This window comes from Myodes glareolus, chromosome 17 (assembly GCF_982192425.1).
Source record: "Myodes glareolus chromosome 17, mMyoGla1.1, whole genome shotgun sequence".
NCBI lineage: Eukaryota > Metazoa > Chordata > Mammalia > Rodentia > Cricetidae > Myodes > Myodes glareolus.
In genome coordinates this window covers 55,013,154-55,157,332 of record NC_142042.1, presented here as the reverse complement: position 1 = coordinate 55,157,332, position 144,179 = coordinate 55,013,154, and the positions used below count along the sequence as shown (strand labels likewise).

The window sequence follows — 144,179 nt, the reverse complement described above, 5'->3', positions numbered from 1 at the left end:
CAGTCGAGGCCAGTTTTCTCCCTCGACCACATGGTCTAAGGATTGTACTCAAGGAGTCAGTGCAGCGGCAACTGCTTTTATCTCCTGAGGCATCTTACTGGCCCTAGAGATTAATTTTTTGAAATTAATTTTCATGTGTATCATTTCTAGATTGTTGTATATACAAGCCTTACTATACCATAAAACATGAAAAGCCCGGGGTTTTGATTGTTTCATTCTGAATTTCCTTCTTTTATAAGTATGAAATCTTCAGCACAAAGACAAAACAAAACAAGAAAAACCTAGAACTTCTTCCTCCATCCGTGTAGAAATATGATCCAGAAACACAGACACTCTCGTGGTAAACAAGCCAAAAGCCAGATGAAATGCAGGACGCAAGTGTTTTCCGTTTCAGTAAGAAGACAGACCAGGAGAAGAGGGAGAGGGTGAGGCGAGCCCTGCCGTGCCACATTTTCTGCCTGGAGACAGTTCCAGGCTTGCAGCACTCCAATGGGGAATATGTACATGAGAGCACCAACTCTGCTCTGCTGCAAAGAGTTCAGGGAAAGCCACGCTGGCCAGAACAGGACAGAGCTAAAAGGCCAAACTTGACACCAAGAAAAAACCTTGGAGGTTTGCACAAGAACTGAGTGACTGTCTGTAGTAAGGAGGGAGAATCCTACATGGAGAAGCAAGAGTAACATCAGAGAGAAGGCCATTATGAACTGTAAGCTCCAGCAGGTCCTGCAAAACCAGGAACTGGTCAGGTCACCTCTGGACAAACTGAAGAAAGTTCTATGTATGATACACAGGACAGAAAATGCATACCCCAAAGGGTCAAACCTTAAAATTCGGGTTTAAAATATACAATAAAGGCAACCCCTAAATTATTGTAGAAATCAATCAAATTTGAGGTGTTTTAAAAGTAAGACAACACAATGCAGCATTTGACAACAAAGATGGCAACCTCTGTAATGCCATTATACAAGCAAGCAAACTGAGATAAAAGCCAGACAATAGTTACACAACCAGGGGAAAACACAGCATTGATTAAGCAAGAAGAATTTCAAATAGCTGCTGTATGTCCCTTGTAGTGGAACATAGGAATAAAGACTTCATCATTTCAAAACTAATACATGATTTAAAGCAAACTAGTAATTTGTTGCTTGGACAATACTAAAGTAAAAGTCCAAGAGTAGTGTAAAAGAAAGAGATGGGAAGAAACTATATAATGGTAAGATTTTGATAATATACACAAAAGAGAAAGAAACACATATGTATTAGTTACTTTCCTGAAGCTATGACAAAATTCCCTAGTGAAAAGCAGCTTCAGGGTAAAAGGATATGGTCCATCATGTTGGGGAGGGCAGCAGCATGAGGCTGGCAGATTGTACTTTATCCACAGGCAGGGAGCAGACAGAGAAAGGGAGCAGGAAGTGAGGCAAGGCTATACTCTCTCAAAGCCCACCTCCAGGAACATACTTCCTCCAGCAAAGCTCCACCTCCTAAAGGTTCCATAAGCTCCCAAATAACACCATCAACTGGGACCAAGTGTTCAGATGCATGAACCTATGGGGAACACTTCTTATTGAAACCACCACCGTTCAGACAATAAACCAACAATGAAGAGAAACTTGAACTATAAATATGTGAGGAGTGGAAAAATAAAATGGGAGAGAAAAAACAAAATGGGAAGACAGAAAACAGAGAGCAAGATGGTGCACATAGCCAACCACTTAGGTCAGGTCCTGAGCACTAAAACAGGCTTTCGGTAAATGCTGGAGAGGATTTGAAATCACACAAGCATATCCTTCCACTGGATCAGACACGAAATTTAAAAAAAAAAAAAAGACAGAGGACCGGCTGGGAAATCCCCAAATATTAGAAAACTAAACAATGTAAGTAGAAATCAACCACGGGTCAAAAGAGAACTCACAAGGGAAGTTCGAGAATATTTTGAATGGAATGCAAACGTGGGAATCTGCAGAAACAGTGCTGATTCATATCGATGGATTTGGGGGCTGTACCTAGGGCCTCATGAGGAGCAGAAAAACACCTACTCTATCACTGAACTGTGTCTCCAGCTCCAAAATAGTACTTAGAGAGAAATCTACAATACTTCATGATGATACAAAAAGAGAATGGATTTTAAATCAATTATCAAAGCTTTCATGTTTAAAAAAATAAGAAAAATAAAAGCCAACTCAGCTTAAAATAAGCTTCCAGAACATAGGAAGAAAGATATGTGTGGAAACCAATAAGATTTAAAATGGGCATGAAATACGGAAAAAAAACAAAAGATAATTATTTGAGCATGTCAATAAAGTTGATAGGCCTTTGTTTGGGTTATTCCGCTTATCCTGGTACATTTAGACTTCCTCAGAGTCAGTATTAAATGCTTCACACGTCAAGATCCCCCTCCCCCCCCACAACACCTAGCTACTGAGCCGATCACTCAGACTTTTGAAGTCCGATTTTATTTACGTGTATGTACGGTACATGCACACACTAGAGAGAGAGAGAGAGAGAGAGAGAGAGAGAGAGAGAGAGAGAGAGAGAGAGGTGGGTGCCTGCAGAAGGCAGAAGAGGGTGTTAGATCCCTTGGAGCTGGAGTTCCAGGTAGGTGTGAGCTACCCGATGTGGGTGCTGGAAACTGAACTGATCCACTGGTCCTCTGGAAGAGCGGTAAGTGCTCTTAACTGCTCAGCCTTCTCTCCAGCTCCACCCACCCCAGGCCATCAGGCATTTACCATAGAAAACTTGAGAGCAAATAGGAAGAGAAGGCAAAAATTACCAATGCCTAGAAGGAAAGAAATGATAAATTCTAAAGCTATAAAGAGGATAATAAAAGAATATTATATACAACTTTACATAATTTGAGAACTTACATGAGACATACATTCAAATTTATTCAAAGAGCCCTTCCCCCAAACATTGGGAAGATTTCAGTGGGAAAATCTGCCAAACATCTCATTCTATAGACGAGACTCTAGAAAATAGAAAAAGAGGAAAAATTTCTTCCGTCTCTGATAAGATCGGTATTGTCTTGATACCAAGAGCAACCAAGATATTAGAAAAGAATAAAATTATAGATAAGTACATTTGAATATAGGAGAAGTTTTTCTTTTCTTGAGATTATTAATTATTATTATTGCTGTTTTAAGCCCGGGTTAAAAAAAAACAGTTTGATTTATCATCTAGGAGTTTGGGTTTTTTTTGTTTTTTTTTTTTTTCCGAGATAGGGTTTCTCTGTGTAGCGGACCTGGAACTCTGGAACTAGCTCTTGTAGATCAGGCTCCAGGCTGGCCTTGAACTCATGGAGATCTGCCTGCCTCTGCCTCCTGAGTGCTGGGATTAAAGGCCTGCACCACCACCGCCTTTTAACATCATGCTCTCTATAAACAGACCAAAGCAGAGAAGCATATGATTGAAAAAATATTGAAGGAGAATCTGATGAAGTGTGTCATCATTTTTTAATTCTTAGCAAATACCTATCAGAGTAAGAGTAAAAGAGGCCTTCCTCTGGCTCATAAGTGATACGCCAGGAATGTCTAGAACTGACAACTGACAACAATGAGAGCGGCAAACACCATATGCTTCTCTACTATCATTGGTAAGTCATAATGAATCCGTTTTCCCACCCCAGTGCTTCTGTTTAATTGTGCACTTGAGGTCCTTGCTCTGCATTACAGAAGGGGAAAAGGCCTGTTCATAAGAACAGAGGCTGTAAAGCTGTATACTCGAAGGCTACGTGATTATTTGTGGAGAATGATCTAAGGGAGCTATAGAAAGAACAGCAGAACCAAAAAAGAGTTTAGGAACAACATAAGATACAAAGTCAATATTTAAAAAAATCACTTGTGTTTCTATTACTAGTCACAATTAGAAGGTGCAAATAAAGCAATAGCATGAAAATCACAAAATACTTAGAGACAAAGCTGGTATAGGAGTAGATTCACACAGCAAAAATTGCAAAATATTCTTGAAAGAGATTTTTAAAAACTAATTAATCTATTTTTATGTGCATTGGTGCTTTGCCATTGGTGCCAGGTCCCCTGAAGCTGGAGCTGCAGACTGTAGCAAGCTGCCATGTGGGTGCCGGGAATTAAACCCAGGTCCTCAGGAAGAGCAGTGGAGTTCTTAACTGCTGAGCCATCTCTCCAGCCAGAGACTCAAAATTGTAAGTAAAGGTCACAATATAATTTGTGTATTAGAAGATTTGAAAGCTTTAAGGAATCTAATTCTTCTCACACTTTTTCTCAGCCTACTGTGACAAAATGCCACAGACTGATTGGCTTCAACCACAGCAAGTTCTTGTCTCCAAGCACTGGAAACTAGGGGTTGAAGGAGCAAGGCACTGGCGGCTCGCTGGCCCTCTTCTTGCTGTGGCAAAGGTCTGATTGGAGCGATTTGGGAGGAGTTTATCTTCACTGTGCTCTCAGAGGCTTGGACCCATCCTGGTGGGAAAGACATGCAATTCAATGGGGAGGATAGATCTGCTTCAATAAACACTTCTGGCATAGTTGGATGTCCTGATGAGAAATGAACTTCCCACTGTACTAAAATTCCAACTTTAAATGGGGCACTTACCTTAACACAAAAGCTTTTTATTTAATCTAGAAAAAAATGCAAGGTGTGTGTGGTGTGGGGGGGACCCTTCGATCTTAAAATTAAAGAGAAGTACTCCTAGGTAAAATTGGGAACATAAAGACTGTAGAAAAACAGCAAACTGGGCATCATCAAAATGGGGCCTTTGCTCTTCAAAAATGCTGTTAAGAAAATTAAAAGTAAAAATTCTTGTAAAAATATGTATCCAATAAACAACATGTCTAAAATATATAAAGAATTTTTATAATGCAATAAAATTCAAATAATCCAATAGTCAAATACACAAATGTCAAATAAAACCCATTAATAAAAGTTTTCAACTTCCTCAGTTATGGGGAAAATTCAAATTAAGGTACTGTTGTATGTTCATTATAAAACTTGAAAGGCTGTTTGATTTCCTTTTTAAAAAAAATCTGAAAATACTAAATTTTAGCAACAGTGTAGAGCAGGTGAACCTCTTGTAGTTACTGGTTGACACACAGGAGCCATTTGGAAAACACTGGGAAGTTTCCAGCAAATTTAAATATGATTGGCCACACAACCAGGCAATCCCAGGTAGATATCACCCTAGTTTTTCCCTCCAAAAGAAATGGAAATGTATTAATACAGATATTTAAAAGGAACTATTAGTAGTAGCTTTATCCACGGTCACTAAATAATTAACCAAACTAAATGCTGACCAACTGGCAAATGAATAAACTTTATATAACATTTGTAGAAGTAAATCCTATGCAGCGATCTAAAGAGATAGTTACTGATACATATGATAGCACAGATGACTCTCAAATGCACCGTATGGAACCTAACAAGGACTGAGCACTTTGGTCTCTTGTGTGAATTCACTGTAGAGACCTAAGTCAGGTCAGTGACTGCAAAGGATTATGGGTGAGGGAAGACTGATTATGAAGGGGAATGAAGGATCTTCAGGGAGATAACACTGCTCTTTAAATGTAACTATTGCAAGTTAGACAGTTCTCAAAGTGACTGAAGTGATGAAGGTTCTAGAGATTAGAGGGGGTAAAGCTGATGGTGATGGGGCCGTGGTAGCAGCAACATCATTAACATCATCAACATCAACATCACCAACATCATCATCATCAGTTAGCAGAGCTGCAGAAGGCAGCATCACCAACAGCAGCCCAGTAGCATCACCACCAGCAGCATCACCAACATCAGCATCATCATAAGCATTATCATAAGCAGCAGTAGCAGCAGCAATAGCAGCACCACTACCAGCAGTAGCAGACCAACATCAGCATCATTATCAGCAGCATCAGTAGCAATCCCAGCAGCAGCAGTGGCAATGTCATCAGCATCAGCATCACCAATATCATTAGCCCCACCAACATCAGTATCATCATCATCATCATCAGCAGCAGCAGCAGCAGCAGCAGCAGCAGCAGCAGCAGCAGCAGCAGCAGGCAGCAGTCATTCCTTGCATCTCTCTGTACTGCGGCTTTCACATGCAGTATTTCAGCAAGTCTTCAAAATAAGCATGGGGGAGTGACTACCGCTGCTTCTGCTTGTCAAGAATGAAGGAACAGAGCCCCACAGAGTTCAAGCCACAGGACCCAGTATCCCTACTGTTCAGCAGGTGTGTCAAGTCCCCAAGTCTCTGCTCTAGTTTACAGTTTTATCCTGTACCCTGCACAGACATGTTTCTGGTTGGGCAACACAGCAACCTAACACCAAATTTCTGGTTAATGATTTGAAAAAAAACCAATATTATACAGGGTAATGCAAGAATATTTGCATGTGCGCATATAATGTACTTTCTGCATATACCCCTATACCCCACTCACCTCACCTTTCCCCTCCCATTAGTGCTCTTTGTTCCCCCAAACCATTTCACTCCTACTTCTAGATCATCAGTATAGACACAATTTTATGTATCTATAAAGTCAAAAACTCACAAGTGAGAGAAAATGTGAGATAGACGTCTTTCTGAAACCGACTTGACGAAATGCTTGTTTTCCTCCACACAACGAAATGCTTGTTTTCCTCCACACAACATAGCATCATCCTTCTCATGGCTGAAAACAGTTCACTGTGCACAGAAACCAGAGTCTTTTCTTACCTTCTGTTACTGGACTCCAGGATTCAACACCACATTCTCCACCATACTCAGCCCTTTGCAATAGCCTTACCATGACACTCGGAACACAACAGATTAGGACGCTTCTTCCCAGATGGAGACTCTTAGAATGTGGCCTCCCATGACTAACAAGGAAAAGATGCTTGACTTCCTGTGAGCGGCAGGTTGCTTTCTACAAGTAGCTTCTGAGACAGAATAGAAGTCATGGGCAGAGGGAAAGGTTGGTTTGTCCTGGCTGGGTCTTGGTCAACCCAACAGGGAATAGCTGAACAGCCCAGGCTAGGCCAAAATGACAGAGCCTTTATATTCCGGTCTCACTCTGTCACTGGACCACAAAGCAGGTGACCTTGAGCAAAGCAACTCTGGAGCCTAAGCAACTCTGAGCTACTGGCAGCTAGGGGCCACTTGTCACCACAGCAAGGTGCTGGGCAGTCAGACCTCCTGAAATTGAGGCTCTCCTTTGAAGTGGGACTCCTCACCATTCCCCAGAGCAGGGTGCTGCCCTTTTAGCTGCTTCCCAAACCACCAAAATAGTACTATACTTTCCCAGATCTTCCCAAGAAGTTCAAAAAGTCTTCTAATGAATCATTTTAATAGACATACTGATATTTGAAAAGGTCAAGCCCAGAGCATGTTGTTTGAAGGCATTTGCTTTATCGAGTTGAGACAAAAGCCCTTCATACAAATCCCACTGTTTGTTTTCCTTCTAAGTGAACTTGGGATTACAAACTCGCTTCTTTGACCTCTCATTTAGTTTTTCCTCTAAAGTGATGATGTATATCAGACACTCTGATGACCATTTAAGATAGGAAACCAAGTACAAAAGAGCAAGAATAGATGAACTATCCTTTAACAATGCTTCATGCCCTCTAGAACACAGAATGTACCACAAGAGAACAAGAAGGTAGCTGTGATAGCAAACTGCCTGCTGCCTGACCTTGGAGCCAATGGAGGACATAGCTTTGTGACATCTCAGAGCACCCACAACAAGGAGCTGTTGAATAGGAAAGCGTAGGCTGTCATTGTCCAGAAAAGGCAACATAAACAAATCAGGGTGAGTAGTTGAGAGGTGAAGCCTGCAGAGCTGAGATCAGTAGACTCAGGGGAAGAAAGGGGGCCTCAGAGGCCCTTTGAGATATCATGTGAGTGTCATGAAACATGAAGGGGGCCGATGAACCAAATGACCAAGGCAAGCTGGTGCCTGCCTAAACAATGTGATTCATGTAGCCATCTGGATTTTTCCCCCCTCCCTCCCTTCCTTCCTTCCTTCCTTCCTTCCTTCCTTCCTTCCTTCCTTCCTTCCTTCCTTCTTTCTTTTCTTACTGCCTGCCTGTCCGCCTGCCTAAAATAAAGATTTCTTTAGTCCTAACCTCAAGCCTTGTCCTCATGTTTTTTTGCAGGACCATAGATTTGTTTCTCTTTAAATATATTTTGAATTTATGTTTTAGAATTTTATACATCTGTTCAATGTATTTTCATCATACTCATCCCCAACTCCTTCCAGTCTCTCTTACCCCGACTCCTTCCCAACTTTATATCCTTTTCTAACCTGGAGTCCAGTTAGAGCAGCTTGTATGTACATGGTGTCGGGACCACCCACTGGGGCATGGCAGCCTTCCAGGGGCCACATCACTGAAGATAACAGAATTCTTGCCAGGAGTCTTAAACGGCCAGTAGCTCCACTGCTATGGATTAGGCTTTGTGACATCCTAGCCGCCAGCCCACCCCCACCCATGCTGGACCTGTGATTGGCTTCAAATCCATCCAGCTTGTTCATATTTTTTCTCGTTACTTCTACCTGAGGCTTCCATTCTTTGTTGAGGAAGATGGCTTTCAGGCCATACCAGAGACAACAAAGCAGTGACCAGATGAGAAGTTGCTGTGAGGCCTCCAATAGAAGAGCCCTGACCAATGGGACAGAGACAGACTGCCTTGGTCTCAGGTATGTCCTCCCATCCCGACCCTGGTCCTTAGCATGTCCTCCCATCCCGACCCTGGTCCTTAGCATGTCCTTTCATCCTGACCCTGGGCCTTAGCACGTCCTCCCATCCTGAGTCCCAGTCTTGGGAATGCTACGCTCTTCCCATCCTGACCCCCAGCCTTGGGCATGTCCTCCCATCCTCACCTCCAACCTTGGGCATGTCCTCCCATCTTGACTCCTAGCCTTGGGCATGTCCTCCCTCCTGACCCCCAGCCTTGGGCATGTCCTCCCTCCTGACCCCCAGCCTTGGGCACGTCCTCCCCTCCTGACCCCCAGCCTTGGGCACATCCTCCTCTCCTGACCCCCAACCTTGGACACACCCTCCCCTTCTAATTTATACTGAGAAGAAACTACAGTCCCCCCCCCAGTACTTTCTGCTCCTTTGAGTTCTTGTTTTCCCTTGCAGCCTTCTGTTCCCTTGATATGGTGGCTTTTAGCAAGACTGGAAGCAAATATTTAATTCAACATGATCCCCTGGAATCAAGAATAAATTGGACAGATCCTCTTAACTCAATTAATATCTAGAAAATGTGCTTCTACATAGCACAGATGATTTACATATGGTAAGTCAAGCAAGAGTTAGCAAATAGTTTCTGGCTTTGGAAAATGGTTTTTGAAGATACCCTGATGAGTCAGTGTTTAATCCCTTCTCCCATAAATAGGATAAAAGATCTTTGCAGTGCTTTCTCTTAAGTAAATAGATTTTAGCTCTGTGCCTACAGTGTCCCTGTGTTCCTTTCAGCTGTCTGCGAATGGTCACAGCAGCTGGGATGAAGGACAGCATATCACACCTCAACTCATACTTCCTGCCTTTTGTTTTCTTGAATCATGGCCTGGATGTTGTTTAAATAGTGCTCTGTATGTTTAACTACCTCCTTTTCTCCACAAAGAAAAGAGCCAACAGGTTTTTTCTTTTTTTAAATCACACGATCTTCCACAGTGAGCCAAAAAAGTGCCCTTAAGCTGAAATTGAACTCAGGTCTTTATTTATACAAGCAAACATGTACTCACTCATAGATGGTTTTTAAACATAAAGCAAAGAAAGCCAGTCTACAAACCACAATCCCAGAGAATTTAGACAACAATACGGACACTAAGAGAAACTTACATAGATCTAATCTACATGGGAAGTAGAAAGTATAAAAAGACAAGATCTTCTGAGTAAATTGGGAGCATGGGGACCTTGGGGGAGGGTTGAAGGGGAGAGGGGAGAGGCAGGGAGGGGAGCAGAGAAAAATGTAGAGCTCAATAAATATCATGGAAAAAACCAAGTAAATATGTATTTAGACACTTTAAAGCATGGTCATTTATTTCATCAGTTGACTACTTGGGCAGAAGCGTATTTGTGTACATTTCACCTGCGCCGTGGGCTTGGCCTTTAAAGACCACCCCACTGATAGGGATTGCTCATTGTGTGCACAGTGTGTACAGATGGCTCACTAGAGAGCATGTGTCTTCCAAGGTGTGTGGAGTTGAGTCTGTTCTTTTCATCTTGCAGATTTCGCTGTTGGTGATGCTCTCTCCTTGTCTTAGATTCCTGTTCAAGAATCAAAGACACAGAACATCAGAAGGGACCGCATCAGATGCCATTTGGTCTGAAGAGCCAAAGTTGGGAAGCTCCCCACATTCTCCAAGACGTTGACCTCTTTGAAGCACAGAGGGATGTTTCATTGTATTTCATTTCTACTAGGAATTTTTCTCTTATATCAAACTAAAGATTCTGTATCTAACTTCCACCTACTTGTCCTACCCTTTGGAACCCACACAGGAGATGCATAGACTAGTCTCTGGAAGACAGTTCTGGTGTCTTCTCCAAACAGAATCTCCAATTCCCTCAATCCTTCTTCACTGTCCTAACACTGTATCTGAGCTGTAGCAACTTTTCATTTAGCTTTTGAAACCCTCTATGTGGTCTGGATAGGGCACTAACATAGGGGAGACCCTCCCATACACACACACTCCTTTTCTTCTTTCTGTCTCTAATGTAGGCTTATTAGTGATTGTCAGTTTTGTCAAACAGGCTGCACTCTTAATATAACTAATGGTGACACACACACACATGAACAGAAAATATTGAATTAAAATGTAAAACTTTACATTTAAATTCTGCCTCGCTTCTTTCTTCATATTCATTGGCCCAGAACTGGCTTCTGAAGGTGTGATCAGCAAGCATCTTAGCCCTCTTCCTTCAAGCGTGATTTCAACTGCAAAGCTGAAAACTATATTCTTCCTGTCACCATGTAATTCATGAATAAAAACACAGCACATAATGAGGCTCCATGGGGAACTTCCTGACATACCATTGGTGACTCTTTGCCAGATTTATGTGGCTTGATTAATTGACAACACCCAGTTTCTATGTCAAATGCCCCTATCCAAAGCCTCTATATTAAGAACAGCTTCCAAGTGCATTTGTTGATAGTATTTGGAGGAGGGGTCTATAGGAGACAGTGTTGGACAAGGCTATGAATGTGGAATGAGTCCCTGGGGGACAGGAAAGGCTGACGGTTGTATACCCTGCCCTCTTGTGCTTCGCTGTGCTGTGACCCAGCAAGACTGTCGCCTGACACTATTGAGGGAGTCTTTCTGGAATATGCACTCTGACACCCGTGAGTGGAAGAGAGAAGATGTCACAGGGGAGATGGAGCCAGGATAACTCCTAGACTTCAATGCTGGGTACTGTTCCTATTCTCATTTCATACTCTAAAACCACAAGGTGGGGCGGGCAAGCAAGCGAGATTTTACAGAAGTTTATGCGGCGGTCAGGAGGTTGTTAAGGGACACGACCCATTGTTTCAACTATTTTTCCAGGTCATTCTGTTCCAGATAGCAAGTGAAGTCATGCTTGGTAAATGGCAGCACAAAGAGTTCTTTAAGTAACTCACTAATAAATCAGTATCTGAGAGTTGGCCTTTTCTGCCTTACCTGATCGCTAGAGCCATAAGATGAAGAAACTTCCACTGTTCATCATTCACTCAGTCTCAGATATTCTGTTGTGGCAACAAGAAATGGATAAGTTAATAATAATAATAATAATAATAATAATAATAAATGAGTTAATAACCCTTTACCTGCCTATCTCTGGACGGATTTCTACTTTATTCCAAAAGATACAATATGCAAGTTTATTGCATGCCTTATTCAAATTATGCTATGTCAAAAGAGAACTTTGTTGACTTGAAATTTAATAAATCAATTAAAAGTGAATTAGATGTCCCTCCTACATGTTCCAATAACAAAGTACTCTTATGCTTGCTATAGCAAATAGTATGTTGCATTATAATGACTTACATCTCTGACCCAGCTAGGCTGTGGGCTCTTTGATGATGGGAACTAACTCGCTTACTCAAAACCGTCCACTATAATGCGCACGGTGAAGCCTAACAGTTAAGAGGTACTCAGTAGATAGGCATTTAGTTCACAGTCAGAGTGCACTGATAAAAGACTTCAGAACAAGAGTTTTGAAAGAACATAGAGCCTGAGTTGTGTGTGTGGGAGCCACAAGTAGGGTTGACCTTTCTAGGTTCACCCGCAACTCTCCTTTTTAAAGAAGAGGTCCTCATTGACTGTGCAAGCCTCCGAGTATATTGAGAGTCAATCTGCCGCTCCCCGCTTACCAACAGGGCTTCGCACCCTGTTTTCTTCTAATCCATCCCACCCTTGAAAATGATCTCAACACCTGAGAAACACTGATGTACAAAGATCAGTACCAGACACCCCCCCCCTTTAACCACTGGGCAATGATACCAGGCTCTCCTTTAACCACACTGGTAATGGGCCTTCCAGGGTTGAAGTTTAGAAGAAAGAGTTTGCATGACAACAAGGATTTTAGAATAGTCAGAGCAATGAAGAAAATTAAAAACAAGATGATGAATGAGATTTTTTTTAGGGAGACTGTGTTGAGCAAGAAAAAGGAAGCAATATGGCATATGAAATAAAAACACAGAATGTTTCAGTCAAACTGAATATAGTAACTTCCGTCACTTTCTTAGGCGAGAAAGAACTATATGAGCTTTACATGGAAAGGCGCTTTTGTCAAGATGGTAACCAACCACCTTCTGATTGGATTTAAGTCCAAGTTCATGAGATGAAATCTATTCCTGTCATCATTACTTGTGTCTGGACAGGTAATAGGCCCCAGGGGAGAACCTACAACCATCTCTCTGCTAAATGAACATATAGTAAACACGCTCCTAATGACATCATCATAGTAATATCTCAATCCATGTTTCAATCCCTATCAGGGAAACTTCTATTTGCAGTAGATTTCTATTAACATGGAGACTCACACCTGGCCAAGGGACAGAGGATAGGAGACTTAGAACTGCTCAGTCTTAAATGGGAGGCATCTTTCCCACATTCCCTCCTCCCAAAATTCAAGGATCATTGCAGAAGAGAAGAGCAGAAAGAACCAAAGGTGACAGATGACCAAAACGAAGCAGTGCCCTCCAGATACCACAGAGCAGCTGCAAATATGATCTCACAGCAACTGCAATGGCACACATAAGTCCCACGCAAACTCGAGCCACACCAAATCTCAGCATGGAGTGAGGAGGTAGACTTGGAGTCCAACCCCTAGCTGAGGAGCTGCGGTAATTGAAGGGTGATGGAAAATAAAAAGTCAATTTTCTTTAAGAATGCTTCCCCTAGTAAGCCGACCATCCACCCATAGAAGGCTGCACATTCAAGAGTAGATAGTCAGCACACGTTAGACTTGATGGGTGAAGAGGGGAGAGAAGATAGAAAGTTGGGTAGGTAAGAAACTAGGGGTGGAGGAATTCTCAAAGAGATAATAAAACAAAGAGATGGAGCCAGTGCCAAGGAGAGAGGCCATTCTTAGAGGTCATTACAATCAAGACCCTTGACTAGCAGGAAACAACTCAGCTAAACGTACCGTGCTTTAGAGACTAAACCAGTGAAAATCCCAGACCCATTGACCACACAGAGAAGTGAAGCTGACTTGGGTTCAGATCTGGGAATGCTAATGCTAATGGAAGTGAAGGTTGTGGCCTCTGGACCGTGCAGAGAAGAGCAGTGGACAGAAATCTCCAGTAGAGCACCAACCTGAACTCTGAAGAACTCATCAACACAAGAGAAGACTGCCCACTAAGAAGACCTATGTAAAACAAACAGAAGCAGGTAAGAACACACAATCCCAGATGTCAAAGAGTATACCATCATGCCAACAAAGACAGACAGACAGCAAAACCTCCACCAAGAAAAACTAAGACAATACAACCCCTCCAAAATCTCAAAGTTAATGAAATGTTTTATGCCAGCCATTCAAAATGTATATTTTAAAAAAATGATTTCAAAGAGGATTTAAGCAATTCTCTTTGCTTTAATGGAGTAAAAAGTTACTCCAATGGATGAAAAAAAAGTTCATAATCTGCATACAAGAATCTATAACATGAATGAGAAATTTGATAATATGAAAGGGAAATACAGCAAAAAAGTGTCAAAGTTCTGAAAATAAAAACAGACAAAAATACTGGAAATTATTTACTAAATCAAATATGATATACAGTGAAAAGCATCACCAATAAATTTGACCACACCAAAGAAATAATATCAGTACACAAGGACAATTTCAAGAAAATAATACATTCAGATGCCAGTAAAGAAAGAAAAAAACTGACCAAGCATACTGGGTCATGATCAAGAGAACATACCTCAGAAGTAGCAGTTGAGACACAGTCTAAAGCTATAGAAATAGTTAATGATATTATATCAGAAAAATCCCCAGATCTAGGGAAAGATGGAAACAGGAAAATAGAGGAGGTGTTTAATTTCAATTAGGCAACATCACAGGACTTCTCCAAGATATTTTGTAGCTGAAATGCCAATACCAAAGGACCAAGAAACAATATTAATTGTCACAAGAAAAGAAGGTTTCAATTTGTATCCAAAGATAATCACATCAGGATAACATCAGATCTCTAAGCAGAAACCCAAAAGTCTCAGGAAGAAAATAAGTAGTTTAAGCCCTGAAATTATCTATTGGAAAAATTTATCATGTGTGACAAAACACTCTTTTTAAGTAAATGAAGGTAAAGCATTCTGAGATGAGTACAAGCAGAAGCAGGTCATGACTACCAAGTCAATACTGTAGAAGATAATAAAGGAATCTTACATACAAAGGAAGAAGACAGAAGCTCAACAAACACAAGAGTTCCAGGAAGAATGAATTTAATGAGAGGAGCAAATGAGCAAATGAACACTCACACAGAATCAAAATCTGTAAATTGGCAAAACCCCAAAATGGATAAGGAAGAAAAGATTCAAACATTATTGAATCAACCATGAAAACAAACAAAATTGTAAAAATAAGCAAATAACTGTTTTGTTGAGTGTGTCACTGTGTAGCTCTGGTTGACCTAAAACTTGTTGTGTTGACTATTCTGGCCTTGAACTCACAGAGATCTACTTGCCTCTGCCTCCTGAGTGCTGAGACTAAAGTGTATGCCACCATGATCAGCAAAATAAACAAGTATCTCTTAGTAATAGCCTTAAATGACAGCTGTTTCATCTCTGCAATTCAAGGAAAATTCTCAGAGTCAAGTTTAGAAATATGATGTACATCAAACAATCAGTGATATCCCTAACAAGTGACCTAGTAAGGAACCTTTCTCAAGGGCTTAGAAACACAAGTGCAGAACAATTCAAACATAAATCAGAGAGGAAAGGGGTACTATCAGATTTAGTCTATGAAGCCAGAATAGCTGTGGTGTCACTACTGGGTATATGCATAACAAAAACAGAAAATACAGCCAATTGCCTCAAAAGACACAGACCTGCAATTCTGAATGAAAATGTTTGCAAACAAAATCCAACAATACAACACATTAAAAATGTTAATATGAAAAAGTTAGCTTCACCCTAGAGGTACAAGGGTAATGTTCAACACACATAAAGTAAAATAATAAAATAAAATAATGCAATATTGCAAAAAATAGAGCCAAGAACAAAAATTATATCACCATCTCAAAAAATGCAAAAATGACATTCACAGAGCTGGTGAGATGGGTTAACAGACAAAAGTACTTGTTTGTTGGCCTCATAACCTGAGTTCAATAACCAAATTCTGCAAAATGACAGAAGAGAGAACTGATTTCTGGGAGTTGTCCTCTGACCGTCACATGTACACTGTGGAAGTTTCTACATACACACACACACACACACACACACACACACACACACACACACACACACACGATACAAGGAGAGTGGGAGTCCTTTGTCCCAGCCACCCGGCTAGCTTACACTCAAAATAATCACACAGAAATTGTATTCATTTAAACACTGCCTGGCCCATTATCTCTAGCTTCTTATTTGCTAACTCTCACATCTTGATTTAACCCATGTCTACTAATCTGTGTTCACCATGAGGTCGTGGCTTACTAAGAAAGATTTTAGCATGTCTGACCAGGCGACTCCATGACAGTTTTCTGACTCTGCTTTCTTCCTCCCAGAATTCAGCTCTGTCTTCTCTGCCTACCTAAGTTCTGCCCTGTTAGGCCAAGCAGTTTCTTTATTGATTAACAATGAAAGCAACACATAAACAGAAGAACCTCCTACACCACACACACTGGAAGTAAATGAAGAAAAAAAACTGTGTTCAATAAAGTTCAATATTCTTTTATGATAAGTCCTGAGAAACTAGGAATAATACGAACATATCACAGTAATAGTAGGCTATATTGCTAAATAAAAAAATTGAAAGTATTTCTTCTAAAATCAGGAATAAGACAAAGATATTCACACTCTCCTCTTGTATTCAATATTTGAAGTCATAGACAAAGTAATAAGACAAGGAAAGAAAATAAGAACACAAATAGAAAAGGAAGAGGTCAAGTAAGTCATCCTTATTTGCAAACAAAACATTCCTACACTCAAAATACTATCATAAAGACTCCACTAGAAAGCTTGTAGATTTCAGAAACACCATAAACAAGGCCTCCGAATATAAATCAACAGAAAAGTGAGTATTGTTCATATACACAGTAATGTTTGTGCTAAGAATTCAGGAAAACAGCCCCCATTAGAAATAGTTTATAAAAGTAGCCTTTGAACAAAAGTAACTGACAAGTGAAGGGCCCCTACAAAGAAAAATTTAGAACCTAAGAAGCCAAAGAAGACACTAGAAGGTAGATCTCATGTGTTTGCTGATTGGCAGTGCATTCTAGAAAAGATTACATTACTAAAGCTGATCTACAGTTTTAATGCAATTTTTATCATTTTTTAAACTTTTATCAAAATTTTAACAGCATTATCAGAAATAGAAAAAAGACAATCATGAAATCCACATGGAATCACAAAACATCCTGCACATCCAAAGTGATCTTGAGCTAAAAGAGACATTGGGTAGTACATTATGTCAAATTACACTATAGATCCAAGTAATAGAAACAGCATTGTTTTGATTCCAAACCCGACACAAACATTATTGAAATAGAGAAGAGGATCCAGAAATAAACCTAATCATTACAACCATCTGATTTTTGGCAAAGGTACTGTAAACACTATATAGTGGACAGCCTTTTCAACAAAAGACACTGGGGAACTGGGTATCTAAAGTGAAAACCACAGCAAGCTCTCTGTGTTTCACCCTATAAAAACAATTCAAAATGTATCAAAGGCCTCAAAGGAAACTTTGAACAAGCTAGAGGGAAACACTTAGAGATACAAAAATAGACCATCACTTTCTGCAAAGAACCCCAATAGCTTAAGGGACAGTAGCAAGAATTGAAAAGTGAGATTTCATGGGGACAGGCAGAGGTTAATACGATCAATCTCCATGATACATCCACATAAAAATCTCAAGTGATGCTTATTTTATACAATTAGTACAGTCCAATAAAAAAAATAAGTATCAGAAAAGTTGAGACAGGAGAAATGAAGACAGTACCCGTGGATGGAGCTGCTCAGTGACTGACTGTGGAGAAGATGGGGAAGAATCTATATGGTAAGGGATTGCTTGGCTTGTTTTCGAGTCAAGGCTCCACATATACATGTTCTGGCCTGGGGAGATAGAAGCCATTTGGAAAGAAAATATTACAGTATCACAGAAAAAAAAGCAGTTAATTAGGTAAGAACAAAATCTAAGAATAAATAAGAAGTGAAAGTGGGCTCAAAAGAAACCAAGAGAGAAGCTCGAGTTCTCAATGGTCTGTCAATTTCTCTGATGGAAAAAGGCAATATGGTACTAATCCATGTCCTAATCTTTGTACAAGTTGACAAATGTTTTGGCCTTTTTCTAAGTTGGAGAGTTAAGTATGGCATTGTAGTCAGAGGCTGTATTTGTTTCCTGGCTGCCCAGACCCAAAATAAACACACAGAAACTGTATTATTATAACACTGTTATAGCCTATTAGCTGTGTTATTATAACACTATTATAACCTATTAGCTTATGCTTCTTATTGGTTAGCTCTTATATCTTAAATTATCCCATTTCTATTGATCAATGTATTGCCACATGGTTGTGACCTACTGGCAAGGTTCCATCTGGTGTCCAGTGGCGTCTAGCGTCTGTCTCCTGCAGCAGCTATATGGCTTCTCCTTTGGCTCCACCTACTTTCTCCTCCTCTATCTGCTTGGAATTCCTGCCTTTCCCTATTCTGCATGGCTATAGGTCCAAAACAACTTGTTTATTAACCAATGGTATTCACAGCATACAAAGAGAAATCCCATATCATCTCCCCTTTTCTATTTAAATAAAAAAGAAGGTTTTAACTTTGACATAGCAAGACTACATACAACAAAACAATTATCAAGCAAGAATTATAATTACAACATTTGTATCTACTTTATCTTTTATCATAACTAGAGAAAACTATAAATATAACTATCTTTACTTCAACTCCATCAAAGATTCCAGAAGGATATAATATTACCTAGATAAATGGGAAGTGCATAGTAAGCAACTTCCAAAACTCTAGAATTGACAGACATCTAGCTACCTGGACAGTCACCCAAAGTTCTGCAAAGTTGAAGGCACCCATCTTTAGCCTACAGGCCCATAGCATCAGGCAAACTTTTCCATGAAGCAGGAAATTTCAAAGACAGTTCCACCAATATTGGCAGTATATCAGTTACTTTCTTCTGTGTCATACAGAATGACTGGCAGACTCTTTCATGAATCAAGAACCCCGATGGACAGTATTACCTTTAGGCAAGTTCAACAGTCATTTTTCTGTGGGTCCTACATGCCAGTTCATACAATATACCATCAAGCAGTCCAGGCAAGAGCAGTTTCTGGCCTAAATGGCTAGCAAACTCCATAAGGAGCCTCTTCGATGCCCATCTCCCTTTTGAAGTATTTTGGTGCTGCCAATAGCAGATGTGTCTCATTGTCATGAAAAGTCCTAAGTTCTTAAAAAATTTTAAATACCATATTCTGTTAGTCTTTGAATGGTTTGAAGAATAACTATCCATCTGAAATATATCTCTGTACATCTGAAAAACCTAACTAACATGACTACAAGCTTGACTATTAGAGATTACTATCTATTAACCTGTATTTCCTAATTATACATTACATTTTTAAATGAACCTCATAAGCACAATACCTTAATCAAAAGCAGAAATACAATGTAATAAAATTGGCCTAAATTTGTATCATTAAACCAAGATCCACACCAATGCAAAGTATTCATCTCTATAACATATTCCCTTTAAATGTGAACAAACATTTATAAACAACCATTTAGGGAATTTGGGCATAGTTCTCTCCAAACTGTTTCCTGTTTTTTGTTGGATGAAGTATTTTCTTTTTGAGGGTTCACAGAGACCTTTTGGGTCTTGGCCCATCAAACCGCATTAGTCTGGAAGGAAACCATAGGTTGTCATCCTCTGTGGAAACAAAAACAGAACCTCTTTTCCAAAACAACATATCCAAATTCTGAAGTCAAGATACCTTTAAAGTATATATGTTGGTTTAGCTTAGCAGCCTGTTCAATGAAATGTCTCTCTGTACTTAGTTCATTCACAGTCAAAAATTCAAACACAACAATATACATAATCCAGACTCTTTTTACATGGCTTATTTTTCTTACTCTATTTCTTTTTCTACAAATTTAATATTTATTTTGTTATCTTACTCCTTTAATCTACGAGTATCTGTACTATTTTATATGACTTGTTGTTTCTTTACTCTTTCTTCTCGACCCAAGTCTATGGACATTTAGTTAATACTGTAACCCATTTAGAGGTCTATTCCATCTGGATTTGTCTTTATTGCATGTGTATCTGTAATTATTTTTGCTCGGGAACTCTTTTTCTTTTAAATGTTAAGTGGGCATGGCTAGGACCAACTCCATCATCCTGCCTGTTGGCTCTACCCAGTCCAATATGGCAGCGATATGTTTGCTGCCTCTGAGAGCCATGCATGCTGCCCCAGCTCCAGGATTGTAGCAGGTCTATGGCATCATTAAGTGTCTAGTAGATGTCTGCTCACAAACACCAGTTAAGTGCTCAGCCTCCTGAAAGAGTCAGAGTTCATTCTGCCAGTATGAACCAGGAAGCCACTGTTTCTCATGATGAGTCAGTAAGCCTTTTTTTCTTTTTTTCTTCCTTTTTTTTGCGGGGGGGGTTCAAGACAGGGTTTTTCTGTAGTGTTAGATCCTGTGCTAGAACTAGCTCTTGTAGACCAGGCTGGCCTCAAGCACACAGAGATTCACCTTTGCCTCCCCAGTGCTGGGATTAAAGGCATGCATCACCACTGCCTGGCTCCAGTAAGCCTTTTCTTAAAGGAGCTGAAAAGCTCCTACTCACTGCCAGCAAACAGAGCCCATCTGGAAAAAAAATGCTGGCTTCCAGGAAGCCATGTTTAACTTTGGTTTTGTGTCTAGAATTCCTTTCCAAGCTCTCTCAGGTTTTACATGGATGCAGTTGACCACGTGGATGCCAATTTGTTGTCGGAGGCTGCTTGTTCGTTTCCCGGCCACCTAGACCCAAATAAGCACACAGAAATCATATTGTTACAACACTCCTTGGCCTATTAGCTCACATTTCTTATTGGCTAGCTCTTATATCTTAAATCAACCCATTTCTATTAATCTGTGTGATGTCTCATGGTTGTGGCTTACTGGTAAGTTTCCGTCAGGCATCTAGTGTCCAGAGTCTATCTCTTGTGGCAGTTTTGTGGCTTCTCTTTCAGTCTGCCTATTCTCACCTCCTCTATCTTTTTGGAATTCATACCTTGCCCTATTCTGCACTGCAATAGGCCCAAATAAGCTTGTTTATTAACCAATGGTATTCACAGCATACAGAGGGGAATCCCACATCATGTCACGATCAGATATAAGTAGTAAGGATAGCAGGCTCATAAATTTTACTTTCCTGTGGTGTAGGAAATGCTGGCATATTACCAGAAAGAAGACCTGAGTTTGAGCAAGGAAATTGAAAGGAAAAATTTACAACAAATTCAGAGGGATCAACCCAGTGTACGGATGACTGGTAGAAATGAGACAGTTGATTATTCAAAACTCAACCTGCTCTCATCAGCATCTTCTTTGAACCAGATCATGTTCTGAGAGCTGAAGATGTCTCAGTGAATGAGTCAGACACCTTCCCCCCTTTCTGAAGTCACCACTGCAATGCAAAGGCAGTCACCTGAGGCACTACAAGTCTTTGCAGTAACATAACTATTGAAAAGGATGGCGAGTTAGTATGGTATGCAAGGACAAAGGGTAGAGTAGGGGACTGAGGAGGTCATTTTTATTTAGAGTGGTCATAAAAAAAAGTTACTGAAAAAGTGGCATTTGAATTCTATCCTGGAGCTGAAAGAAAGGCACACACTAGCTCTGTAGGGTCTATAGGGATTGTTTGCCATACACACTGAGAGAATGTTCCAGACTACAGGAAAGCAGATGAACAAGCACTATAGCAAGGAAACTCAGTGCCTAAAAACAGGAAGAAGGCTGTGAGGCAGAGGCTTTGGAGAGCCAAAGAGGGGAACAAGTTTTCCATGTGAAGACTTGGATCTTACTTTACAAGATACAGGGTGAGATCTGGTTCATATTGTGAGATGCTTCTTGTTGTGAGGAGAATGAACTTGGCTAGGGCAAGAATAGAAGCAGGCAGGCAGTGAAGGGTCAGAAAGTTGCCCATGTAAGGATTACAGTGATAGACGTGAAGATGAAAAGAGGTGGATACATTTGGGAACTTATTTTGGAAGCAGAAAATAAGACTTACGGGTGGATGGGATGTGCTGGCTCGGGGAGGGGGGCACTGACCAATGATTTCAAGGTTTTATCTAGACTGACTAGGGAGTCAATGATGTCATTTACTGAGATACTCAGGAGTGGGAGAAAAATAAAGTAAAATAAATAAAATAAAGTAAATAATAAAGTAAAATAAAGTTAAAATCCAAGTAAAAATGTCAAGTAAGCCTTTGGATATATGAATTGGGAACTGAGAACAAAATGTAAATCTGCATATCATTTACATAAATGATGGCAGCTGAATGGTAGAACCCTTTGGAATTCCTTAGAGGATATTGACTGAGAAGAACTAAAGCATTCACTAGTGTGCAGAAAGGGAGCCATCCGGAGAGGAGAACAGGTAGAGTGACCATGGGAAAGGTGTGCACAGGTCATAGTACTGTTCAGAAGACTGGAAAAGTATGTCCCGAAGGAGGAAGTAGTTGCTGGGGGTTGCTGCTCAAAGGCCAAGTGCCAGACAGGTGGAAAAGGCCCACAGGTGAAGCAATTCAGGGGGATCTTAAGAAGAGACATCTGAGACCCTGGTGATGTAGAGTAGTTTGAATAAGAATGACCTGCAGCCTTATGTATCTGAATGTTTAGTCATCAGAGAATAAAACTCTTTGGTAAGATTAGAAGGATTAGAAGGTATGAACTTGTTGGAGGAAGTGCATCCCTGGGGGGGTGGGTACTGAGATTTCAAAAGCCCACACTAGGCCCAGTCTTTCTGCCTCTCTGTCCACAGATCAGGATGTAGCTCTCAGCTACTGCTCCAGTATCGTGAGTGGTACCCTGCCCCTGCCATGATGAATGGCAGAATGGACTAACCCTCTGAAACTGTAAGCAAGGCCCCCGTTAAGTGCTGTCTTTATGAGAGTGTCCTTGGTCACAGTGTCTCTTCACAGCAATGGGGCAGTGACTGAGACAGAGTGACACTACACAGGGACAGTTGGTGTCATCCCAAAGCTGAGTCTCCTCAGGGGAAGCTGGGCCAATGCATGAGGAAAGACAGCAGGAGTCTGTTGGGCTTCTCTGTCCGCCCACTCAATAGCTGTGCAATTCTAACCACCACGTAACCTACCCAGACTTCCTTCTTAACCTTGGAGAGGTGGGAGCCTCCCAAGTTCTGTTTATTTATTTGCTAATTCAACAAATAAGCATCAGATTACTATGCTATACCAGATCCTGAGTCAGAAAAATAAAGACCACTACCCTGCCTCTGAATCCCTGCCTCTGATTTACTGAGCCCTTTATGAGTACCTGAAAGGATGCTCTTGATGAGATAGGGTAGTAGGGCTTCTGATAGTCTCTCCTCCCCAGTGCAGTGCTAGGCACAAGATTTATCTTATAGTGGGGCGATGAGTACAAAGGTGTGCTATCAAAATCAGTATTGATTGTGCTCTGGTTTATGTACAACTCCTGATTCTGCTACTCAGTAATTGGGCAAGTTAACTAACTTTTCCGCGCCTTACTTTCCTTAGCTGGAAAGTGGGCAGGATGACAGCATTCACACCATAATGTACTGGGAGAAATGAAATGTATGCCTGGCATGTGGAGGGCTGTTATTCTTAATCATGCATGCTGGTGGTAAAATATTCAGGAAAACATCTGGATTTATGAGGATGTAATTGAGTGCTTTTCTTATTCCACAGCTAGAGGTAATGATTGCCAACATGTTGATGAATATTCTTCTTCATTCCACATGATGAAAAAGAAAATCATACCTGAAGTCAAGGTGTTGAAGTGGCAGTAGTAAAGTTGCCTCTCATGGGAACTACGGTGTGGAGCCCCTTAGATTATGCCTTTCCCCTTGTGCAAAATGCTATGGAGTTGGATCACTGCATGCTAATTAAATATAATGTTACAGGTAATAAAACCCACTTGCTCATTGGGTGTCTTGTTTTTAATTCTAGATATTCTGTAGACAGTATTGTGTTGGCTTATCTCAACATCCTTTGCGGTAGATATTCTCTCCTTCTTGTTCTTGAAAAAAAATGAGGGTCAGAGAAGGTGACATTGCCACTATCGATTAGTAGTCAGCTCTTTATTTCTGTCTCTCTTCACATAGAAGCACTTACTCTCTATCATATTTATATTAGTTGTGATGATACAAACTGAGGCCAAGGAAATGTGAATCAAAGTAACACAAGTCAAGTCAGGTGTGGCCCCATTGTTCCTAATGCTAAATTCTCCCAGCTCTGCCCTGCCTTTCCACCCCTTCCCCACCCCCCCCCCCCTTGACATAATGACCCTGGGAAACAAGGCAGATATGGAGATCTGGACTGAGCCCTCTTGAGCAGAACTGCTGAGCTGGCAAGTCCCCCGATCAGTATCAGTCAATGTGTGAATGGACGGGTTGAAATCATTGAAGTGTTGGGATTGCCTTTGTTCCAGCATAGCCTTGCCTATGTGGACTGGAGCAGCACACTTACAAAGACCACGCCAAGGCACAGGCTCAGGAGTGTCATCATAGCCAAATTTGGAGCCAGAGTTGTAGGACCCGCAGTGCATGGTCAGTAGCTTATGTAAGAAAGGTCAGGGGAAGATTCTGTGAGAAGCAGAGACTTTGTTGACCATGACAGCTACCACTGTGTTATCAGTTTTCTTAGCCCACCTTGAGTGTGGCCCCAGTCACATGATCTCTGATGTCATGTGGTGTTTCTCCAGATCTGAACAGGTTGGTGGAAAGATAATCAAAACAGGATCATCTTACTCCTCAGTGTGTGTGCTAGACACATGAGAATTAAAGGAGATCACAACAAACTCAGGAGGCACAAGAATGACGAGCAGAAAAGCTTGAAGTAAGGAAGCATTTAATAGAATGAGTTCAAACATCTAGAAAAGACTGTTAGTAATAAATACTTCAGAGTAATCTCTGGGAGGCAAACCTAGGATCGATGGGACACATGGGGTGAAAGGCATAAGGCAACTGGCTGAACGAACGGCTTTAAGCACCTGATTGTGGACACCCAGGCATGCTGAGCAGTTAGGGGGCAACAAACAGGACACAGGAAACACAGTTTGCAGAGTACAATGGACAGAGCTGCATGAAGCCCTGAACGTCAGGAAGAGAAACAAGACTGTAAAACTACTCCAGTAGCGTAAACCAGTACTGTAGCAAAGTCTGAACCACCTGCATCTCTGTGTGTGTGTGTATGTGTGCCTGCACATGTTGTACATATGCAAGTTTGTGTGGGTACATGTGGGTACATGCCCAAGTGGATATGTAAGCACCTGCATGCATGTGTATGTGGAGGTCAGAGGTCACCATTATGCATCTTCCACAAGCACTCACAACCTTGATTTCTTAAGGTAGGTCCTCTTGCTGAACCTGAAGTTGCCAATTTGGCAAGACAGGCTGGGCAGCAAGCTCCAGAGACCCGTATTGCCCACCTTACATTCCTGGGAGTACAAATGCACTCTGCTGCCCTAATATATTCATGTAGGTGTGGCGGGGTGGGTGGAGTCTATCCTAGTTTGCTTTCTATCACTGTGATAAGGACAATTACCGATAGAAAGCTGGGGAGGACTTATTTCATTTTATAGCTTAAGGCTCATTCTGAAGGGAAGTCAGGGCAGGAACTCAAGGCAGAAACCTGAAGGAGAGACCACAAAGGAACACTTACTCCCCATGGCTTACTCAGTATGGACCCAGGACTATCTGATTAAGGTGGTACCACCCACAGAAAGTTGGGCCCTTCTACATCAACCATTAATCAACAAAATACCCCACAGACTTGCCTACAGACCAGTCTGGTGGGGATATATTCTCAGTTGAGGTTCCTTCTGCCCAGATGACTTAAGCTTGTGTCATGTTGACAAAAAACTAGCCAGCATGGATCCAAACATCATATCCTCAGACCCACACTTCCACACTGTACTGATCGAGCTATTCCATAACCCTCTTTTGGGTGGATATTTTCAAAAATAGAAAACCCTGCAATAGATGCTATGGCTATTTCTACTGATTTTTTCCTTCATGACAGAGGATCTGTTGACATTGAATATGACTCCCAAATTACTCAGAGAAGTCAAAGACAGTATCTTCTAAACCACTGCCAAACCATCACCATAATCTCATGAGCTTGGGCATTCTTAAAACCAAAATATGAGTAAGAAAGAAAGGCCTCTCTTTTAGGTCACAAAGACAGAAATGGCCACAATGGCCTACTTCCTCCATCCCAGGCTCTCTCCCCTTAGGGACAGATGTGGTGGATGACAAATGAGGTGTTAATGGGTCCCACTAGACCAGAGTTCATATGCATGTAGGACTTAGCCAAGGCTCTTGTCTAGGGAGAACTGTAGGGAGCGGCCTGGGCCTTGGAGCATTATCTAAACAGAGTTATGGAGCAGCATCCACTGTAACCATGGGCCTTGGCCAGGCTCCAGCATCTTCTAGGGTTCTCTCCAGACTCCATTCCTGAGAACTAGGCTCCTCCTCACAGGGTCACCCTCGCCATGACTTCTTCTACCCTGCCTTAACTGTTTCATCTAAGATATTTGTAATTAAGAAACCATTCACATGGTTAAGTTATACAGAGCGGTGTATTTTTTTCTCTTATTTCTTGATATCCCAAATCAATTCTCAAATGCTATATGTTAGCACACTTGAAATAATGTCCACTGTACTTTTCCCTGTGGAAAAGAATCATATTAGATAAGGTATTTGTCTTAGTTAGGGTTTTTAGTGCTGGGAAGAGACATCATGTGACCTCGACAACTCCTACAAAAGAAAACATCTAATTGGGGCTGGCTTACAGTTCAGAGGTTGAGTCCATTGTCACCAGGGTGGAAAGCATGGTGGTGGCATGTGGGCAGACATGATTCACAAATGGCAGAAGGAAACTCCACACTAAGCCTAGCTTGAGCATGTAAGATCTCAAAGCCAGCACATACAGTTACACACTTCCTCCAACAAGGCCACACCTATTTCAACAAGGCCACACCTTCTAATAGCGCTACTCCCTATGGGCCAAGCATTCAAACACATGAGTCTACAGGGGCCATTCCTATTTAAACCACCACAGCATTCTTGACAGTAAGGACGTGTTTTGGTATTTTGTTGGTGATGCTTAAAAAGTATTCTTCCTTTTTCACCCTCACTCAGGGATGGTAAAGAGAGGCTTGTGTATACATAAATCTGGTTATAATTCTGTCCTGGTGACAAGCTTAGTTTCTAGAGACATGATGTAGGCCACTAAGCAGAAACTGAATGACATCAGGAATCCCCAGTTAAAAGTCAAGATTGGTCTTCCATAAATGTTCTCATGTTTCTCATTCAGATTCCAGAACTTCTCTGACTTTTTTACAAAAGGAAAACACACACACATCTGTGCTGGAAGGAAGTATGTAGAGAGTTCATGTTCACCCCTCTAACATCGTCAAATGCTGCCTGTTGGTCTTGTGCCAAAAAGCAAGGCCTCCAATTCAAGTCACACTTCCTTCCAAAGAGGAAGATGAACTTGGGCTTGGACAGAGTATGCTTATAATTTTGACTCAAATAAACTTAACTTTCCTAAACTTGTATTCGCTTATCTCTAAAATGTGGACAAGGGCACCCACCTATGAGGTGCACGTAAATACTTAATGAGTTAACAGGATGAGTTAGAACAGTGATTGGCAGTCGCTAAGATCAAAACACGTGCTCACTCATCACTGTGGGGAAAGCGAGGATGAGACAAATAAACTAAGAGCTAGAACGCAGACTAAGTCCACATAAAATAGTCTTGTATTCGCTTTTTCCTGAGAAGCATCGTCTTGAAAGGTCCACCTGTTTTTGTCTGGCAATTTCACTATCCACAATGACTATTTCCTCCTAAATCAGACTTTAGCAAGGCTGCAGAATGGTTTCTGCGGAAGCCAAGATCTCGTGTTTCGTGGTTCTTGTCTACTTGGAGAAAGAGGTCAACCCATTTAAAAGAAGAAATTTTCTCAGGAAACCTCTGTGTTCCTTTTGATCAAAGCTGGTCACATGGTCATTGAGCTAGTTAGCCATCTGTATGGGAAATGGAAATATTCTTGGAGTTGCTGGCTGTAGTGATATTTTATTTGTGTTTTAATAAATAAAGATCGCCTGTTGATCAGAGTGCAAAGCTAGCCACACTAGTGAGCCACACAGATCAGGCACACACCTTTAATTCCGGCAGACACACTAGTTAGCTATAGAGACTGGGCAGTGGTGATGCACGCCTTTAATAACAGTAAGAGAGAGAAATATAAGGCAGGATGAAATGGGAACTTGTTCTCTTTTCAATCTGAAGATTTTATTGAGGTAAAAACTCTCTAGTGGCTTGGCTGCGTTGCTTCTCTGATCTTTCAGCTTAAACTCCAAAATCTGTCTCAAGAGTTTTTATTATTCATTCTACAGGGACCACTGAAAATTTTCAGCTGCCCCTCTTCCCTATGGCCTCCCTCGAGCCCACTGTGCCTCCCTTCCTCCCTCTGTGGCTCCCTCCCTCCCTTCCTTCCTTGCTTCTTGTTCAATAAAATCTTTAAGATGGAAGAGAATCAAATCTTTTTAACATTATATGTCTCCAAGTGATTAGTGATTACAAGAGAAGGATGAAAGATGATAGAGGTGGATGTCTAAAGATCTTTCAAGAAGAAGGAGCTAGGAACCAGAGCCCAGGTAAGGAGTGCTGGCCTCATGGAAGGGACACAAGAAGGAGCAAGCAGGTTCCAGTGTCCTTTCAGAAGCCAGCGTAGGAAGACAATTGCTAGCAACATCTACCTTCTATGTGCATACATGCATATGTGTTCTGTGACGCTATTTCTGGGGTGACATGAACAAATGTCTACTCACTCCAAGATAGGGAACGAGCACAGATCAAAGTAAGGAAACCACCCTAGTCCTATTTGGTGAACTGACAAGTTTTATTGGGGTTACTTACAGGAATATGACTAAGGGGTTACTTAGAGGAGTGTGGATGAAGGATTACTTACAGGAGCCAAAATGACACAGGAGCTGCATCACCAAAGCCCTCCCTAGCATGAGTGACAGCTCACAAAACTGGGACCCTGGAGCACACTGCACAGCCTGCAGACAGCTCAGCAGGTTAGAGAGTGTCCCTTCCAGGTGCCCCTGTTATTCTGGGCCTCTTCCAGGCAGCTTAGCTGGTCTTCACTTCTTCCAGGAGACCGGGCTTACCTGAGAGTCTTTTCTCAGCAGTCTTTACTGTGTATATATTCTTGGAAAGGAACGGACCTAATGAATCTGGTTAGTTTCAGGGACTTCCTGAAGCCATTTTGAATCGTTTATTTCCTATCTTAATGAGCTTTCCTGAAATATTTTAATCCCCCACCTCCAACTTAGAACATCCCATTGTTTAACCTCCCTGAAAACATCTGTTTTAAGAACTTTTCCTCCAAGATGAATTATTTTAATTTCAGAGGGAACTGTTACACAACTATACACATGCATGCGCACTACATGAACACATATGTACACCACATGTACACAGAGACACACACAGAGACACACACAGAGAGACACAAACACACACTGAACTACGTATATGTTGAAGCTGTAAAAGTCAATTAGGGACAATTCCACACTGAGAGAGACTAAGGTGCGACAATAACTCGGTGTCACTTGGAACCCTGGACATCAGTGGGATGGGGTCTGTAGTTTGTTTCCTAGTCTTGCACCCATATTCATTTCTTGGCTTTGATTAAATGCGTTGTTATTGCTGTGGTCCTGCAGAGAAATGTGCCCCAAGGCCCATGTGTTTGAACACCTGGTCCCCAGCTGGAAGTGCTTTGGGAAGGTTGTGGAAGGTTGTGAATCATTGGGCGTGGACCTCGGGTTTTACAGGCCTCTTCCATTTCCTGCCTGCTCTCTGCTTTCTAAGCAGCGGTGCTGTGTGACCATCTACCTCACGATACCGCCTGCCATGCCTTCCCAAATGTGGATGGACTAAATCCCTTTTTAAACGCTGAGCCCAAATACACCCTTCCATCCTGAAGTCACTTCTGGTCAGGTGTTTTCTCACAGTGACTAGATACGTAACTGACACAATTGTGTTAGAGGAAAGAAGGCCAAGGAAAGATGGGACTCTCAATACTATTTCTGTCATGTTTTCTGTAGTCAAAACAAAAAAAATCTAAAAGAAATCCTTGTAAACTAAGTTTTCCTTTATTCTAATTACTTAGAAATAGACTTCTTTGTTTGTTTGTTTTTTGTTGTTGTTGTTTTGTTTTGTTTTTTGTTTTTTGAGTTTTTTTTTTGATTTTTCGAGACAAGGTTTCTTAGTGTAGCCCTGGCTGTACTGGAACTTGCTCTGTAGACCAGTCTGGCCTCAAGCTCACAGATCTGCCTGCCTCTGTCTCCTGAGTGTTGAGATATAAAGCATGCACCACCACCACCTGACTAGAAACAGCTTGCATGCTTGCTTGCTTGCTTGCTTTTCTTTTCCTTTCTTTTCTTTTCTTTTCTTTTCTTTTTTTTTTTTTTTTGAGACAGGATTTCTCTATAGCTTTGGAGCCTATTCTGGAACCAGCACTTGTAGACCAGACTGATCTCGAACTCACAGAGAGTCACCTGCCTCTGCCTCCAGAGTGCTGGGATTAAAGGCGTGCGCCACCACCGCCAGACTAGAAATAGTTTTAAACATCAACTGAAAAGGTAGAATATCAGCCAGCAACACTTAAAACTGAGGCAAATAAAGGCCGCACACAGTCTCTCACTATTCCTTTCTATCCGGGTCTTCAAGTTCAGGAGCCTCCCCTCAGCTGGAAGACAAATCCCCAAGTTTAAAAGTCTAGTCAGTACTCTTCCTTACAGGAGCCTTTCCATGTCACTCTCTGAATTTCCCCAGTCTGGTGCTGTTTTTTGCAGCAACTCCCTTTCCCCCAACCGTGCTGCGAGCAAGCCATCTCCTGGCCTGGCCTGGCCTGCCCTCAAGAGAGGAAACCGACTGGGTGTGGTGGTGCAGGTCTGCAGTCCCCACATTCATGAGGCTGAGGCAGGAGGATCACGATTTCATGGCCAATGCAGGCTATGTAGTGAGTCTGATGTGTGGATGATGTAGTGAGAACCAGTCTCAAAAGACAAACAAAATATGTAAGTTTGATTTTTTTTTTTCTTTTTTGAAAGAAAGACAAAAAACCCGAGTTGGCATGTAGACTCTTGGGCCAGTCTCAGTGAACAAACACAACTTGGTTCTACCTTGTAGCTGAGAGGGATGGGTAGGTATGACTCTCAAAATATCTTTCAAATATTGGCTGGAATCTTGTTAATATGATTCTCCTTGCGTCATGCTTATGAAATAGATTTCTTCACACACATGGGTGTTAGTGTCACGCACAAGCCCAGGAAGCTCAGAGGTAGCAATGGCCTCCCCCCTGGTAGCGTCTATTCTGCAAGCATGTTCTTGGGCTCTGCTTCTGCCATGTTCGTAGGCCAGGTTCTTCTGAAGAAGCCAGATTTTGGTATGTAGACTTTCCTCTCTTTCCTTTAAGCATTTTTTCCAAGCATGGAATTCAGAGGAGAGGTCACTTTTCTGCCTGGGAATCTGTCTGCTTTCTTTTTAAGGCCATTTCTATATTGAGACGGTCCTAGGTCCAGGCGGCCATGAAGTGTCCTGGTCCCGCTTCCCTGAGCAAGTGTCCCCATCGTCCCTTGCTGTTTGTCACCTCAACTGTCCTTCAGAGGACACGACCTTCTAACTCTCCTCCATCCCTGATAGTTCTGCTGGGGTGGAAAAAACTATCTAATGATAAACTAGTTGTTTTTTTCTTTGAGTTCTTATCTATGCAACTCTGGTCCAAGGCTGGATCGATCTGGTTTTCATCCATCTAATTGGAGAGGTTACAGCAGGATGGACAGAAGTTTGGACATAACAGTCTGGGAAAACGTCTCCCATAAACCTGACTTGATACATCTGTCCTGCTGGCAGCCGGAGGCCACCAAGAATCCAGCTGGCTCTTTGCCTCTTCTAAGAGACTCCGTCAGACAAGGAGCTCCCTAAAGCCCTTCACTCAGACTGAAGAAGGCATCCTGCCCAAGACAGTCACAGAGAAGTGGGCATGCAGTAGGTTCACGTGTGATAGTCCAGGTGCACAAGGAAGACTCGCACATCCGGCAATGAGAACAAGATGGGAGAGAGAGCAGTTCACCCTCGCCCTTGCTCTTCAGAACACCATTCTCCTACAGCCACGTGCAACCCAGCCTTCACTTTCATCCTGGTCCGGTTCTGCTCGCTAAGATGATACAACATAAATCTAGGTTGCTGATGTCCAGTTTCCAGAGTAAATACGGTCATTTTTTTTACATGGATGATCCAGCCTAGAACATCCTGTACTTCGCTTTCAGGCCGACACACTCTAGCATCGCCGGCTTTAAAGGAAGTCCACCAGTGTGAGTAGTGTGAGCCCTTTGCTCACCTCCTGCTTCGCAGTTCACACTGCTGACCGTGTGAAAGGAGGTCACACCACCCCTGGGTAAGAGTCTGGGCTTTTTCGGGGGTCTTCGTCATGTTGGTGATGCTGCTGTACTGAAGAGGTTTCCAGGGCTCACAGGTGAAGCAAATTCTCTTGGTGGACTTCTGGCCCTCAACGGAGATTGCGTAATGACTATTGCATGGTTTTAACTTCAGTTTTCCTGGTCCTGCAGCTCACAACACATACCAACCACTGGTGGGGGCGTGTGTGTGCACAACAGCCCCAGAAAGGGCTGTGAGCCTTAACTTGCCTCTCTCTATAACTTGTCTAGGAGGTTCTGGAAGATACTGGAAGGAGGGGCTGCAGAACCCTGGCTGCCATAGCACTGGCCTCTGTTTGATGAGGGGAATAATCCGTGGAACTCGGTGACATTTTCTTTCTATTTATTCTTTATATTTTAATGGAATTCTGTGGTCCAGACTGGGTTTCAGGCTCCCGGCTCTCAGAGTCAGCTGAAGTACAAGGGGGAAAGAAAGTAGTGGGGGGAATTAGATTCTTGATTTGTGTCCAGATGGTCCCAGCCGAAAATAGACTCCGAGATTCTCACTGCAGACTTGCCTCTGGTATGAAACTCCCCACCCCCTTCACTTGAGGTCTTCTTGGTAAGAGCGGGAATGGGAGACACACTGGGAACATTCATTTCTCTTTTTCCCAGCCGTGTATTAAAAGGCCTGTGCAGGTTCCAGGCCAGGGCTTCTGAGGAACACCAGAGCTGCACCACACACACACAACAGGCTGGGGTGATGTGATTTTAACCATCCTGGCTCGAAGGCTATCCTGAGTGTGTGTGGCAGCAGGGAAGCATGCTGGGATGCACAGCAGCAGTTGGCCCAGAGGGGTCCATTCAAGCCTGCCACCAGCAGAGTGGCCTGCTCGCACTTACCTGGCACCATGTTCAGGAAGCTTAAACAAGGAGACAGAGAGGGCCTAGCCCGTGCTCTCCAGGTACAGCCATCTTTCACAGAGACACTCGCTACCTGCTTCCCTTAGGGAGAGGTGGACAGGCTTCCTTGTGCCCTGCTCAAAGGTCAGCTGAGAGATGAGGGGATGGGGGTCATCTGTGAGGGCAGCCCAAAGAGCCTTGAAGATGCTCATCCATTGGAAATAGGAAAAAAAATGAGATTTCAGGGCTCACCTCAGATTCTATAAGCTACGATTTGATAACAAAACCCAACCTGACCTAGAGTCTAGTATCAGCCAGTCACACCCCATTTGGACAGCCACCCCAAGTATTATCACAGAGTTCCTGTCATTTCTTGATGTTTGTTCACTGGGAGCCGTAGCCACTCTAGACACTACACACAGTTGCTGTCTGTCCTAAAGTCTGATACACTCTCTTCTGCCAGGCAACATAGTGATTGTCCTTTGGATACCAGTAAAATGAATTGTGATCAGGTAGAAGGTGAAGGAAAGAAAGAAAGAAAGAAAGAAAGAAAGAAAGAAAGAAAGAAAGAAAGAAAGAAGAAAGAAAGAAAGAAATCACATGAGTCTTTCTCAATTGGATTTCCTTTCTAACTAACGTGTGAACAGCCTCAGATGATGTCTTCGTCACTGTTCCATTGCTGTGAAAAGTCACCTTGACTATGGCGGCTCTTATAGAAGAACGCATCTGACTGGGGCTCATTGACAGTTGCAGAGGTTTAGTCCACTACCATCATGGAGGTAGGTGACCTCCATGACAACACACGGGCAGACATGGTGCTGAAGAAGTAGCTGTGAGTTCTACATCTGAATCTGAAGGCAGCAGGAAGAGAGAGACACTGGGCCTGGCTTAGGCTTTTGAAACCTCAAAGCCCACCCCCAGTGACACACTTCTTCCAACAAGGCCACACCTACACACCTACTCCAACAAAGCCACACCCACTCCAATAAGGCCACACCTACTCCAACAAGGCCACACCTACTCCAACAAGGTCACACCTCTTAATTCTTCTCAAGTAGTTACACTCCCTGATGACTAAGGAGGATAGTCATCCTCCTATTTGACATAGGCTCAAATATAGGAGCCTATGGAGACCATTCTCATTCAAACCACCACAGATGGCTAGGGCTGGGAAGACAAGACCCAGGATAGTGTCTGAACACTGAACTAGCAAAAATTCTCAAGAAAGTAACCCCATGAAGGACAGACTGAGAACAGCAGGACTGTGAGCATCTCTAAGACATATTGCAGCACAAACCCAGCCCAAACATCTCAGCCTGGAGACTTAGGGTTTGCCTGTGGCCACATTTAGGTTCTGACACTGGTGACTTCTTTTAGAACTTGAGGATTAAAACTGAAGCCTTTCATATCCTCTTATTTGGTGTTTGCTCGGTTTCAAAACACTGTGTGAGTGAAGCTGTCAATATGTTTAAATATTAATAATAATAGAATAATAATAATAATCTGCTGCATTTTATAATCATCCAAGCACTCCATATTTCTTATTTCTTCCTTTCAATCTGGGACAGACCTCTGAGGGATCAAGGAGATGGCAGGATTTTACAGGCCATTAAGCTCCCTGAGGGTAGGGACCATTCTGTTTGTCACTGGAACCTAAGCAGTAGTACCTTGTCACGGAGAGCCTAGATATTTACGTAAATACCTGACGAAGAAAGGGATGGATGACTAGGTGGGAGGAGGAGTGGGTACGTGGGTGGATGAACAGATGGGTACACGGGTGGAGGAATAGATGGGTACATGTGTGGAAGAATAGATGGGTACATGGGTGGATGAATAGTTGGGCACATGGGTGGATGAATAGATGGGTACAAGGGTGGATGAATAGTTGGGTACATGGGTGGATGAATAGATGGGTGACTAGAATTCGCCTTGATTTTTAAAATTGATTCAATGGTTAGGAAAATGACTCAATGGGCAAAGTGCTTGTTGAGGGAGCAGAAAAAGCTGAGTTTGGGTTCCCAGCATCTCACACAGCTGGATGCAGTGATGCATCTGGAACTAACCCCAGCACTATGAGGTGGGACGGGTTTGATGACAGTCACTAGCTGAAACAGTATGCTCCAGGCTTAAAGAGAGTCCCTGTCTCAAAATAACAGAGGGAAGCATTAGAGAGTTTGCTGTGGGATTGTGTCTCCTAGCAACATCAGAAACTACACCTGCAACTCTCACAAACCTGACGACCAAATGTGAGCTAAACAATGATGGCACCAACAAACACACCAAACTGCGTGGGGAAAAGTCCCATGAGGTCTCGACTTATACCACAGGCAGTTAAGTAAATCTGGGTGCATGAGAGGTGGTCCTCCCAGAGACGAACACACCAACTGTGTGCCCAGTGACAAATCATCAGTCCTGAAAACACACGGAGGTGCAAGTAATATTATATGGATTAAACATGTTATATTCAGGAATATACATACATATACACATACATACAAATAATAACAACTAATGAAAAAGGGGGCCATGAATCTGAAGGAGTGGGAACATATATGGTAGGGTTTGGAGGGAGGAACTTTGTAATTAAATTTGAAAGGGTCATCTAATGCTGACCTCTGACCTCCATAAGTACATATACAGATGAGTATACCACATACACATGTGTACACACACATACAACATATATACTTACAAAAATAGACTGAGAGACAGGGAAAGAGAGAATAAGCAAAAATGTGTTCTTTAGAGAAAACAAATGTGTTTCTGAATTCTGCCTACTAATGAGTGGTTTTGTCCAAGTTTCTGAACTTTATTTTTGTCACATACAAAACAAGGATAATGATGTTGTTTCTGCTTCATGTTGGGAAAAAACAACAGCCCAGATTTGTTCAGCATCATAGCTGTGAGGAAAAGAGCCATGGTTGGAATTGGCACTACCGATTTCCAGGCCTTCGATTGTCCTAACATTGTAATAGAGAAGACAACAGCGAACTCTTTCCAAGTGTCCTTGTAGGGTACTGCTTAGAAGTGGCAAACACATTAGGACATTGCTACTGAAGTATCATTAGTATTCTCACATGATAGATGCAGAAATGAGAACTCTGAGCATCAAGGTGACTTGCCCAAGCTTCCTCGGTGGAGTTGGAGCTGGAGCTCATGGTTGACTTGGCCACCTGTTACATCTTCACCTTGCCTCACACCAGGTCCAAGGTCAGAAGCCTCTTGTGTTCTCCATCTGCCCTGGAAACAGACTGGCAGTGCCTGCCCAAGGGTCTGGTCCTGAACTGAAGCAGCAGCCGTAGTTTGACCGACACTCCTGCAAAGCTGTACGATCTGGATGAAAAGCATGGCTTCCTAGAACCACATTCTAGGTCATAAAAGTGCTCTTGGGTTGTCCTTTTCTTTTTTCTTTTCTTTTATTCCTTTTTTTTTCAAATTCCAGACAATCTGAAAAACATCAATTAATGACAAGCTTTGTGAGACAAACCCCATGGAACCATTTCTGACCCAAAATACACCTGGAACATATGAAGACCTGTTAGAAAAGGTGCGGTGTAGGGAGATCTGGGGGAAATGAAAGCAGCTTAGCCTAAGTCTTTCCCTAGCTCTCTCTTACATCAACGGATGGCGCTACCTTCTAGCAAAGAAACGGGTATACAAAGCTGCTTAAGATTCTGATGCAGAATGTCCCAATGCGGGGCACACCTGTGATCAGGAGGGAGGAAAGGCAGGGTGAGGGAGAAAGAACCAGCTTTAATGCTGGAACAAATGGAAACACTTCATGGGTTGGGCTCAAACACGCTGGTCTCCAAGAGAGATAACTCTGTGCATTAAGGCTCAGCTACAAGCGAGCAAAGGGCCCAGTCTGAATTAGTCTAAAGCAAAACATGAATTCATGGATCCTGTAACTCATGAGCCTAAAGAGTTGTTGTAACTTGAATATTTGTGTCTTCTTCAAATTGCCGTTGAAAACCTACCCCACAATGAGATAGCATTTGGATGTGGGGCCTGGGGATGATATTTACGGTTTAGATGAGGGTATGAGGTGAGGATCCCTGGTGGCAATAGTGTTCTTTGCCTTTATCGGAAGCAGTCAGCGCTTCCTCTCTGCCTCCACTTCCTGCCCCCTCTATGTCTTTTTTTTTTCCTTCACAGACAGACAGACCTGCTCTGAATGTGACAGCAGCCCAGATTAAAGGACATGACGAAGAAACATGGGTTTTTCCCTTTTGCCCTCACTCTCTGTATCCTGTTGCCATGGTATTTCTTTATCAACCTTATTACCATCTTCCTCAGGATTCCACTGCAGACTGAAGACCAGCAGGTCTCCACGAAGTCCAGTCTTCAATGCTAGATTGAGACTACTGAGACACACAGTACTTGGATTGAACAAGTACTAGATTCTTGACCTCTAGTGTGAGGCAGCCATTGCTGAATTACCTGGACTGTATCCTATAAGCCAGTCTAATAATTTCCCTCTTAAGATATAGTTAAGATGCTGCTATTCAATCAGTACAGACCTGAAGTTGTGCTTATTAGGAATTGAGCAACAGGCTGGGAACTCAGAGTGTCTGTCAGCTTGGAGGAGGCATGCAACCTCTTGAGACCAGAGTACACCCACTGAAATTCTGGGACTCCTGACTGTGATCACGATGTTAACTCCTCAAAGCAGAACAACAAGGTTGAATGTTCAACCTATGTGGGAAAGAAAGCACCTTGTAAGGAACCTGCTAATCTTTATTTCCCCACCCCCACCATTCCTTCATGAAAAGGATGGTCTTTCCTGGAAGGAGAAGGACACTCTACTCTGTGCTTCAAGGATGCTTACGCCTCAAATTTGGCACATCTCCCTACCTGCCTGCTGGGTGCCCAAGCTCTTCCTACAGTCAGATGGCACTGGCCCTGAGAAAGCCAGCGTAGATGCCAGGCTCTTTTCTGAAAGACAATATCAAGGCACTACACATTCATTACAGAGTTCTCTCACCTCATGTTCCAAGTAGTTTTATGGGTACAAATGCTGTTTGTACCACACTACTAGTACATGCTCATTGTACACACTAATGGGCTGTGCATCTGCCCCAGGACCTAGCAACTACTTCTCAGGTTTCTTTCCCATCTCTCTTTGTTTTCACATCCAGCAGGAGAGTGGATGTAGGAAATATGACCTATATGCAACAGCATATTTTCAGGGATGAGGAAATGCAAAATCTTTACATTTGCAGCAACATGGATAGAACTAGAGGACGTTGTGCTAAGCAAAATAAACCCAGCATCAAAAGACAGGTGGCAATCTCATGCTCCATTGCATCATGGGAATTGTTTCCACTGGATTAATTTATAGTCCCATCCTTTTCTCCATGTACCTTTTAACAAGTAATTGTTTTTCTGTTTTATCTCTTCGATTGTTTGTTTCTTAAGCCATTGTAATCGGAGTGAGGTAATATCTCATTGCATCTTCGATTGTCATTTCCCCAATGGCTCATGCTGTCAAGCACCTTCTCAGACAGCTACTGACTGTTGCATTTCTTGTTTTGAGAAGTGACTTCTGGCATTATTTGTCCAGATTTAGTTGGCTCATCTATTTTTTATTAGGCTTTTTGAGCTCTTTGTGTATTCTGGATAGCAATCCTCTGTCCAGCGAGAAACTGGCACAGGTGTGCTCTCCTTCTGCGGGCCGAGGCTTCTCTCTGTTGAGTGTCTCCTGTGCTGCAGGAGATGATGTGATCCTGTTTTTCGAGTTCTGCTTTGTTTCCTCTGCATTTGGCATTCTGTCCACAGAGTCGTTGCTCATAACAATGTGTTGAAGAACCTCCCCCGTGATTTCTTGGTTTCCCTTTAAAGTTTGACTTTTACAGACTACCCTCCATATGGTATTCTAACGATGAAGAAACTGACAGACATGGCCTGGGTCAGGCAAGGTTTGAAGATGCAAAGAGCTTGGGAAAGGGACAGAAAACTGTGTGCATGGATAGGTTTTAACCACTCCACAGTTGTCCTGAGGCCTAAGCACTCGAGCAAGTCCCAAACTGAACCATCTGTGTGAGAAAAAGGGGGCCCAAATAGGCACGGGGTGGGGTGGGGTGGGGTGGAGGGTTCCCAACTAGTGAGGTGCTAGCTTTGCACCCATATGAGTAAGCAAGACTAGGAGCATTTTCCCACGCCAGGTTCCAAGGAGAAAAGGGAAGCAATCATATGATCCTCCCTGCTTGTCTCCTGTCAGTCATGGCTGTGAGTTCATCCTAGAAAGCTTTGACACTGAAGCCTTGAAGGTTGTTAGGAGCAACTACAAGGGAAGTGATACTCCCATGGGCCTTGCACAGGGCCTAGGACTAGCAAACAAAGTCAGATCTGAGAGTCTAGGTCCCTGATACCCTCCCTGGCTCTTTTCTCACCTCTGCTCACCAGAGGGACTGCCATGTGCAGTGTATTTAAGAACATGAAACACCCCGTAGCACCTTCCTGCCAGGAATCTCCTGCATTATCTGGGCTTTGCTTTGTAATCTTAAGCCGCTTTCACAATTGGCAGCTCCAGCCAGCTTCGATGGGACCAATCAGGCAGTTGCTGAACTCACTGAGGCCCCTCGGGCAGCTGACCCGCTTGTGAAGGTCTCAGAGGCTGTCTGCACAGCCTCACAGGGTTCCGGGATTGTAGATGCTAATATGAAAACATTCAGTGTTGGGGGCTATTAAACAAATTTGTCCAACTGCAAGGGGAAGAAATGATCTCCGGATAGCTGTCTTAGCTGTTTCCCACACTACAGGAGATCGAAATTCCTTTCACCATCCTAGAGAGCAGCTGTGCTATTTGACTTCTATGTGATATTCTGCTAGAAGCCGCCAGTTCAGTCACTGGACAAGAAACTGCTATGTGCCTGGCCCAGCGAAGGCTGCCGGGCTCTCATGCTCCCGACAGGGGACAGATCCCAGACAAATCCCAACGTTAGGGAGCATCCACTTTGCAGTGGGAACAGCCATACCTGAGGCCACAGAAGCAGATCACAGGTCCAAGGCTGATAGTGAATGCAACACTTGTCACGGCAGAGCACTCCGGTTCCGCCTACCCTCTGGGGTCCATTTTGTGCTCAGACTCAAAGTGCAGCAGGGTGTTTCCTGATAAGAGAGAGCCATGCCACGCACTGTACACAAGTACATCAGGGCACGTCCCCCAGCAGGGTTTCAGGGACTCATCAGCGGTAGGAGCCAAAGGAGAGTGAGTGCTGGGCAGCTTGTCCCACACACCTGTCACTCAGTCAGCCATTCATTCATTAATTCATTCATTCAGTAAGTCCCCCTGCAGTTTGCTATAGACCAGATACCGCTCTGGGAATCAGTATTGAAAAGAGCAAAAATCATTGCCTCGTGGAACTCCTGTCCCAGTGTGGTAATTCAGATGGCACAGCAGAATAGCAAGCATTATTGTCACAAGGCACTTCCTGTTCCCAAGGTTCTGTGTATTTCACCTTCACCACCCTGCTGGAAGGTTGGCACCATTATTAATCCCACTTTATAGAGAGGGAAACCGAAGAAGAGAGAAAGAAAGTTGTAGTGCGAATCTAATTGATCTTAATAATAAACGCCCGAAATCAGATATTGGGGGGTGCAAGCTGAAAGATCAGAGAAGCAGAACAGTCAGCCACTAGTTCTTACTTCTATGAAATCCTCAGGCTGAATGGGGTGTCCTGTCTCTACAAGTCCTCAGACTGATGGCTTTCTCTAGGAAATCCCAGACTGAATCCTGAACTCCTGTCTCCGCCCGCCTTATGTTCCTCCCTCCACCCAGCCATATCCCTTCCCATCTCTACCTCCCTAGTGCTGGGATTAAAACCATCACTACCTGCCTCTGTTTCGCTTTGAGGCTGATTAAATCTCATGTAGCCTAGGCTCGCCTTGAACTCACAGAGGTTCTTCTGCCTCTATCTCCCGAGTGCTGGGATTAAAGGTGTGCGCCACCCCTGCCCGGCCTCTATGGCTAGCTAGTGTGGCTAGCTCTGCACTCTGATCTTCAGGCAAGCTTTATTGGTTAAAGCACAAACAGAATATCAGCACAGAAAGTGGTCCCCCTAAGGTCGTCAGCTAGGAAGCAGAGTTGTGGGTTTGAACCTTAGCAAGGCAAAGCCTAGGGGAGGGGCTGCGGGCATATGGAGGGGAAAGGGTAGCCTGCAGATATAATTATGGTGGTAAAGAAAGTCCTCACAATGGGACACTGAGCAGGGGCGCTAGGAAGGAATGGGTGGAGCAATGCAAACAATTGGAGGACGAGCATCCAACGATTGGACAGTATGTCCAAATGTCCCAGGGGTGTTTAGGAAGCTGAAGCTCCTAGGAAGGGGAAGTAGGATGCATTGAGTTCAGAGAGACAATGGACTGAAGGGCCTTGTTATGAAGGATCCTAGGGCAGCCTCAATGCAAGGGGTATCTCCTAAGCGAGACACAAAGCTATAGGTCACCATTATGATTCTTGCTAAATATTTCCAATCCCCGTGCCACATAATAAGATTATCCTTCCTGGCCCCCACTGAAAGTCATGTGACTTGTTCTCCCAACAGAATGGAAGCATGGGTAGATGGTTTCTTTCAGCTCAGAGTTTTAGAACTATTGTGTGCGAATTGCCATGTCTTTGTCCCTCTTTGGGTGAGCCTCCACTCTCTCGGGCCAGACACCAAGGGATCCCTATGAACAAGAGTTCCCTCAGCCAGTCCCATGGGTCTATGCAGTTTGAATGAGAAGTAGGTTGTGTTGGGTTAAGCCACTGAGACTATGTTGCTGCTACCTTGACAAGCTGACTGAAATGAAGTCCGTGAATGGGCTGGGTAAAAGGGAGATCTAGAAGCATCGTTCTGGAAGCTGCTGCTGCTGCTGAGGATTGGCTGCTAAGGGTAAAGCGTGACAGCCCTGCCATAATGTAAGGAGAGGCAGCAGCAGTGGAGGCAAGGAGGGGTGAGCACCTGTGAGAGGGAACAACGGAAGTGTGACAGCAACTTAGACGGTGGGTGGAGGAGGAAGGAGACAAAGAGGACTCCAGAGCTTTCCGTGAAGATGAAAAGCCCTCATCTCTCTAAGCCATTCCCCTCCATGCTTGCCCTCCATTAAAAAACAAAAAACAAAAAAACCTTTGAAATGACAGGGAAAGCTGCCCACATTTTCACTATTTCAAGGGTCATTCTTCTTGGCTTAGCATTGTCCTTCCCAGATGTTTCATGTTGAAATGGATGGAGGCATTGCCTTCACGGGGACCAGTTCATTTTAGTTACTTGTAATTCCAAGAAACCCTGGTCCTCATCTCTTGCTTAATTTGGAGAAGCCATGGTCCGCAGAAGCAAGTGATCCTGTACAAGGTCAGGGAGAAACAACTGGGTTCCAAAGCAGAAGCCCCTGGCTCAACAGGGTTTCCTTTCTATGCTCTGCCCAGCCTGGATGAGGGTGCTCTGGGCTGGGTTTGTGCCTCCCCAGGGATATACGAGGGGACGCACGAAAGGGATCACTGCCTTTACTCTTTTATGTCGCTCAGGCTCAAATAGAACTCGGGGAGCACCTTCAGTGACACTACCTTTGAATTCACTAGTTGTGATCCAGTGACCAAATCGGAGGAGAAAAATGATCATAAAAGGAACTGGGAGAAATATATCCTGCCTTGTTGGTGTGTCTCTGGCATCAAAAGGCATGGGGCACATTCGAGTCCCTTCTTCACTCTGTCCTGTGTGGCGTTTTCCTGCCTGCCAGCTTTGTGCTGTTCTTTTTCCAAAGCATTCTCTGCACTGCTCCCCATGGGTCGGGCACAGCTAAAAACAGACAGTGGCAGCCGCCTCTCCGTCTCCTAGCATCCCGTCTCCTAGCACACCGACTAGAACCGTTTGGATTATGCATCGCTGTGTCATACTCCAAATCTGAGAAGTGCCTGACTGCGATTTTTATTGGAGTTTTTATTATTCGTTGTACCTTTTAAAGCATCAATTTGAAATCATTAAATTGGAAACCTTCTCTGATGTTTCTGCGAAGCTTGGACAATGCCCATGGCCAGGCACTTTTGCTTGTCATAGACCTGTTCTGGAGTCCCAGGGAGCCAAACTGCCATTTTAGGCAGACTGGCGATGCCCCAGGGTGGCAGAGTGGTAAGCAGGAGGTTTAGATCAGAATCTTCTCTTCTGGGTGCTGCCAAAAGGATCACTGGAAGAGAAAAATACAGACACAGAGATTCTCAACCCTGGAGGCCAAGGAGCCACCTCAGAGCCCTCAGCAGCTGGAGGGACAGACTGCAAAGGGCCCCAGGCCCCCGTGTTTGGAAAATGTGTAGAATAAACTAAAACTGTGTTAACTTTCCCCCTCAGAAGTTTAAGAAAATATCTGCCTTACATAAAAGTGCCGAAAAGTGCATGGAAGTCTATAAAACCGTTAACCGTGGCAGGGTGTTTCCAGTGAACTCGCTTTCGTTGGAAAAGAGATGTCCCCATAAAAAGGCATGCTCTGTGCTCCATTCCTCCGAATATTCTGGACTTGGTGTGCTGGCTAAGAAGCCTCCCTTTCTTCCAGTGCAATTTCGTCTTTCCGTGCACACGTGCAGGATGTGTGGAAACATCTCTGAAGCCACACTTGGAACCATGCGACCGTGGGCTGGGCCTGGACACACAGCCTGTTTCGTATATTAACTGCATGCTAAACTCCACTAATGGCAAAGCCATATGTGCCGTCTTCAGTTTTTCAGCCCCCATTTATACCTTTAGTCTGGCCTAACTGATCCCAGCTGTTATTAAGGAACACAGTTTAAGCCCCCATTACAACAAAGACTTCTCTACAATGAATGATCTAAACAATGGCCCGCTTCTTAGAATAGTTTCACTCAGTTCAATTTTAAAGACTATTTTTAAAGAGAATTCTTCCAACTCCTGTGCTTGGTTCTGCTGATGCAGACATGAAAAGAGCTGAGTCCTCGGTCTCAGAGGGCTCTGTATTTGAAACGACTAAATTCCAGCACAACAAAGAGCTGTGGTTATCCCTTGAACTTTGTTCCCATGGGACCTAATGGAGGGTGGCAAGTGGGGATGGTGGTTTCACCCATCCGAATTTTAGAATATTATTATTCTCTTCTTTTATTTTTGCCGCTTCTTTGTCGGGCCCGTGGCTCCTAGGTCCTAGCAGCAGGACAGAAGCCCTTTACCTTGAGTTAGTCTTCTGCATTGCAATAGGCTAAGTTTCAAGAGCGGAAAAACGTTTTCCGTATTCCGGCCACTCTAAGCTACCAATAGGATCTCACCATATGACACTGGCACTGACGAATTGCCGACGAATCAGGATTGATCTGCACCAAAATATACATGAAACACAAACCTTAAACCAGGTCTCTGTCCCATTTGGGTAGTAAAATAGCTGCATCGCTGTCCAGAGTACGTCCATCACACGTGGAGCCTTCCTTCTTTGGGCCTCTTGCGCGAGCATATTTTCCCTTGCCACAGAATGTTTTTCTTTAAAAAAAGAAAAAATGAACTTGCTGCTCCTACTACTTGGTATCTGGCTCTGGGTGCCGAGCTGGAGGGTAAATGGTGAAGCCGTAATGTGTTTCTGGATTTTGTGGTTTCAGAGTGGTTTCCCTTCCCAAACTAAGGTGGGCCCTCTGCAAAATGGGGCACAGTCGACCTCTTCCCGTCATGACACTTCTCTGTGGGCACCCCTGGCTTGTTTGAGTAGAAGGCAATGCATCGGGTTGGAATTGAATAAGGATTCCTTTACTGAACACTCACCCACTCAAGAACCGTCCCTCAGCGACTCCCATACAAGCTCTCCATTAAAGCTTTCGACATCCTATGTGAACTCCTAATGGGCATCGTCCTTCTCTGAGAGGTGATGCCCGAAGACGTTCGGTAATTTGCATAAAGACACAAAGCTAGCAAACGCCCGCAGCTGGGTGAATTTGGGCCTTAGATAAAGCAGAAGACCATGCGCTGGGCCTGTGTCCCTTGTAGCTCCCCACAAAACTCCAGCCACATTTTTTTAACGTCAAAAAACCATGCTATCTATTTTAAAGACAAAGAAGAAACATTGTTGGAAAGTACGTAAGTCAACTTCCTCGAGTTATTCAGTTATTCATTTTCAGGAGGCTGCCTCATAGAACCCCAGGACTCACTTCCTCCCTGGCGCTTGGGCTCTGGTTCCTTGCAAGCAGCGAGCATACACCTGCTTGGTGAGCCAGAGAAGCCTGTCTGTCAGGAAAATGCCTTCCCCCAGCGCACTTCCTTCTTAATTAAAAATAACATTTTTTGAAAGTAAAATTACCCAGTGTGTAGAATCAACAGCACAACAATAGCGGTGATTAATCTGTCAGGGGTTGGATAATGGGATGCTAATAGGGAGAAGTGGACTCCTGATGAGGATCAAAGTCACCTCTGCATATGGGGAGCTTTTAAAATTAGAATGACGATAAATGAATCTCCACCTCGGAACAACCGCGACAGCAAATTTCCCACCCCTTTAGGCTTCCAGAATGTGGGCGAGAAGAAGCCTAAGGACACTGGCAGCACAGGAACTGGAAGCTGGGGGAGAGAGGCTGCAGCCTGAGTCCTCGCCTTCTGCTCTTCCCAAGCACCTGGGCCCACTTGCCGACTCAGGATGACAACTAAAGGCTCTCTCCAGGCTCTCTCCATCTGCCCAAATCCTGCTACAGCCCGCTGGACCCGCCTATAACAGGATACAGGTATGTGGGGAGGGACAGTGTAGACAGGGTTTACATGCGCCTGGGAGTTCAAGAGGGTAGGGAGTATACCTGCCTCTATGCAACAGCTCTGGGCAAACTCTCCCATAAGCCTTCGGGAGCAAGTTTGGTTTTAATTTACAGGTGCCGAGCTCCAGAAGCTTCCTAGATCTAAGGTCTTCTAGCTTCTCTCAGAGACAGTTACATGCTAAGGAGAAAGTGGATTGTGACATTTTCTCAAACAGCCAGCAAAAGTTCAAGATGGAACCAGAGAGGATGCATGTCAGCAGACCATTCTGCAGCAGCTAAGAATGCAGAACCTACAGCGTTCAGGCACGTACCTACTGCATGCTGGCGTGCTGCTGGAATCGTGGCTAGCATGCATAGGGAAGCTTGCTAGGGTTTGGAAAGAGAGAGAGAAAACAGAGGAAAGCACAAAGGACTTGATGATAGAGTCTGGAACACCGTGGAGGTCCCATCGAAGGAATGTGCTCTCGCAGAGGTAGAGGACCCCTAACTTAGACCAGGACAATTGGGATACCTTTGGGATTGTGTCTCTCTAGGGGTGAGGTAGAGCTGAAGGAGGGCCAGGAAATGGTGAGTGACCCAGGAAGAGGGGGAGAACACATACAGAGGCACAGAAGAGAGAAAGAGAGAGAGAGAGAGAACAATTTTCAAATGTATACAGATTTGTTTTAGCGTTCTATCCCTTAACTCTGAGATGCCCAAACAGCCCCATTCAATTCACATTTTACTTCTCCTGCCTTTCGAAGCTAGCTCCAACCCCCCTTCTGTTTCCCCTAAACTACAATTGTCCTGAGAAACCAATGGACAACCCAAGACTGTTTTCTGAGAGTAGCATCAATTGAGACTCTGTGGTGCAGCATGGCTGAGGTTCCCTGGACCAAGACAGCATCTGCCAGACTCAGAATCGATCAGAAGGTGACGTTTTGTTTAAATCAGGACTCCCGTTACCTGAAGCGATGGCAGGTGTTTGCCATTTGCAGTGCAGCAGCTAATCTGGCAATTTGGTGCCAAGGACACACACTGCCAGTGCCTTAGGGGAGCCCCAGGAATGCCACAGGTCCCATCCACAGTGCTGCATACTGAGAAGGGAGACAGCCTGGGATAAATGGGACTGACTGGCAAAAGTTGGTTTGAGATACCTGACCCTTGTGTGGTTCTATAAGAATCTGCCCAAGTATTAGTAAGGGATAGTTATTGTCAAGAAAAATATACGGGCTGTAGAGACCAACAGAGTAGCCCTTGATGATTTGCTGATGAGTTTTAAGCCACTTGGTCAATCCTGTGAGTATCGTTCATTCTTTCATAGACTGTGCAATTGCTGAAGATGTAGAGCATGCCGGTGTTGTGAGAACTACCGGGGTTTGAAGTTCTTAAGGGTTTTAGAGTTTAGTGGAGAAAGCTCTCTGCTGCAGAGCATGGTGATTTGCCCTTGTGATCTCAGCGTTTGGGAGGCTTAGGAAATAGGACTGCCGTGAGTTCAAAACCACCCTGGGTTACAGTGGGCGAGCATGGCTCACAAAGAAAAAGAGAGAGAGAGAGAAATGGGAAGGGAGAAGGACAAGAGAGAAAGAAGAAGAGAGAAAAAAGAAGAGAGAGAGAGAGAGAGAGAGAGAGAGAGAGAGAGAGATTCAGCTTGTTGCCTACTGTGTGCACATAGTGAGATGTATGTATACCTTCTTTTACTTTTCCCAGTGTGTGATCTGCTGTCTTTCTTCCAGAAGCATGTGGTTTTCATAGACTGCTTTTAGGATTGCTGCAGTTGGAACATAGAAAGAGCCAATATTCATCTTTCCACATCAAGAATAGAATTTCTGAGTCTGTAGCAAGACAATGCTTTTGAAAGCCAAGCATTCACAAGTAAAAAGAAAAATAAGTTTTCTGAATTCCTTTAGCTCCCGTAAAGTATTAAGGCTGAAGCTCGATGCCTGGTGGTGGCACACGCCTTTAATCCCAGAACTCAGGAGGCAGAGGCAGGATGATCTCTGTGAGTTTGAAGCCAGCCTGGTCTACAGTGTGAGTTACAGGACAGTCAGGTCTACACAGAGAAATGCTGTCTTGAAAAACCGAAAATAAAAAATAAAAACAAAAACAAAAAAAAATCAACCAAACAAAACCAAAAACAGCAACAACAAAAATGAAGCTTGGCGGATTTGATCATAGAGTCTTACCATAAACTTGGGGTAGAGAGAGCTCAAGATATGACTTAGGAGGGCTCTGGTTTCAAAGACCAGGAGAAAGAACTTCCTGTGATCCCAGAGAGGGGTGTAAAATTGGAAGGATGGGACAGGTGAGATGCTCACCTGCCAGGGACCTCATTTTCCCTGTCTTTGGCATACACTAATGCATGGGGTTGAGCATTATAGGAGTAATCAGGTAGGAGGGAAGCAGAGAACACTTGAGCAAGTGATCTGTTTCCCCGAGCTCTGACCTCTGACCTCTGACCTCTGGGAGAAGCCCCATAGTTGGCTTGGCACTAACATAGTACTGGAGGGACAATGTAATTTTGTTGTGAGATGAACCTTCAACATAGATTTGGAGACAAAGTTGGGGCTGTTTACTTCAGCCTGTGTGCGGTATTGAGAGGGTGCTAGCCTTGACATTGTTCATAAATCTCCCACTTCTGTCCTATCCACACATTTATTGTTACAGATGCCCCACAAAGCCCTAAACACCTTTGATCCCCAGACCATCACCACATGAGCTCCCTTTGATGCCGCTTATCCATGGCTGGTACTATCATCTACCTTGCCAGACAAACTAGGAATGCAGGAGCATCCATGAGACCCTATCTTCTCGCTCACTGCCCCTTACCCTGCCATTTCTTATTCCCCAAAAAAATTTACACCCTAAATGTATTTTGAATGAGTGACGCTGTGATCCTAGTGCCTGGGTCAGGTGGTCATCACTGTTGATCTGAACCGTCACTACTGGACCCACATAGTTTGCCCATATGTGGTTTTATCACCACTTCCCAGGCCTCTCCAGACCTTACACTAGCACTCCGGATTCACCAGTAGCTACCTCATGCCCCATCAGTTCTAGGCTGGTTCTTACCCCTTCTTGTTCCAAGACATTCTTTCTGTCTCACGTGGCACCCTTCCCAGAATTCTTTTTGTTCTTACTCATGTATCCAAGCACAGACAGTATCTCATCTTCACTTAATAAACATGTATTAAGTGTGTTCCTTTAGTCATACAGACTATTATAGAGTCATCTTGAAAGGATGTCAGTCTTGACTTGGGGGAATCACAGAAACTTTACTATTGGAAATGTGAATGAAGGGTCTAAGGAATGCACTCAGAAGAGGAGGAATGGGCTAGAAGAAGAGGCATCAGGGGGATGGTGTTTGAAGCCTTGTGAACATATTTAGATGTCAGAGGTAGTATCATTACTTGTGAAATGAACAGGAAAAGAAAACTCCCAAGGCCAGAGCTAGAGCAAAGCAAAGCAGAAGCAAAGAGGAGGATGGGGGAACAGGTGACACAGAGCCCCTGAATCTCTTTAAAGAATGTGGAATTTAGGTTAAGAACAGCTAGGACAATAATGAAGGCTCATTGAAGTCCTAAGTTGGTCAAAATCTGTATCCTTTGAGTGTGCACATCTTGCCCTGTTGGTTTCCCATTCATTTATGGGTCTGTTTTGGCCCTGCATACTGTGTGCTTACATGGCAAGAACGTTCCTTCTTGACCTCTGCTTCCTTTTATCTAAGTCCTGCCCCCAAAAAGATTTTATGGAGTATACTGAACTGGATTTCTAAGGTTATAGATGAGGTTCTGTCCTAATGCACCTCTTGGGTGGCCCACAGGAATTTCTCTACTCAGGACCTGCATAGAGGCATACTTATGTGATCCACAGGCTCCTAGCAGACACTGAGGACCTGCTACAGAGGCAGACACCTCTGAAGACAGTCCCAGGGACATCAGCACCTGATCTGGGTGGCTCATGTGGTAGCCATGAGTCCCTAGGGATCTTCGAGGGAGCAGAGTCAATCAAGACTGAGAAAGGGGACGCTCACAGTGGTCAGGGACAGGATGTGATCCCCAGAGACATATATGGCTCTCCTTGTGCCTAAGGAGACTTTGGGGGCTCTGTGTCACCTGTCTCTCCATCTCCTCCTTGCAACTTTCTTCTCTGGCCAAGTCTTCAGTGCCCAGAATGGGACTGGGCAGAACAGGCTCTCAAAAACTACTTATTTAATACATTTGATCAACATAATTATAATTTTATAGTGGTTATTAATCACTACAAGCAGTGGTTCTCGACCAGTGAGCTGAGACCTCCACAGGGATCGCATATCAGATATTTACATTACAATGCATAACAGTAGCAAAATTACAGTTACGAAGTAGCAAAGAAATAATTTTATAGTTGAGGGTCACCACAGCATGAGGAATTGTATTAAAGAGTCACAGCATTAGAAAGATTGAGGACGAACCATTGGATTATAAGTGTTATGACCCTAACAAGTCAGATCTTTCTCCCAAGGTCACATCAATGAGCCAAAACTTGCCTAGTCTAAAGGTGATGGTTTTCTGAGCCACAGTGCCCCTATAGGACAAGAGCGGAATTGCCCTATCTCCAGCCCAGGAGCATCTCATAATGAGACCCTGCAGGAATTCTGGACAACAGATGCGGAGTCTTTGCCTAGCATGTATGAGGTTCCGAGTTTTGTCTCCAGCACTGCAAAAGCTAGGTGTGTGTTGGGGGGAAACACACCTATCAGCCTAGCACCAGGGAAGATGGAGGCAGGAGAATAGGTAATTTAAAGTCATTCTCAGCTATCAGTGAATGGGCGACTGGCCTGGGTGACATGAGACCCTAGCTTAAAAAACAAAACAAAACAAAACAACAACAACAAAAAAAAACAACAGAAGAATAAAGAAAAGAACAAGAAGGATGGTGGATGGAGTTTGAGGGTCAGAGCTGAGATGAAAGTAGTCCTTGCCCTTGTCCCTGTGGGTGTCTAAGACGAGAAACTACCTAGCACTGTGCATATAGAAGACACTGTGACCGAGAGAATGTGTTTGAGAGGGCTATGACTGGGATCTGGAAATCAGGCGAGCACACTGGAAGGACGAGTGTGGCGTGGGGCAGAGGCAGAACAGGAGGTCTGGGCCAGGCTGTGTTGCTGTTGATGAGGCTCTCAATGGCTGCCAGCTTCTGCAGCCTCAGAAATAACAACAATTACTGTACACACCACAAGCTGTCCTCCAAGTCAGCAAATGCATCAGCTGCCGGTTATTTTGATACCCTGGATAAAAAGCTCTTTCGAGAAAAATCTAGTACATCAAAACATTCTTATTCTCTGCCTGTCGGCACCATGCCTTCTGGCCACTGCCCTCTCGGCTGGTTTCCATTCCAATAAATGTAGCTGGTTCCGACCTTAAGGTCCTTCTCTCGGTGACCCACAAGGAGACTTCTGTTGGAGTCCGTGAAAGTGGAAAAAGCAAAAAGAGAAGGCACCTAACTGTGGTCGCTAGAATGAAGGCTGACCTACTATGAAAACTGCTGGCAACCAACCCAGGGTGGATGGATTTTCGACACCCACAAATGGATCTCAACATTTTTTTTTTTTATCCAACACTCATACTAAGACCCTATGCTAGGTCCTGGGGAGACTAAACTGTGTTCAGGGTCTAACAATCAAGCCATCATGGGATCAACTGTGGCAGCAGGTGTCACAGAATCTCCTGGTATGCAGTACAGAGTAAATCATTGCTTGTTGTTTACAGATTCATGATCAAGACTCTTCAAATTCAAGGACATAAGTGGATCTAGTTAGAGCTAGCAAAAAAAAACCAAACAAACAAACAAACAAAAAAAACAACAAAAAACCCCAAAACTCTTTTTAAACCAGAGTTTGCCATGAGAATATATATGGTCAACAATTTAGGGGCAGGATGGCTAGGCTTAAATTTTACTTTGTTTTAAAATTTCTCTCTTGAAAAAAAACAAGTACTTCAAATCCTTTTGTCCTTCAAGGGACACCACAAGGAAATATACAAAAGCCCCACATTTTACGACCAAACTGAGCAATTCTGTAATTTTTAATATCACCTCTAAATTTCCAGGCAGTTATTGTATGGAACTGGTGCTTAAAAAGCTAAGTTATATGTGAAACGGTTGGTGAATAAATGTATTGTATTGTCTGGAAGCTGTTGGCTGTTTGAATAACAATGGGAAGTTCTCTAATAGACCACCACGACCACGATGCCCCTTCTGCTTTCTGCCATGCTGGTGTCCCCTGGCCTCTCACCTTCACTCCTAAAATGTGTTGATCTACTAGACTGTGTCTGGGCCATATAGAACATGCTTAGCAAAGCGAAAGCGAAAGCTCACTTCCAATGCCAGTCCTTTCTTCTGCCTTCATCTTTCCCAGAATGCCTACAAATGAGATGAAGGTGGATGTGGGGACAGAGGTATAGACAGAAAGAAGTCGAAATCCAGATGGTTGTAAATTCCTAGGCAGATCCTCTCTTATTGTTACCGGAACCCTGTGCCTAACTACATCCCAGCTGCATGGAGCATGGTACTTGCCTGGGCAGCACTGACAAGGTGTCACCAGCAGTGGCAGACTTGGTACTTCAGCCTCCCTCTGTCATTCACCTGCATCCATTTCCTCCTGTGGCATTCATGGAGCTGTAGGTGGTGGCATGCGACATGCTTTTTCAAAGGAAGAAAAGTCTTTTCACAAAGTTCAACCAGCAAAAGGTGTGTGTGTGTGTGTGTGTGTGTGTGTGTGTGTGTGTGTGTGTGTGAATTTTCAAAGACATTTATTACAATTGCTCACGCACATTTGGTGAGAAACCTGACTTTAGATATATTTCTGCCTTATTGATTTTGGGGATAAAATGAGGTGGAAATATACCAGGAAAGGGGGAGTTTAAGTCAGGCAGGACTCCCACCAGTTCTGAATCTATCAGATCTAAGAAATTCTGGAGGGCCAGCTGGGAGACCCCACCTTAAGTAAGTAGATAAAAGGGGTGAAAGGGAATTGGGGTGGGGTCTGGGGTGGGACAGAGGGCTTGGTCTTCCACTGAGTGTGTGCTCACCAACTCTTAAAATCTGATGAAAGCCATGAACCCCTGATCTAAATAAAATGTAGGCAGCACACACAGACACAATTCTACCTACACTATTGGAGGGATTTGATATTCCGGGAGACTCCTGCAATCCCAGGTCTTAAGGCTGGCTGTGGAAGTGGGGTATCTAGACACCTAAGGCCCTCTTCACTTTGACCCCAGACAGATACACCCCTGTCTGGACATTCCAGTTAACTCTGCTTCTGCCTGGTTTCAGAGAACCCCCTAGGGCTTGCCAACCCAGGGAGCTTCCTGGATGTTCTTTCATCCCTCAGATTTGCAGGAAGAAGAACACCTGATTGTCTGGCCACCAAGGGAGACCTAATCCAGCCCAGAAGGCTAGCAAGGCAGTGAGTGAGCCAGGGCAGAAGGTGAAGAGACTCTAAGTCGGCCAAGCAACTCATGCCATGCTCAGCCTGTCGGCTCATTGGTGTCTGGGACCAGCTACCCTGCCTGGTGCCCTAGAAACTCTCCCTCTGCCAAGGCGAACCCGATGTATTTTCATTTGACCTCAGAAGGTTTGAATCCTTCCCTGGCTGTCTTTTCCTGGCTAGGTCCCACCAGCCCTCCTGGAGCTATCCATCCCTTGTCACCAGGACCCCTGCAGTCTGGCACCTTGGGTACAGTCACAGCAGGTGCGGGGATGGGTGTGGGGGTGGGGCAGGGAGGGAGGGGTAGGATGGGTGGGGGGGGCAGGATTTGGAGAGGGTGTGACTCGAGCCAGGGAGGAGGGGCTAAATACATTCAAGAAGCCTGTTACAGCAGTTCTGTACTCCAGCACAGCAGAGAGCGCCGGGAGCCGGAGGGGAGCGCGTCGGTGAGTCAGGCTGCACTGAGCCGAACCCAACAGGGGTGCAGCGCGGTGCGGCGGGCTGGGGTTGCTGGGCTCCTTGGGACGGTATGCGTGGATCCCTGTCTGGCGAGATCTTGTGGGTTGAAACGCAGCCCTGAAATAAGTGCCCGGAGTAGATGCAGGAACGTGAGTTCATGGGCAAGCAAGGGAGGTGAAGGGAGTGAGGGTCTCTCTGATCGTGAAATTCGCTGTCCCAGGATATCTGGAAATCCCAAAGTCAACACTGGCGCCTGCAGAAACAGTATTGTCTTGCCTAAGCTCTCCGGCTAGAAGGGAATAGCGCTCAAGAGAGCCTGGAGAGAGAGATGCGCGCGCTGCGAGCGCGCTGGGGTGGCGGAGCAGTAGCCCGCGCAGCCGAGGGCGAGTGCACAGCGCGCCGGCTGGGGAGTGCGCAGAGTCCCGAGAGTGCCACGCTGCCCTGCCCCTGGGTAAGAGGACCTGTCGCCCAGGGCGCGCTAGACTCAATCCTTGTCGCGGGGCTCAGAGTATAGATTGTGGGTGCCAGGGGTTGATTCAGGGAGCTTGGGTTCCAAGTGCCGAGGTCCTGAGCGCCAGGGTCCTCGGTGGGGCCTGCTGGGTATCTCAAGGCGTAGCCCCACTGCTTGGGTCACCCAGTACATTCAGCTGTTTGCTGCCAGGTGTGGCAGAGACTGGCACCCGGCATGGGGAAGGGCAGCAGTCGCTCTTGGGTTCAGGCAGAGAAGCTGCAGCGGAGAGAGATAGAGGACTTTGGGGTCAGGGTGTTGTTGCAACTTGAAGCCAACGTAAACATGAGGTTTAGTTAGTTCGGTTGGATTACAATGTTCTTGTTTTCATAAAACTTTTAGAGATTCTTAAGGAAGGTGTTTTTGGTTTGACCTTTTTCGTCAGGTTTACTTCAGAGATTTCAAGAAGCGCCTGCTTGCTAGGCTGGTTTTTCCAATTGTTCCAGGCTGGGAATTGTAGCAGTTTGAAGGATAATTTATGGGTGTTTCGTGCATTCAAGTGTATTACAGCAAAGTCTTTTGGGTGCTGTTGGTATTAAGGGAAACTCAGTGCATGTTCTCAGCTGCAAACCAAAATACTGCTGTCCTGGGTGCTTTTGCCCCATCTGTCATGGGAGGCCGGTGGAAACCCTGGAGGAAAAGACACTTGATGTATTGCCTACCCTGCATCCATCCTCCCTGCATACTCTCTCTGCCCATGCCAATCACCCTCCCTGTAGTTGGCCAACTGAACCTTGCCAGCTCAGCTGGCATGAAGAGCCACGGTGCCCCCCTCCAACAACTTCTTCCTAGGGTCCCAGACTCCTGAAACTGTGTTATATTGGTCGGAAAGGTCTGTACAGTTGGCCCCTGCCACCCTTCTGAAGTAACCGGTGTTACAGTCCCCAACCACATGAACCTTCTCCTCTCTGCCGAGTCACGGGCCATATTAAGTCTGATGGGTTTCATCTGTGGATTAAGGCGTGTGTCAGCCTGGTCATCTGAATACTAGTTCATCATAGACAGTCTTCCCAGAGTTTGACAGGGGACAGGCATCTGTAGGAGAGGATAATTTGGGGGATGAGGCCAGCACGGCTGGTACCGACATGCAGTAGACCTGAATGGTCCTTGTACTGGGTAGTTGAAGGAGGATGGGTTAATGCCACATTCTTCTGTCCCTTTCCTATCATTTCCCCCAATATTTTAGGTAGGTAGGGAGAGAGAGAGAGAGAGAGAGAGAGAGAGAAGCTTCCAAGGGAAACTGGTAAGAGGTAGCACACATAGGAAGTCAGGGTCTCTGGGGCATGGGGCACACGATTTGACAGAGCTATAGGAGTGACTCAGAGGGTTTTATAGCCAGCTGACATCACTACCATCCCTGGACAGCCACCCCCAGCAGCCCAGGCTCATCAGAAAGTCGTTTGTTTAGGACAGTCACCCATGCTGGTGACTCTCAGTTGTTTACTTTGAACCTTTAGCAAGGAATGGGCTTTCACTTTCTCCTCTTATTCACTTCCCAACCCCCATGCCCTGAGGGCGGTGAGAGGAAGGGATGAGGCCCCCACGCTCCATTCTCCTCCAGGGAGAACTCTGTGCCCGGACCAGAAAGGGGGCCCCAGCTGCCAACATCAGCAAGGAGACTAGGGCAGGGCAGGGCAGGGCTGGAGCCCCAGGGAAGTTTCTCATCGTTACTGAGATTCAGCTGATGAGAAAATCACACACTTCGAAACAAGTACTGAGCATGACAGCTGCTCACTTGTGGAGCACAGGGTCTCCGAGCTGCAGGGGAAACAGAGTATAGCTACTGCTCTTCTTTGCTAGGAATGTAACTGAGCTGTGCCTAGACGCCACACAGCAGTAAGAGACTGAGCCAGAGTCCTGGCCATTTGCCTTCTCCTAATAAGAACGTCCAGGCACCTCAGTATCCAGAGCAGGCCGTCCACAGACAGGAAGTAGAAGGTTTGCTGAGGATATGCACAAAGTCTCTGGTCATCTGAGAAGCAAAGGACCTGTGTTTCCAGAAAGTGTCTCTTTTCTTTCTTTGACTGGCACTTTTCATATCTTATACACTGCTGCTGCTGCTGTCTCTCTCTCTCTCTCTCTCTCTCTCTCTCTCTCTCTCTCTTAGCCAGTTCTAAGATTAACCATGAGGGACTTTGTGTTGTGTCATAGTGATGTCAGCCAGATAAATAAAGAGGAACGAAAACCCATCCTAACCATTTCCTGGGATGTTTGCTTCTTGACAGTGGGATGGTTATGGTTATGATTCCTGATACCAAATTGTGAGATGAAGATAACTCTAAAACTAATGTTCAAAATATAGAAAATGAGGCTTTGGAATCACTGACCTTCCAACAGGGAATGCATAACGTGGAAACGTTCCAATTTCAGCCAAGGAAATAGTCCTTCAGTCACAAGGTTTAGACAGTATTGGAAAAGTGAGAATTCACCATAGAGGCTTGGGGCATAGTTTCTTGGGGCTATTGTGTTTTCTTTGCTCTTCTGTGGACAATATAATGATTTTTGAGGAATTTATGTAGACTGTTTGCCTTAGACTGTAGGGAGAATCAAATTTAAAGGTTGAGATTGGTCTCTTGGTTAATTTTTCCTGTATTTTGAGTAATCTTCCAATGGTAGTTTTCCAGTTGTAAGAACGGGAAGGCAACAGTCTATGACTGTGAGCAAGTCATTAACCTCATGAAATCTGAGTGATGTATTGCATGGTCCCATTTGTCAATGGAGCCATTGACACATCAGGGCAATTCTTGGTTAAGTGTGCCCACTCTACACACACAGGAAGTTCAGTGTCCCTGCCTTACCTACTAAATGTCAGAAGTCATGATGTCAGCTGAGTTTGCCACCATGTATAAATGGTGCTTACAGTTAAGAATTCCCTTGGGAATGGAAAAAAACACCCTTTTATTGAGGCATCTATGATGCCATCATAGGATTGGGACTTCAGAAGCCCTAGTCGTTGTCCTCTGAGTAGCAGCATATCAGACTTAGTGCCTCCATCAAAAGGAACCTCAGTGTTATGATCCTGCCAGGTGTCACCCTCTGCTTTCTGTGACTGGAATTTCACTGCAAATGGCCCACAGCAGAAGAAAAGCAAAAAGAGTCAGGGAAAGATACGGGTATCAGAACAGGGTATCTTCCCCCTCACCCATATGCTGTTGAAAGCACAGGCAGATTACTCAGATAGATCCCAACACTGAAGAAAATCCTTCCTTGTTAAAGAGGTTATACTTTGGCAGTCTAAAGCAGGAAGCCTTGCACTCCCAACCCCGCACAGACAACATGTAATACAACGTGAGTACATGCTCATCACCCCGCACTGACAACACGTAATACAATATGAGTACATGCTGATTTCCTGCACTTACAACACGTAATACAACATGAGCACATGTTAATAGTAAATGAATAAAACTAGCCAAGCTGTGAGGACAATGAGAATAAAGAATGTGCCATCTGAAGAATAAGCTAAGGATACTGCTAGAGGCACTGGTGACAATCTCAAATAGAATAGCTCACATTATCCTCACCTCTGCCCCAAGCTTTCACTTGGGGACAAAAAAAAAATTAGAACCTCGTGTTTATTTATAGTTCAAATGGATAAAAAGAGCATTTTTGGAGGATGTAATGGAACACACATTTGCTACTTATCCCAAACTTAGTAGAAACAGAAGAGTAAATTAATGTGGAGGTGCTTAGATTTCAGAGTTGGTTCTTAATGAGATCAAATGGAAAAGAGAAGAACCAGGAGACAGGTCAGCATGAGGACCAAACTTCAACTCTCCAGTGCCCATCTAAAAGCCACGTGTGGTGACGTGAGCCTGAGATCTAGCACCATGGAGGCAGGACCAAGTGCATCCTTGGGACTTGCTGCCACTTAGTCTAGCCAGATGGGTGACCTCCAGGCTCAGTGAGACAGCCTGTTTCAAAAAATTCGGCTGAAGAGGGAAGAGGAAAACATTGCACACATGTTTGCATGTGCACGTGTGCTCACACATTTGAACACCCACATGTACACACGGGGTGGTGGGGCATGGGATGTTTAAAGGATGACAAATGAGGCTAAGCTGATGGCACCATCTGCCAGGTCGGACTAGCTACAGTGCTTTCCGGGTTGCCCAAGAGTCTGGCAAACCTTTTGCACGTGCAGCAAGTCTTTTGATGGGTAGGGGTGTGAGTCAGAGTCAGACAGTCAGGACTTCCGTGAAAAGCCAGCCGCTTGAGAAGCCTTGGCACGGCCTGGGTGCCTCTTGCAGGTGGAATCCCGACGAGCGGCTGAGTCTGGCTACGAAGTTGACTGGAATGCACAGCCCAGGTTTGGCTCAGAAGCTATCCCATGCTGGGCAGTTACAACCCACTGCTACTGGAATCCTTTCCCAGTAACCACAAGGTATTTGCTATCTTGGAGGATATTGTAGAAGGCACATATTCTCTGCTCACCCCTAAGTTATTGAAATGGGAGAGAGCATTAATGCACGGCCAAGGCCGATTTTTCCTGTTTCTGTTGGCTGTTCCTTCAGTAGTGAGGGTTGTTGCTCTCCATGCTGTTCTTAAGAAAGCCCAGAGACAACAGTCCCTACTGGTAGAGGCAAGAACTCAGCTTGCCCATATTAGAGAAGGGGAAAGTGTCACATCAGACCTGTGGTTTATGGCCAACTCTGTGGTTTAAGCATCGTTACTCATGAAGTGACTTGCAGCTCTTTCCCTGCTCGGACTGGTGAAATGATACCCCATTTTTGGATCTGAGTAGACCTGGCTCAGAGGCCAGCAGACGGAGGTACTGCCTCATCATTATGAATAACCTTGAGTTAAATCCTCCATGGCAAGTGGGAGATGCTAGGAAGGACAGGTTCCCTCTGCATTATGATCATGGGTTTTAAAAAAAGAATACAAATAATTACACACACACACACACACACACACACAGAGAGAGAGAGAGAGAGAGAGAGAGAGAGAGAGAGAGAGAGAGAGAGAGAAGACATCTTACTGTTTTCTCATTGCCTGAAAGAGCTCAGCTAACTAATTAATCAGAAAAGGAGTTAACACGCCATGGAGAACAGAGGCCCAAAGGACCAGATACCTCCCCTGTGTACAAAGTCCACATCGCTGTGGTCTGGCTGCTATGCCAGCTTGGTTTGTGTGGCTGGAACACCAAAGAGCCTGGCACAACAGGAGCTTCCCTCGCTAAAGCTCTGTCTCCACGTGGAGGCTGAGGAGAGCCTGGCTTGTAGGGCCTGACCTCCCTCTGCGGTACCTTCTCTTGAGTAGGTCAGCATCACGTGTGAGCTTCATGTGTCTCTGTCTTTAGAACACTTTGCTGGGTTGGGGGGACAAGAAATCTTTTGACAGCCTTGAAGTCTTCTCTAGGCATTGACTCATTTGTGTCTTTGGGTTTGAAGGGACCGTGTGTAATTAGCATTCTCACTTGGATGGGATTCCAGCCAAACATTTCCTCTTCTGAATTCTGTCTTCTTCATTGTATCTGAGCAAAAAGAGGCCAATAGATATTTGTTTGGAATTTTCTTTTGGAGTCAAATGCTCCTCAGACTTTGCTGCCAGAAAACATTAGACTGTTCTCTTGAAATAAGGCCTCTCTTGAGAATCGCCATGTTTCCTGGTAGTTTTAGGGGTGCTTTGGTTCCCTTCACTGCCTAACGACCCCTCTGCATGTCTAAGATTGTAAGAACCTTGTCACAGTTAGAAGGGAAAGAAAGGATATGGCAGTTGAATGCAAGCTCCCAGATGTAGGCCAGGGCAGGCAGCTGCTGCTTCCACAGTTAGCATTTGATTTTATTCTTTCAGCTGGCCTTTTTAAAAAATATGCTCCTCTCAGTGGGGCACCATGGGGGACATGTGACAAACACGTAATTGTGTAACAAGGATCAAGTGAAAACTAGCTCCTGAGGCTCACCAGGTAATACACCAGAGTCAGCCAACAATGGACTAGGAGCAACAGAAAATTAAAAGCAGCATGCCCCACTGTGAGGGGATAGGCCACATACTATTTTTCAGAATTTTAGGTCCAGTGCAACCAAAATTTACGACTGTTTGAATCATCAAAACTTTGAGTTTGAATGTATCATTTTGTCAAAATGTCCCTATGAAGTGCTGTGCTCCTTTCCTTTCTGTTGCTGTGATAGAACACCGTCCAAGATAATGTATAGAAGCGTTTGTGTGGTTTATGGTTCCAGGGGGTGGGAGTCTATTGCAATAGAGGCAGCAGGCATGGCAGCCGCAGGTGAGAGCTCACAGCTCCACCAGCAAGCAGGAAACAGAGAGAGCAAACTGGGATTGGCGTGTGGTTCTTAAACCTCAAAACCCATCCCCAGTGACATATTCTTCCAGCAAGGCCAAATCTTCTAAACTGACCCAAACAGCATCACCAACAGGGGACCACGTAAACAAACATCTGAGCCTATGGGGGACATTCTCCTTCGAGCTGCCACACTGGGCCTTCTGGCATAGGCCTGTCATTTCTGATCCACTAGAACCAAAGACTCAAGGCCTGCCTGGGCTACAGAGTGAACTGCAGGCCAGACTGGGCAGCCTTAGTGAAACCTTGGCTCAAAATAAAGCATAAAGGCAGATCAGAGGTCAGCGGCAGGCCTGAGGCTCAGTCTCCAGTCCTAGGGGATAAAGCAATATCTGTGAGAAGGCTCTTTATCTTTTGATCCAAACTCTCACTTTCCGAGTAGTTACCATCTCCCAAAGGAGAACGAATTGAGTGGTCCTAAGCTCCAAATGGAGAGGAGGTGAGGAGCCAGGAGATCCTGGAAGTCTCAGGAGTGGGGAGGGTCTGTGGGGTTCTATGGAAGTCGAGAGTCAAAATCCATCAGAATGGGCTTTGTATCATTCCAACTTCTCTGAGTTCTGCTCAGCGAGCCTCGGTTCTCTCATCTGTGAGAAGGGATCAGAGTACTCGCTGCAGAGGGCAGACACCAGCTGGGAAGCCCTTTGCAACAAAGCCTGTGACACCAACTTTTTGCTGTTGATGCTTGTGTGGGGGAAGCTATTAGAAGCTGAGGTGGTAAGAAGGCAGGGCTGGTTTGACTCCCAAGGGTCCCTCACAGAATTTAGCATTCAGCTAGTTGCTTTTCCAGGACCCAGGCTGCCCTACCTTGTCTGATCCCTAAAATCACAAGAGCTAGCTATAGGCTCTCTGGTCCTTTCCTGCTTCTCTCTAGGGCCTGTGGCTGCTTGTCCAACACCCCCATCAGAATCCCACCCCTTAAAAGCCAAGCCAGCGCAGGAAAAAAATATATGTGTGTGTGTAGTGTACTAAGTTAAAAGTTGTGCCCAGGAGTCTGTACAGACATGCACAGAAAATATTCAAGGAATTCTTAGGAATAAAAAAAAATCACAAATCTGGATTTTTGCATGAAGACATCACAGGAACATGTTTTCTCAATTACTGTGCACATTTCTTAGAGTGAAGTCACCAGTCCCCAGCTCCTCGGGCTTGACTAGCGCTCAGCCACACCTGACCTGGAGTTCACTTTCCATGACTTAATCTGATTTAGCCATCCCAGCCACTGCCCCTCAGCATTGGATAGGATCATCCCCAAACCCTAAAGCAGGGTGGGTGGTGCACACCCCTACAAACAACGCGACGTCAGATTCTTGCTCTTGCCATGAAAGGACAGCGTCCCACAAGCCCTGGCCTTTTCTTGTCCTTTAGCGTGTATTATTAGATGGTGACCACACGTGGCCTGATGGAGCAGATGAATTCCTGAGTTTCTGAAATCAGAGGAAATAGTCTCTTTTGCAGAAAAGCATGCATCAACTGCCTAAAATATCACCCATTGGAGCCTGTGATCGGCAATTGTGTCCTCTGGATGGTTTCCTGAGCTGACTCGTTTCCAACGCAGTGGCTTTGTCAGATAGTTCTAATTTCTGAGATAGTCTATCAATGATGTCCCCTTGGCAGAAGGATGATCAGAGTACACAATTAGGAGTGTGCTCAGTGCAAGACCCTGCTTGCGTCCACTGAGACCAGCAGAAGGCTGAGAAAGACTTCAGATCAGTTGTCTAGAGGAAGGAGAATGCTTTCCAAAATCCAGAGTGAGACCCGCTGGGAGACTTGGAGATGATTTTTCACATTATTGAGAATGATACCATTCTCAATAATATGAAGGGAGATAGGGGGAGAAGAAAGGAGAAGGAAAGAAAGGGAAAGAGAGAGAGGAAGGCAGAGAGGGAGGATGGATAGATAGATTTGGGTGAAAGATTTAAAAAGCAATACACATTGGGAGTAGCCCTGAAATCCTGATTGCAGTTGTCAGTTTCTGTACATGTGGAAGTGTTCCGATTGGCTAATAATGGGAAACGTTTTCTATTCAGATTATGAGCTATAGTATTTTAAAAAAGAAAAGCGTTGAAAGCCATTGGCACAGACGACAGTGTTAGGAGGGGCACTGAAACAGACAGCTTTGGGGTTCCACTGGAGCTCATCGTATGGTCTCGGGTAACCTTGCTTCTCTAAGTGCTGGTGTCTTCGCCATCGCAGAGATGCTGCATAGATCAAGACGAAAGCAAGCGAAGCACTTGGTGCTGTGCTTGCCCCTGGCAAGGTGGGGGCTTCTGTGGCTCAGCTCTCATCTGCTTTCCCCTTCATCCTCTCCTTTGTCGCCTCTCCTCCTTCCCTCCTTCTCCTTACATCACCTCTTCTGTCCTTTCCTTGGTCTTCTGCTTTGTGACCCCGCATCTTCATCAGAGCTGTCATGTCTCTATACCTGAGCGTTGCATTTTCTCTGCAAACCCAGCAAAGAAGCAGCAAGGATGACCTCACTTCCTGCCCCACTACCCCATTTTACATGTGCAGAGCCATCTTACTTGGACGCTGTTCCCTTAAATGTGACCATGATAGTGACCATGCAAGAGAGGCCAGGCACCTGTCTCAGCCACTGGTAAGGGTCAGAAGGATGCTATGGCCTTCCCTAGTCCTGTAACTTTGGCCCTGGTGGGGGTGCAGGTCCAGGTGACTTTAGAGAGAGCTTCTCTTCTTGCAAAAATCATCCTTTACTTCAGTGCATATCTTTAAAAAATAACAGGACTGAAATACCATTGCAATTTTGGCAGTTGTCAAATTTCTAAAGAAATCCCTGACTAGGCCAGAGGGCTGAAGATTTTCTCATGATTCTCTTGGAACCTTTAAGCTTCTTTCCTAATAAAAGCATCTGGAAGGTCAATGTGGACACTGGAGGTGACATCTTCAAGTAAGACAAACCTAACTTTGCCCTCAGCACAGCCAGCAGTTGGTTCTTGGCCCTGGCTGCTTGGGTTCTCAATGGAGGGCACGGGAGAAAGTGACCCCCATGGTTATTGGACTCTTGAGCCAGGAAGGTGACTGTCCCAATTTCCTTGAGAGCCTGGCCGATATGGCCCTGAGGGCAGATCAGTGGTGACAGACTGCCTGGCTCTTTGCTTGTTGAAGCCTTGCTCCCCTCCTTTGGCTCCCCCTCTTTGCTCCCCCGGGGCTCATTCCAGCTCTTCTAGTGAAATGTTCTTCCTCTAGGCAGTTTTCACCACGAAGACTCAAGGAGAATTATTTGTGACGTCTCCTCAAAGGCAGCATTCCCGTCCAGACCAGACACTGATTCCTTCCAAGCAGTTTGAGATTGCAGGACAGTTGGGCAGGAAGGAAACTGATCTGGTCCTCAGGGAAATTTGGGGTTCCATCAGGGTACCCAACTCCTTTCTTATCATCAGTCCCTGCAGAACTAATGGCTCTATCAGGTCAGGTACAATTTCAGTGAGAGTCCGAGCGAAAGACAGCCACTTGTCCCATCAGATCCAGGTGGATAATACCGAGCCAAGTTTCCAGGAGTTGGAGTGGAGTGGAGTGGGCCAGGCTGGACAGAAGAGTTTCAACTCCTTGCTGCTTCACAAGGGCTTAAGGGAAGCAAACGCTGTCTGACTTCTGCGCCACAAGGAAGAAAGAAAAAGTGTCTAAAACTCACCATGACAAATAGAATCGCTTGTCCCAGAAATGACATGCCACCGAGAATGAAATAAATTACCTTTCTTTTTGATCTGGATTCAAGGGTGTTGTTTCTGAGCCGTCCACAGCGAAAGTGCAAACACTTGGCAACGGTTTCCGTGGCCCCTTGGAAGACGTCAGATGCCAAAGCCCAACTCTGGATTTTATGCCCATGCGTCAGCATCCCTGGATCTTGGAAATGAAAGAAAAATATGCTAGGAGTGGGTTATTTTCATTTCTTTTTCACTTTTTTTAATGTCCTTGATTTTGAATTTTTCCAAAAAAGAGCAAGATGTGTCAGGAAGCATGGATCCTACAAAGAAGCAAATATTTCTCAAAAATTTCTTTATCTAGTGCCTTTGCTATGGGGAAAACAAGTAATTTTAAGTCACCATGGTATACAGAATGCTCACTGACTTCTCCTTTCAACTCTGTTGATGATTTCCAATTGTAGAATTACGTACAATGGTAGAGTTTTGACCTGCATCATGGGTGCTAGGGAAAAGTCAGCAAACCTGCCCGCAGTATTTGCTTTATGACTTGGGAAAGATTTTACATGAGAAAGAAAATTTCCAATGTATCCTGAGTTTGGTGACACATTTAAGAGACTAGAGGTTAACGCACATTCGTTTTTGTAAACAATCGGTTCTTATCATATACCATCTAGACTGGGCAAACCACCGAATTCTCTAAGGCTGTTTCCTAATCCATGGAATGAAGGTAGTGTTCACTAGCAGTCCCGGGGCCTCACGCTATGGATTTACAAAATACCCAAGCCACAGCCACAGAGGCCAGAGGTGAAGGCCTGAATGGGCAAGTGGGGCTCCAGGGGACAGCTGACTCTGTTCGTGGTTGGGTGTCACGAACCCCACATGAGTCACTGTCCATCTCAACAGCAGGAGCAGGTGCAGCAGCACGCCAGGAGCCTGGGAAGTAGTGAGGTGTTCTGGCAATGGTTGCGCTGGGAATTAAGCAGGCCCTGGGAGACGGAGTTCAAGAGCAATGAGGAAGAGGCCAAAAGAAGGAGCCAGAGTTTCCAGGTTCTAGTTCCAGGGGCGGGGCTTGAAATGCCCATGATGGACATGCATGGCTGTAGCTGCCTGCTCGTCAGTGTTCCCACATATCAGTGAGGCTACTAGCAACACACCATCCTTCATGGAAGGGTCAAGAGAGACAGCTGTCAGTCATTTGCTGTCCCGCAGCATGGGTCTGCAGCACAGGTCCTGTGCCTCCAGCGGTGTGACACAGAAGCAGAACAAAGATGAGTCTGAGGAATTCCCCGAGGACCTGGTGGCCTGACTGAGGACATCTCGAGGTGCCAGGATGACCTGGAGACACTACTGTTCCTCATCCTTCATGGGTCTCCGCCTATGTCTCCTTTTCTGCCTTCTCTGTCTCTTCCTGACCTCTAAATGCAAGTCCCTGGAGCTTGCTTTAGGATTCTCTTTATTTTCCAGATCATTCTCTTCCAGGATGATGTCATCCTGCCCATCATTAAACCCGACCTAAGATCCTGGATGTCTGTTTCCGCTCTGGACCTCTCCCCTGGGCCTTAGGCCTTAGAATAGAAGAGATTCTACAGGCACGGCCACTTGGCTAGCTAATGGACTTCTCAAACTTAAAATTTTGACCCCTCCCAAACCACTTCCCTAGTCTTATTCTCTTCCCACAGAATAATGTAGAAATTGTCCTCGATTCTATTTTGCTCTTCGCTGCTCCCATCCTAGTCTCGCTGGGTCACCCTCACGGTCCAGCCACTTCCTGCCACTTCTGCTGCCAATTCAGCCTGCGCCGCCCCTGCCGCTCAGCGCCATTAGCTCCCCTGTTGCTCTTGCTCCCCTGAATACAGCATTTCTACCCAGAAGCAGCCAGCACAACACCTTGCAGGTGGAAATCCTGCTGTGGTCTTTTCTCAGTCTCCAATTGCTTTCCTTACACATGCTTGGTGCACACCTGCATTCCCCGAATTTGGGAGGCGAGGTGGAGGAAGGAGGGTCAGGAGTTCAAGGACATCCTTGGCTCCAGAGCTTGCAGCCACCTGAGCTACATGACCTTGTCTCAAAACCACGTCTTCGCCAGGAACTTATCACAGTGCTCCTTCTCCAGAGCTCATTTTCCTCTGTGGGGACAGTTGAGAATACTTAGAGACAGTCTGGATTTTCACAAAATAGGGAAAATATTGCATCCAGTGGGTAAAGACAGAGGCAGAGCTAAATATTCATAGGATCAGTGCACAGGACAGTCCCCCCAATAAAGAAAGGTCTGGCTCCAAATGCGTGTAATGCTTGTGAGAAGAATAGCGTCCTAAATGAGCCAGACTGACTGACCCCAGCAGCTCCTGTCACTCCTGCCTTTACCTGCCACACCACGATGATCATGCTGTGACCTAATATACCGTGCACAGCCTTCTCAGGATCCTGGCAGGTGTTGTTTCTTCCAGTAGGATCATTCATACCCACTCGTCTATGTTGCACGAGTTCTAAATGGTCTTAATAATAAAAACCCGGAACCAGATATTGAGGTAAATGCTGAAAGATCAGAAAGACAAAGAGACAAGCCACAGTCAACTCTCACCTTGCTAATTTCTCAGCCGAAAAAGGGCCAAACTCCTGTCTCCTGCCTTGTATTCCTCTCGCTGTCCAGCCATACCACTTCCTGTCTGTCTGTACAGACCTCCAGGCCTCTGTGGTTAACTAGTGGCTAGCTCTGCCCTCTGAGCTTCAGGCAAGCGTTATTTGTTAGAGAACAAACAAGATAGCACCCTATCTCTATGTATGGCTGACTTCGCTCATCATTTTGGTCTGCCTAGATGTCACCTGCTAACCACTCTAATCTGAGATCTGTCTCCACCCCCACCAAATCCGGCCACGCCCATCTGCTGTCTGCTTTGTTTATTTCAGGGTACTCTTAGGATTTATTTCCTTCTTTTACTGCTTCTTCCTAAAGAGTAGCGAATGAGGGCTGGCCTTGGCTGTGTTCATCAAAGAGTTCATCACATGGTAGGACCTCAAAAAGTATTTGCCAGATGAGTTTAACAGATAATTGAGAAGTATGACAGAGCTGTGCCTTTGCTGTCGCAGGTCAGAAAAGGAGGCAATTAGTGCTCTCCAGCTGTTTGAGGAGGTGGCCATAAACGACAGTGCAAGTTCTTGGGTCATCTTTCCTTCTAGATGCAATGTCCTCCAACGGAAAGGACTTGGCCGCCATTTCCCCCTCAGGTACCTATGTGTCTGTGGGCAGCTCTCGTATGGAAACAGCTGTGGACTTAAAGCTTCCAAAGGCTAAAGAGCTAAGCTGGAGGCGGAGGGCACCTGACACCCTTGGAGAGAGGTCTCTGGAAATGGGTGGGGGCAAGTCAGAACCAACAGGAGCAGGATCACCTCTGGGTGATTAGGAGAGAGGGAAAGGAGGGTCCTGGAGAAGAGCCTCTGCTCCACTGTTCCAGGATCACAGAAAGGATGGAAGGGTTTCTGGTACCCACAGTGCAAGGGTTCAAACAAAGAAGATGAGTTGGAAGATGAGTTGGAGCTGAGACACTAGGAAGGTAGGTGAGGAGAGGGCATCCAGGCAGAGGTCTGGGCTGTACGGTCACACTGTGACTACAGAATCGGTAACGCGTGGTATCATATGAAAAGCAGTTCCAAATGCTTGGACCCACTGTCCAACACCTGTGCTGGAGTGTGGCGGTTGTTAGAGTTACACCACACCGGGTGGTAGTAGACCTTGCCAATGATGGATAGAGTGCCCCTCCCCCCCTGCCCAGGTCAGCTCCCTGACCTATCTCCCAGGGATGACACTTGACGAAGATGAAGTTGGAAATGAATTGCTCAAGCTTGCATATCCAAGGCCCCAAATTCCAGGGATTTCAAATTCTGTCCTCATTGAAGAGGGGTGCTAACCACGGGCACACAGCACCAGCCACCCCAAAATCTTATCCAAGAAATTGTGGGGTCAGGGTCTGTGTTTGCAGGGCCACCTCAGGACACGTACTCATGACTGGTTCATTTTCCTGCCCGGGTACTTCTGAGGACATGACTGTGTGGGATTAGCTGGCCAACACCTCATTTTATTGGTCTATGAATGCAGATTTAAAGTAACACACCTCAGATGGAGACAGCTTACTCCAACCTACCCAAAAATATTATTATGAAAATTTACAAGGTCTAAAGAGTGATATAATGGTGATGAAATTCAGATGTGTTAGAAGACTCATGTCTAATTTAGCCCTGACTCAGTACATAGAAATATGGATTTTTCCCGCAGACATGGTCTCATAGTTGCCTGGGTCCTGCGTGCCTTACAGGGCTGGACAATGAGGCTGTCTGTCATTCTCAGGCTCAAAGGTACAGCCCCCGCCCCAGGAGAACTATCCTTCTCTGCTTCCCCAAAGCCTGATGCACTACTGTGGCTTCTCATTCACGAGAACCTATCTGCCAGCTTGTCGCTTGGCCATCTCCTTCTTGGCGCATGCAGGTTTGAGGCTCTAAAACTTCTTCGTCCACTGCAACCTCAGAGCCTTCATTCATACTAGGAACTAGGCTAACAAAGGCTCAGAGTGACGCCGCATACCCCAGGGGTACATGTTGTGAACAACTGCCACATTCTCACCATTAGGAAAGGCAGCAAGCCATTCCCTGACAGGGCAGCCAGCAGGCCCATATTAGTCTCTTTTCTCCCTGCGTAACCTTAAATGAATTATATAAACTCCTTGAATCTCATTTCCTGAGCTGTGGAAGTGCATTAATCACAAGACTTCCCATATAAAATGATTAAAGGAGAGAGGGCATGCAACATGCAACCCGGTACTTGGCTCATAAAAGTTGTTCAACAAATGGCTGCCTTCCTCATTACATTTGTTAAACCTCAGGAAGTGAAAGGCAGTCGTCAGTCAGCCACTCCTGAAAAGACTTTGGAGCTGGAAATGTTTTTAAGGCAAAGGAGATGAACAGGATAGGAAGACATCCCCAAACAAGGAATGTAGGCTTGTGCCTGCATTTCAACACACGACTTGGTGGTCCTTTGTGGGGCAAGCCTCAGTTACACCGTCTGTAAGATGGGCATCATGATATCTCCGCGATGAATAAGGATGCAATGTTTATAAGATGGTTGGCACAGTACACTAGCCTCAACGAGCAGTCTCTCTCTCATCCTTGCCGCTGTTACTACACCCAGGCCCTCAGCCACCACTTTACCCAGACCCAGCATGTAGGTAGACGATGCGGCTTCTACTCCACAGGTCTCTTCTTTCACAGCACATTTTTAGCCACCCAAATCCTCATAGAGTTATTGAGCCACCTATAACTAGAAACCGCCTGTCTCAGGTGACTTTGTCACCTGGAACAACAATGTCAGGCCCTAAAGCCTTTTCCCTTCCTTTTGAAGTTGATCTCCTAGCCCTCAACCCCCATTCCTCGGTGGGCACAAAAGCATGGGAGCTGTACCCTCTGAAGAAAGTTTAATTCAGCAACCAGCACAGGGCAAGGCTAGGTTCTATCTTTTGTCCCTGGCCCTGCCAGGGAGTGCTAGACCAGGACGGAGAAGGAATTCTGGTCGTCCACCTTCCTCGGACACAGAAATAAATCACGGAGATTCTCATTTCATAAGAAAGATACCAAAACAAATGTGAGGGCATTTTTGCCTATGTTCTTAAAGCAAATATTAAAATGGAGGCAGAGGCACACGGATCTCTGTGAGTTGGAGGCCAGCCTGGTCTACAAGAACTAGTTCCAGGACAGGCTCCAAAGCTATAGAGAAACCCTGTCTCGAAAAACCAAAGAGGGGGGGGGGAATCTTGGGTGTGTAAGGAGAAAGGAGATGTTCTTTCAGGGTTGCTGTCTAGCAACTTTGTTTTCCTTCCATTCCTGGGTAACAGGCAGAGGACGTGAGTGGCGCCCCCTAGTGTTGCAGTTCCTTAGCGCCTAGGGTAGTAGGAAGCAGTCAGTAGACTCTGGGCCCTGAAGACTAGACAGCTCCTTCAGGAAGCTGCTTGACTTCCACAACTCAGCTGTGGCTGGCACAGTCTGGGATACCTGCTGGGGCCACTTAGGAGCCAGGATGCCTCGCAGGTCACTCCAAAGTCGGGCACCAAGGTGTCCACCTTATTGCCCAGGAGTTAAAATGCTTGAGAGCTAGGGAAGTCAACTGAGCGCTGCCACCTCTGGAACCACTGAAAGACAGCTTTTGCTGTCAAGCCGTCATCCGCCTTGCTGCTTTGACAGTGTGGCCTGCGCCACTGAACAGTTGTGGCCGTTCTGCTGTCATTGCTACCCCTCTATGCCGTCTCTGCTGTTTCCTATATTGTCAGTTCACCAATGGTACTGAACGTAGATAAGAGAAGACACTTGAGAGAAGTTTAGTTATGCCTAATACAGCCATGCCAGAAGTTCAGAGAAGTGTTCCAACCTACTTCTATAACCTAATGATGGATGGATGTTTAGAACAATCGCAGCCTTTTACTGGACCAATCATAGCCTTGCTTTTTAGCACCCTACAGCAGTCTCTGTTAGGCCCCTAGGGTAAATGCTTTCTCCTCTGGTCAAGGCGGAAATAATTACAGAGACATCTACAGTGAAGGCTTGCCCTATCAAAAAGTCTGATAAAAAAGAGTGTTGCAAACCGCCCTTGTTGGGGTTTTGCCATCAGAAGCCTGGGCCACCAGGTCATCTGTGCATAGTTGTCGCAAGATGATCATGGAGTGTTCTAGATTGCCACCATTAACAATCAGACTGGTAGTTCTTTTGCAGCAATAGGGCAACAAGGGCAAGTTCAACAGTTATGAATAAGGAACCGTCCCGTCCTAAGTGTCTCTGCTCATTTACAGAAAAACGAATTGCAGAAAAAGTGCTTGCAGTAAGAACCTGCCTTTAAGACGAATAGCAATTTTGACAGTGTTTAATCTCTGCCCAGTGCTCTTGAGAGCAGCGGGTCCTCCTTATCTGTCTCAAAAGGGAAAAAAATCAAAGTGAGTGGGGGCAGGGAGGAATGCCTAGCCTAAAGCCAGTGTGACTAGCAGAGCCCCACTAAGTCTCAGCATCTTTCAGCCTTTACCAACTACTTTGTGTTGAGAGCTGTGCACCCATGCCATTGGTGGACAAAGTCATGTAGTTCCTGCACTCCTATTGGGTTTGGACACCAGTCTAGAAGGCAATTCATGATCAGTGCCACACAGAAATCCAACGTGACCCTTCTGACGGCAGCAGACTCATCTAAGATCCGAAGGTGGGCAGAAGGAGGCGGAAGACGGCTGCCCCGAGGATGAAGGGAAATCCTCCTTCCTCACCCGGGAAATGTTCTGTCACGGAGTGCTGTCATGAGGCTCACACACAGACCCACAGCAGCTCCACCGTGATCTGCTCCACCATCTCCGGGCTCTGCGAGGTCGCATGGTAACCTGCAATTGGCTGCAGCGGATGTGCTTACATCACAGAAAGCTGCAGATGTCACAGCCCCTCCTCCTCTGAGCTCAGAAAGGGGCTTTACCAATACTCCACAGGTCTCATAGCTACCAGCTTCCTGCCCATAGGCAGTACAGACACTGCCCTTTATGCCAAAGGCCTGAGCTCCCTCCTGCCGAAACTACCAGGAGCTTGTTCTCACCAACAAGTGCCTTTGGCCTTGGGGCTGTTTACTTCAGACCCTGGGCCATCCGGCTGCTTCTAGCGTCCAGGACACCCTAATGTGTTTGCAGTGAGCTGCTAAGAAAGAGCCTGTTCTTGTGGTCTTGTCACCCCTGGCCATCTAATGATATTTATCAATCACCCACGCCTACCCAGCACGGCGTGAGACACTCAGCCAGGCAGATCCCAAGTCTGGCTGTGACCCCTGAGGAATTTGGGCCTGGCTACGGCTGCGCGGCCGACATTGTTCTTTAACATGACATGGGCTTCTGAGGCACACGAGTCAGGGCTGGGAGCCCAGCTAAGGACACAGGACAGGAGACGGCCCAGCTGGTGCTTGCCATGTTGTCCCTTGGCACAAGTAGCTGCCCCGGGTGAGTGGGTGCTGCAGGTTAGAGCACGTGTGATAACACAGTTTGAAATCAACAGAATCTGCCACCTGTGCACACCCACTATCATCACAGTGTTGTGGAGGGAGTTCCCCAAAGAAAAAGCAGATTTCGGGTTCTTAATGAAGATTCTCGGGAAGTGAGGATGGTACCTCACCCAGGAGGTACAAGTTTCACAGCTGCAATGCCTTTATTTCAAAGGGATGTGGTACCTATAAGATGTGTGTATGTCTATGTGTGTGTGTGTGTGTGTACACATGCATGCATGTGTGTGCCTATGTGTACAAGTATGTGTGCATACATGTGTGCACGCATGTGCATATGTTAGAACTTGGTTGTTGCCTTGTGCGTCTCCAGTAGGCTTCCACTTGAGCAAACTCAGAGAGTGGTCACGGCAGCGCTCTCCAGCTCCTAACACCTGGTCTTGAAGGTGATCTCTTCAGGTCATGAACCATGAGTCTTCGTGCTTCAGGGTAGAGGGGGGGAGAAAGTCTCCCCAACACAGCAGCTGTTGGGTGAGCAAGGGGGGCAGCAGGTGATCTGCAAGGGTGGCTTAGGGATTAGAAGAGATGATGGCTGCTCTTCGAGGGTTCTGTGCTCTTGAAGGAGACAAGGAAGACAGCGTGTCCAGAGAGCTGGGAGTCTGTAGGAAAAGAGATGGCACAGCGTGTGCAGTGAGCCAGGCACCCAGACCAACAAACAGGAAGATCACCCCACTGTCCCAGGCTCCCTCTCTGCTGCACTGTGCTGATGGTCCACCACAATGCCCTGAAGCATCCTTTTGTGACCCTACCCTGAGATCCACAGACATCCCCGCCTCTTAGAGCAACGTGCACTCTTTTGAGGTTCCTGATCCAGACACAAGAAGCGAGCAAGATGGGTTGGAGGGAAAGTACTGTCCAATTCATAATATTGGAGAGACAGAGTAGAATCCCATTATGGATCGTGGTTGTGCGAACTGTCAAGGCATGGAGTCAAGGGGACAAGAGAGAATGCGCTCTCCAAACTGTGCCCCTGGCCTGGACTGCACCTGCCTGAGGAAAGGGCCTCTCTAATCCACAGCATGATTCTGTGTGATCCTGACCTTAGGAGCTCCTGCTGGCCAGAGAATAACTTGAGTTCACACTCCTATCAGGAGGAGGGCAGCCCTTGGGGAGAAAAAAAGCACTCTTGTTACCAGCTTTACAATATTGCCTAGGGACAGCTGAAGCGTTTGTGGTCTGAAGACAAAGGGGTGCTTCCCTTATTGACATTGAAATAATTAGCTTGTTTAGTTTACAGTCTTCGTTGTCCAAATATTGTTCAATAAAACATCTTATTGCTGATAATTATCCAAACATTACAGTAAATGGGGGCCGCCTGCCAGGGCCAGGGATGCATCTCTGGTTACAGAGAGCGCCAGAATGTTTTCTTCCTTGCCGCATAGCCACCTGGCTGGCATCCCTGGGCTGGGGCTTAGCAATGACTCCTTATCACTTCCAGGTGAGGATCACGCTGATAAAGAGCAAATTATTCTCTGTGGTCAGATCCCAAAATGTGAAACGCGTGGGTGACAAACACCAGCGGCATTGTTTCCTTGACTGAGTCTTGTTTTCCATGTGTGGGAGGAATTCCAGACTTGAGAATTCTGTGTCCAGACTTTCTTTCTTTTCTTTTCTTTTTTTTTTTTTTCTGATCAAGACAACACGGCTAATGATAAAGCACAATACTAGCCTGGCTTCCATGCTCCCAAAGGCGCAGGGTCAAAACGTGACCTCCAGGGGGATTGGAGAGGATCCAACAGCAGCTACTGTCTTCGGTTGTCAGGTTGGACCACAGGCTCCACAAGACCAGCTTTCTCTTGGCTTCTGCAGCCAGAGACAGAGCAGATGTGTCTCCCGCTAATGCGCTGGAGGATGGAACTCTTCTTCTAGCTTATTGAAATCAGATGCACGACACTCAGAACTGCCCTACAAACAGATGGTGGCTCCATGCAAGCCCCACCAGAAAATGTCAAAAACTTTGCCTCCACCTTCAAATGCTCTGACAGCCGTGTTTTGTTTTGTTTTGTTTTGTTTTAACCAAGGAAGTACACGGAAGAAAGGCCTTCTTCCCTTCTCTGTGCGTAGTCTGAGGGGCAAGACCTCTGTCAAAGAGAACACTTGTAGATAGCTGAAGTGGCACCTTTGCCCCTTGATCTAGTTTCACTTTCCACAGTCTCAGTTATCTGTGGTCAACCACAGTCTGAAAGTATTCAATGGAAAATTCCAGAAATAAACAGCTTGGTTGTAAATTGCATGCTGTTCTGAGTAGCTTGACAAAAATCCTGCTCCATCCTGCTAGGATATTACTCATCTTGTTTGCCCGCTGTATTCCCACTATATGGACTACCCTACCTGTTTGTCACCTGCTAACTGAATTGATTATCGATTACTGCTGAGGTGCTGCCAGGAGTATATTAAGTACAGAGACGTTTGATGTGATGTCACAACACCTAGCTCACTTCATCTTTCATTGCATCATGCAGACCTTGTGCCTAGCATCGCAAGAAGCGTGAATGCAGTGGGGGAGAGAGAGAATGTCATTAATCACAGTATATTATTATAGCTTTCTATTGTATTTTTGGCTATTGTTAGTCTCCTACCGACTTAATTTATGTTAAACATTTTTATAGTTATGAAAAAACAGGGAGAGCATAGTATGTAGAGGATTCAGCATTACCAATGTTTCAGGGTATGAGGCAGAAGGTGGGTGTCTTAAAACCAATAAAGGGTGATTACTGAATAAAAACTTGAACATGATAGGTAATTCTGGAAGAATGTGTCATAAATGCTAATATTAGTTATCTCTGTATAGCAGGTATTGGAAGAAAAATCAATATGGCATTGGAATGAAAGACAATAAGACTAATGGAAGAATTTATATTTAACCATCAAATATGTAATTTATCCATAAAACATTCTGAGGTTGTGCAGGAATATATAAGATATTTTATTCTAGTGTTTCAACTTAATTACAAGAATATTTTTATCTTAAAATGTTAGAGAAGTAACAAATTAGTTCAGTAGCTCCAAATTTTACATTTTAATCTAGATTGTTTTGATTTTTTTTTCTTTTCCTAAATTGAAAGTACAGTATCTGGGTAAAAGGTTGTTAGAGTAAATTTACTAATTGATTAGAATTGGAGATTTACATAAGGAAATTCATTAGTTTCCTTTTTTGTGAAAAACAACTCAGGCCTATTGTGAGCACCAATCCAGATAATGCATTTAAAATATTTACCATAGCAACTAAAGTATATTAGAAACTGGAAAAAACTATCATTTCGGCCTTTTTTCTGTCTTTCTCTGTAGATATATGTGTGTATTGTGTATTCAATACATGTTTTGTTTTTAATATCTCTTTCAAAGATAGCATCAAGATGTAATTTTTTAAAATATGGGTATATGATGTGTTGTATGGTGTGTGTGTGTGTGCCTACCCCTCTGTGAGTTGAGTACCAGCATGCACATACCACAGCTTGCTTGTGGAGGTCTGAAGAAAACCATGGGTATTGAGACAGGCTGTCTTGCTGGTCACTGCTGTGCCTGCCAGGAGTCTACTGGAGAGTCCCCTGTCTCCATCTCTCATCTTGTTGCAGAAGCAGTGGACTAGAGATGCCCGCTACGTCATTTAGCTTTACTTGTGTTCTGAAGATCCGAACTTAGGTCCTCATGCTTGCATGGTCAGCATTTACTCCCTAAGCAATGTGTGAAAGAAGGTGCCATGGTGGGGGCTTCAATTGTCTTATTCTCTGAGTCTATGAGATAGATGTGAATGCAAAATAAACGAAAGCATCCGGGGCCCAGCCAAGGTCCTCTAGCTTCTGCCAGCTGTTAGCTCTCTTCTCAGCTACCCTCCAAGTCATGCTAAAGATGGCACGGCAGGTAGTAAGGACTGGAAAGAACCTTAATAATCATCCCAGGTCATTTTACAGACACATTGCCCCAATGTCACAAGGAAGCAAAGATGTGGCTGGCCTCAGTCCTTGATGCTTCTCCCTCTTTCCACTCTGACAGATGGCCTTGCTCCTGGCTAATCTATAATGCCGTTGACTTCTGAGATGATCTCATAATGTCACACAGGCAGTAGCTCACCCCTGGGCCTACTGCAGGCACTTGATAATGGCTTGATCAGTCCCCTGATGTGCCAAGTAGATGCTGAAAGGTGTAAATTAGAAGCTAAATAACAGAGACCTTGTCCGCAAAACATTTCCAGAGACTTACCAGGGAGGGTACAGGAGGGGTGTGGGAATTTTCGGGAGGGGAGATTTGTGTACTTTAACTTACAGATGAAAACATGAGAAAGGAATTACCCAGTGAGCCCCAGTGAACTCATCCTTCAGGCTTCTTACCCCAGATAAAATTAATAGTGTGCACTTATTTCTCTCACTTATATTTACAGCCCTTGACTTCTTCTTTAACTCTAAATTTCTGCATTAGCTGAATTCTCCTCACACTTGTATGTCCAACACGAACTATCTCAAATGTAGGTGTGTGAGTGTGTAAGCTTTTGAATTTAGCATGCCCAACCCTAGCTCTCGATTCTGCCTCTCCACCCTGCTCCTTCCCCAGTGATTTCCACCTCGGTGAATGTGCCCTCCATCTAGCGAGATGCTGGAACACTTGAGTCTCTCGTTCCCCTCAATGTTTCATCGCTGCACATCACAGTCCATCAGAACCTCCCACTGACCTTCTTCCTCCAGCATCTCCCATGAGCAATGCGCTCTTCTTCACCAGACTGCAGTCACTGCCCACTCTGATGACTGCAGGAGCTGGGAGCTGCTTCAGTCACCCTTCGCTCCCCTTTCCACGTGCTCAACTGGAGCACTCCCTTTCAAACATTCCAGGCTGCGCCTCGTTCTTGCTCAATACCTTCTCCAGGGCTTCCTTACCTCTTCCATAATAAAGTCCAGACTCACCCAGGACTACAGCACCCTGTAAGAGCCAATTACACTTGCCCATCACATCTGACCTCTGACAACGCTGCCTGGGCCATAGAGGAATGTCTGTGGTTCTCAGCCACTGCCTTCGCTTCCTCTCAGAACTCCACTCAGGCCTCCTTGCAACCATTACTGCACAGAAAGACCGGATTGGCACTATTCCAGTTTGTAATTCTAAAATGCTTCCTATACTTGGCCTTTTCCAACCGTGTCACCAGCTGACATTTTGCTCTCTACTGCTTTGCGTTGTTTGCTAGTGTTTGAGAGCAGAGAATTCTTTGTCCTGTCCACACCTGTATCTCATCTCTAGGAGAATGCCTTGGCACATAGTAGGTGCTTAGTATGGAAATGCTGTAAGCACGAGTCAGCAATCTACCGCCTGTCATAATTCACTTGGGTGGTTGTGCTTAGCAAATGCCCCGCTTAGGTGGGTTGTTATGAACCCCTGTAATCCCTGCAGCATCAAGCTTGGTGCACCCGCAGGACAACAGGTGCTCCTTACATGAGTATTGGATTATATGAAACGGTTGTCAAGTATCAGCCACAAATCGTGTGGTTTCAGTCTGGTGCGCTTTGGGTTACTATGGCTGCAAAGAAACACTGACCAAAGCAGCATGGGGAGGAAATGGTGTCTTTTGCTTACACTTTCACATCATAGTTAGTCAGTGAAGGAAGTCAGGACAGGAACTCAAACAGGGCAGGAACCTGCAAGCAGGAGCTGGTGCAGAGGCCATGGAGGGTGCTGCTTACTGACTTGTTCTCCATGGCTTGCTCAGCCTGCTTTTTTGTAGAACCCAGGACCAGAAGCCCAGGGATGACACCACCACAATGGGCTGGACCCTCCTCCATCACTCACTAGTTAATAAAATGTCCTACAACTGGATTTTATGAACCTATTTTCTCAAATGAGTTTTCCTTCTTTCAGATGACTCTAGCTTGTGTCAAGTTGACATAAAACCAGTCAGGACACACACCATCGGAGAGAAGAATTATACGCAAGGGTAAATTTTTAAAGATTTTACCTGGGTTCCATTAGAACGTGGGCACAGTTCTTCAGCAGAGGAACAGCACAAATAGCCGTCGTGTGACTGAAAATGTGGGAGGCGGCTGTGTTGCACCATTAGGCGCGGTTGTCTGCAGTGACCTTTAGCTGGGCCTGAGCGCACACAGCCAAGCTCTGGGGAAAGAGACAGAAGCCAATGTGACCAAAGAGTTGACTGGGTCTGAGCCGCCAAGGTCAAAGGGTCTGTCACAGAGGGAAGTTTGTGTCGTTTGTCTGCCTCAGAGCCACGTAGACGAACCACAGTGAGTCAGAGACATGCAGAGTTCTGCTCCTGTCCACTTCGGCTGCTCTACACAAGAGTCGGACGACTGGGTCCCTTGACTTTGGGCTCATGCCCATCTGTTTGTGTGATGGGTAGGGGTTCCCGCAGTGCCATCCTTGGGACCCACATCTGGTGTTGGGAAGACTGCAATATAATGAGGTGTTCTCAGTTAATTGGTTCCTTTGAGGGGAGGAGGGTTACACAGGACGCAGGATTGTGAGTGAAGATCGAACACAACACAGTGCACTCGGTTCATTTAACAAATTTATCTTAAAATCACGGCTTCTTGTAAAAAAAATATGACTTAGCTCTGTATTCAACTCCTTTTTTCAGGCTCAAATACTTAAAGAGAAATCATTCACAAAATGTGTCACCGTCTGTTTATATTTTCTCCTGGCGACAATAGAAAGTCTTTAACTCCCAGGTCACAATTACTTATTCGGGGACTTATTTGTCTTTTAATACAAACTCTCTAGCACATCGAAGACTTGTCTCAAAAACTGATTTTTAAAGAAAGAAAGAAAGAAAGAAAGAAAGGAGGAAGGAAGGAAGGAAGGAAGAAAGGAAGGAAGGAAGGAAGAAAGAAGAAACTAAAAGACAGAGACAGAGAAACAGAGAGAGAGACAGACAGACAGACACACACACAGAGACAGAGACAGAGGGGAGAGAGAGAGGTTGAATAAGGTAAAGAAGCTTGATATGATGGGGAGTTTTGCTTTTACTAAGTGGGTCGCTGCCCACTCCTGACCCTGACCACTGGAAACTGCCAAGAAGCCCACCAGAGTCAAAGCAAGTGCAGAATTACAGAGTGACAAACTGCAGTTGTCTTGGATCACCAGAGGAGTCAGGAGCCAGTGGTCTGCTGAGAACTCATCAAGTCCAATTGAGTGGTTTAGGGCAAACGACATTTAAAAGACAAAACTACAAGCCCAGTGAGAATATTAAGAAAAGACTTGTCCAGAGTTTTTAAAAATATGCACCAAGGACTCAAATTGTTCCAACAGGCCAAAGCAGAGCTCTCTAAACCACAAAGAAGGCACGTACCAAAGCTACTTAAGTGAGCCAGGAAAAGCACCCGGGTCCGTTCTTCGTACTGACCTGCTGAGAGGGATAGGCGGTCTCCTTCTCTCCAGAAAATCCCAGATTACAATTTAGTGTACAGGTCTCTTTTTCTCCAGCTCTGGTCAATGCAAAGAGTCATTTTCTTGGATGATTTAGATTACCGTCAAAGCAAATTTCTTGAGGTATTGGTTCAAGCAAGAACTTCCAAGTTTTCATCAATAAAAAAGTTGACCCCCCCTAAAGAAATAAGTCTGACTCCAAGTAAATGAAATGTTGGAGAGGCCAGTGCCAGCTGGTGTATGGGAGGCTCTGAGCAATGAAAACCATCCCTAACCCAGGAGCTCCTAAATGCGTTTGACTATGGAGCTAGTGTTAGCGACCCTTTTATTTCTGTGACAAATACCCAGCATGAACAGCTTGCAGGGAAGCATGATTTCAAGAAGTCAAGAATGAATTCCAAGGCAAAGCTGTCATGGAGGTGACAGTATGTGGAGGATGAGGTAGCCAGGAAGCCAGAAGGGATCAGAGACAAGCCTTAACCTTCAAGACCATGCCTCTGGTGACCAACTGCTTCCAACTAAGTTCTGCCTCCAGAACTTTCTATAGCCTCCTAACAGTGCCATCAAGCTGTAATTCTGTTTATGGGTTAATGCATTCATGGAGGCGGAGCTCTCGGAGTTCAGTCGCCTCGCAGTGACTGAGCCTGCCCATTAGGAAGCAAGTCTTCAACATGTGAGCCTTTGTGGAGGATGCTTCAGATGAAAATCTTAGCAGAACCTTTGCTTCACCAAAACTCTTCTTTAATATTCCTAGCATGGGAAACCCTGGGCAGACCTCCTGTGGTGCCCACTTTCTGTTGTTCATCCATTGGCATATTACATGGACATTTCTTCGCTTCTACAGGTCAAATCCTACCTAGACAGCAAGACAAATAAGAGGGAAATGCCAAAGTCCTGGCTTGCTGGTAGCTGTTAGTGTAAGGGGAGAGAGGACCATTTAGACAGTAGCCACACTAGCATACTGTACAGGCTTTTCTGACCCATTAATTTACAACCTAAGGGGTTTGCTAACAATTCCTATGCCCTTTTCTTACCCACCTCCATGACGTTTATTCCTAAGGGCAAGGCTCATACCTGTACTTGCTCTTCATTCCCTCAGGTTCTTAGCATGGAATAGCTACACAATAGGATGGCTAATGGATACCTATTGGTTGATGCAAGATTAAATTACTAAACAGAATGTTCTATTTTAAGTTTTGAGATGATAAGAATCTTTCTCAAATATTGCTACAGTCCTGTGTCTGCAATACTATGGTGGACCACAGAATTATGAGTAATTACTTCATCAGCTCTGCTTTTCCAGAATCATCTTAATGTCATAGGAGTAACAAAGTAAGTGTGCCACTGCCCCTCCTAAGGACAAGTCACAGCAAACAGAAGCAATTGCTCTCTGCCCCGACACAGCTAAAGGGCTGCAACTTAGAGCACATAGTCAAACTTGACCTTGTAAGCAGAGAATAGCCAAGCTTCTGATTTTACATATGAGCATCCTGGAATCAAGTGAACATTTAGTTACTCATGGTAGAATTTGGTACAGATTAGGGTTAGCCACAATTGGGAACACTTGGGGACTTGTTAATTTCTTACTGGCAATTTCACTGTAAACTCCCTACATAAATTTCAGATTTGAACTTGGCATTGTCATCCAGATTTTATGCACATTTATTTGATTTATATATGCTGGGCGGTTACTAATTGTACAGCCATTAAGCACCTCTGTTGCTTTAATGACTTGAAAATTCTTCACAGCCGCAAAAGCTTAATTTCCTAAGTGAATAAGAAAGTGAATTAAGAGAAGGATAGTTTCCATTGGGTTCCCTTATGAAATGGCAATATGGCATTCATATTATCTGTGCTACTGACTTGTGGGGTCAGATGGTTCTCTATAGTAAAAGACTCTCTGGGTGTTAGAGGAAGGCTGTAGTATCCCGAGTCGCTCCCCACTAGATGCCTCCAGCTCCCCAGCTACCTGCTTGCTGGTATGAAAGTCTTTGGACACTGAAAAATGTTCCCTGGGGTGGGAAGAGGTGAGGGAAACCTCTCTTGACTGAGAATCACAAAAGAAATCCTGATAATTAAAGTTTGTTCTAGACCAATAGTGTGATGTCTGCATTCCATGGATGAGCCAGTGGTTTGTGCTGTGAGAATGGATGCTTTAGAACAAGGTGAATCTCTCTTTCTAGTCTTTGTGGCTTGGGACAAGTTATCTATTCTCCCAATCTGTATGAAAGGTGCCTGCTCCACAGCCATGGTGAGCATTAGTGAGCCAGGACCTAAAAGAAATGTCCTAGAACGATACCTGGGAAATAGAAGGCATTGAGTACCCGGGCTCCCTTCCTCCGCTCCCTTCCTCCTCCTCCTCCAGTGACCATTCTCTCTCCCTCCAGCCTTTGCCCTCATGTCTGGAATGAACACAGCCGAATTCTATGCTCTACAAATGTCTTGGTGGTTTATTTCCAATTTTCCCTTCTATAGAACAGATCTGTAGGAGCTAATATTATATCCAAGCCTTATGTGCGCTTTGGAGAACAGAACAGCATAAGCCAGCAGTAGATGAATGAGAGCCTGGACCCACAGCCCTTTCCACTCATGCACTCAAGAACGTTCTAATATGAGGGATGAATACGCACGTTGCAACCATTCTTCAATGACTCATTCTGCAATAAGATTGTAACTTGCCTAAACAGACGCACATGTACCGTCTGCCACCCAAACCCATCTTAAGTCCTCCAATAGACCTGGTTACTTCCTCAGCAAGACTGTCTGAGCCTTTGCAGAATGAAGCAGCCCCAGCTAGGCACCACGGGGAGAAGTCTAAAGGTGGAAACAGTTTTGGTGTAGTCCGGAGGCTGGGTACCCAGAGAGAAGACATATGGAAAGGCTTACAAACCTTATTTTCATTATGAAGGCATTATAACCACATTACTAGCCACTTGGAGAAAGAGGCAGGGGTGGAGGGTGGTGGAGGGCGGGGCTCATCCCGAGCTCCCACACTCAGTACAACTGCTTTAGTTTACCCACCGCCTTCCAGGCCCGGCTCCTATGTGTGTGTGATTTCCTTGACTGCCATGATTTCACACATATTCTCCTCCATGCTCTTGACTCTTTGCTAGATTGCGAGTGTCCCTGTGTGCTTGCTGGTCTCACAGGTTCCATGTCTAACGACTGCACAGACGCTCGTGAAAAAGATTCTCCACGAAGTAACTAACTATCCTGTGAAGGGTTAGTGTCTGCTTCCTGCGACTGAAATTTTCTAGTGGGGAAAGAAAGAAAATGGAGTGAAACTTTTTCCTATGATGGAAAATATCTCAGAGATGGCTAGCAGGTAAAAAGTCATGAGCGTTCTACAACTTAACATGAAATTAGGAAATTATTTTAAAAGATATTGCCTTTATTATAAAATCATTATATTATTTTGGAATATTACAACACATTATTTATGAAAGATGGAAAAGCATAAGCAATACAAATTAACACATAGTCCTTTAATTCAACTATTAACTTTATTCCCTTCCAGATTTTTTAATAACTATTAACTGTTTTCTCCACGTCCATCTTTTCCATATGCATCTCCATCTGTCTAAATTTAGGTTTATTATACCATTTTCACAATGAGGGTCACTAATTGTTAGGCTATGAGCTTACAAGGCAGTCAGTGAGCAGATCTACTTAGCAAAATGAAGTATTCTTCCTTGAGTGCAGAGGTGGCTGTCTGTAGACTATTGGATTTCCCCCCCCCACACACACAGCAGTCTCTGCTGTCCATCCAGATGTTGTTTCTGTCCATCCTCCATGGCAGCAGGACATCTCTAGTAGCCCCATCCCACGGAGTGTGGCAGGGCTGCATTCAAAGTCAGACCATAAGAGGGCTGTGAAATGCAGTCACAGTTCACTTGCACGCCCTTCACAGGGTCCAGGCCTGGGGCACAGCATTGTAAATCCAACCTGTTCATTTTATCTCCATTATGGGAAAGGATCGTATTCTTCAGTTGAGCACCAGTTGGCTTCAAAAGAGGCCATGTTGTCTAAAACACGCAAATCATTAATTACAATATCAGGCAGGATGAAGGGTTAATGGGAACCAACTGCAATGGAAGGCTGTATTGTATGAATAATGTGTATTTGTGTACGCAAGTCTCTCTCTTCAGCATTTGATAGAATGATATTCATTTTCTGTCCCTTTCCCTCTCTCCCTCCTTTTTCCCCATCCCTCCTTCTCCTTTCTTTCCTCTTCCCCTCCCCATGTTTATTCTTTATGATTCCATGTAGGCTATGGGCACAGAAGATTGATTCTATAAACAGAGCTATTACCTTTATCCATCACATAAAGGCATTCACTACTCAGAACTGGAAGTCCCTCATCTATGGCCCGGTCTCTTAGCTGAATGTCAATGGGGTTGAGGTAGCACCTGCCTCTCTTTTAGTTCTGCCTGCTCATCCCAGATGTGTCTCCTGCAACACTGGAGAGAAGTTCTTCTCCCCTGCCTTGTGGACAGCTTTGCTAAATATATAACATCCCCAATTACAGCCATGTTTGTCCCAAGGTGCCTTTCAGTGGTCTCAATTTCCTGGTTGACCATTAACATTCATTGCTCTGCGAAGGAAGAAGAGGGGTCTTGAGAAGATCCTGTGCTTCTCTCAGCCCTGAGTGGGAGCGACAAGGACCTGGAAATGGCAGTGGCTCAGAGAAATGGCGAAAGGTTCCCGAGATGGCCTCTCTGCAGCCCCAGCTCCGGCAGGCTGCATCCCAGATTTATGGATGTCACCTGGCGGAACAGTGATGCAAACCCAATGTGAAATCCAAGTACATCCTCATCTATCTCTGTTTGGATTTGGTTTTGAGTTTTATTAATGACAGTGGATTTGATTAAACAAAGTTTACACTGTAACCAGCTCCAGCTGGACCCGAACATCAGTGGGAAACCCCAGTTCCCCTGATGTCCTTTTGTCCTTTCCGCTCTTGATTGCTTTCCAGAGCATTCTCTCTGAAGCTGATAATGGTGAGGTCATACAATCTCATTTATTTTCAGGGCCAGTCTGGCTCATCCAGCCTGGAGGCCTTGGGATGAAGGGCTTTTTATGTTGGATTTGCTGTGTGTCTGCAGTGTGGCCTTGCCCCTAACCTGTGTGATGAAATCAGTCTGCGAAGGCAATGCTATCACTGAGTTTGGGCTCAGATTTGGGTTTTTCTCAGCAGGATGCACACTGTGATAGACTGTTCATTGAAACATCACCAAGACTGTCTTGTAAGGTTACCAGAAGCTGATTCAATGAGACTTGGTGTTGTTGGTAGAGCTGTTACTTGTTATGAATGACTGTGATCATCTGTTCTTTGGGTCTTTTATCTAGGGACATTTAGAAATCCCACCTCCCCAACACAGGCTAAGGAGCGTGGATCTGCTTGTAGTTTGTGGGGCTGTTTCTCCATCTCATCTTCAAAACCTTCTCTCAGCCTGTAACGTGCTCTAGATTTCCCCGGTGGCTCTTTCAGGACAGTCTTCTTCCTTCTCGCCTGGCCTCTCCACCTTTGGATCTTGCTCTCCATCCTTCTTTTGAGTTAGCCACTCTCTTCGGCCTCTCCTCACTGCCCTTGATGTTGTTCCTTTTTTAATTGCTCCGTGTGTGTGTGTGTGTGTGTGTGTGTGTGTGTGTGTGTGTGTGTGTGTGTAGATGTACATGTATATCTACACAAATGTGCAGAGTCCAGAGATTGATGTCAGAGGCCTTCATCAGTTGTTCTCTACCTTATATTTTGAGACAGGCTATCTTGCTGACCCTGGAGTTTGCTGGTTGACTAGCCTGGCTCTCTCTCTGATCGTGGAGTTGGCTGGTTGACTAGCCTGGCTCTCTCTCTGATCGTGGAGTTTGCTGGTTGGCTAGCCTGGCTCTCTCACTGACCGTGGAGTTCGCTGGTTGATTAGCCTGGCTCTCTCACTGACCGTGGAGTTCGCTGGTTGGCTAGCCTGACTGTCCAGCAAATCCCAGAGGCCTTCCTGTCTGTACTTCCGCAGCACTAGGACTTTAGGCACATGCAATTACTCACCCAGATTTTGACATGGTGCTGTGGATCCAAACTCATATTCACAGGCGTATGCTCACACTTCCCTGAAGGAGCAGCATCCCAGAGCTCTCGATTACCTCTTACTGTAGCTTTGTCCTCCTCTTCCTGATTCTTCAGTTTCCTCCTATGATGACTTCGTATTTCCCAAGGGTAGGCCAAATACCGAGTGCCAGGTTGATCTGATTCCATCCAATCGGGACTCATCCATTCTCACCACTACACTCGCCAGGCTCCAAGCTGATGGGAAATGAGATGGGCAACTCTCTCTCTATCCCTGATCTGGGATCAGCCCCAATTTGACCACTAATTAAAATCAGCAGATCCAGTACCAGGGGCAGGGTCACTTCCACTGCCAGCATTAGTCAGATTTCCCATGGCGCTTGTGAGGCAGGGCCAAGCGGTATGATTAACGACCAGTGTGTGCCCTTCTGAAGTGACTGCCAAAATGGCATTATTACTCCGTAGGTGATAACCATTTCTCACTGCTAAAGAGCCTTCTGCTTGTTGCCTTGGTATTTACTGTTCCTGAGACTCCGAAAGAAGATCATTACCACATCTCCTTTAGAGGGGTTCTAGAGGCAGCAAGCTGGTGGGACTAGCTGAACTTCCAGACTTTACAAGACAAATGCTTACAATGAGCACCAGCGGTTTGCTGTGTGCTTAGCAATGGGATCTCTATATAAAGCCACCCACTCAATCCAATAGGGCAAATCACAAGGAGGCAACTCCCTTCCATTAAGCAGCCTATTGTTTTTCAAGGTATGAGCTTCTTATTCTTTTTGGAAAAGAGTATTCCACCTGCTAAGAATCAAAGCATCTACATCTTCCTTGAAAAACCATCTTGCTGGGCACTGGATGTTTCTTTTGTGGGATTTACTTCTGTTAAAGGTGGTCTCAGCTGTGGAGAGCACAAAGCCTGGACAGTTGACTTCTAACTGAGTGTTTCCCACGAACCCAGGGAGTAAACTCAGCATCCAGATTGATCCCTCTTCTGCTCTGCCGTTTGCCATCCGATATCTTCATGTTTCTCTCTGCTTGGTGGTTTCTTGTTTTAGAAAGTGACAAACAGAGTGGGGAAAACTGTATGTTTTGGACTAAAAATGAAATCATTAGGATGAATTTCTATTCTTGTCTCCTGGAATTCTACTCTGGTTCTGATTAAGCACAACAAAGATATTGTCTTTGATGCTTTCCTGCAAATGTATGAAATGGTTCGCTATTGCATGTCCATGAATGGAAATATTAACAGACCATGCTTGGCTCCGGCCTCTGGCTTCGTCTTCACACCCAAAAAGCCAATCAACAGAGAGTCACATCCCTAGCACAGGGCAAGTAGCTCCCATCTTGCCTGTGGTTTCTCTTGATGGACACAGAGAAGGAATTTTGTTTAAAAAATTGTAGGAGTAAAAGAAATAACTATGTTCTAATTTCTATAGCATTCTCAGTGAAGAGCAATGGAACCTTTCTAAGTCACCAGTCTTCCGTGGCTACCATTCCTCTCAGAATACTGGATCCTCCCATGCGCTATTTCTGGTGGCTGGAGCATTTTGGTGAGAAGGGAGGGCATTTGTTCTCAGGGCTCCTTCAAGGAAAGACTCATGACAGAGAAGTGGAACTATCACAGTGTTCTAGACACCTGTCCTACGTATTTTTGTTTGTTTAGAAACCGGGTAAGTTTAAGAAAAGAAAAATGTATAAAATACAAGGTATCCATTACCCATATTACAGAAACAGAATTCAATGGTCTGCAGCAACCTTTGTGCCTTGGCATTGGTCAGATGTGGGAGCAGGGTGTGGCATGGCTGCGAGTGGCTGTCACTCAGTCAGCCTGAGCTTCTACTTCTGTAAAATGGGGGATCGCTGACCTCAGAAGAGCTGTAGTATTTTTACATAGGAAGCCCGGCTTTATTGTTTATCACTCGTAGTGTTAGAAGTACCTGCTTGCAAACAACAGTTAATGCCAGGGAAGCACCTAACATGCTATCACACCGCACTGCTTAACATTGACTCTCACACCTATATAATGAAGCTGTGGGCCTTTAGTGACTCTCTGTGGGACCTCTGTCCCTTCCCTGTCCTATCTTCCAACAAGTCCCAATTCATGCCCAAGTTCTGGTCACTCTTTGTAGTGACCAGAAAGAACAAAAGACAAGAAAGGAGAGCCCAGGGCCTCTTTTCGGGGCACCTGGCTAGCCACTACACACATGAAGCTTGAAGGGCCTGGCCTTTACTCTCAGGATGTTAGCTCCCCTATCTCAAGTGGGAGCCAATTACTTCCGTGGAACTTTTATATTCTGGAGGACGAGGGGAAGATTCAGAGAGATTTCCTCTCTGCAGGATCCTAAGTGCTAATTCTACTTGTCTTCAGCTAGGAAAAACCTCACAATGACCTGTAAAAACTGCACACATATTTAACAATTGCATCAGGAAAAGGCAAGGCCCTGCCTCATTTTTGAGAAACCAGGTACATAGTTTCTCATTTGTTTTTTGCAGTATTTTTGCTTTTATTTTATAGATATATTGTAACTCTATTGTAGAAATTATGCCTACTTTTTAAGATAATTCTGAAGTTTATTAAGGTCTAAACTGAAAATTGTCATAAAATATGTGTTTGTTTGAAAGGAAAGAAGGGAGTAGAGAAAGGGAGGGAAGGAGATGGGAAGGGAGAGGAGGAGATGTAGTAAAAAAAAAGCAACTTCTAGAAAGAAGCTGGAAAATAAACTAATGGAATGTATAGGAAATAAGAAAGTTTATTTCTTGTACCTTGCTTGATTCACCACTCGATCTGGGACCTATATGGACCTGAACAATACACTGAAGCATTCTGGGAACAGCTAACTGAGCTCAGGAGTTGACTCTCTCCTAGGACTCTGGTTTAACAGTAGACCATGGGGAACCCTTTATCAGACTTGGATAGCTCCAAAGGCTTCTTAACTTTGGGGGAGATAATGATGGTTGCAACAGTGTTGGAGCTATTGATGGTGACATCAGAAATAGTGATGGCAAAGTGGTTGAAGTGGCAATGTTGGTTAGGTGGTAGTTGTCTTCGCTATATTTCTCATGGTTGTAACAAAACAGCAGACATTAGCAACTTAAGGTGGGAAGGGTTGACTTTGCCTTACAGTTTCAGGATATGGTCCCTCAGGGAAGAGAAGTCCTGGTGGCAGGCGCATGAGGCAGCTGGTCCCCTTGTCTTTTTAATCAGGAAGGAGAGGGAGATGAATGCTTATGCTCAGATTGTCTTCTCTTTGTGCGGCCTGGGATCCTAACCAGTGGAATGATGCCACCCACAGTAGGCAGATTTCCTCACCTCAACTAACCTAACCTTGATAATCCCCAAAGGCAAGTTTAAAGACTTGTCTCCTAGGTGATTCTATGTCCTGGCGTGTTGATAACTGGTATTAGATAACACAGTGGTGGTGAATGGATGGTGATGGTCAAGAAGTGTTGGAGTTGGTGGTGGTGATGCTGGGATGGTCATGGTGGTGATGCTGGGATGGTCATGGTGGTCATGCTGGGATGATCGTGGTGGCGATGCTGGAATGATATGGTGGTGATGCTGGGATGATTGTGGTGGTCATGCTGTGATGATCATGGTGGTGATGCTGCGATGATCATGGTGGTGATGCTGTGATGATCATGGTGGTGATGCTGGGATGGTCATGGTGGTGATGCTGGTGGTCACAATGGCTGAGCCACTGGAAATAGTGCTGCTATGCTCTGTGAATCTAAACAAGGGACTTGATTTACATAAATGCTGTGATGGGTTTGAGAAGTGAATAGAGAAAGGTGGAATCCCTTGGGTCTTTCAACTTGACAGACACAAGGACACCAAGAATCTTCAACACAATTCTCTGTGTGAAGCCCACCTCGTGTGTCTGTTGAAGTAAGTCTTCTCAGGGCCAATGTAGGCAAAATAAATAGGCTTAGGCATGCATCGTTCTTTTGGTTGTAAGACTCTGTAACTTTGTTGAGATTTTGTTTGACTTTTCATTTTTTTTTCTGCATTTTTGTTTTTTATTCCCTGCCCCCAAAGGAACCCTAAAGCTTTATTTTGGAAGTGCAGAAATCAGTTCTGTGAGAAGAAAGGGTTAAAACAAAAGTCATTCAAGCACCCACCTTCCTGGGGACCTGGGTGACAACCTTAGACCAGTCACAGGGCATGAGTAGAAGGCCCTCGAGGTGCAGCTCTCCTCGCAGAAAGGCCTGCTGCCGGGAATTTGGCTGAGCCACAAAGAAAGGAGTGACATGCTAGCAAACGGTCTCCATTATCACTGTACAATCCCCGCCAGCACACATCTGTGTATGCTCGACCTTCTCTCTTCCCTTCTTCTTCTCCTGGATTAGAACTAAACAATGAGGCGATTACCCATCCCACTGGGTTGTATAACAACCAGTGGCCAAACTGGATACAGCCTTCGCTAATGAAATGCTGGACAAGGAGAACAAGCACACTGGAGACAAGCAAGGGGCTTGTTTTGCACAGCACCTGTGCACACTTCTGCAGCGAAGGCAGAAGAAACCCTCATCCTAGGTCCCCAGTGGCACACCTGCCGGCCCATAAACAGGGCGTGCATCTCACCAAAGCACACACTATCCAGAAATCATGGGTTGGTACCATATTCTAGTTCTCAATAGAATGTGAAATAATGATTCACTTTGGCTAAATAAACTAGAGCCACTATGTGAAGAGTTTTCCATTCTGTTCAATAAACATTCATTAAATGCCTACTCTGGGACGTGCCTGCAGATAAAAATACACCTAACCCCTCAAGAAGTTGGTCATTCAGCAGGAGCCTAAATTTGTCCCAAGCCTCTAATGACTGTGACTGTGACCATGACTCTCTGGTGCCTTCTCCTGTGACTCACTTTCCCTCTAAGGCAGCAATTACCACAAGCGAAGATGTTCCCAACCTTACAGTGTCAGGCAAGTTCCGGCAGTCGCTCCGGGTCACCTTGTTTGCCTAAATGCAGCGGTGACTGAAGCAGCATTCTCTGTCTGACTGGGCCAGAGTTGAGACGAGGCATCATTTCGAGAGCAAGTCTTTCTGGATTTTACTAAGCATCCTGTTGGCAGATGACTGACTGTCACTCACTGCCACGCAGTTGCAAATACTGCTCTGAGGCCTCTCCGTGCCACTGGGCACGCACTTGGCCAGCCACCCCAGTCACAACTAGGACACAAAGCCACAGGTCCCCCACCACCGTCACCCTCAGGAGAGGGCCAGATAGGGGCATTGAATGACACTCTGCACCTCTTCCCCTCTATACCCAGATCTGCCAATACTTCATTGGCGTATTTTGGCCAAATGTCATTAATAATGTTAGAAAGAAGACTAAGTAGTGTTTATAGTACTAACTGGGTGCTGTGCACTGGGCTGAGTGTTTATTCTGTTAATCCTCTCCACTCAACGTGGAAGTAACATTTATTCTGATTTTTTTTTCCAGTAGCACTGAGAGGAAACCAGCTTCAGGTCTCTCAAGAAAACTGAACTTCGGGGGTTCTAGTCTCCCCTTGCAGCCAAAGCTACAGACTTAGGCAGAGGCTAAAGCAAGTTAGCTTGTATTTCTCTGCATCTTAATTACACAAACTAGCTCTTTAGGAGCAACGAGATGAGTGTGTGTGTGTGTGTGTGTGTGTGTGTGTGTGTGTGTGTGTGTTTCGATGGAGCGTGGAAAACTGCCCTTCTCTCTGGAATTTCTGATTACCCACAGTTCTGGGTCTCTGAGACAGATGCTCTCTGTGGCTCCCTTGTTAGTTCTGGAGCGAATTTCCTTAGTGGAGTTTTCCTTTTGCCCATGTTGTCATGGCCAAATAAACCCTAAAAAGAGAAACATGAGAAGATGGGAAATATCTAAAACTCAATGAGATGAGAGGTCAAAGTGACTTCAGAGGCAGCAGGTTTGCATCACCCTTGACCTCTCTCCTGAGATCTGAGTTAGATGAATCTCCTTAGCACAGCCCAAGGATACCCTTCTCTAGTGTAAACCATTCACAGCATGGCACTGGAGTGTTGAAACCAGACACAGGAAGTGGCTGAAACAGCACCCCGTCCCCCACCCCCCACCCCTAACACCAACAAACACACCCGGGAATCAATTATTCGTTTCGAGCGCCTGTCTTAGCCTCCGGTACCTGAGGAGCTTCATGTGTGGCATGCCCGGGCAAAGCTAGCGGTTATCTATTTCTTGCCTCGAGTGGGATTTTTCTGGGTGTGAAGTCATCAGACAAGCCAGGAAATGTCAGTGCAGAAGAGTGAGGGGGTTCAAGACGGTGACAGCTGACACTCTGGAGTTGTGAGGAGGTGTCCACATGTGACATTTATGATCCCTGTTTTCTTGAACACGAGGTGACACATTATAATAATTCTTACAGTGAACCTGCAGTCCAGCTTCTTAAACAAAAATGCCCTCAGAACAGATGCTTTACCCATTAAGGTGGCATCTTGCTAGAGTCCTTACATCCAGGTCTCCTGGATCTCTGCTATCCTTCCCTGATCGAAGGGGAGGGCTGTCTGGCCTTTTAAAAGCCTCAGAATCCTCCCTATGTATCTCTTAAGCCCAGATCTTTCCAGAGCTATGGATATTTAGCTTAATTCCTGGAGTTACATCTGCCTTGCATTAGAGAGTCATGTGTTGTAACATTTCTCGTCCTACTGCTTGGAAAACATGCCACACACTGAGAGGAAAGGCTAGCTCCAGGAGAACTGAGGACGTGGGCTCCTAAAAAGCAAATCGAATAAACGGTCCCAGTCTGAGTTACAATTCTCTGAACAAAAATCCCGTTTGTTTTCATTCGTATCTTCTGTCCCAGGTTGTCATCTGTGATCTGCCGTGACCTAGAGACTGTTATTATTGAATATGAACTTCAAGCCCAAGCAACCAGAGTCCCCTTTATCCAAGTACTGCTGTCTGTGCATAGTTAGAAGCATGGAACAGGCCAGGAAAAGACCAAAAGCATAGCTGAAATAGATCTTTTTCTTGTGGTTTAAGGATCAGCCAGTTGGAACCAAAGAGATGTTTTCTTAAGGTTGCAAAGAAGTTTGCAGAATTATTGGATTGTTTTTGGCATTCAAACATAGATTATAGATATATTATTAGTATTACCAAGACGATGGGCTAGGCTATACAGCCTGTATTTAGCAGTACATTCTTGTCAGCCCTCTGCTCTCTGTCCTGGAAGGCTCCTTTGTGTTTAGATAGCTTATCTACTGCACTAATGTCCTTGTAATTAGCCGTACTTTGAAAGCCTCTCTGTTTGTCATGCATTACAGAGCTCATGAGTTACTGTAGTCAGGTAAACATGATGCAGGCACTGGGTAGCTGTCCAGCATAGAAGACCACTCACTGTCACAGCAAATGCTCTTTCGTGCCAAAGCTGAAGGGCAGTCAACCACAGTGGCTTCTTCTTTGATCTGCTTGGCTCTGGGGAAATGCCGAGATGGCTTTTGTAATTTACCTCAGCATATCCCAATGAGCCACAGGGCCACAGGGCCAGATCTCGTTAAAAAATACGAAGGGACACTTGAGAATGGTCAGCATCAGGCAGGCCATTTGGTGGAGAAGAGTAACAGTTTTGCTGAACCTTTATGTCTTCCTAAGTCCTCAATGCCAGATGCACTATTTTCCTACTGGAGCTGCCAAAACCACTAAACAGTTAAAAGACATCAAGTCGTCTCAAAGTGGCCCAAACTAAAAAAAGAAGAGGAAGAGGAGGAGGAGAAAGAGGAGGAGGAGGAAGAGGAGGAGAAGGAGGAGGAGGAGGAGGAGAAGGAGAAGGAGGAGAAAAAGAAGAAGAAGAAGAAGAAGAAGAAGAAGAAGAAGAAGAAGAAGAAGAAGAAGAAGAAGAAGAAGAAGAAGAAGAAGAAGAAGAACTCCCAGTCAGCAAACCTTATAGTCATATTCCTCCCTAGGAAATGTCTGATAAGGCTAAGAATTAGGAAAACAGAGTAACAGTATAAAACACCTCCAGCTCTCTTCCCTTTGTATGTGGACCCAGCAGAAGAAATGATGGACAGAAGATAAAATTAAGCAGAATGGTTATAGCAATGAAAAAAAACCATAACAGCAATACCAAAATGAACTACACCCTGACAATGTGTTCTTAATGCTAGACCTTACGGAAAATTTCCTTACTCAGAACTCAGCCAGGTGGAAGATGCTCCCTAGTATCTTCAAACAGCGTAAGCTGCTCCAGGGACTGGCCATTACTTTGTTGGAGCATGGGAGATGTACAGTCCCTTGGGTTAACTGTCCCCAAATCTTTGGAAATACAAAATGTCAGCAAACAGTTCTCGAACTTTTTAGTACTAAGCCACCAGAGCTCCAGCACTGAAGAATGCTTTTCTTAAGTGGCTCGCAAGACGTTAAAAAGAAAACCCCCGATTCTCAGCTGTTGCTTGTACCTAGACAATGAAGGCTTGCAAAGACAACCTTCTCCTATTGGCACAGTATATTTTCATGTCTCCTTGTTGTGTGTAATGTGATCGCACCTGTACTGTGTATTTTCTAAGATATATTAGTTTCTTGATATTGAATTGCTCCTAGTTGGCCCATCAAAGTCACTGCCAGGCTTCCTTGTACTCCTGTGTGCCATTGGCTTTGGTTCTGGTCTTACATCTGGATCTCCTAGGGAGCAGGCAGCAGCGCTGCAAGCCAGTGAAAAGAGGCTCCCTGGAGACAGGATGCAGGCAGCATGGTGGGTGTGTGAAGCTGGCCTGGTGAGTCAGCTACAAGGCTAGGGTTGAGAATCACCCCTACAGAGAAGGCAGTGGAAAGTAGAAACCAGGGGGCTAGATAGTGTCTTGCATAAAATTTAAATATGAACAACTTAGGGGGATGTCTACCACTCCCCACAAATTATCAACAGAAGCAAAGTTGTTCTCGATTACATTTTAATTGATTTTAACAGTTTTCCATTGATCTAAACTTCTTAGTGGGAATTGACAGAGTACTTTTGAGACTTAAAGAGAATGAAAAGGGGTGGGGGTGGGAGGGACAGGGGAAACAATGGTCAGAAAGTCAGACGAACAACCTTGTTTCTAGGGATCTTCAGAAGAGCTTGCCACCCTTCTGCTCTAGAAAACTCTGGGCTGGTTGTTGGTGGGTTCTAAGGTGAGGGGTCCCATGGAATGGTACAGTCAGGTAGACAGTCCACAGCAGCAGACAGTCTCTGAGTTTGTCTTCTTTGGCTGGGATATCTCGCTCCATGGGGGAGTATATTAGGCAGGGTTCTCTAGTGGTACATGATAAATAGGACATGAGTAGTAAATTGCTACTATAAACTGTTAGATTGGCTCACTCATCTAATAGATGCTGAGTAGCCCAACAATGTCTGTCTGCTTGCTGCAGAAGTAAAGAACCCAGGAGTTGTTCAGTCCATGAACCTTGGGCTTCAAACCAGTCCCAAACCAGAAAGTATGGAAGTTCCCCGAAGAGCCACTGTTAGAGAATCCGTGTTAGAGGCAAAGTCTGAAGTCAACAGAGGGTCGCATGGCTGTGATAGACACACTCACCCGGAAAAAGGGAAGGAAGGCAGGTCCTCCCAACTGCTGCTTCCTTGGACCTCTCTATATCTGACCCACCCTTGATAAGGGCCCCCACACTAAGAACATATCTTCTACTTCAGTCAGTCCACTCTAGAAATCCTCTCGTAGATGCGCCCAGAGGAACATGCCAATTGCCTAGGTGATTTCATCCAGTCAAATAGAGATGGGGGAAGGCCGGTGTGGAATCTAATTATTCTTAAACTTCGATGATAAACAATAATATAATACACAGGGCTATTATACCACAAGCTGGCACTCAGGACATCTGCCCAGTCCTTTGCATTTGTAACAAGTTTTAAGAGACTGAGGTACCAAGTTTTAATGCATCAGACCAGGCCAGGGTCTAGCAGAGGCATCCCTGATTTCAGCAGTGCTGCATTGTGTCCTATCAGAAGTAGCGTAAGGTGGTGTGGAAATGAGCTGTCATCTATTCCCATACATTTCCCCAAAGTGTGAGGGCCAGCTGATGTCTTCTTAAGTAATTATTAGAACAGTTAGGGATGCAAAAATAGACATCCATTTACTTTGTTTGGCCCTGGTGTATTCACATTAGAAATTGGTAATATTTAAATGGGATTTAATTTTAGAGCTCCAGCCTTCCCTAGAATAAGACGGTAGCAACAACACCTATGAAAAATCAGTCCGTGTTCTTGGCAGGAAGTTCTCTTTCCCACAGCAAACTGCTGTACCGGCACTGTATGAGAAAAAACCAAGGGCATGGAAGATGCTGGAAGGAGCCTCAAATCCAGCTGTTAGGCACCAGTGTGCAATGGGCAGGAGACTGGTGTGCACCAAGGTTACCTGGGCAATCAGCTGTGGACATACGGCTGGGAAACTTGCTGTGATTGTGTGTACGCCATTCTGCAAGATGGCAAGGGTAAGAAGCTGTGGAATATGTAATTTAGATGGGCAGTCATCTAAATTTCATTCCAAGCACTTAGATTAGAAGACATCCCATAGACGAATATCTAGAATAATTGCAGGAAGTTACTTTTCCTTCCCTGGTTGTTTCATGGCTTCAAAGTAAAAGTTTGTTGTGTGTTGTGGGAAGGAAGTAGGCAGGCACAGCAATGGGATGACATCCAGGCATGGCACATACTCTTGTCACTCTCCCTAACACTCTAACCCTTGCTAGACCTCCAGCAAGCTCTGAGCTCAAAGGCTGTATGTGACTTTTCTCTCCATTCTTCTGCATCCTGCCCAGACACTCTATTCTTTCTTAAAAGTCCTATTCCTGTATGAGTGTTTGACCCAGGCTAGCCTGAATGGACAAAGTAGGTTCATAGGTCTCTGTGATTCCCCATCGCCGAGTAATATACACCCTGAATGTCACACTGATTTAAATACTTAGCTTGTGATAACCCTTCCTCTCCTCTAGCTGATTTGCTATAGGAAATACTGTGTCTTCTTTCTCTCCACAGCCTAACACCTAGCACAGCATCTGCCAGAGGGCCTGAAATATCAGTGTTCAATCAATGAAATTAATGAACTTCAGTGTAAGGGTAGAAGAAAGCGTTGTTTACTCATACCGTCTTAGAATTACAGAGGACTGAAGTTGGAGCGATCTGAGTTATCATATGTGATAGGAACTTTTCCTTTAGGTGAGAAACAGACACTCAGAGTGATGAATTGGTGGGAGTTGGATCAGGACACGGGTCCAACCTTGCAACCTGTACAGCTGAACCAAGCCCCCAGCAAAAGGAATAGATGAGCTCCCCCACTTGGGTGATGAGATCCCTAAGATGTACCTCCTAACCCCAGAGCACATGTCAGTCTCCCTACCCCCAGACGAAGCTCAACCCTGGAGTCCGTTGAGATGTCACTTGTCACAGAATCTTACATTTGAAGAGCATTAGAGTCAGGTTTTCTCCATGCCTGAATTCTCAATTGTGTGTCAGAAGGTTTCTCTGTTAGTCTCTGAAACGCAGAAAGGGTGTGTTGAGCAGAGTGGGGAAGCAAGAGGAATGGAAACATCCCAGAAAGATGCTTTCCAGCACCACAGAAGCCCCTCCAGGGCCCCTCCCACCTCAGCTGCTCTCCAGCCCCCTCTTTTCTACCAGGTGTATGGCTTTGGGGAGGCTTCCATGACATCTGTCGCCACTGTAAAAAGGGGTGTGTGTGTGTGGTGGGAGTCACAGTGGAGCAAGGCACGGCGGAAGAAAGGTCTGTGGGACTTGAAAAGGCACAGACAATAGGGCAAGTGTGCAATTCTTGAGCTTTCTTTATAAACTGTCTTTGTAGACTTAGTTATTTATCTGTTCAGCCCTCAAAGTTGCCATGGCACCGTCCTGCGTAAAACCCCCATTCCCTCCCTGTCGGCCCCAGGGATGCGACCGTAGCTCCTGGCTTCATCCCTAATGGCTCAGATTGTTGGAGCTCTCCAGCTCGCTTCCCAGGTCTGTTCTTCAGGCTCAGATGTTTGACTAATCCCCAAGGCTTTGGCATCTGTTGTCACTTCCACCTGGAATGCTGTCCTCCATTCCTTGCCATAAACTTGAGGGTGGCTTCCTCAAGGAACTCTTCACGAGCATGCTGCCTGACGGCTTCTCGTACTCCTCTCTCCCCATCACACCATGCTTGTTTTCTGCACGGGATGAACAGAGTCTGACGCTATTTATACTAGGTTGTAAAGTCCACAAGAGAGGTCAAGAACTGTCTTGTTTTATTTACTGCTGTGCCTCAAGGAACAAAATAGTGTTTGGCACATAGTAGATGCTCAGGAAATGAATGAATGAATGAATGAATGAATGAATGAAACACCTGCATATATCAGGTAGACAGAAGTGAGAGGAAAACAGCAGCTCTAGAAGCTACAAGTTAAAGCATAATATTTTCTCTCAATGTGCTATTGCTGAAGCTTCGATTTCTGAAATTTGACTTTTAGCACTGTGCCCCAAGACCGCTGACATGTCTCAGTGGGAGATCCAAGTGGTGTGTCAAGCAGCCACTTCGTCCCATTCCCATTGCTTATCTTGTGTTTTCATCATTGAATTGGCTGGTTTGAATTGTTGGGACTTCTGCATTTCTAATATTGCATCACCAAGGTTGGACGGAGCTGAATTTTCTACATGTGGACTTGGGCAGTGTGCAAAATAATTTTCATTTTAGTTTAGGCATCCCTGAAGCAGAACCGGGAAGCCACTACACTAGGTGCAGTCTCACTGTGGACTGTGTACAGGTTAAGATAAGTAAAGGCAAGGATCATTGCATGGCCATGCAAGACCAGAGCTATATAAGCCCAGGGCCCTGGAAACCTTGGCAACTAAACTCTTGCTCCTCCCTGAGGAGCAAGATGTTGTTAAGATACTGGAATTGTGGAAATAGGGTTCTAGGCCTATTGGGACTTTCCTTCCCTTCTGTCTAGGGCTGTGGTGTCTACCAATGTGCTAGGGAATATGGTAACCCTTGTCTAATGTCAGCTCTCCCCCACAGAGTTCTGGCCTGTGGTCGTGCAGTCCAGGGGGCTGGATGGCATGCTGGACCCAAGCTCACCTCAGTGTCTGGGCCCAATAAAGGCTTTGCCAAGGACGCAGCTTTCTATCCTGGCCACTCGGAGGTAAGTGCCCGCGGGAGAGCTGCCTTCCTGGGGCTCCTAGCTCTGCAGTTCCCAGGGAAATGTGGCTGGAAAGGCTCTGCAGGTTGTGGAAGGAGAGTCAGACCTGATGGGGCAGTAAGGGCCAAGGCTCTTAGTGATGCTGCTGCAAATGTTTAAATTGTTTAAAGACGTCTTTTTGCTCTGTGGCTTCTAAGGGAAGAGTTCCATTATCTGGACACTGGCGGGCCTGGCTCTAAGTTCTACTTTACCAGGTGTCCAGGACCAAGTGTTGCAATCCCCATGTCTTCTGTTCCCTCAGCAATAATGGGATGAACACAGCCCAACTCCCAGGTGGTTGTGATGACTGGTGAGACATAAGATGACCCTGGAACTCAGACCAGCACATTCTCTTTCCATACCATGGCTCACACACCTGTCCTGAAGAATGCCTGCTAACCAAGGGTCTAGGACCTTCTAGAACTCTCTGGCCACATGTGACCATCAGGCCATCTTATGTACTTCATGATAAAGACATATTTAGATCAGGATCATAGATGTCTGCATGATATTCAGAAACCTGAGACTCTGGGCATAAAAGCAATCCAACATCAGTGTCTTCCCTGGTGTCCAGATTTGTGGTACCTTGGAGGTGGAACTCAGAATCTGAGAATTTCATATGGATGTTGGAGAGAATATGTACATCTCAGGTTGCACTATCAATCACTGGGTTTAGGCTGTTTCAAGTCTCCATCTTCAAAAAGATGCAGAGGTTGAGCAGCAGGGTGATCCTGGCACATACTAGTCACATCACCCCAGGTCATTCAGCCTCCCCAAGGCTAGCCTAGACACTCAGAATGCATCCTCTAGATCAGAAACATCAGTGTCATCTGTCACTTGTCTGACATGTCTCTTCCTGAGCCTAGAGAATCAACAATTCTACAAGTAGATGAAGCCGCCTAGATTAACCTCCGGGTACTGATGCCTCCAGGCTGATGCCTGGAAGTTTGGGAGCCTGGACTCAGTCTCTGATGTCACTTCCATGCTGTGCCTCCTCCTCAGAAGTGCTATGTGGGCCACGCCAGCAGAGATGCTGGACCCTGTCCTGCCACCGCCCATCTGCGTTCATCAGGGAACCCTGTCTAGGGAGTTAAGGAGTCACAGAATTCCTTTTATGATCCATGCAGGCTCCAACAGCCGAGAGTTCCTGAGTCTTACAATGGAAGGCAGCAGCCAACTTACATTTAGAGTGGAGGCCAAGGACAAAGCAAGGAACGATCCCTTGACCCCCTGTCAGCTTGTAGCCAGTGAGGTGAAAGAGGATGGATTTCCTTGCTCACAAGAATTTCCTCTCTGACCCACAACTGGTGACCCAGGTTCACACATTTGATCTCTAGCCCAGGAGCTGTGAGGAGCTCTGGAAACCTCTATCTAAGACAGAGATTTACCTTCCTCCCTCTATCACACACCTCTGCAGGCCTGGCTGGCAGGTCTCCTGGCAACTGGAGGCAAGGACTGGTTAGGATCAACTGTTCAACTCTGGTAGCTTCATCACCTAGGCAGGTAGGGCCAGGCCTGTGTAAAGATTATTTGTCTGGTATAGGAACATCTCCTAATACAGGGGTAGATGCTGGTAATCACCGAACATCCTGCCAGCCCGGGAGAGGGTCCCGTTGGAGGCTGGGTCAAAGCCACTCCAAGGACAGTCTCCTCTTTCCCAGCCACTTGTCCTTCATTGTCAATGGGAACATAGCACAATGAAGAACATTTACACCTGAAATGGAACATGTTCTCTCACGTGAACCCTAGCTGCTCTCCCCAGCTAAATGTCCCACTCAGATATGTACCATGAAGCTACATGGAAGGCTATCACTGCTCAGGACACAGGTTTTGAAGGTTGAATATAAATACACCAACTCCTACCTAGCTCTCTTTGTTTCCTACACCATGCATCGTGTCGCTAGAATGGGAAACAGTGTGGATTATTTCTCTCTTGTTCTGTATTCTCTGATGACTCTAAGACTTTTCTAATAATTTTTAAAGATTATTGGAACACACCATTATGAGTAGATCAATATGGTGTCCCCCAAATTACATTTTAATCAAAAACTGAAAAGATCTGTTTGAGACATTTTTAACTCTTAATAAACTGTCTGGCCATGATGCAAATCTCTATGGCCTTGAAGGACCGGGGGTACGATGTGGTCACTCAATGGCAAATGCACAAGTATCATTAGACTTTTAAAATGTTATGGAGTTGTTGTGTAGAATGAGCACGTGCTATGCACAGTAGAAAGCTTGGTAGTTCCTTAAACTATAAAAGTCAGAGTTTATAGACACCTTAAACGTCAACACTCAGGTGGAGTCAAGGAACTCAGAAGGAAAGAGGCACCTCCACACACAATGGGTCATGGAGGTGAAGGTGCCACAGACAACAGCAGGCAGTTTTCCATCTATGAGAGCTCTCCCTCCATCAGAAAGGCCAAGAATAACACTCTTGCCATAAGTAAGACAGGTACACCAGAGAGGGTTTTTCTGCCTAGAGTCAAGTGCTGTTGGAGCGATGCCATTGAAGTTGGATATTTGGGGACAACAGAATGGATTTGAACAGGAGATACAGACAGCATAAAGGGACCAAGGGTGCAGGAGGAGCAGACCTGGAGGGAACAGCCCACAGTAAGAGCAAGGGTGGCTAAGCACAGGGCAGGAGCTCTTGTGCCTGGAATGAAGAAGTATGAGGTCATTGAAGGAGGAGGGGCTGTTGCTAGGCTGAGCAATCATTCATAAACTCACCACTGGCTCCTTGATCAAGGTGACAAGGCCAGAGCAATGCCTTAAGAAGCTTAATGGGGAAGTCAGGGGGGATGGCACAGGTATAATGGTCCTTGTAATAAGAAAGCTAAAAGTGAAGATGCAATTTATGAGAACAAGAACACCAGAGCAATAGAGATAGTGACTGTAGAACTAATTTGGAGGGCACCAAGTGGTCCAAGATTGGACAACTATGGCTGATACAGAAGACAAAGACAGAATGACGGTGGGATTGAGCATGAAGATTCCACTCAGTGATGCTCAGTGATGTCTTGCACCGAGACTGTCAATATCCATGGAGAGGTGCTGCTGGGAAGTGGGGGTCCAGAGAGTGCTCCAGGGAGCAACTGGGCTAGGAATGTAGCTACGGGCATCAGCAGTCCCTCAGGAGAGGATGAGTACCCCCAGAAGACCCTGCGGAAGGAGACCATGGGGACCACGGAGCAAGGCAGGCTTTATTTCTATTGAAGCCCTAAACCCCAGTCAACTTTTCTTCAGTTTCCGATCCAGTTCTAACAGGTGTTACCAATTTGGGTATAAACGTATGGATTTCAGTTCCGTGTCTTCTGCCTTAATTCACCTGATGAAAGATAATGTATACCGAGAAGAAAAAACCAAAACAAGAAAAGGAGCAAACATTAAAGGCTGGATTAGCTGCCAAAAGAAATGATCGCTCCTCTGAGGGCTGGCAAGACAATTATCAGCCAGACCTTTTAGCCATCAGGTCTGGGAGGGGAATCCAAACCTCTGCATGGATGGCGAGAGAAGTGAAGCAACAAAAACATCCTTCAAAGGAACCCAAGAGGCAGTGTGTAACCCTGGGCATGGTTGAAAGGACCCGCGTCTATACGGAAAGTGAACAAGAGTGGACTTCTCTGACACCTCCATTCAATAGTTTCCCTGTTCTCCTTGTAGTTCTTGAGAAACTGCAGCATTTCAGACATTGTGCATGGCCATGCAATGATCAAAATGGAAGTCACATGACTTCTAAAACCCCACCAGGGAGACAGACAGACATGGAAATGAATACCCTATCCCCAGGTGAAGGTAATGCAGTCCGCTGTGAAAGACAAGAAAGATGCTCACAAAGTGATGGAGGAACCTGCCATCCAGGTGGATGAGACACAATTCTGCCCTCTAAGACCACACAGCCAGGAAGTGAACAAGCCCAAATGCATGTTTTAAAGACGTCTGAGAGAGGAAGAACAATATGCTATGAAAATCCACTCATGGAAGGGGCTCAGAGAATGACCAGCCAGAGGCAGAACTAAAGAAGACGAAGTCCTTGTCTTAAGAGAGACACAATCATTCAGAATCAACACACACTTAATCCAAACAGTCACCCTGGAAAATAGTGTTTCCTGTACATAAAGAAAGCCAAGGTGCAGTAGATTAAATGGCATTTTCCTCTGCTGACAAGTATTTGGGCTGGATATCCAACGTTTCCTCAGATCCAATGCTAAGGCTCTTTTTTTGTTATATCGATTTTGCAGGAAAGAACACACCTGCACGTGTGCATGCAGACACAAGTATACACTCACATACCCACATAGAGAGACACAGACAGACAGAAAGACAGACAGAGGGAACATTTATGCTAGAGTTATTAGAGAAAGCTTCCAGTAGTAGGAAAGCAACAAACTGAGCTGAAAACACAGGGGAGAAGACAAAATGATGAATCAGGACAGGAAGATGAGAGAAAGGACAGAATCCGGGGCTTGGAAAATGCTGTAGGGGGAGTCCTGTGAGCCGGCCACAAGCAGGAGACGCTTCACATGGGAGGTGACCTTTGATCCACCTCTACAGATGTGAATTGGTGCTCGCTGCCGAAAGGACAATGGTCCCCAGAGCAAAGTTGACTCTAGTGCTACTCAGGGTGAGCTGGGTTAAAGCCTGGCGTTTGATCTCTACTCACCTACAAGCAAACAATAAACAGAATGGACTTGTTTAAAAAATGAAAGAGCGGAAGGAGGGAGAGTGGAAAAAATGCAGACAGGGAAGGGATCTTTTGGATTCTCCTTCTGGTCCAGCTTCTGGCGTAACTTTGTAACCATGTTAGTCGATTCCTTGTGGAAGGCTTCCTTATATGTGAAAGGAAGATGGCAGGCCCTAACCAGAAAGGCCCCGAGTCTTCAAGGCGGTGCGTCATGTAAGCACTCGTCTCCAGGCTCAGAACTGCTGGGTGGAGGGAAAAGCTCCGTTCCGGAACTTCCCGACATGCTCCCTGCAGTGCTTCCAGAACTTTCTCCAGGAAATCGCATTCAAGGTACAGGCACCACCCTCCAAGCCGGCGGTCAGACAGCCCACAGGACTCTGAGAGACCCAAAGTTCCTAGGCAGGATTTAAAGGGCCCGGTTGCTTCCCTGAACAGAAGCACCACACAGGCTGCTCTGGTTAATGCCAGCTGTGCCAAAGTGATTGCTGCCAGCACTGCTTCTCACTCTTCCAAGTACCATACTTTGAGCTGTGAGTCCAGGATCTCATCTGTAGCCCATCCCAGGAATCTCCTGGCATCCTCCTGAGAGGCCCCTGGGAGGGAGCGCGACACTGTCTTGAAGATGCTCAGCGCCGCTCCCCTGAATAACCTGTCTGTCTTTGTCCTTCCAGGTGCATAGCGTAATGTCCATGTTGTTCTACACTCTGATCACAGCGTTTTTGATCGGCGTACAGGCAGAACCCTACACAGATAGCGATGTCCCAGAAGGAGACTCCGTCCCCCAAGCCCACTGGACTAAACTTCAGCATTCCCTTGACACAGCCCTCCGCAGAGCCCGCAGCGCCCCTGCTGCCCCAATAGCTGCCCGCGTGGCTGGACAGACCCGCAACATCACTGTGGACCCCAGACTGTTTAAGAAACGGAGACTCCGTTCGCCCCGTGTGCTGTTTAGCACCCAGCCCCCACCCACCTCTTCGGACTCTCTGGATCTGGACTTCCAGGCCCATGGTACAATCTCCTTCAACAGGACTCACAGGAGCAAGCGCTCGTCCACCCACCCCGTCTTCCATATGGGGGAGTTCTCAGTGTGTGACAGTGTCAGTGTGTGGGTTGGGGATAAGACCACAGCCACGGACATCAAAGGCAAGGAGGTGACAGTGTTGGGCGAGGTGAACATTAACAATAGTGTCTTCAAACAGTACTTTTTCGAGACCAAGTGCCGAGCCCCCAATCCCGTTGAGAGTGGTTGCCGGGGCATTGACTCCAAGCACTGGAACTCATACTGCACCACAACCCACACCTTTGTCAAGGCGTTGACAACAGACGACAAGCAGGCCGCCTGGAGGTTCATCCGAATAGACACAGCCTGTGTGTGTGTGCTCAGCAGGAAGGCTGCAAGAAGAGGCTGACCTGCCTGCGGCCCCCTTCCCCACCTGCCCCCTCCACACCCTCCTCGGCCCCTCCCTACCTCAGCCTGTAAATTATTTTAAATTATAAGGACTGCATGGTAATTTATCGTTTATACAATTTTAAAAAGTCATTATTTATTAAATTTTCAAAGCATCCTGCGTACCGGCGCTCGAGTCCTTCTTCTGGGTCAGAACACCTACCAGTTCGGGGAGAGAGCAGGATGAACTGTTCCCCAGCCTCTCCTGGCTCCAAAGCCCATTTGGAACCCTCACTCCCAGCCAGTACTGCCCTAGGGCAGGCTAACTGGTTTCAGCCGCTACCCAGCTACCCTGTGCACAGCATGATTAGCTAGGGAAGTCAGCTTGCAGGCTCCGGTCTACATTCCAGAGCCAAATCTACCAAATCCTTGGATTATCTGCTGCAGGGCATGGATCCATGAGCCTTGATTGCCTCGCTGGAGGAGGGAGGGTAGCTGAGACTAGTAAGAAGGCAGGTTGCTGTGTGCAGAGGCGGCCTCCCACCTCTGCGAGACCCAGGCTGGTCTTTGGAGGATACTGGGAATGCTCTGGGTGGAAAAGTGGAGGCGGTGCGGAAGGCCTTCTGGCTGCTTACTGTCAGGGGGCAGTCTGAAGGAGCTGTAATGAAACCATCTCCTGGGGCCTGTCATGGCAGATCTGATTTCATGTTAAGATTACCTTGGCATGATGGCTGCTTCTCCGCAATTCCCCTGTGGCTTTCTCCAGAAAGGCATCCCTATCCTAGGAAAACAGTAGGACTTCCCAACTTCTCACCACCCACAAACAGCTCTAGCGGCAACTGTTGGTGGCCCTAGCACCCCAGCATCTGCTTCCAACTAGAAAGCCAGTGACCAGTGAGAAACAAACTTTTGAAAATCTTCTATTCTTACTGAGATGTTTTCCATGGGTGACCAGAGCTAGCCGGGACCACAGACCTGTAGAGACAAGAGTTGGGTAGCACAGATAAAGACAAAATAGGAAGACTAACACAGAGAAGTCCAGGAAGATGGAGGGAGAAAGGCCAAATCAGGCGGGTGCAGCAGCTTTCTGCTCCTCCCAACAGGAAAGGAAACAGAAAGACAGAAAAAGATGCAACGAATTTGGAGTGTGTGTGTGTGTGTGTGTGTGTGTGTGTGCGCGCGCACGCCGGCTGTCTATTCTTTACCAAAGCCCTTGCCTTCAAGACAGTCAAGTGTAGCACGAATTCTAATTGGTCTTAATAATAAAAACCAGGAGTCAGATATTAAGGGGGTGAAAGCTGAAAGATCAGAGAAGCAGAGCAGCCAGCCACTAGTTCTTACCTCTCTGAAATCCTCAGACCGAATGGGGTGTCCTTGTCTCTATAAGTCCTCAGACTGAATGCCTCGAGCTCTTGTCTCCTCCCACCTTACATTTCTCTCTCCACCCAGCCTTATCCCTTCCTGTCTCCACCTCCCTAGTGCTGGGATTAAAGGTGCACCACCTGGCTCTGTTTCTCTTTTAGACTAGACCAACCTTGTGTAGCCCTTGGAGGACTCGAACTCACAGAGATCTGTCTGCCTCTGCCTCCCGAGTGCTGGAATTAAAGGTGTGTGCCACCACAGCCTGGTCTCTATGGCTAACTAGTGGCTAGCTCCACGCTCTGATCATCAGGCAAGCTTTTATTTACTATAACACAAACAAAATATCACCACAGCCAAGTGTCCTGGGTAGTTTGGGGGAAGGTAATTTTTTTTTTTTTTTAATGTGCTCTTAACCACTGTCTCAAGAGCAGTCAAGGTAACCGAGAGACTGCAGAATCCTCCATGGAGCAGGACATGACCCAGCTCTAAGTAGTCCCCTTCCCTTTCATCTTGTTTTTCTTCTTGTTGTTGTTTTGTTTTATTTGTTTATTTGTTTGTTGTTGTTTCCCTCAGGTCACAATTTTGTCCCTAAAATAGGAAACATCACACAGATACATTTTTTTTTTTTTGACCAAACCTCTTCTCCAAGGATGACAATGCCCACTCTGGGCATTTAAGAGAGAAAACAAATCAACCCCAAATTGTCCACTGGCTAAAAAAGGAGCCAGTTGCATTCATTTCCTCTGCAGCCATCACCGCTGCCCCACCCCCACCCTCACTCAGCTAGGGCAAACTGGAAACTGGGAGCTTTGGAGTTTTGACTCGGGTGAAAGCATGGTGAAATATGCTGGCTTTTCCCATCACCGCTACTGCAATTGGAATAAGGACTTATGTTCAAGGAACACTAACCAGAACATTCCGTGCTGAGATGCTCTGTCAGATAAAGGCAGTCCTGTGTCTGTGGGTTTTGTGGGGTTCCAGTTCCATGGCCTCAGAAGTCCCAGGCCCCTCTCAGGAACAGATAGATTATAAAGGCCTTTCTCTTAGGGCCAGGTAGACCTGCTAAGTCGGTGAGGAGAGAGTGAGAGGGACATTCTGGAAGCTTCTAGGCAGAGCAGTTGAGCCTCTGGGTGGCTATACCAGCAAAGCCATCCCTGGAGAGCCATGCCCAGTGCTGCCAGACTCTTCAGGATATCTGAAACATTCCATTGGCTCCCCTGGCTTGCTTACAAGGCTAACTTGGCATCCAGATCTTTAACGGAATCCGGTGGAGGGCACCCCATTTCCACGAAAGAAGTTCTCTAGTCGGAAGGAATAGGCCTCCTGCCCCCACGGTACTACTGCACCCCGAAAGGCAAACTGTGCTTTAGGTAAACACTGGAGTCTCAATGTGGAAGCCAGTGTTTTCACACAGCACAAGGGACTATCAATTTGGCTGAACAGCGTATAAGCAGTCCAAACCCAACTCAGGCCCGGGCCTCTCCACAGCTTGAACTCTTCCCTCTGTGTGTGTGTTGTGGGGGAGGCTCCAGTTAGCAGTCTATCTTGGCTTTCCCCGAGAGGTCACTGCATGGCCAGGGTCCCAACCTCTTGAGCATGACGAAAAGGCAGCTCCAATTCCCCCATCGTGTTCACAGAGAAACAGCGGCCACCCCACGCTTTTCCCCTCTGCGTCTTCCTCTGGCTTTTCTACCTTGGTTTCTCTCTTCTCTTCGGCAGCTTCTTCCATCTGAAGGCATCCTCCAACCTGCCACCGAAAACAGGCACAAGTGCACTGTCCTCCCTGCTGGCCCAGCCAGCCTCTCTCCAGGATCATTTCCCCCTGCCTCTCCCGGTTCCAGGAGCAGAAAGACAGCACCGGGAGGTCTGATTCTGGTTAGAGTCCCCGTTTGTCCCGTGGACTTCGTCACCTCTAGTCAGACCCCGAGCCTCTCCCCAAGGTAGCTGCACTCCTAACAGACGGCTGATATGGCCCAGGTTTTCACCACTACCAAATGGCTAGGCTTGTTCCTGTGGGCCACAGGAGTGTGTACTGTGGGGTAGGCCTGCCTCAGACCTGGACTAGAGGAGAGAGGGCAGGTTCTGTCACATCTGGAATGTCTGGCCTGTATTCTAGGGAGAAAGAAATAGACAAGAAAAGCAGAATCAAGGGGGAAGTACCGGTTATCTGGAACTCAGAGGTCTACCCCAGCATTGACTTTATAATCTTCAGAATCAAGGGGAAGCTGGTTATCTGGAACACAGAGGTCTAACCCAGCATTGACTTTACAATCTTCAGAACCAAGGGGAAACACCAATTATCTGGAACACAGAGGTCTATACCAGCATTGACTTTATAATCTTCAGAACCAAGGGGAAGCACCGGTTATCTGGAACACAGAGGTCTAACCCAGCATTGACTTTACAATCTTCAGAACCAAGGGGAAACACCAATTATCTGGAACACAGAGGTCTATACCAGCATTGACTTTATAATCTTCAGAACCAAGGGGAAGCACCGGTTATCTGGAACACAGAGGTCTAACCCAGCATTGACTTTATAATCTTCTTATCAAAGGTAGGAACGGAACAGTGGGAGGCACTGGACCACACAGAGTCAAAGTCCTCAGCTGCCCATGGTGGAGAGGAAGCAGCCTCCTGAAAGTTCTGGGGTGAAGGCAGCAGAGCGAAGTCCGGAGGCTGACTTGCTCAGTGCTATCTGTATGCGCCGGCGAGGCACAGCTCCTAAGTCGGGCCCCTGTGAAATGAAAACAATTGCAGGGCTGTGAGCAGGAAGCAAAGCCATGACACCAGTTACGTCCTAGGCAAGGGTCAGAAGCCATAGCTGTGAGCAACGCTGTGCTGACTCAGGAGAGGAGCAGCCATGGCTCAGTGGCTCAGTGGATGTTTGTTTACTGGAGGGTGTACAGACGGGATAAGGTAGCTCTCTTCTCAGTGAGCATCATGGAATACAGATGTGCACAGCTGGGCTCAGAAGGGGAGGAGCAGAATGGCCGTTCCCTCAGCAGATCCTACCCGAATCTGGGTTTGTGGAGATCTTGTAGGTTCCAGAAGTTCCAGAGTAGTGATGAAGAGCCAGGCTTTGATGTCACATGGGGAGCTTGTACTGGGCTACCTTAGGCAAGTTTCTTTTCTTTTCTTTTTCAAATGTTCTCTCTCTCTCTCTCTCTCTCTCTCTCTCTCTCTCTCTCTCTGTGTGTGTGTGTGTGTGTGTGTGGTGTATTTTAGCATACATGCTACGGAACATGTATGGAGGGCAGAAGAAAATGTCATAGAGGGGTTCCCATGGGACTCAAACTCAGGTTGCCAGGCTTGCACAGCTGAGCCATCTTGCCAGCCCTTAAACACATTTCTTAACAACTGTCTATGAGACAACCATCTCAGAAAGTCTAGAAATAACTAAGATTATATATGTGCTCGTGTGCATGTACATATATGTATGTACATATGTATATATGCATGCACCTAGTATTTAAGAAATGTGTAATAAATTCTAGTTTTGAAAACTAGAGTCAGCTGAACACTAGAAGGCCCTTAGAATGTGATGGAATGGTTTTCCACGAGGCAGGTAAGTTCACCAGCCACCAGTGTTGTTATATGATCAGTTCCTTCCGACTAGTAATCGCAAGTGGAACTAATTGTGCCACTGGCACCTCCTGAGAGCTTGCTCGCTGTGCACCAGGCACAGGACTCCTTGTCTGGATTAGTTATGAGCTGGCCTCCAGGCTCTGAAGCTAATGTAACCTCCTGATGAAGCCAGGAAGGCTTGCATGCAGCTCTGTCTTCTCTGGGATGTTTACTCCTCAAGGTTGGCACGTTTATCAGCTGCTGGCTCTGAGAGTTTCCACGTGTCAAGCATGTGGAGCGTGTTTTGCTGCGTTTCACTTGGATTGGTGAATAAAAAGCTCTGACCTCCCCGGAGTCCTTCTGGGCTTGCGGAGGAGGCTCGGGGGGCCCAGAGACCAAAATTAGGCAGACTTAACCACAGCAGTGACCTGAGGAGCTTTCTCTAACCCAGACCTGCTTCCTGGTGTTAGTCATGTGATCCAGCTGTGTCTCTTCCACACCAGGATCCAGTCTTGCAGGCAGCAGGCAAGTGTCTGCTTAAGCGGTGTGGCAGGGCAGCTGGGACATAACTTAGTTCTTGCCTTTTTATTCACAGCCACCAGTCCTGCTGTGTCCCCTCCCCCCATGTGCCCTCTATGTCAGCAATAACTGGAAAAATAGTCAGGGTGAGATTTCCTGGGTACACAGCATGGAAGACATCTGAGAGGCTTTCAGAGGGAGATGCTATAAGGATTGTGATCAGACTGTCAGAGCCCAAGCCTGGCCTTACCACTAGCTTGGTTGAAGGGTGCTAGCAAGCTCCTTATAGCTCTAAATATCACTTCTCTTACATGCAAAGCAGGGTTGGCAATGAAAACTCTGTTATCTTATACAATACTTAATCCAGCATCAATTATTGTATATAAACAAGTAAACACACACAGCTGCAGGTGCAAATGTGTTCAGATGTAAATATAACATAAAAAGACATATCCGTACACAAAGCTGTATACGTAAATATGTGAGTATGCACGCTTATGAAATAACTCTTGGGAGCTAGAAGAAGCCAGAAAGTATAATTCTACCCTCCCATGCCTCTGCAAACAGGATCAGTCAAATAGGCATTCCAAATGATGAGCACGGCCCTAAGAGGCAATGGTGTGGAAGAGGTAAACCCAGGGAACTTGGAGGAAAACCTCTTGGCCTGTGTTTGGGAAAATAAAGGTTGAGGGCAATGGCTTCCTGAGTAGGACTTGCTTCAGAATGAGAAGGAAAGAGAAGCCCAGCCTAGGAATGGCCAGCCCTGGAGAGGAGAGAAGAAGCTGTCTATTCTCCTGCCTCCTTCCGAGTTACATCGGGCAAAGGAACCAACTCCTCATGGAAATACAAACCTGGGAAAAATTAAAAAGAAAAATAACCCGATACCCTATGGCTAGACCCAATGGTTGTCCCTGTGAGATTTACACAGAATCTTATCTGTGGTCAGGCTCAATACCAAAGAGATGGCCAAGTTTCCTAGGACAGAACCTCCCGTGGCTGTGTCAGTTGGGTCTCCTCTGTCCTCAGAATAAAAGAAAACAAAGGCTCTCAGCGTAGGTGCCACACACCTCCGTCTCCCAGACAGACTCACGCCGGAGGCTCACTCTGCGCCCGGGGTAACATTTGGTGCCACAAGGAAGTCGTCTCCCGGCTGGCGGCCTCTCCCCCGCTTTATCTCACCCTCACCATTCCTTTCACTTTGACATAATGAAAGTGCAGCCTGCACACTGCCTCGAGATTGCATATGATAATTGGAACCATGTGTCCGAGCTGGCATCCCTTCAAAGGGCTTTGGAACTCTGACTTGGGCTGTCCTCTGATTGCAATAGCAATTCCCCGAGCTAGCTCTCCAGCTTCGCATTCCTGCAGCTGCACCTTAGTGTTAACTCTTGCCAGTGGGAGGCTGCTGTGCACAGAGCCCACTCCTGAAGCCGGGAGGTGGCTGGCCATTCCGTCTCTCCAAGCACAAAGCGCACATCCAAAGCGGGCCTCCGGGCACTGACTTTTCAGACAGCCGTCATGGGAGCCAGCAGGTTCATTGGCCTTTTGACAGAAGTTGTGCATTGGCAGATCAACTCTCACGAGTTCTTTTGGGACACTGCCTGAACTCTCGGGGACATGGCACTGGATCTGCTGTGGCCCAGCAGCGTATTCTGTTTGCTTTGACTTGTGTTGGAGAAAGCACCCAAGCATTGGTGTTTCACCAGTTCATTCCTGAGAGAGATGCAACATCAAAGGTGACTCTCAAAGACAATAAACTCAAGATGTGTGACTGGAATGGGATTCCTGGGGGACCCTATTCCATCCAACAAAGAATGAGTACATGTCTTGGAGCTATGAGATGTCATGGCAGGTCTGGGGCAGATGAAGGAGTAAGATGGGCCCCTGCCTTTTACCTCGGAGAAGGCTGACAGGAGAATTCGAACCCTGTTTAGCATCTAGATATACCTGCATACCACATAGCCACATACCTACAGCTGGTGGACAGCTTCAGAGATCCCGGTGTTGGCAGGCATCAGCCCTGCCCCCTCCTCCCATGGCTCTCCCTGCTTTCTTCTGACCTGCTCTCATTCCCAACCCTACAAGGGCCCAGTTCCTCAACCAAGCCTGGCTAGGTCCTTGGCCTTGCCTCAGGTTCCCTGAGATGTACTTCTCAAGATTTTATGCTCACCAAAAGCACCCAGAGGTCTAAGTGGGGACCGAGAGCTGAGCTTCTACGTTCTAAGCACGCCCAATGATGCCAGTGCTGTTACTCCGGGGCCCACACTTTGAAGAGCTAGGCCTGGGACCTTACCTCATCTCTTAGTGGACTAGTCACCGGTTCTCATCTAGGAACTTGGATGGGGTTCCTAGTTCCTTGGTTCTTAGAGTCTAAATCGGACTTATGTAACCATCCTGGGAATTTAATCTTAAATCCATAGTCCATGTCCCCCAAAGATCAGCTCTGTTACCATTCCTGGAAAGGTAGAAGTCAGAAAGGGGCCTGTCTGACCAACAACATACCAGAAAGAATGTGCTGGTGAGAGCGACAACCAAGGTTCCCCAAAGCAGGACTCGTAATAGAGGAAAGCTGGAGGCAGAATCGGGCTGTAGAGAACAGTGTGTGACAGAAGAGATAACTTACCACATAGCACCAAGCATGGAGGGAACACAAGGCTTGATCACAAACAGAATGTCACTGTGGAAACGTGGTGTAGGCTCTCCATCTTTTCCTGGTTCTGACCAAGTCTCTCTCTTCAGTTTATCTTCTAGATAACGAGGGATGAAATGTCACTCTTTTTGGATGAGTTGTGGGCCATCCTACAGCTTCCCAGAGGGATTGTTTGCCCTCAGCCCAGGGAGGCTTACATAACCCTTTCTACAGACATCAGTAATCGCTGTAAAAAGGCAAATGCCACATTTCAATGTGTGAAACAAGCAGTTCCCAGTGCCCCGAGAAAGCCCGTCCTCCGAGGCTTTATGCTGGGGAGTTCTGTAGCCAGACCATATCTAGAGTCACTCCGAACATTCAGAAGCCGCACACCAGGCCTCCTGATGGCCATATGTGGTGTTCCCACTGCAGGCTCTCACCCTCAAAGGCAACATACAGTTTATTTACAGTCGGTCATATTTGAAGAATGCCATTTAAAAATAACCCACTCTATCCCTTCTCTCTTTAGTTGGCTCCTTTCTGGTTTCATAATAGTCCCTGCTATAATCACAATCTTTCTTTGATCCAGGACATAAAAATATCACTATTTTGGGTAAGAGATCATGGACACAATAAAAATGAGTCTTACGACTGCCCTAAGAGGAGATTTGCTGAAAAAAAATATTGCAAAGAATTCAAACTACCCAAAGTTTATCAGACCAGATGGCCAGAGAGCACTCTGCATTAATAGTTTCTCATAGCATTAGATCAACGTAAACACACTTTTGTGTGCCAAAAGTCAAGGATTAACATCATCACCCAGAATCCTTGTGGTTTGCATGCAGGTAAATGGTGCCATGGCCCACAAGCCTCACTTCTGGGAAAATACGTTGTTTCGGAGACTGGAGTTTCACTGTTGTTGCTGCTGCTGTTGTTTTAAATTTGACCAAGTGGTTCTACCCAGAGTATGATCCAGAAGACAAAAATGTGGGTAAATGTCCCTCCCAGTCGGCATTGATCACTTACTCCAGCAGCCTTGGAGGCAGCCCCGGCGACCGGTCCAGCTGGAAGCGCATGCGCTTGCTGCTAATCTTCTTCTGGGCTCACCTTCACTTGGGCCATTTCCTGACTTTGCGCCACGTGTCCCGGGAAGCTCCGTCTCCTGCTAGCCAGGACTGTGCTGAGCAATCGCAGGCATGAGACTCATGGAAGGAAAGAGTGATGAAAGCGCAGAGAGCCTTGAGCAAGAGGGCCCAACATACATCAAAGGACTCGGGTGGCTCGTGAAAACAGAAAGTGAAACCCCATTCATTGAGAGATTTAGTCGACATCCACTTTAATCGCGGCTTTATTGGGTTGCGGTTTATATTGGGTGAGTCACAAAAGTCTTTTTTGTTGTTGTTGTTCTTTTTTTTTTTTTTACAAGTGGAAGAAGTTTTTCGGTTACTTTACTCATAGTGTAAGGCTTAGTCCTTCTTGAAGCAATAAAGACGAGATTAAAACGGAATAACCAGACCCTAGAGAAATGAGAAAGCTAGAAACAACAACCAAGCGACCTATCGTACGTGGGAACTGCGGGATGACGCTGGGCATTGCTCTCTTTTCGCCTAGACACTCCGCACAGTCAACTATGTGCTTTGACAAGAGGTGCCGGGCCCTAGGGATACACACAACCCAATAACGCACATACTGACTTCTTCCATCGGTTACTGGGAAAATACCCCACACCTTAGACTACCAATCCACATGCTTTTTTTTTTTTTTTTTTTTTTTTTTGATGGATGTGTATTTTCGTGATGGAGGGACACATGAGATAGGGAGATCAGGACAATAGTACAGAATCAGAATTCCAGAAGACCAGTCCAGATGCCTCTGCCTGGTTATCTGCATTTGATTTCTTCACCTGTCATGTCGGAGAATCCTTTGATTAGGAGTTGAAGTGCCAGTTCTGAAAAGTCTTCATCCTAGAGCTATTTATCAGTATGACCTGTCCCTTACATAGGAGACTCAACAGTTTTGTTCTATTACGGCAGCATGGAAAGGACAGAGGTAGGAGGTCATTAGAGAAAAAAAAGTTCTTGCCCCTAGTAGGGGAAGCAAAAGGGATGGAAGAGTTTGAAGTGCTGAGAAAAAGGACCCTTCATGGTCCCCTGTTTGATCGCATATATAAGTGAATTTCTGCTTATTTTGAACTAAAGAGTCTCTCCAATGTCTCCACCCATTCATTCACTGCTGACCCAGGAGTACTCTCTGGACAGTGCAAGAGTTGATTTATGCTGGTGTCAATCCAACAAGTCTTTGAAAACAGCTATGCATCTCCCATCTAAGGCTTTATTTCCTCTACTAAACAGGTCCTTCAGTCCCCTGTATGATCGTTTCCAGACCTTGCTATTCAGACCAACCCTCCCTGGACACACTCTAATTTGTTCCTTTCAAATGTGGTAAATGTGGTGTCCAGAAGGAAACAGAATGCTCTAGCTGCAGACTGACCAGCCCTAACTATAACCGGACTATTAACTCATTTGAACCACATGGCGTACCTATTTCCAGCAACACAGACTGATAATACGCAGACTTTCCAAGTTGCAACATCACACTAGATTTCCACTCTGAGTTGACGGTATATTATGATGCCCTTGATTTTGGTTTTAGTTCCTACTATTATAACCAGGACTCTTCCATCTTGCGTTTTTTTTTCCATGATTGTTTGACCTTCACAGTCATCTGTCTTACTAAATAGTGAGATAGAAGATCTATGTGGCCGGGAACTCTAGCTGACTCATTGTAATATCCAGAGTCTATCACTGTGCCTCAGATGCTGACACATTGCTGTATTTTCTGCTAAGTGCAAGCTTTAGAATGAAGACACCGAGAAAGGGCCAAGCAAAACCTTTGAATCCAAAGTAAAGTATAAGGCACCAAACCTTACAGTGGCAACCCTGGAGGAGAACAGTTCGGTAACTGTTAGGAACTCATCCAGGCAAGCCCACCTAATGATCAAATCAGTAGGAAGAAACAAAAATGAAATAAATTTTTTATTTATTAATTCAAATCGAGGGGTCAAGAAAGAACACTGGTCCAGTCCAGCTCCGGTTTTGGTTGTTTTCTTCTTCCTGACACTAAGACAAGTTCTTTCTCTTGGTTATCCTGCAGGAGAGGAGGAACCTCTGGCTCTAAAAGTTAGAACCTAGGATAAGTAAGGGATGTTCAACAACCTGTGTGGTCACTGACGTGGTATCTTTCTGAATCTTGATCTGGTAATCCAACACATTGATTGTTTCTCTAAACTACCAGAGAAGTAGGCAGGATGAGGCTGACCTGAATAGAAATAACAATGAAGTTATGGCCCAAGGCAGCCACCGCAAGTTCATTGTGACTGTACACCAAGTTCCTTACTTTGCTGTCTTTCCTTCCACTGTCTGAACCAGGGTTTCCTTTAACAGACTTCTAAACTTTGTGTTTGCTGGTCATACTTGAGATCTTTTGTTCATTCCTTTGTTCACTAAAGTCAATGGCTGTGTAGAAGTTGAGAACACATATGTAGTTAAAAAATCAAATATGGAATTTATGATCTAGAGATGGAAAAAAATAATCCAGAAATAAGTGAAAGTGTGGCCATAATGGATACTGGAAAGAGAAATTCTTGAGATCCTGAGCACTGAAATGATGAATTCTGACCTTGCTGGGGAAGAAACACGATGTGAAATGAGAGACGAGGGCAATGAGCTGTGTAAGGATGGAGTGAGGGAGCGTCCAAGCAAACGCCATGGTTTTACGTCAAGGGCCTGATGGAGAGGGGGTTCAGCAAGTACCAGAAGCAGCAAAGAGGCTGTTCTAACAGACCATCACACAGTGGAAGCCTGAGGGAAAATGAGGCAGTGGAAGACAGTCATTAACAATAATTCTGATCTATAGCAGCGTTCTTTGAGTCTAACTATGCAATCATTTTTAATTCAGATTCCCTACCCTGCTTGCAAGCATTTTATAGACTCGGCTGACAATTCCTTGAGAAGACAAAATGCTCCATGTGTAGATCATGGACCCGATAGAACAATCGCAGATGTGAGGATAGTCTTTCAAAGGAAAGGAGATTTTTTCTTTGTTTAACAGGAATGCACAAGCATCCCTGAAAGCATAAGGAAGAAGCCAGGAGAAGCTTTAAGTGCTAGGGACGATTAAGGAGAAAAACCAGTCCTCAGTGAGGAAAGCTGGGCGTGACTTTGTTTCTTCCTCTGACCACTTCTATCTAATCCTTAAGGATCCCATCACTCAACAACCCATCGCATGTATCAGTGTTCTTCCTTACTAGAAAGAAATGTCAACAGGTGACCACGGAGCACGATCCTCTTTCCTTTCCACTGTCGCCGAGCACTATAACACTGCTCACAAACTCATAACTGAGCAGTGACACCCTCTATTCTTGCTCACTCATTGAGTCGCCTGTCCTTTTAACAAGGGGATTGAGTTTCTGCTGCACACTGTGCTGAGTGATTAAAAACATTAGCAGTGCAGAATGCTGACTGCTGTGGGCTCGCAGGCCAGCCAGAAAACCACCATGAGAATGGTGATCTAGGTAAGAAAAACTTAATTCTGCATATGTAAGCACGGAGTGCCAGTCAGGCCTGCTGGAGCTGAAGGGCAAAATATGGGGAGAAAACTATTGTTCATGGCAGGCCTTCTCTAGCAGAGAAGGTATCATCTGTAGACACAGAGATGCAGGAAAACATAGAGAAGTGGGCAACTGAGCAAAAAGGAGTTGTACAGACTGGTTGAACAATTTTTAAATGGAGAAATACAAATGACCATTGAAAACACGTAACATGCTCAATTATCGTCAATGATCATGATACAAATTGTATCAGAATGGCTACCATCAAGAAAGCAAAAACCAACAAATATTAGTAAAGACACAGACAAAAGGTCATCTTACATACTATTGAGGTAAATAAAGTCAAACCTGGGAATCAATATGATATGGAAGTTCCTAAAAAAAACAATGATCTAATTATACCACTGTTGGGCGTCTATCCCAAACAATCACAGTCAGCTTACTAGAGAGATATTTGCAAGACCGTGTCTATTATGAGACATATTGAGCCTGGGTGTCACCAACAGATTCATAGATAAAGGAAATGTGGCCTGTGTACACCAGGGAGTCATAATCAGAAAGAATGGGATTGCGTTCTCTGTGGGGAAATGGCTAGAACTAGAGATCATTCTGCTGAGCACATAAGCCATAGTCCCAAAGACAAATATCACATGTGGAATTGGCCCTGAAGCAGAGGGCTTGAAAGTGAAAGGATTATTAGGGTGTGGAACAGGGAAAGAGGTGTGCAGAAGGTGATAAGAAACAATAGGGGAAATGTTGAAGTGTAGTATGTGCATTGTGGGATTATAGTGAAACCTCTTATTTCATAAAGTTTTCTTATTGTTTAAAGAATGAAAAAAGAAAGTGGATGGCCATAGAAGATTCCAGGGCTCATGGAGTTTAACCGGGACCACTGGGAGGAAGCTATGTAGGCCTGCTTACACCCCCCAAGGCTTGGCTGATTCATCCACATTCCTTTCCTGGCCCACAGCATGTGCTGAGGTCTGGGTGGAGCTGTTATGGAATACAATGACAGGCGGAGACTTCTGCACATTCACACCCAAGACCTTGTCCTCAGAAGTTCTGCTATGTTTCTCCATGGGAAGGTTGTCTGAGGAGTCCTCAGCTCGGGGCACCCCCTATTCTGCTCAAAGACAAAATAAAAAAGAATGACAACACACTGATCCTCCCTTCTGTGCGCGCCTGCCAACGTGCCAGATCCAGCCCAGGTGCCACATACAGTGCCCCAGCCTAGTCAACACACCTCTGCCTGTGTCACAACTGTATCTCCAGGCTTCCTTGCCTACCTCACCAATGCAAGGCTCCTCCTACCATATCCAATCTCGGCACCCAGACAGGTCAAACCCTATACGTTAGGCTTGGACCAGAACACACATCTTCTAACATCTGACTTTATTCCCAGTCCCCTCTGTCCACATGACTTTACTCCACCTAAACCATTTCCAATCTCTAGGCCTAACCTGCCTACACATCCTCTCTTCTGCCCTACCCAGCCCTGTCCGTATAAGAAACTGAACTATTATGCCCAGATCTCATTGCAAACAATAAGAACAACATGAAAGATCAAGCCAGCATCTCCCCTCCAAAACCTACCAGTCCTGTAAAAATGTTTGCCAATGAGGATTACCTAGGCGAAACCCAGGGCACAGAATTTAAAAGAAAAATCATGAACTTTGTCCAAAAATTTAAGGAGTTTAAAGAAAACACAAAGAAACCAAATAAAATCAAGAAGAAAGAATGTAAGGATAAGCATGAGTGAAATACAAGAAAACACAAACATAGACTGATGGGAAATGCAAAGTTAATCTAGGAGTTAAAACTGAAATCCAGTAAACAAATATAAACATTGAAGATATCCAAACAGAAGTGAAGATGGAACTGAAAAAACCAATAACCGAACTAGAAAACTCAAAGGGGAGCCTCACAAGTAGAGTGAATCAAGAAGAAGACAGAATGTCAAGACTTGGAGAGGGAGACTCTTGACCAAATAAACAAGGAATATGAAAAAACATGCTAAACACAAGAAAAGGATATACAGTAAATGTAGGACACAATGAGAAATCCAAATCTTCAAGTTATGTGCATAGATGAAGGAGAAGAATCCCAAGTTAATGGCACAGACCAGACTTTAAAGGATCATAGAAGAAAGCTTTGCCAGGCTAAGGAAGAGCATACTCATACAGACACAAAAAGCACACAGAACATCAAATAGACAAGACAGGACAGAAATTACCCACAGTATATTCAGGTTAAAACACTAAATACACAGAACAAAGAAAGTATATTGAAAACTGCAAAAAAAAAAAACCTACAAATCACATATAAGGAAAAATCTATTAGAGTAACACCTGGTTTCTAATGGAAACTTTGAAAGCCAGAAGAGTCTGGAGTAATTGTATTCCAGTGCCTAAGGCAGAAGACCATGGTGTACAATGTAAACTAATATACCCAGCAAAACTATCTGCCATCATTGAAGGAAAAAGACATTTTTTTCCCACAATATAAATAGTGTAAAAAAAGAGTTTATGTCCAACAAACTAAACGTAAAGAAAATACAAGAAACATTATTTCAGGCTGAAGAGAGAAATGAGCACAGCCAAGAGACTGTGGAAAGAAGCAAAAAAGCCATAATTATTAAAACAAAATATCCCTGAGAGCACAACACCAGAGATCAACAACACAATGACTGCAACACACAAATTTCAATAATAAATTTAAATATAATGGTGTCAATTCTCCAGTCAAGTGACAAAGGCTGACTGAATGGCTCAAGAAACAAAGTCCATTTATTTGTAGTCTACAGGAAACACAGCTGTAAAGTAGGCACGCCCTCCCTTGCAGTAAATGAATGAGGAAGAAACTTCCAACCAATGGGACCAGGAAGCAAGCAGGCATCCAATTAAAACCAATAAAAAGAGATAAAGAAGGGCATTTCATTCTGCTCAAAGTATCTTAAACACATATGCACCAGACGCTGATCCACGCAATTTCACAACATTGTACTACTGGATTTAAAGACAAAGATTAACACCAACCTATTAAATATAGGAGACTTCAGAACTCCACTTTCTCCAGTAAAATGTTCATCTGGACAAAACATAAACAGCGGAGTTTATTGGCATTGTGTATCTAAGTGGACCTAGCATATATACAGAGTGTTCCACCCAAACACCAGTGAATGCATATTCTACTCAGCAGCACGCAGAAGCTTCCCAAAATGGAGCACGCACATTCTGGGGGCACAAAACTCATCTTTACAAATTTAGAAAGATTGAAATAATTTCACATATCCTATCTGACCACAATGCAATAACACTTAAAACTGACCACAAAGGAATCTCTAAAAAACACAAATCTCATGGAGATTAAACAACTCATTACTGAATGATGGGTCAAAGGATAAATCAAAAAATAAATAAAAATTTTCCTGGAATAAAATGAAAATTAAAAACAACAAAACCAAACCTCTGGGACACTTTGAAGGCAGTCCTATGGGGGAAATTTATAACTCGAACTGCCCACATTAACAAGCCAGAAAGAACGCAAACAAATGGCTTAATGATGCAATTCAAAACGTTGAAAAAATAAGAACAAACAAAATCCAAACTAAGGCAATGGCAAGAAGCAATAAAATCAGAACAGAAATTAATGAAATAGAAGCAAAGCAAACAATACAAAGGATCAAAACAAAAAATCTAAGAGCTAGTTCCGTGAAAAAATAAACAAGATTGACAGATCCTTGGCCCAACCAACCAAGAAAGAAAGGACCCACATTAACAGAATCAGAAATGAACAGGGAACCATTACAACAGACACCAAAGAACTTCAGAATATTATAATGGAATGTTTTAAAATGTTATAGATTTACTTTAAAAATCTTAATAGATTTACCAACCTTAAATTGGTAAACCTGAAAGAAATGGGAGAATTTCTAGATTCAGTCCAACCACCAAAATTGAACCAAGAGGAGGTCAACAATCTAAACTACCCATAACAAATAAGGAGATTGAAGCAATAATAAAAAGCCTTCCAGGTTTAAAAAAAAAAGTGTGGAGGGTGAGGGGCATGGTCATACATGTCATTAATCCCAGCACTTGGGAGGCATGGGCAGGCAAATCTCTGTGTTTGAAGCCAACTCGGGTCAAGGCAAGACATGTTCCAAGACAGCCACAGCTACACAGAAAAACCCTGTCTTGAAAAAAAGACAAAAATGGCCAGGGCCAGATGAATTCACAGCACGATTCTACCAGACTTTCAAGATCTACAGCCAACCACTCTCAAACTATTCAGAAAGAAAGAGAGAGAGGTGTGGGAAAGGGAGAGAGGGAAGAACAAAATAGGAAAGCAAAAAGACAAACACTCCAGACTCCTACAAAGCCAATCTGACTATAATACCAACGTCAGACGAAGGGCGCAACAAAGAAAATACAGACCAATATCCCTGATGAACACAGATCCAAAAATACTTCATCAAGTACTTGCAAGCAGAATACAGACAGACTTCAAGATTATCCACCATGTCAAAGATGGTTTTATCTCTAAACTGTGGGGGTGATTCAACAAACACAAATCAGTAAATGTAATAAACTACATTAATGGATTTAAAGAAAAAATTACAAGACTATCTCAATAAAATACAAGCAATTTACATAGTCAATGCAATTCCAATCAAAATTCCCATTTCATTTTCCACACAAATAAAAAGACTGACTTAAAATTCATGTGGGCCACAAAAAACCTCAGATAGTCAATATAATCCTGAGCAAGAACAATGCAGGAAGGATCACCATTTCGATCTCAAGATAAATTACAGATCTGTAGTAATAAAAATAAGGTGCTGGCCCAAAAACAGACATTTAGGACCATGGAACAAATTTGAAGACCCAAACATAAATGCATATGACTTTAGTCATTTCGTATTCCACAAAGATGCCAAACACATGCTGGTAAAATGAAAGCATCTTCAAAAAATGGTGCTGGGAAAATTGGATGTCTACATGCAGAAGAAGGAAAATATATCTGCATCTATCGCCTTACATAGAACTATAAATAAATAACTCAAACACCTAGTATGAAACCTGAAACACTTGAACTCCCAGAAGAAAACATAGGCCTAAGAAAGGGCTTTCTGAATTGCCTCAATTTACCCAAGAATTACAACCCACAGTTGTCAAGTGGGCCTTTATGAAACTAAAAAACATCTAAAAAAGCAATCGGGCAAAGAGGAAGCCCATAGAATTGGAGAGAATCTCTGCTAGATATACACCTGACAGAGAATTAATATCTAGAATATATAAAGAACTTTTAAAAGTTTTAAAAAATAAAACAAACAACCCATTCAAATCAATGGGCCTGGGACCTGAACAAGGAGTTCTCAAAGGTAGAAAAAAAATGGCCAAGAAACATCTCAGTGTTCATTGTCCTTAGCAATTAGAGAAACGTAAATGAAAACAATGTTGAGATTTCACCTTACCTCAGCAAAGATCAAAGGAATAAAGAACAATGCTAAGAGGATTCAGAGTAAAGGGACGCTTCATTCACTATTGGCAGGATTGCCGACTGGTGCAGCCACTAGGAAAATTGATGTGCAGAATTCTCTAAGATCTAATCTATCATATGACCCATCTATTCCACTCCCTGGCATATACCCACAAGATTAGACATCCTGTTCCACAGATACCTGCTCAGCCATGGTTGCTGTTGTCCTATTCATAATAGCTAAGAAATAGAAATAATCTAAATGTCCTTCCACTGATGAAGAGATAATACAAATGTGCTACATAAACACTATGAAATACTACTCCGCTGCAAAGAAAAATAAAATCTTATAATTTGCAGGTAGATGGGTGAAACTAGAAAATATCATATTGAGTGCGGCAACCAGAAAGGATCCAGAAAGATCATCGCTGCGTGTTCTCTTTCACCTGAGCCTCCTAGATCCAAATCTTCAGATGTGACTGCATACCCTAGAATAACCACAAAGCCCAGGGAAGTTAAAAGGGCTGGTTGCTGGGATAAGGAGGGGGCGAGGGAGAAATAAAGAGGGGAATTGCAGAGCACAAGTGATCTTTGGAGAAAATGGGAAAATAGAAGGTCTCAAAGTAGGGAAAGGATATAGCTACAGAAGGAGGGAGGAGGGTAGAATATTGTATGCTTGAACAAGTCACAAGAAATCATACTTTTAACTACATAAAAAGACCTAAAATAGTCAGTGTATTAACACACACTTATAATTTAATTAAAAATTTCTCATCGAGGCAGATGATACTGCCCCCAAAAGCCAAGAATCAGCTAACAAAACCCCCAACATCAGACATGAAATTTTTTTTTGAAGTTGTTGGCCAGGTTTGGCCAAGAGACTCCCAAAACACGCAGGCCACTGTCATTGCCCCTATTCCCCCCATAGGTGGAAGGTAAGTCCCTATTGCTAAAGAATACCATACATTTGAGACACAGAACTCAGAGACCCCTGGACTAGAGCTGACCTGAATGTCTTCCCCCTGGGGACTAGCTTGCATGGTACCAGCAGGCACCAGACAAGCTTGCAAGGGAGAGAAGTAGCCAACAGTTCTACCCACTACGACACCTCTGAACCGCAACAGTAACCAGCATGGTGCAATAAACTTAAGTGGTAATTGTTCGGAATATTCTTAAGATGAGCCTCTTAGCCAACACAAATAATTCCAGTCAGACCAAATTAGACAGAGTAAAAGATGCCCATGTTTAATGCAGCGCTCCCGGGTAGCCGGGAAAGCATGGGGAGACTGGGTGGGGGTGGCTTCAGGCAATACCCGAAGACCACGTGTTCCTATTTTGGGCGGCAGCCTAAATAGCCTGTGGGAGACCTACACAAAAAGAGTGATATCACTGCTTGTACGGGAAACCTAGACAACTCCTCGAGGCTAGTGAAGCCATGGTTATTGGAGGAGAACCTACAGCTGACTCTTTACCAACGCAGTATAATCCCTAACTACATTCTAAAGATCTGTCTTTATACCCACAGGTAAGTGTAATCCCCATCTCTCATCAAGGAAACTTCTCTTTGCAACTGACAGAGAGCATTGTAGAAAACCACAGCCTATCAAAATGCAGAGTTGTGGAACTCAGCCCAAAGGATACCTCTGTAAAACAACTCATACACCCAAGGGCCAAGGAACATTGTAAAACAGGGTGCAGAAAAATTATGGAAAGTCAGAGAATCATAAGGCTTACTGTGAGATTGCGTCTCCTAGGAAAGCCAGAAGTCGCATCCATAAAGTCTCACTGGCGTGACTGCTGAACATGGACATGAGGTGAACACAGACAACAACAATAGACATGCCAAAATGGGTAGATAAAGCCCAGAAGGCCTCAACCCCACACAAATAGCTACAGGTCACTAAGGGATACTAAAAGTATGACAAATAGGCTTCCCAGGAATGAGCCCAGCACTTGGTTATCTGATATCAAGTGGTCAGTCCTGAAAGCATTCATGCAAGTGACATTACACGGACTGAGCAGGTTGTTCCATATATTTAGGGATATATGTGTATGCACACAAGTTAATGAAAAATGAGGCAGAGACCATGAATTTGAAAGACAGCAAGGAGAGCATATGGGAGGCTTCAGAGGGGGAAAGGAAAGGAAAGGAAGAAATCATGCAATTATACTAAAATCTTAAAAAATTAAAAGAAACATTTTTTTTCAGTGACAACATGGCATCTGAAGATAACTCTGAGAACAGACTACAAGGCTCTGCATCTGGAGATAAGGATGTCACTTGATGCGTTTGGTCCCCAGGCTATCATTAGTGAGAAGACAATCTCGGTTCTGCCTATCAGATGTAGATCTCTCAGATGCTCTCTCTCTCTCTTCCCTAAGGGAGAATCTCCTTCCAACTTAGGAAACCCTAGAAGACATCAGTCCTGTGCCTGTGCTAGCTAGATCCTGCGATTCCAGAGAAATTAGAGAGACTTCAAGGCCAAGCTGTCCTGCCACCTGCAGTATGCAGCCTCTTCTAGAGAGCTGGAGTCTGAGAAGTGGCTGGTTCCCTGGCAACCCAACTAAACGAGACATTGGACTCAATCTTCTCTGGTCCATACATGTTGGAGGAGGGGCTTGTTGGTTCCTGGCCACTTAGCCCCGAAATAACCACACAGAAACTATATTAATTAAAACACTGCTTGGCCCACTAGCTCTAGCTTCTTATTGGCTAACTCTTACATCTGAATTTAGCCTATTTCTATTAATCTGTGTATCACCACAATGTCATGGCCTACCAGCAAAGTTTCAGCATGTCTATCTCTGGCAACAGCTCCATGGTGTCTCTCTGACTCCGCCTTTTTTCTCCCAGCATGCCATGTAGTTTTTCCCGCCTACCTAAGTTCTGCCTATCAACAGGCCAAGGCCATTTCTTTATTCGTTAATCAATAAAAGCAACACATAGACAGAAGGACCTCTCACAACACCTACCAATGTGAGAATTTCTCATCACTCTGCATCCTGAGTCATTTCATTTCTCACCAGCTGAGTTAGGGGTAGAGAAGGAGTTAAATTAGACTCCCACCGCTGTTTCCAAGCTGTCATTCCTTCTAAAAGAAAGAAAGAAAGAAAGAGAGAGAGAGAGAGAGAGAGAGAGAGAGAGAGAGAGAAAGAGAGATCAACCCCATGTGATTCACTTCCTCCAAGTGGATGCCACTTTCCAACATTTCTACCACACACAGTAGCCCATAAGCTATGAGTTCACTGATGGGGTCAGAGAACTCACAATCTATTGTATCCCAAAAGCCAGCTCTGAACAGTGTTCTATTGGAATCAAGCCTTCAACACAAGAGCTTTGAGGAGATCTTTCAGATCCAAGAATAAGATCTGTGGGGTTTTTGTGAAAAGTTTGAGCATTTAACACATAGTGGTACTAAACAAAAGCTAATTAATCTTAAGAAAGTACCCCCCAGTGTTGTGTGTGTGTGTGTGTGTGTGTACAGTTCCAGGGAGTATTTGAATATTGTATCAGTTATCTATGGGTAACTTCCTACCTTGAACATAGGGGAACCTATTACACTTTCTCCGAAGTCTAGAAAGTAAAGCTAAATAGGTGCTTGGGAGAGAAATTGATCCATAAAACCTAAACTCTACTTATTTTTCCCAAAAGAAAACTCGGTCTCTTGGCTTTATAAACCTTTCTCCTAGGACTGTCTACTCTAAGGTTGTGATTCCGGCTGGAGAGGTTTTGTTTTCATTTAAGGAAAATGCAACCATTTCCAAAGAAAACCTGTCTTGTTAATAACTGAGGATGATTCAGTGTGTGATATCATTGCCTCTGTCAAGCATTCGACTCTCTGACCTCTGGCTCTGAGTCTCCACGTGCTCCTGCACATGTCACACAAGCTCCTCCACAGAGCCGCCAGTGGCTTCAGAGGCCTGAGTCACGGTTCACACAAATAAAACATCATCCCCATGGGCTTTGTCTAGATCAACGTCAGCCGTGTCCTTTTAGGAAACCCTCCCAAGCCCTTTCATCCTGAGCCTTTCCCCAGGGATGAGGCAGGGTCAGTGGCTAGACGTAACAGAGCCAGACTTGCGGCTGGTAAGACGAGCAACTCCACATGTTTTGCTGTGGCTCTTGGTTGGGGTTATTTTATCACGTCTGAGGGAAAAGGCCGTGGTGTCCCACGCTGTGGGGCTTTGTCCTCACAGCGTGTATTCATCGAGCTTAGGACTTGGAGAGGGCCGAAGGAAAGATCTCCTTCCTTGGTGACTGTGCTTTGGTGTCAAGACTATTTCGGCATCACTCGGGGCCTCTCAACTTCCCATGAACACTTGGGGACTCGGGGGTAGGGGTGGGAAAGGAACTGGCCCCTCTCCTCTCTACTGCACAGAGATGGACTCAGGGCCAAGACTCACAGTTGGAGAGGTACTTCAGACCAAGGGGAAGATACCACATCTAAATTAAACTTTGATCTCCATAAGGTTAAAATTTTTAACATCGTTTTTTTCTAAAGTTGGGCAAGTTAACTGGAAGCAGAGTGATCTCCCTGTCCCTGGAAGCATCCAAGTGTACTCCATATCAAGCCAGAGGAGTCACGGAAGGGCTTCAGATGGGTGAATGCTGGCAGCAGACGGCCTTGCTTACCCACCTTGAGGTTCTGAGTGCTTTGACTGAGTTAGAACACATTCAGTTAGCAGGCAGTAAGAACCTGATAGTGAATGAGACCCTTGTCACAGGGGTGGGGGCGGGGATGCCTGGAGACCATTTTTATACTCAGCTTCTCTCAGGTGAATTACCCGTCAGTATCAGCTAGTTTGCTAGCATTGAAAAGTTCATGTTATATGTGGTTCTATTTCCCCTTAAATACAAACTGTCACACGTCATGAAAGATGTGGGGTAGAGCTTTTCTGATCCTCATTTGGGGACCCAGGCTACCAGTTCAATATTGTTGGTGCCATAGGTTGCTGCCGTGGTGGACAAAGAAGAGGGACACCACACTCCCACCACACTCCCACCTGAAGGAAATACTTGCAGCTCTGCTTACGTTTGGTGAACTGAATCAACATCAAGTACTTCAGAAGGCACATAAGTGCCGCTCAGCCTTTCCCAGAAGGGGCACCGGAAATGCAGAAGAACAGTATAAACGCCTTTATGTCGCCGATGGACAGGGTGACTGGACCATAGTGCGGCACAACTTGCACCAAGAGCTTGGTGAAGAAAGAGCTACACGGGAAGCTCAACTCCATGAACAGAACCGTGTGCCCTGACGGGAGATATGTGAGGTGAGATGAACCAGAAAATCTAGGATGCGGAAGCCTTAAGAAGGGAGGGGTGCACAGAGAAGAGGTGGAGCAAGGAAAATTTGCAGAAGAGGTAAGGACAACGGGAAAGTGAAGAAGGGACCAAGATGTAGGCATCACCGTTGTGTCCAGTGTCTCTGCAGGCGCCTTTCACATGAGCCACGTCCCACTTGACAGAGGGGATGGGGCCTCGTGAAGGTTGGTCTTCTATACTTGCGCTTCCAATTAACACAGGCGGCACTTGCAGATCAGTGTCCTTGGCTCCACAGTCAGTGGAATTCTCTGTGTCTGCAAACAGATAAGGAGCCTGTGACTGTGAGGACGGTGAGCCTCTACAGCAGCCGTGGGTCCATGGGTACAGAGTCAGTAGAACCTTTGGGCTGCATTTGTGACTGATGTGACAACTGATGGTGCATTGCTGCATTCACTGTTGAAGCCTCACTACTGTCACACCGCAAAAGATACAAATATTAGTGAAATATTCCCAGTCTTCTTACATGGCCCATAGGACAAAAGCAAAAATGAACGAGAATAATACAGGCCAATATTCTATGGTTTCTTGGCCATAGTACAAACTACAAAGGTGGAAAACAGTGTCAGTGCAGGTGGCAAGGCAAAGAAAAGGAGACAGAACAGTGATGGAGAACCCGGCCAGAGAACCTAAGTGTAGTTCTGCTGTCATCAAGGCACACGAGCCACTGCAGGGCGTCACAGAAGGACAGATGGGTGTGTCCTACCAAAACTAGTCAAGTTGCTGAGTCGCTAGGGGCATTGCCATCTATGTAGTCACACGTGGTCTCCTTGTGTACCATAGGACCCTACCAGCTCCTGCCTGTATGCCTTGCATGAGTCTTAGGTATTCACTGATCCACATCATCAGTAATAACAATAACAATCACACATCAAGCATGTGTAGGACCCCAGTTATGTGGGTTAGACCCATCATTTATGCCTTACGCTATCAGGTGAAGGCACAGAGCTGTAAAACAACCATGCCGGTTATCCAAGATCACACAGGTAGCAAATGCTGAGGCTGGGGTTCAAAGTCAGACTTTTGATGCTGACCTAGCACCACACAGAAAACCAAGTCAAAGGTCTTAGAGCACTTGGACTCGTTATCCAAGAATCTTGCAGGGAAAGATAAAGGACGGAAAGGGTTAAAGGAGTCAGACTCAAACATTCGAATCTCATGTCTGTGGCGGCACTTTGAGGTGCTTTCTTTTAAAGAGTGAGGGATCCAGATTGATGAATTAAGAGAACTGGAGTGATGAAAGGTGGGGCTAAGAAATGCAAACGGTGACCCCGAGAGTCAGGAAGCAAGGTGGGGTCTGCTGGCATTGGTGGCAGGCAGGTGACCGAGGTGACCCAGGTGACAGAGGTGATCTGAGTAGCAGAAGGAGCTTTGCTCTGAGGTATGCAGAAAGGCAGGGGGTGAGCAAGGTGGGAGGCACAGCCATGGAACGGGAATCGGAACTTAGGAAGGTGATGGTAAAACATCAGATACCACAGTGTACAGGTGCAAGACTGGGTAGAAAGGAGGAGAAATGGGGAGCCAGCTCTGACTACACATCTCCCATATCATTTGAACCTAGAAAGAACTTCTTGACTTTATGATATTCCAAGAACACACTTTATAAAAATGTCTTGTATTCTTATAACTACATATTTTTTGGAAGAGCCTGTACACCGATCAAATGACTCTCTTACAAATGAAGACTAAGACTCGAAGGGCCCCGGATTTGGACATTCTCCAGCCCTAAAGCTCTCTCTTCCACTGGTTCTCTTGTGCAGACAGCTAGCTGGGAAATTGAGGCAGTTGGTGCAGCTCCTTAACTTAGGAGGGGAGAGTGTTCCGGGGAAAGGAATCAGATGATGTGTGCTCTCTGTTAGACCTGTGTGGTGTTCAAGGGGATGGATCCCTGAAGAATAAAGACAGACCAGCAGACTCTCTAAAAGGACACGTGTCCAGACTGAAACCACAGACTATAGAGCTAACATCCTGGGAAGTGAAAAAGTCAAAGTGACAGAGGAGAAACTAGGGATACCCCATGGGGCTTTAATAAAGCATCCTGGTCACGTCATTGGATAACCAAGTCCATCCTTGTGTACCCCTTTAGCCATCAAGCAGGGCAGAGAAGAAAGTTTTCAGGGTTGGAAGTATCTTAAGGCTACTGTTTTTGTCCTTAGTGAGGCTCACAGAGACTGAATGGCTCAGAGCATTGTGCTGAGTAGATGTCTGTCAACTTGGCACAAGCTATAGTCATCTGAGAGGAGGGAACCTCAACTGAGAAAATGCCCCATAAGATTTGGCTGTAAGCAAACTTGTAGGGTATTTTCTTAATCAGTGATTGATGGGGGATGGCACAGTTCATTGTGGGTGGTGCCATTCCTGAACTGGAGGTTCTGAGTTCTATAATAAAACAGGATGAGCAATCCAGGAGGGACAGGTCAGTAAACAGCACCCCTTCATCAGCTCCTGCCTCCGGGATCCTGCCCTCTTTGAGTTGCTGTCCTGGCTTCTTTAAGTAATGGACTACAATGTAGAAGCATAAGCCAAATAAACCCTTTCCTTCCCAACCTTCTTTTGGCCATGATGCTTCATCATAGCAAAAGTAATCCTAACTAAAGCAAACATAGTCCCTCCAGATGGATAATTACCACCAGAGAGACAGGTGCATTCTTTATTCCCCAATGCAAAAAAATAAAATAAAATAAAATAAAAATACAGGCTGCTTTAATTAATTCCTGTCATTTTTTCAAACATTTCCTCTTTATTTTTTTGTTTATTGTTTTATCACTGTGTACTTCTTTGAAGTTAAAAAGTAAGATACTTTTGAGATCCAGTTTGGAACATTTCATAAACAAAGCAGTCCTAAAAAATTTGTGGACTACTGCTTAATTCTTATCTATCATTTTGGAATTATTATTCTCAAACCTGTCTCATCTGTGGGAACAATGCCTTAAAAGCTAGAAACCACAACAGAGTTCGAACACTGAGTGAGAGTAGAGACCAATTCATCTTTTGATCATGAATTAACCAAGATTTTTGTCTGTGGTTGCCTGGTTTTTCCATTCCTGCAAGCCAAGGTGAAGGCAGAAGTCATGTACTGTCTGGAACTTCATGCGAGGTGTACTTTGATTCCCCAACGATGCCTCCCGAAGAACAGAGGCCAGTTAGGGCAGTCCCATTGGGGATGGCTTTGAGATTTATGTAACAGATTTTTTAGCTGACCCTCTCTACAATTATGTTTTCTAAAGATCTTCCATAATTTGATTTTTTTCTGCAAAAATAAAAATTTAAATATTTTCCATCTTGTGTTGGTGGGTGAGGTAGTGAATGTGGCCATCCCCAGCCCTGCCTGGACAGCCCCGCAGCCCCGTCCACTGCTGCAGATTGTTATTTCTCCACATTGAGCGGTCATTTTCCAATCTGGACAGGAAGCTTCCTGAAGACCCAGGCTCTGCTTTTGTTTAAGTGTGTTATCACTTAAAAAGAAGACCATGGACAGAAACTTAAATCCACCCTGAGGAGAGAGAGAATGGAATCCGTTGTCTGTGGCCCCGAACTTCAGTAGCTCGGGAGTACTGATCGCTTTCATTTAGGAGCTATGGTCAGGCCATGGGGTTAAAACCACTCTTGATACAAACACAAAACCCTTAATACTCTGTTGAAAGGGATTGCCACAGTAGTTGAAAAGAGCTCTTAAAAAGCAACATCTGACTGTCTGTTTTGATCCCTAAAACATCTGCCCTTAATGCCTGGAAACTCACGCTTGGACACACAGGAGCCAATGGGTCTTCTGCCAAGCTGCTTGGAGAACTATGTCTGTGGGCAGCCTGGCGGTGGGGGTTCTCCAGGCGAGTGTCCCTTTCTAGTGCAGCGCACCTGCTTCGTTTCTTTCGTTTTGTTTTCTCCAAACACAGCTTTGTTTGTGAAGTGCTCTCCAGACTGTGAAAGCACTAGATGAGAGGGGGCTGGGAAGGGGAGAGGAAGGGTGTCCCATTCTCAGCGGGCACACCCTACTTGCTTGGAGCTTCCTTGCTCTTCTGTCACGGCACCTACCGTAACTGAACACAGTAGGCTCGTGTCTTGGCGAGTGTAAAACCAAAACGAGCACAGCCAAGAAATAAAAGTGGAGAAATGTTTATCATCCGTAGCAGATAAGATCATAGGAGTTATTTCCGAAGCAATGCCCGCCTCTAACTGAGAGCAGGTGGGGATTTTATTCCAGAAGCTCCTGTGAGTTCATAAGGAAAAGCAACCAGACAGGCACACTCCCAAGCATGGTCATTAACATGCATCTTGAATTAACTTGCATGTTAATGAACATGCTCAATCAAGGTCATAGTTCAAGGAGGAAAGACAGCGGACAGGAACACTTCTGGACACGCTTAGCTTGTGTCATAAACACATCATACAGGATTATTTCTGGGTACACTTAGCTCTTTTCCAAAAAAGGCTTCAATTATGGCCAAAGCAAAGACTACTTTGAAGGTACATTAATATATGAGTTTGTATTTGGGGCACCTGCCTTGCTTAGTAGCTAACATCATTACATTTCTTAATTGTATGTGTATGTGTATAATTATTTCACTATTTCCTCCATGTTGATCTGTAAGGATAAATACCTTGTTTTGCATTTGTTCATTCTCTGCCTAGAATTCTCAGGCACTCAGTAACGAACAAGTTAATGAAACTTGTTTTTACTGTGAAATGTCAATGCCAAGTGCAACAGTCAAACTTCAGTATGGAGCTTGGCTAAAGGCAACCAAGCACCTTGGGCTCAGTACTAATCGCACAGATGATTCTTTTCACTTACACCACTGACACCAGCCAGACCAGTTCTGTATTCTGTAGGATGGCATGGAGCATTGCCTCAAAGCAAAAAGGGAAATGCAGGAGAACACAGCACATGAAGCTGGAATTAGCCTGAGCCAAACTCTCAGGATGGAGTGAAAAGCTGCGCCATTTTATCCACAGAACCAAACAGAAGCAAGAGTAGAATGGGCTCGGCAAAGAGAGGAAGGAGCTACCCGGATCTAGGGCTACATGTATACATGTCTGCTTACACACACACACACACTTACGCACCCCAAGAAAGAGTTTAGAAGAGAAACCAACATTCCATAAATGAGACAACAAGGTTGTGTTGTTTGAGCTACTATGGTGCTCACTATGGCTGCTCTAGCAAATCAATATGAAAAAGCATTCCACAACTCTGCTTGAATATTTTAGGCACTGGAGAAACTTGAAAATTCTCAAACATTTGTTAAAATGGCTTCTTCCATGAGGGTAAAGGCTACATTCATCTGTGGGTCTAAGGATAAGCTTTAGAATCTAGCTAGGGACTAGGCTTGTCCCTAACTAGTAGTAGAAGCCTTTTTAAGATCCATTCCCTCACTAGCCCCAGGTAGCTGCCTAGGTTTCGAGTACCCAACATGGCTTTCCTCTTCTTGAGTGGGCTTTTATCCAATTAGACAGCTGTTGGCAACAATATGCCTACTAAATAAGACCCGAACATTGACATTATCAGTACACAGGCTAACATGGAAGCGGGACATCTCTTGAGGTCCCAGCCCCAGATAAATAACTACAGACGACCCATGACTGCTAAAGGAGGAAGAATTAGCCATTCCCATGAACAATCCCCCTAACTGGCTATTCAATACAAAGCGTCAGCCCTGAAATCATGTATTCCCAAACCACACTAAAAGAACTCCAGAGATTGTATTTATATAATGTTTATACATGTAACAGATGTAATCAGAGGAAAAGAGGCCATCAATCTGAGAGGGATGAAGAGGATGAGAGTCGGGGAGACATGAGAGAACTTGAAGGGAGGGAAGTGTGCAGGGTTGGGGAGAGAGGCAAGGGAAGATGAGAAGCGATGTAATTATACATAAATTTCTAATTTAAAAGTAAAATGAAACTCCCAAGGATCAGGAGGAAAAAAAAAATCAAGACAAAACAGAGTCTTTGAAGATGCTCTTAGCTATTGATATTTTAAATTTTTCCCCTTTAATTCTATCACAAGTCAGGCTTGAGGATCAAGGCCTGGGTGGCTCTGGATGTATAGATTCACTGCTTCTGCACATATTTTGTTAGTTGGTGTCTTAGTTAGGGTTGTTACTGCTCAATGAAACACGTGACCAAAAAACAAGTTGGGGAGAAAAGGATTTATTTGGCTTACACTTCCATATCTATAGTCTATCACTAAAGGCAGATTATGACAGGAATTCCTGCAGGGCAGAAACATGGAGGTGGGAGCTGATGCAGAGACCATGGAGGAATGCTGCTTACTGTCTTGCTCCCCATGACTTGCTCAGCTTCCTTTCTTACGGAACCTAGGACTACCAGCTCAGGGATGGCCTCATCCACCATAAGCTGAGCCCTCCTCCAACAATAATCACTAATTTAAAAAATGCACCACTGGTGTGGGACAATTCTGTATTCTATCAATTATGTTTTAAATAAACACTGATTGGCCAGTAGCCAGGCAGGAAGTATAGGAGGGACAGCTAGACAAGAAGTAGAGGCGGGACAATGAGAACATGAGTATTCTGGGAGGAAGGAAGCTCTTTCTGCAGTCTTGTCCAGACACCGAAGAAGCAGGATGTGACCTGCCCCACTGAAAAAGGTGCTGAGTCATATGGCTAATATATACTAGAATAATTGGCTAATATAAGTTATAAGAGCTTATATGAAGCCTGAGCTAATGGGCCAATCCGTTTATAACTTATGGAGACCACTGTGTGATTTTCTTTGGGACTTGCCGGCTGTAGGAACTCGGCTGGACAGAAACCCCAACAAGCAGGCCCTCATGCTACACACTACAGCTGGATCTATGGACGCATTTTCTCAATTGAGGTTCCCTCCTTTCCGATACCTCTAGATTGTTTCAGGTTGACAGAAAGCTCTCCAGAACAGTTGGGATGAAACAAGAAAACCAAGGTTCCTAGGACAGGCAGGGGCATTGATATCTTTCTGGGTAGGAGCTGTTACCCTAGCATTCACAAGCAGGAAAGATCAGATGCTCTTCCCCACAGCTTCATCATTATTGGACATGATTTTTTTCTTTCTCTTTAGATCAGTAAGAATATTTAGTTAAGGCTGGAGAGATGGTTTCTTGGTTGGTGGTTAGAAGCACTTGTTGCTCATGCAGAGAACCCAGCTTTGGTTCCCAGTACCCACATGGTGGCTCATAATCATCAGTAACTCCTGTTCCAGGGGATCCCACACCCTCTTGTGACCTTCTTAGACACCATATATGCATGTGGTGCACACTTATACGTGGAGACACTCATACACATGCAATAAAATAAATCTAAAGTATATAGAGAAATCATTTTTTCAGGAAGATATAGATACCTTTCATTCAAGTAATTCATAAAGCAAATATTTCTTGACTATTCCAGTGTACACAAATAACTGGCTGCTCAGAAGCCATTTCTCCCGCATAAATACTCACAGAACTCCAGGTTTGAATCTAGCATCGATTTTCACCATGATTTATGAAAAGCCTGCTTAGTATAGACCAGTCATGGTGCCAGAATAAACTTTGGCAGTAACTGGTTTAGGGAGAAGTATAAGGAGTGGCTTATGGGTTCAGTTTTGACCAGTTAAAATGAGGGGTTAACTCTTCTGGAGATAGTACAAGACAGATGTCCATATCTTAGAAGAGACATGGGCACTCTTCCCATTAAGTCCCCCTTTTTCTGGAATTCTGGCATATTGTATATATAACCAACATGCTGATAATGCAAAGACAAGATGGAAAGAACCCGAGTTCTCAGTGATGACGCTGAGCCACTCTACTCAATCCTGGAACCACATGGCCCCTAGAACTTCTCATGTGTAAAGAAAACAAATGGCGTGGTTGGCTAAGCCTGGGTTTGGCAAACCTATCTGGGACATGAGGGGACATACATACTGTGTGCTTTACCCCGCCTCTCAGCAACTTCTCAGCTCCGCTGCTGTAGCCCATCCACAGCTGTGGACAGTACAATGGGGGTGACTGCGCACCAGTCAAACACCATCTTAGTCTATGTACGCGGTCACAACCAAATGCCATAGACCAGGTGGTTTATAAACAATAGGAACATTTCTCATAATTCTAGAGGACTGAAGCTCAAGACCTAGGTGCCCGCAGGTTCTGCACCCACTTCCTAGTTCATAGATAGCTGTCTTTTGTGAGTGAGGGATCTGTGGGGAATCTCTTTTATAAAGTGGAAATCCCAGAATCCCCAGTTCCTACTCCTCCCACCTTTAGGATTAGGACCCCACCACGTACATGTAGGGAGACACAAACACCGGGAAACGTTCAGTTCCTTACAACATCATTTACAAAATGGACAATAGACTATTTGACACATGGGCTATGTTTGGTTGGCCTCTGTTTTAGGGTGTGGGGGGGCGTGTGTGTGTGTGTGTTCATGTGAGTGAATGTAGGCATGTAACATGAAGAATATGAGCAGGTAGAGAACAACCTTAGGGTGTCAGTACTCAACCTTGTTTGAGACAGGACTTCCTGCTGCTTTGTAAGGCAGACTAGTGGTTTGTGTGCTTCTAGACAAGATCCTGTCTTTGTAGGGCAGACTAGCTGGTTATGTGCTTCTAGGGAATATCCTGTCTTTGTAGGGCAGACTAGCTGGTCTGTGTGCTTCTAGAGAAGATCCTGTCTTTGTAGGGCAGACTAGCTGGTCTGTGTGCTTCTAGAGAAGATCCTCTCTTCACCTTCCACCTCCCATCAGGCTGTGCTGGGATTACAGATGCTGGCACTATAGCATCTGGCTTTTACACAACTTCAGGGCATTGATCTGAACTGGGGTTGTCAGCTATGCAGAGATCACTTTAATTCACTGAGTCCTCTGCCCTACCCACACCTGTGCTCCAAGCGGCTTGAACAAGGGCTCTCTGCTAGACACATCTAGAAACATCTAGAAAGAGAAATCATTCTGTTCATACATTCTCTGTGCAATGGACAGTCAGTCATACATAGGACAGAGTTTGGGGAATTTAAAAAGTGACCTCCAAGACAAAAGAGGGGCAGCAAATCCCATCACAGTGTGTTGATCACCTTAGGAGAGGTAGAATTTTGCTGCTGGAACTTAGGAAAAGGAACCAAACCCATTCCAGAGTCACCCAGGATTGCATAAGGCAACGTCCTCTATGCATATTAGGAATCTTCTCGCACTACTGCCAGTTCTTTGTCTCTTCCATCTGCTTTTTGGAAGGTCTTCATTTTGTTTTTCATATTATATCACTGATTTCTAAACTATGTAATCGTCTCCTTGTTGCTTTCTATAAGGCTTTAAACTCAGCTATTGTATATCAGTTTTCATAGGCTTTTCAAATATAACCTGCCCTGTATGACTTGTCTGTGTATCCCAACCTACTGTCTGTCCATCCTAGCCTGTTGTCCCCTTAGTATTTTCTGCTCCTTTGCTACACAACCAGGATTTTTTTTTTTTGGTATGGTGTTTAAGATGTCAAGTATTCTGCTGGAGCTTCATTCTGGAGAGTTCAGTATGTCATTTTCAGACACAAAAAAGTCTCTCATTCTTTAAATAAAACAGGCTGTGAGTGTGTAAATTTTGTGCTACATAAAGAATGCTTGTTAAACAAGGTCACACACACCCACTACCTTGTTTTCAATACAGAACAGAATCGGTGAGTTGCTCTGTTTCTGATGCCGTCGCAATTATCTCAGAGTGGGTAATTTACTGTGCACAGTGCTGAACCCAGGATGTAGAAGATCGTGTGCCAGCAGATTGGACGCCTGGCAAGAACTCATTTCTCCCAGATGACAACTTCTGTGTGTCCACACATACCAAAAAGGATAAACAGATTTTCTCCAGCCTTTTATCCTATTCACAAGTTCATGACTGATCACTTCCTAAAAGCTCTGCATCCTACTTCTATCAGATTGAAAGTTAAGTTCAGCATCTGATAGGGGGTGGGGGTGGGGATGGAAATGCTAACATGCCAGCTTTAGCAATCAGTAGCTTGAATTCTCCGGGAGACTCATATCGACCCCCAGCCTAGAGATAACTGGAGATTGCCGAGAAACAATCTTGTTCTACTTTCTTCTGAATATCAATGAGTTTCCAACAGTAAGTTCAATTTTACTATCTTTACATAAATTGAATTATATGTGTTTTTCTGGCTCTTTTAATGCGACACGAGATTCATCCATATTGGGACAGAAAGTTAATTTTTTTTTAACTTAGCCTTAGTATTTCATTCCATGAAAGCACTGCAATTTGTTTATCCATGCTAGTGCTGACAGATTTATGGTGGTGTTCCTAGTATTTTGCTGTTTCAAACAGTACAACAAGCATAGTCTTGTCTGTGTGTCTTGGTGCACCATGGACACGCTCTAGGAAATACATTTAGTGTGTAATCTGTAGATAAAAGATATTCACGTCTTCAACGCTACCTAGAAATGACAAAGGTTTTCCAAATTCCAAAGTTGTATTTTTTTTCTCTAAAAAACACAGCTTTACTTTTTCAATTGAATCCCTGTGTTCATTTAAATGGTAGCAAGGCATGGAGACACAACCTTTCTCACATGCGTGACGGGTTGTTTCAGTCTTGCCTGTTCCATGTAGCATTATAACCTCTCCCAGTTGGTCTTCAGGGGCAGCTGTGCATGAGACCTCAAACCTGTTTTATGGGGCTTCCCCCACCTCAGCACCCAAACCACAGTTAGAGTACAACAACTTCTCCTTATACTTCTTATACTTGCGTGAGATGGCCAGGCTCGGAAAGACAAGAATCACATCTTCTCTCTCACACGGGGGTCCTAACTTTAATGTCTGCATGGAAATAAGGGAGCACTGAGAGTGGACACAGACTATGAAATTGGATGTGGGGCACAATGAGGGGAACGAGAGCTTTTAAGAGAGGGGAGAGGGCAAAAGTCATATGGGACAAGTGAAAAGTGAGCAACTGGAGGAGGGAGAGGGAGGGAAAGAAGAAGTGGGGGAAGGGAGAGAGCAAAAGTGAAGAACTTTTGCCTGGAAATTGCCCCAATGAGACCCAGTTCTCTGAAAGCTAATAGAAATTTTACCTGAGCAATACTTAATTTGGTAGTGCAAATCCTTTCGCTTGTACACTTTTGTGTAGGGGGTGTATCAGCTACTGATTGAATTTTCCCCCATCCACACACATTTTAGAAATAGCTCATCCCATTCTGAATAAATTCTGATTTTTATCAGAATTATCTTCCACCTGTGGACTGTCTTTGCAAAGATCAGCAACTTTACCCTGTCCAGTTTTCCTGTCTGGCCACATTGCATGCCTTTATCTAGGTCTGCTCTGACATCGATTCTTAGAGACTGGTCATAGGCACGTTATAATTATAATGAGAAGGGAGTCGCTTCCCCCCACTCTGGGTACAATCACCCATCCTGGTACCCTGTTCCACATCAGTCAACCAGGCTCAAAGACACCCAGGAAAAGACAACTGTCTGTTCATGTCATCGTTTGTGGAGCAATATAGTAGGAGGACTATTTTGCATAGCATTTGTATTCGTTATGATAAATAGTCTAGAGATGGCTTTCAATATCCAGGAGGATATGCGTAGGTTATACAGAAACACTGTGAATTTTAGATAAGGGACCCAAGCAGCCACACAGTTTCCTCTCCACAGGGAGCCGGGACCCAGTGCCCTTGGATACCAAGGGATGATTAGTTTTCCTTGCGTGTAGAGGGAACTGCACCTACTAAGCGATCCTGACCTGTCTCTACCCCTCACTCACTGTGGCCCTGGGGGAGAAGAAGCGACATAATCTGATTAATGGCTTGGAAGGATAAACTTGGCTTTCGTGCCCCACTCCTTCCTCTTCCTGTTCTCCTGGGAGCGTCTCGAAGAGAACATGTGGTCCTGATTACTCCAAGCCCTGCAGAAAGCCCAGCAGAAAGGACCCTTCCTTTATAAGAGACTGGCGCTCGTGTGAGTCATTGAGAGGACTGTCTGATTCTGGAATCCGAGATCGTGAATCACTCTCCCGCACGGACGTGAGACACATTCTGAAAAGTCAATGTTACGGACGATAAAGAACGTTTCAGCAGCCACCTACCCACTCTTCTTTTCTAGCTGAATTGACATAGATTGACAAGGAGGAAGGATATATGCTATACGAATTAGTGAAAAAGGAAGTCATGAATTTGAGGGAGAATGGGGAGGTTGCAAGGAAGGATTTGGAGGAGGAGAGGGAAGGAATAATGTAATTTTGTTATAATCTCAAAATGTTTTACATTTTTTTTTGGATTTGGGGCACATAACAATGGTTTGATACTTGCAAACTATTAATGTCATTAATAAACAATAAAACTATTAATGTCAAGTTAATTTATATATTTAAGGCATCACACAGTTACCACTGTGCGTGCATGTGCGTGTGTGTGTGTGTGTGTGTGTGTGTGTAGGAAGATCAATTCTGGCTGACTCAGCAAATTTAAAATCTACCCTAAATACAGTTAAAATAAATAACTGTAATTTAAATACAGTTAAAATAAATAACTGTATTTACCAAACTGTACATAAGGCCTCTAGTAATTTTTCATCTTGTTACTGAAGATTTGTACCCTTTGACCAGAATTTCCACTTTTCCCTCATCTCTCAGCCTCCAGCAACCATCATTCTACACTCGTTCCTCTGAGTCTACTTCTTTTCAAACCCCACGTGCAGATGAGCTGATGCAAAGGCTTCCTGTATCTGGCTCATTTCCCTTAGCACAGTGTCCTCAAGGTTTGTCCAAACTGTTCCTCTTGCACAAACTGTTCTCTCCTTTTTAAATGCTGAGTGATAATCAGGTGTGCATGTGAGGGGTGGGTGTTCCCTTCTCTTTACCACGCACCTGACCGTGGTCACTTTGGCGATTTTGCTCTTTTGGGTATTTTGAACAATGCAGTAAAGAACATGGGAGTGAAGATAGCTCCTTGAGATAGTGGGGCTATTGCCTTTGGATGGATGCCCAGATGTGGGTTCGCTGGGTCATATGGTAGTTCCATTTTTAACTTTTTGAGGAATGGCTTCGTACAGAAACTATGCTACATTCAGTTCCCACCAACAGTTCGCTACTGTTCTTTTCCCTCCACGTTCTCACCAATTCTTGTTTTTAGGCTTTTAATTAACAGCCATTTTTACAGCTAGGGTGTGGTTTTGATTTGCATTGTCCAAAGATTAATGAGGTTGAGCATAATTGTTCATATACTTAGATGTTTTCTTTGAGGGGGGGGGGAGTGTCTACTTAGTTCCAGCAGCCATTTGAGCTATTTTTCTATCTGCTTATGTTTTTGCCCAGTTCAGAATGTAGCCAAGGAAATAAATGCAATTAATTAGGCTCCTTTAAACTTTAATATAAAAATATTTTCCAATCAGACACTACTGTTATACAGACATACAATAGATTTTTACATATATATATATATATATATATATATATATATATATATATATATATAGGCAGAGACATACATAAGTTGATATTTGGCAGACTTAGTGAATCTACTAATAATTTGCCTACAATGACTTTAGCTTTGTGCTTGGAGAGTCGTACCATCTGCAGGCTGTGTTTCCACCTCACTTTTCTTTCCCAGACGTACATTTAATTTACCATTCCTGTCGTACTGGCTGAGTCGGTCCCCTGATGAAAGAGCAAACACTGGAGACTGGATGACTAAGGGCTTACAGAGCTTTAGAAGACTTGTCCGGGCACAACTTCTCCTTTCAGGAAGATCGTCTACTACTTCATGTCCTCTCCTTTTCCTCTGAGAGCAGCTTTAGAAGAGTCTCCCAATACAAGGTCAAGAGAGGTTCTCATTTCACCTGTTTTCAAACATCGCTGACGTAGATTTTCCACTTTATTCCGTCAATCTGGTAAGAGCTTCCTAGTTCTGTAGTGTGTTATAATGTATGGGCATTTCTCCTTTGTCTTAATTAGTATTATTAGACACTTTTCCAGTTTTATAACTCTTAAGGCTTCTCTGGTCATCTTTATTTTCACTGTATTAATTTCAGTTCCTCATTTCATGAATTCCATTACTAGACCTCCTTCACTTGATTTTTCTTTTTTTATACATCATTGGTTAATTCTCATCTAACTTCTCTAATGTCAATACTGAAGGCTACAACTCCCCCACTGAGTACGGATTAAGCGTTCTTCACAGGCATGGTTGTTCATTTCTCTTCTCTGTTTAGCCATTTTATTGTAAGATAAAACACAAATATAAAAATTTACATAGATAGGCTAGTAAAGTATAAAAGTCAACACTATTGCAAACACTTCTAGAAGTAAAAAAGTAGTATTTTGCCTACTACCTAGGATGGGTCAATCTCAGGCCCCTCTCCCTCCAAAAAGCATCTTCTGATCTTTCTGATAATCAGGTATCACCATGTCATAGTCCTTAGTCATGATAGTGCCTACTCTCACCCACTTAAAACCTGTCATTTTGACCTTCAATCTTTTCTCTACTCTACAGTTTTCCTCCATCCTTTTCTTCTCTTTCTAATTTCTCTGGTTAGTATCTGAGTCTGGCCTCTAGCATTTCCTACCACCTGGATGTTACTAATCGCATACTCATGGTGGAGCTCAATACATTCCTCTGTCCCCTGGATTTCTTTAATATGGCAGCAGGTTCTGAGGGCTCAATTAGACTTAGGTTTGATCTTTCTGGCAAGACAACAGATGGCGTGGTGCTTGCTTGCTGAGGGACATGTAATGCTTGGCCACCTCTTGTTTGTGGTACTGCAATTGATCAGATCCCCTGATGTGCTGCAGTCACCTGTGCTGGCTCTCCTAATGCTCAGGCTTTGTTTTCCTTCATCAGCTGGGAGTCTGTTAGGAAGCGATGTCTCCCCTGTTTACCACGTGGCTGCCCAGAGGTTCAGTTCATTTAGGAGATCTGACTAAGTGCTGCTCTTCCTTCCCTGCCAACCTTTATGGTAATGAACTTATTTCCTGTCCTCTCTCGATGGCAAGTGATCAACTTTAAAGTCTCATTACAAAGATGTACAAAAATGTACATGTATTCTACTTTCTTATTTTTATTGATGCTTTAGTTCTCCTTCCTTTGATCAAAAGGAGCATCTCTGAATTGGGTCTTGAGTCTGTTGGCATGGTTTTAGTGTCCATTGCTCCCTTCCTTGTATTCTGCAGGGCAAACATTCCAGGCCCCTCAGATTGGTTTCTTTCCAGACACTGAATCAGACTTACCTCTAAGATGGTTTCTTTTAGTTGAAAATCATAATTCAGTATTACATTTTAGATGCTACAAATGCTCCTTGTGGTTGGTCTAGCCTTCCACAGACAAAGCTTTCAGTGAACACATGTAAACATTATTTTCCTCAACGGTGGTGGACTTAAAAGAATCCACTCATTGTTTAATCTCACATTGCACACGCCTTCTCAGAGTGCCGTACCGCCGTTGATGATCTCCAAATATGTATGCACATGCTGTTCCGGTTTGAGTTCAATATTTTTATGCTCATAATAAACACACATTGTCATGTATTGTGCATATATGAGCAGTCACAAGGCTGCATTGCCTAGATATTCCTTTACCAAAGAACCTGCTGCTTGGCCACAGGAGCTGGGACAGTGGGGATCTTACTCCTGAAAGGCTCCTTCTGTATCCACATCGACTGCAGAGAGCTGCGGTTCTCACCAGCTGCAGCCTTTGGCTGATAGTTAAGTGAGGTGAGGGTGGAAGACCCGGCCTTTGTGGCCCCATGGCAGACATTCC

The 144,179-nt window shown here is 44.9% G+C and overlaps 1 protein-coding gene and 3 long non-coding RNA genes across 6 annotated transcripts; 3 read left to right on the top strand and 1 right to left on the bottom strand.

Annotated features, from left to right (window-relative positions):
• Nucleotides 1-31,716: 31,716 nt before the first annotated feature.
• Nucleotides 31,717-38,582, top strand: LOC125405629 (uncharacterized). Of its 2 annotated transcripts, none has more exons than XR_014997663.2 (3): nucleotides 31,717-32,306; nucleotides 36,632-36,736; nucleotides 37,345-38,582. It is a non-coding gene; the product is annotated as an uncharacterized LOC125405629 (long non-coding RNA). The 2 variants fall into 2 exon arrangements; XR_015735352.1 differs by having other exon boundaries at nucleotides 31,717-33,968.
• A 15,156-nt stretch (nucleotides 38,583-53,738) lies between these two features.
• On the top strand, nucleotides 53,739-105,157 carry Ngf (nerve growth factor). 2 transcript variants are annotated; one of them, XM_048442214.2, is made up of 3 exons: nucleotides 53,739-53,794; nucleotides 98,741-98,864; nucleotides 104,259-105,157. In XM_048442214.2, the coding sequence occupies exon 3, from the start codon at nucleotides 104,271-104,273 to the stop codon at nucleotides 104,994-104,996; it is 726 nt and encodes a 241-aa protein (XP_048298171.2). In that variant the 5' UTR covers nucleotides 53,739-53,794; nucleotides 98,741-98,864; nucleotides 104,259-104,270; the 3' UTR covers nucleotides 104,997-105,157. The 2 variants fall into 2 exon arrangements, with proteins under 2 accessions (XP_048298171.2, XP_085534038.1); XM_085677912.1 differs by lacking the exon at nucleotides 53,739-53,794 and having other exon boundaries at nucleotides 98,706-98,864.
• Nucleotides 105,158-108,789: 3,632 nt separating this feature from the next.
• On the bottom strand, nucleotides 108,790-113,357 carry LOC146891272 (uncharacterized). The gene is made up of 2 exons (XR_014997662.2): nucleotides 113,046-113,357; nucleotides 108,790-109,073 (listed from the first exon to the last, which is right to left on the bottom strand). It is a non-coding gene; the product is annotated as an uncharacterized LOC146891272 (long non-coding RNA).
• Nucleotides 113,358-113,959: 602 nt separating this feature from the next.
• On the top strand, nucleotides 113,960-118,817 carry LOC146891271 (uncharacterized). The gene is made up of 2 exons (XR_014997818.2): nucleotides 113,960-114,423; nucleotides 118,490-118,817. It is a non-coding gene; the product is annotated as an uncharacterized LOC146891271 (long non-coding RNA).
• Nucleotides 118,818-144,179: the final 25,362 nt, after the last annotated feature.

Coding starts and splice junctions, on each gene's coding strand:
- Ngf (XM_085677912.1), top strand. CDS start 98,721: ATGTCAGCTCTCCCCCACAGAGTTCTGGCCTGTGGTCGTGCAGTCCAG. Junction 98,865..104,258: donor TCTATCCTGGCCACTCGGAG/GTAAGTGCCCGC, acceptor TTGTCCTTCCAG/GTGCATAGCGTAATGTCCAT.